At 34.2% G+C, this 144,179-nt stretch overlaps 12 protein-coding genes and 1 long non-coding RNA gene across 19 annotated transcripts in view; 6 read left to right on the top strand and 7 right to left on the bottom strand.

Moving 5' to 3' along the window:
* Window positions 1–426: 426 nt before the first annotated feature.
* LOC128173648 (transmembrane 7 superfamily member 3-like) lies at window positions 427–25,243 on the bottom strand. 2 transcript variants are annotated; one of them, XM_052839330.1, is made up of 10 exons: window positions 25,132–25,243; window positions 18,942–19,235; window positions 18,495–18,790; window positions 4,372–4,561; window positions 3,481–3,564; window positions 2,947–3,027; window positions 2,404–2,556; window positions 1,970–2,067; window positions 1,599–1,761; window positions 427–1,457 (listed from the first exon to the last, which is right to left on the bottom strand). In XM_052839330.1, exons 2-10 carry the CDS (start codon window positions 19,048–19,050, stop codon window positions 1,195–1,197), a joined length of 1,437 nt encoding a protein of 478 aa, XP_052695290.1. In that variant the 5' UTR covers window positions 19,051–19,235; window positions 25,132–25,243; the 3' UTR covers window positions 427–1,194. The 2 variants fall into 2 exon arrangements, with proteins under 2 accessions (XP_052695290.1, XP_052695282.1); XM_052839322.1 differs by lacking the exon at window positions 25,132–25,243 and adding an exon at window positions 20,293–20,497.
* LOC128173665 (uridine 5'-monophosphate synthase-like) lies at window positions 20,549–28,465 on the top strand. Its single transcript, XM_052839340.1, has 11 exons — window positions 20,549–20,805; window positions 21,872–21,970; window positions 22,516–22,677; window positions 23,484–23,587; window positions 24,007–24,166; window positions 25,180–25,311; window positions 25,641–25,774; window positions 25,955–26,084; window positions 26,622–26,706; window positions 26,795–26,893; window positions 28,128–28,465. Exons 1-11 carry the CDS (start codon window positions 20,635–20,637, stop codon window positions 28,310–28,312), a joined length of 1,461 nt encoding a protein of 486 aa, XP_052695300.1. The 5' UTR covers window positions 20,549–20,634; the 3' UTR covers window positions 28,313–28,465.
* A 516-nt stretch (window positions 28,466–28,981) lies between these two features.
* LOC128173675 (DNA-directed RNA polymerase II subunit RPB4-like) lies at window positions 28,982–45,050 on the bottom strand. Its single transcript, XM_052839351.1, has 5 exons — window positions 44,765–45,050; window positions 37,145–37,202; window positions 36,796–36,918; window positions 36,516–36,611; window positions 28,982–29,422 (listed from the first exon to the last, which is right to left on the bottom strand). Exons 1-5 carry the CDS (start codon window positions 44,847–44,849, stop codon window positions 29,344–29,346), a joined length of 441 nt encoding a protein of 146 aa, XP_052695311.1. The 5' UTR covers window positions 44,850–45,050; the 3' UTR covers window positions 28,982–29,343.
* Window positions 45,051–46,312: 1,262 nt separating this feature from the next.
* On the top strand, window positions 46,313–51,790 carry LOC128189965 (uncharacterized). Its single transcript, XR_008244307.1, has 2 exons — window positions 46,313–46,432; window positions 49,094–51,790. It is a non-coding gene; the product is annotated as an uncharacterized LOC128189965 (long non-coding RNA).
* Window positions 51,791–54,179: 2,389 nt separating this feature from the next.
* On the top strand, window positions 54,180–57,750 carry LOC128189254 (uncharacterized). The gene is made up of 2 exons (XM_052860793.1): window positions 54,180–54,331; window positions 57,309–57,750. The coding sequence occupies exons 1-2, from the start codon at window positions 54,310–54,312 to the stop codon at window positions 57,653–57,655; spliced, it is 369 nt and encodes a 122-aa protein (XP_052716753.1). The 5' UTR covers window positions 54,180–54,309; the 3' UTR covers window positions 57,656–57,750.
* On the bottom strand, window positions 57,741–62,605 carry LOC128189257 (uncharacterized). Its single transcript, XM_052860808.1, has 12 exons — window positions 62,313–62,605; window positions 61,915–62,059; window positions 61,753–61,794; window positions 61,506–61,660; window positions 61,117–61,234; window positions 60,661–60,759; window positions 60,350–60,443; window positions 60,048–60,128; window positions 59,841–59,926; window positions 59,494–59,713; window positions 58,278–58,417; window positions 57,741–58,187 (listed from the first exon to the last, which is right to left on the bottom strand). Exons 1-12 carry the CDS (start codon window positions 62,548–62,550, stop codon window positions 57,863–57,865), a joined length of 1,743 nt encoding a protein of 580 aa, XP_052716768.1. The 5' UTR covers window positions 62,551–62,605; the 3' UTR covers window positions 57,741–57,862.
* Window positions 62,606–76,425: 13,820 nt separating this feature from the next.
* On the bottom strand, window positions 76,426–80,447 carry LOC128157079 (uncharacterized). Its single transcript, XM_052819447.1, has 3 exons — window positions 80,305–80,447; window positions 77,942–78,073; window positions 76,426–77,711 (listed from the first exon to the last, which is right to left on the bottom strand). Exons 1-3 carry the CDS (start codon window positions 80,444–80,446, stop codon window positions 77,440–77,442), a joined length of 546 nt encoding a protein of 181 aa, XP_052675407.1. The 5' UTR covers window position 80,447; the 3' UTR covers window positions 76,426–77,439.
* A 2,341-nt stretch (window positions 80,448–82,788) lies between these two features.
* LOC128157088 (40S ribosomal protein S11-like) lies at window positions 82,789–86,189 on the top strand. Its single transcript, XM_052819458.1, has 4 exons — window positions 82,789–82,815; window positions 83,412–83,540; window positions 85,202–85,407; window positions 86,031–86,189. Exons 1-4 carry the CDS (start codon window positions 82,804–82,806, stop codon window positions 86,155–86,157), a joined length of 474 nt encoding a protein of 157 aa, XP_052675418.1. The 5' UTR covers window positions 82,789–82,803; the 3' UTR covers window positions 86,158–86,189.
* A 2,314-nt stretch (window positions 86,190–88,503) lies between these two features.
* LOC128161589 (uncharacterized) lies at window positions 88,504–92,842 on the bottom strand. 2 transcript variants are annotated; one of them, XM_052824903.1, is made up of 4 exons: window positions 92,412–92,842; window positions 91,875–92,187; window positions 89,831–89,980; window positions 88,504–89,715 (listed from the first exon to the last, which is right to left on the bottom strand). In XM_052824903.1, the coding sequence occupies exons 2-4, from the start codon at window positions 92,170–92,172 to the stop codon at window positions 89,348–89,350; spliced, it is 816 nt and encodes a 271-aa protein (XP_052680863.1). In that variant the 5' UTR covers window positions 92,173–92,187; window positions 92,412–92,842; the 3' UTR covers window positions 88,504–89,347. The 2 variants fall into 2 exon arrangements, with proteins under 2 accessions (XP_052680863.1, XP_052680872.1); XM_052824912.1 differs by lacking the exon at window positions 92,412–92,842 and adding an exon at window positions 92,329–92,346.
* A 2,052-nt stretch (window positions 92,843–94,894) lies between these two features.
* On the top strand, window positions 94,895–97,222 carry LOC128187112 (heme transporter hrg1-A-like). Of its 2 annotated transcripts, XM_052857330.1 has the most exons (4): window positions 94,895–95,081; window positions 95,954–96,121; window positions 96,477–96,578; window positions 96,792–97,222. In XM_052857330.1, the coding sequence occupies exons 1-4, from the start codon at window positions 94,934–94,936 to the stop codon at window positions 96,839–96,841; spliced, it is 468 nt and encodes a 155-aa protein (XP_052713290.1). In that variant the 5' UTR covers window positions 94,895–94,933; the 3' UTR covers window positions 96,842–97,222. The 2 variants fall into 2 exon arrangements, with proteins under 2 accessions (XP_052713290.1, XP_052713282.1); XM_052857322.1 differs by having other exon boundaries at window positions 96,477–97,222.
* A 1,371-nt stretch (window positions 97,223–98,593) lies between these two features.
* LOC128179343 (transmembrane protein 245-like) lies at window positions 98,594–113,886 on the bottom strand. 4 transcript variants are annotated; one of them, XM_052846756.1, is made up of 18 exons: window positions 113,350–113,886; window positions 113,025–113,253; window positions 112,238–112,387; window positions 111,850–112,110; window positions 111,534–111,682; window positions 111,310–111,414; window positions 111,135–111,205; window positions 110,908–110,998; window positions 109,893–109,994; window positions 109,424–109,456; window positions 102,789–102,947; window positions 102,485–102,607; window positions 101,977–102,110; window positions 100,998–101,098; window positions 100,239–100,413; window positions 99,956–100,104; window positions 99,690–99,758; window positions 98,594–99,336 (listed from the first exon to the last, which is right to left on the bottom strand). In XM_052846756.1, exons 1-18 carry the CDS (start codon window positions 113,851–113,853, stop codon window positions 99,329–99,331), a joined length of 2,613 nt encoding a protein of 870 aa, XP_052702716.1. In that variant the 5' UTR covers window positions 113,854–113,886; the 3' UTR covers window positions 98,594–99,328. The 4 variants fall into 4 exon arrangements, with proteins under 4 accessions (XP_052702716.1, XP_052702707.1, XP_052702723.1 ...); XM_052846747.1 differs by having other exon boundaries at window positions 99,710–99,758; window positions 113,350–113,885; XM_052846763.1 differs by lacking the exon at window positions 109,424–109,456 and having other exon boundaries at window positions 99,710–99,758; window positions 113,350–113,885.
* A 145-nt stretch (window positions 113,887–114,031) lies between these two features.
* LOC128179367 (phosphoacetylglucosamine mutase-like) lies at window positions 114,032–116,164 on the top strand. The gene has a single exon (XM_052846783.1). The coding sequence runs from the start codon at window positions 114,069–114,071 to the stop codon at window positions 115,719–115,721; it is 1,653 nt and encodes a 550-aa protein (XP_052702743.1). The 5' UTR covers window positions 114,032–114,068; the 3' UTR covers window positions 115,722–116,164.
* A 21,466-nt stretch (window positions 116,165–137,630) lies between these two features.
* Window positions 137,631–144,179, bottom strand: part of LOC128164579 (uncharacterized) — a 6,629-nt gene continuing 80 nt past the window's right edge. Inside the window, exons 1-4 of the mRNA XM_052828507.1 lie at window positions 143,942–144,179; window positions 141,081–141,173; window positions 139,757–140,578; window positions 137,631–139,526 (exon numbers count right to left, since the gene is read on the bottom strand). The exon at window positions 143,942–144,179 is cut by the window's right edge and continues 80 nt beyond it. Coding sequence (XP_052684467.1) covers window positions 139,417–139,526; window positions 139,757–140,513 — 867 coding nt within the window. The 5' untranslated portion in view covers window positions 140,514–140,578; window positions 141,081–141,173; window positions 143,942–144,179 and the 3' untranslated portion in view covers window positions 137,631–139,416. The remainder of the gene's footprint in view (window positions 139,527–139,756; window positions 140,579–141,080; window positions 141,174–143,941) is intronic.

The following is a 144,179-nucleotide window of genomic DNA, read 5'->3' on the forward strand; positions in this document are numbered from 1 at the left end:
TAATGTGAAAACTAAGACTATTTCATTTATCACAGCTGGAAGAACAGACAACAATGAACAAGACAGACCATACCCTTTGTATTCTACACAATTCAATTTGATTTAATTCACTCTCACCATCAATATAATGGTACATGAGGTACATATATTAGATTTACAATCCTTAATAAAATGTTTACAAAATATGACAAATACACTGCATATTTACAAACGTCAGTACCATAACAATCTAACAAAAATAGGTCTCTCTGAGAATTGTGTGGAATTAATGTTAACATTGTGTTGGTTTTAAAAATACTGTAAATATACTATATTTAACATGTCTGATATTTGGCAGAAATCAAATTTGAACAGAAAATGATTTTTTACTTTTAAACAAGTTTGCTTAGAATTGATTAAGTGCATTCTGGAAGCTATATATTCACACAAATACATGACTGACATATGGGGATGTACTGTAGATTCCTAATAAGTGTGAAGAATTAATATCCACGAAAAATTGTGAGAGGCATATCTCAAGAATTTTAAAATCTCGCTTTTATTTTTCGGGCATATGTTAACTACATGAAACTATGATAAAAATTTGGCATTCGCAATTTTATGTTCTCGCGATTTGATGGAAAACGACTGAATTAAGTACTCTCATAAAATAAAAATCAACAGTACTTGATTGATTGGGAGATGTGATGTGTTCTGCTAAAAATTGCTGCATAGAATACACAGCCAACTGTAGGACATTTATATTGCATGTTTTGGCATTTGATGCAAGATACATTTGTGTAGAGATGCATATACTCAAAGCCAATGGTTATGGATTTCATATCTAATGCATATAGTATGTCTTAAAGAGGATCAAGACTAAAAATCAAATCTCTTTATCAATGCATCATCCATGTATCAATTAAGTAGATTTGGTCCCACCGCTATGAGGTAAAGTAGGAGTAGAAAACAAGTAATTGGTCGCTTATCTAAGGCCATCCTGAGACACAGACCTGCAAATTCATCGATTGTATTCATTGATCATTGTATTTGTAACATGTAGATACCTGGAAGCATTTGTGAAAACTGGCATGACATTCCATTACAAATGTTAAGCAAGTTCCTATGTTAAGTGCCTGAGGTGACCTATAGAAAGAATACATGGCGATGCAGGAGAATGATGTCCCTTGATCACACTGACAGTCTGACACCGACTCATGATGGAGGAATCAGCGCTCTGTCTCTGTGATGGCCGTTCACTGTGTGTCTGAGGAGTGGAGACCGCTCATCTGGATCCTCCCCTGAGTCCTCTTCAGGATCCACACTGTACCGGGCTGGTACCCTGTCATTTTCTGGTTCTACCCTCCTCCCACATCTCCTTCTACTGCTAGGGAAATCTTGGCGACCCCAGTCCCGATAAAACTGGATAAAGGCTCCCAGAAGAAACAGCAGAAACCAGACACCTGTCAGAATGATCTCTGAAACAGAGAATACAACACTGATACTGACACAGCCATTCAACTCAGATAGAAGATAAAATCAAATGACTGAAGACTTTGTCACACAGTACCCTTAGAAGTTACCCGGTAGTTAACCATATTCAGTGTGTAGATGATTACCTTTAATGGTAAAAGGTGCTGTATTGAGGACGTTGACATAGCCAACGTCTGTGGAATGTCTGATGGAGGTCAATACAACATACTTCATCCCACTGCTTAGAAACATATCTGGGACTAGAACTATCAGGTACGTCCCAACGAAGGAACAGGACAGGATGTTGAGCTGAAATATTCAAGAGGCAGAAAATACTGACACTGGTAAATGCATTGTCTGTTGCAATTTAATTAATGCATATTTGAACTTAATGTTGAAGAAAGCTTACAAAAGAACGAAACAATTGAAAGAAAAATTGAATTTTTCAATCGTTATGGTACGTATGTGTGAGTGAAGAAAGAAAAAAAAAGAGAGAGAAAGTTTGTCTGTTAATTACCGTTTTGGTATAAGCAAGGATAAAAACAGGGATGGCTAAGACTCCACATGTGAAGGCCATGGCATAATTAAATGGTCTGTTCCAGTATGAAAGATTTCCTTTGACAAAAACAAGAGAAAAGCTATCAATGTGAAAGCAAACGTTTTTTTTTTTTTTTGTGAACAGTATCCATAATCCATTTGTCGCCCTTGAATTGATAACCACTACCTATCCAGAAAAATTGGGTACTCTATTTGCAATATTTCCCCCCCCCCCCCCCCAAAAAAATGATTAAATCTAGACAGTTTAAGAGCTGATATTTTGTGCACAAGTTCAAAAAATCAAAACCGAAGTGATATATACACATCAATAATATATGTAAAATTGATCAAACGAAGTAAAGAGAGTTTTTGTACTTTGTACATGTGCTTTGAAAATTGTACATTTTAACTTACCAAAGGGCGTATAGAAAACAATACTGGAGAAGAGGTAGCCTGCTAGGAGACCGCTGAGCAGTACTGAGATAGTGGCCACCCCAAGGAACTCGTACATCACCACCCACAGGGTGGCAGAAACCACACTCAGAATCACGGTCACTGACAGTAGTACTGGAAACAAAGACAACATCAACACTAAGATGAAAGATAACTCAACACATGTACAAGGCTCTTAGTTTGTTTAGGTAGACTGAGCTTGTTGCATTTTTTTAGAACCAGGCACAAATCTTTTTCTCTTGAATATTTTATTAATACAGATTGATGAATTAATAAATTAAGTAATAAATCTGGCTCTTTTGTACACTTTTATATAATTATATAACTCTTAGCAATCCTTATAGACATTTACAAAATTAGACTAGAATGCACATGCCTAGCTGGTATTGCCTGGTAAAGATGAATTTTGACCCTACCCTAGTTTCATAATGTTTGATTTATCATTTTACAAAATACATCACTTTAATAAAATTAATTTGATAGGTGTGAATGTCCATGTCATACCTATATAGTTTTGGGTTGAATATAGAGACAACACACTGTAGTAAATAATGCTGAATCCCAAAAAGGCACAAAGAAAGAGACCTGAAAGATAAACCATGAGTAAATTAGGGGACCATAATATGTACAGGTACATGCACCTGTTAAGGTGGCTTACTACACCGTAGAAATATTTTCTCAAATCAGCAGAAAATTACTTGATTTTGATAGATATCATAATGGTTAAGTAGTATTTAAGTATAATAGGCAAAATAATGTGCAATTTTGGATGAAAAATTACATTTTCAAAAAATTTAATTCAGTTAACATGAACAAAAGCTCCTGGTGAATTCAAACTCGTGATCTGCGTTCAGAAGCCCAATATTTTAACCACTCAGATACGACGACATACAACCCAATCGAACAATATAAACAGTTTAACAAAACATTTAAATCGCCATCTTGTGACGTACTGTCTTAAAAAATATAAGTGTAGGTGTAGTGAGGTACCTTAACACAGAGTTATATTCAAGTTTTTTCAAAAGTTTAAAAACTTACCTGTCTTAAAGAATCTGTGTCCCAAAATACTGAGGAAAACTCCAACAACGCCTAGTACACAACAAAGTCCTAGCCATGCTGCCCCTGTACAAAACATCAAAATGATCTCGACATGTCAATTCAATTTTACTACATGTAAATCTTGCCAAATGCTATTTAAAGGGACCTAGACATGATTCAAGATCAAAATCTTCAATTTTTTTTTCCAATTCATTATATCTAAAATGATCAATATGGGTATCTTTAATGCTTTGCCAAAATTTGAAAGTCATTATTGAGTTAAGAGCAAGATACAGAGTTTTAAATTCTTTATGTTGTAAACAAAGCTTGAGTCTTGTTATTGTTTGGATATGTATTGGATTTATAAACGAAAATAAGATTCGACCTTTGCTTACATAACAATGATTTCTTGCCTCTGAATCTCACTGTATCTTGACTTCTAACATTCAAATTTTGGTCAATCATTCAAAAAGCACAAGTTAAATATTTCAAACATAAAACATAACAAATAATAAAATTTTGAGCTCAAATCGTATCTCTGCTGTAAATCTCACTGCTGTAAATCACTCACCATACTTTGTACAGCCCTGCCTATGCTGTAAATCACTCACCATACATTGTACAGCCATCCCTCTGCTGTAAATCACTCACCATACATTGTACAGCCATGCCTATGCTGTAAATCACTCACCATACATTGTACAGCCATCCCTCTGCTGTAAATCACTCACCATACATTGTACAGCCATCCCTCTGCTGTAAATCACTCACCATACATTGTACAGCCATTCCTCTGCTGTAAATCACTCACCATACATTGTACAGCCATCCCTCTGCTGTAAATCACTCACCATACACTGTACAGCCATTCCTCTGCTGTAAATCACTTACCATACATTGTACAGCCATCCCTCTGCTGTAAATCACAGCTGTAAGTGACCTTGGGAAAGTAGGCTGCCGTGGTAACCCCTGTAGGGGTCTTTGCCGTAACAACCATCGTATAAACCACTCCTGTTCCTGGGTATGCTGCCATCAGGAATTCAGGTTTTTGAGAAATGTCTCTATTTGTCATTGATGAAACCTATTAACACCAATGTAAACATTGATTACTGTAACATTATACAGTTATGTACTGGTACTTTTTTTTAATAAAATTCATTTGTTTTTCTTTAATACATACTAATACTAAATTACATTAAAAAGTCAAGTAATTATAAATTTTATGCACATGTCTTTGTCAGACTTGTATCCAGGTTTAACAATGCAGTTTTCCACAAGATTTGTTAAAGCTGTCAGAAATGAAAAAATAATTGTGTCCAAACTGTTTTAGAAGACTTTTTTCTGCCATGTATAAGCTTTTTTCAGGATTTAGGACTCTATAATAATCAAGAGGCATAAGTCCTCCATTATTTCCAGTACTTTACTTTGCGCCTTTGATTTATTAACACCACAGTTATTATAGTATCCTGCAAGGGTTCAATGCAAGATTAAATTCTCCACATAATATAAAATATTCATTTTCAAATTGAAGGGAGATACTTCTTACAGTTTCATAAAATTATGTACTTGTACTTCTAAATTTTTGATCATGAAAGCCTACATTATATGCAAAAGAAATATCAATATTTCTTTTGTATATAATGAAGGCTTTCATGAATGGATACTCGTATATGTATGTTTAAGTATAAATTAAATGTGTTGCTTAAAACTTTGTCAACAAATCCATTTCATACCTAAAAGGCTTAACATGGGATATGACAATAAATAACAATTGTATCAAATACTAGCCATAATATTGCATTTTCTGTGTTTGATTAACCTTTCGAAAATTATAGTATTATAATAAAATAATAACAAGAACTAGAGCAGAGCTCGTGGCAAAGCCACGAGTAGGTCTTCCGTTGTTGCTGCGGGTTGAAAATATATGTGATATGGTGTCAAACGATTATAATGACTAAACTTTCAGTTCTGCTTTTGTTATAAAAACGTGTTGTGATTGAAAGCCTCTATATAAAACGTGTTTTGAAAAAGAAAGGAAGAAAATGTTTAAGAAAAACTATTTGTCGAACACAGTTTGTGTAATCGTTTCAAAAATTCTTCAAAAAATGAGATGTCTAATGGCGAGTTAAATTTTCAAAGGGTAGCAAGCATTGTTATAAACAGTATGTACTCATGATTCATGTCAGGAATTGTATTTTTTTTAAAAACTGAACCCGCCTACAAAACACGTAACCTTTTCTATGGGATAACTTCTTTATTTAAATCTTTCTAAATTTCTGAAGACTATGTGCAAGTTTAGAATTATTACGTGCCGACAAAATTTAGTATTAAGTCAAAATTGATGGCTTTTCTGAACTTTTCTACAGGGAAATGTGTGTCGTCTGATATTATTTAATGATACGAGTAGACTTGGACATTCAAAATAATATATAATCAGCTAAAAAAAAAAAGATAAGCGGGAGAATTTATGCAAAAGCGAGCATCTAAATTTTACACCAGATGGTGCTGTTTCATAGAGACACCGCTATGTAACGTGAATTAAATAACCTTATTTACAGAAATGAATATTACTTTTCTCGACAATGTAATCATATATATGAAAAATCCTTATTTTTATGTCAGTGGGTTGACTAATTAGATTGAAAAAAAACTTCAATTGCGCTTGCGTAAATTGGAATTCTGGGAAGGAATTAGACAGTCCGTGTTAGAGAAATTCGAAGAAGTTATGAAACTGGTTAGTTTTTAGATCAAACTGTGCATTGATGTATTAAAGGACTTTCATGGGTATCATCTGCCCACGGTCCGTAATCCGTATGTGCAGTCATACATTGTATGTACATCGGATATTCATTGTTCAGCTAAAATTAGTATTCCACTGGCTGTAGCTAACCTTGTAAGTAAATTAAGTTGCATAACAACCTCATGATACACAACCTCAATTTAAAGTTTTTTTTTATCAATTTTCATACAATTAGCAATAAATAAAATCCCCAATAACGCACATCTACCTTACTTAAGTGTAACTTTGAGAAGCGCATATATTTTTGGGAGGCAGATATGTCGCTATATTATAGTCTGCAAGTCAAGTGAATTATCATGGTCTTTCAAAGAAATAGGAAATCTGTCGACACTTGCAGTACTTTGATGAATTCTATGGCGATCGACTGCATTGCATAATGTAGTCGTATTTCCCAAGAACAAAATTTCCTTTGACTTCAAACTTTTAATTATAATACATTAAGAATTATTCTGTTCATAACTATAGAAGTTTAGCGTGTTTAACAGGTTAATTTATTAGCCACATTCTCAGGTTACGATTTCACATCTTCAATGTGAAGATGATTGACTTCGAATAATAGTCTTATTGTTTATAAAAGCACCCTTCCAACTGTTACTCAATTACATATGTTCTGAGAAGCGACACAAGATTTTCGGTCGCACGTGGCGATTGAATTAACACAGACTGACCGAATAAACACACGGGTGGGAAAATGAAACACGTTCACGGTTGAGGAGAAAATGTTACACATAAGGAGAAGTCACCAAAAATGATTTTCGACAGATCTGGATATCTTTTCGCCAACTTAAAAAAAATCCAGCGCGAGCACTTGTCAGCGGGGCGGGAGGAGGGGGGGGGGGGGGGGCGCAGCAAACGAACAACCATGTAGAAAAAACTACAGAGTGATTAATATGTAGCCGATAGAATCTAATCTTAATTTGTTTAAAACTCATGTGAATATTCTTTAAAATAATCATCAAATGCCTCAATTCAGGACAATTCAGGACATTCTTTTATCGTGCTAGCACCTACCGCAAACATGTAACATGGGACTTTGATTATAATTTGATTTGATTTGATTTTTAAACTACCTTGTACGCTATCGTATAATTAAATCAATGCTTAATCAACTGTACAAGTAAAATAAATTTATCTTTTCCCCTTAAACCTATAATAGTTGAAAACATAATAAAATATAGTTCTGTCCGTGCAAAATATGAAACATGAACGCGTGATAAGGTACATATAGAATAACACGAGCCGACCGCGGATCATTGTCCACTCGCTCTGGATCTCCTCGGCCAAGTGCGAGGGATGATCATCATTTAATATTTGTGTGTGGGGGGGGGGGGGGTGGGGGGTTAAATTTTTTTAGATATACAAACCAACGATTAATTTATGTCTGACGATGTTTCCGATTTGGAATAATATCGTTCATTGATATTCACTTACTCTCAAATTTTTAATAAAATGAATACAAGATGGACAAACTTTTATAACATAAATAAAACAGTTCTTGTATTTACGCTTATATAAACTCAAACACGTTCATATTCATCAAGTGTGCGTCGCGGTGTGCGAATCTTATGTATTAGATAACAGCTTATCGCTAGCTAGTGCAGCCGTGGCTGATTACCTCGGCCGTGGACGAAGGATAGATTACGTAAAGGTACAACGCACAGACACGCACAGCTCAGAACCCAGGAAGATTTGAGAAGTTTGCAGTATAATGACCATATTCTATCAAATAGAATTTCTTTATTTTAAACTTGAAACCCACAATTGATATATGTCACATATTGCTTTAGATTGAGAATGACATTGCTTTTATTAATTAACTGAACAATTTCTTAATTGACACCTAATCGTTTAGTCCATAAACTTTTATGTGTAATCAAAACTAAAACAATTCTTGAGTTTGCGGCTAAATAAACTCATATATGAGAGACAATAAGCGAGCGGATCAAACATCTAATTTTAATTAGATTGATATGAGAGACACACTCTCGTGTATTAGATAACCGCTGACCGCTAGGTAGCCCAGCCGCGACCATGGTGACCGATTTTCTCGGCCGCGGGCGAGGGAGAGTTAACACGTATTACTTTTTACCCTCATATTATGCAATACCCGAACACAAAAACAGTTTTATCAGATCAATTAAGTCACAAACAACATTTTTTGCAGCGACGCCGATATCGAAAAATTTACCGTTTTAGAGTTATGAAGCAAAGACTTTTAAGGAATCTAGACCCCTCATTTTAGGGGCTAGCCCCTTTTTTATGGTATCAAATGAAAGCTCTTAATATTCTGCACAACTTTTGTTCTTTATTTGTTTTGAAAAAAATTACAACTAAAAAGTTATTGAGCAAAGATATAAGCAAAATTTAACATTTTTTGAAACATAAATTTCGATGTAATTTTTTAAGAAGTAAACGTGGGTTAATCAAACATGAAGAACTAGGAGGACAACGTTCAAGATGTCTACTTTAAAGATTTGTAAATTAAAACTACTTGCTACGGATCAACTCGGAGCCTTTGCAGGTACACGAGACCCACTAAAAAAATATTCAAAGGGGAATAACTCAAAACCGGAAGTAGCGATTGCGAAATATTTTGTGATATAGTAAGCTATTGTCATTTCCAATAAACCCTGAAAATTTGAATAAAATCTAATGACAAACAAGCGAGATATTACAGTTTAAAGAAAAGTCTAGAAGAAAAAGAACTAGAGCAAAGCTCGTTGCAAAGCAACGAGTGGGTCTTCCATTAATGTCGAAAGAAAAGCTAGATGCAGAGCTCTAAAACCAATACTAGGAGTTTTAAAACAAAAAGATATAAAAAATCGAATAATTCTTGGAACGACTTAACAAAATCCGAATGACTTTAAGTACGAATTAACAAAATCCTTAACGATTTCAAGAACGACTTGACAAAAAAAATCCGAATATGTTTAAGAACGACTTAACAAATATCGAATCATTCTATGTACGAGTTAATTTAACTTTGAACATAATACTATTTTCTTAACCAAGAATGTGGAATCAAAATTTCCGGAAAAATCAATTTTTAAACCCCTATATCTTTGTAATGCATCGTCCAATTTTAAAACGGATTTCAGATTTAAATTAAGCTTAATAAGTTTAACATTTTTGCTTCAATAATATATAACAAATTATTTTTCAGTAAATAGTTATTTTTAAAAGACTTTGTAGCCCTTCTGGCCCCTTATTTGAGGGGCCAACCCCTTTTTCTTGATAACACATGAAAGGTCTTGCAAATATAAACATATTTTGTTCAACAACTGTTCACGAATTGTTAACCGTTCTAGAGATATCTGAACATTTGTGTTTTAGGGGCCGACCCTTAAACTCCTTAATGGGGCCACCAACAAAAAAGGTTTAGGTATTATATTATTAAAAACATTATTTTGAGCAACTTTTCTTCTACAATGCTTTTCAAAATATTTCTCCTTTTCTAGCTATTAGTGATCAGAGTTTTGGACTTCTGGTCCCTTGAAACCCCTAATTACGTAACATATGACTTAGGTATGGTACTGTATAGATAAATAGGTGTACAAAGAATATTTTTGCTTCTATAATATAAAACAAATTATTTTTCAGTAAAAAGTTATTATTGATAGACTTAAGAGCCCTCTTGGCCCCTAATTTAAGGGGCCAGCCCTTTTTTCATGATATCAAATGAAAGACCTCGCAAATATAAACATATTTTGTTGAACAAGTGTTCACGAATTGTTGACCGTTCTAGAGATATCTGAACTAATGTGTTTTAAGGGCCGACCCTTAAACTCCTTACTGGGGCCACCAACAAATTTTTTTAGGTAGCATATTGTTGAGAACATCATTTTGAGCATTTTTTGTTCTACAATGCTTTTCAAAATATTTCTCCTTTTCTAGATATGAATGATCAAAGTTTTGAACTTCTGGCCCCTTGAAACCCCTAATTGCGTAACATATGATTAAGGTGTGGTAATGTATAGATAAACAGCTGTACAATAAACATTTTTGCTTCTATAATTGATAACAAATTATTGTTCAGTATAGAGTAATTGCAAAAAGACTTTAGAGCCCCTTTGGCCCCTAATTTGAGGGGCCAGCCCTTTTTTCTTGATATCAATTGAAAGCCCGTGGAAATTAAAACAACTTTTGTATAACATGTTTTAACAAAATATTTATACATCAAAAGATATTAGAGAAAATGTTTGAAAATTTCGTGAAAAAATTTGGTCCTAATTTTCAGGTTCAGGCGAGCTTCGAGGCCTTGCGCAAATTTAATAATTGAAAGCAGGGAGGTACAACTTCAGACTTTAATCTACAATCCTGGAAAAATTTCAAGCTTCTATCTTGATTAGTTTCGGAGGAGATGCGTGGACAAAATGACCCTTAAAAATTTACAAGATCGTCAATATCTGAAACCGGAAGTGAGGTCATCATTTGAAAATTTAATAACATGTAGCGCCGATGATGCTTAATCAGTCCTGAAAATTTCGTGCAAATCGGTTGAATAGTTTTTGAGAAATAACGCTCCAAAAAAGTCAGAAAAAGAAAAAAAAGAATAACTAGACACGATCTCGTTGCGAGCAACGAGGAGGTCTTCCGTGCGATTTTTTGAAGGTAATATGACCTTGACTTTGATATTTGACCCTTTATCTCCTTATTGGGGCAACAAAAAAAAAATTGATGGTTGAATTTAATTAGGAACATCATTCTCAGCATTTTATTCTATATTGATTTTCCAAATAATGTTTTTTAAAATATTTGTTCTGTTTGAGGTATGTTATCAAAGTTTGGTACTTCTGGCCCCTTAAAACCCATTAAAACCCCTTAATACGGAACACATGATAAAATAATTATAATATGTTGTTAAATAAATGTGAGATGAACATTTTTGCTTCCTAAACATATGACAAAACATTTTTCAGTAAAGTGCTATGGAAGAAAGACTTTAGAGCCCTTTTGGTCCCTAAATTGAAGGGCACGCCCCTTTTCTTGGCATCATACGACAGTTCTTTTGATATTAAACATATTTTGTTCAACAAGTGTTTAGAAATTCTTTGCCGTTTTTGAGCTATCTGGGATATGACGTTCTAGGGGCCGACCCCTAATCTCCTTATTGGGGCCAGATAACGAAAATTTTATGATTGAATATTGTTTAAAACATCATTCTAAGCATCTTTTATTCTATATTGCTTTTCAAAATATTTGTCCTTTTTGAGATATATTCGATCGAAGTTTTGGATTTTTGGCCCCTAAAAACCCCTAATTACGTAACGCATAATAAAAAATTTATAATGTATAGTTTTATTAGTAAAAGATGAACATTTTTGCTTCTTAAACATATTACAAAATATTTCTCAGTAAAGTGCTATGAGAGAAAGACTTTAGAGCCCTTTTGGCCCCTTATTTAAGGGACCAGCCCCTTTTTCTTGGCATCATACGAAAGTTCTTTTGATATTAAACATATTTTGTTCAACAAGTGTTTAGAAATTCTTTGCCGTTTAAGAGCTATCTGGGAAAGGACATTTTAGGGGCCGACCCCTAATCTCCTTATTTGGGCCAAATAACGAAAATTTTATGATTGAATATTGTTTAAAACATCATTCTAAGCATCTTTTATTCTATATTGCTTTTCAAAATATTTGTCCTTTTTGAGATATATTCGATCGAAGTTTTGGATTTTTGGCCCCTAAAAACCCCTAATTACGTAACGCATAATAAAAAATTTATAATGTATAGTTTTATTAGTAAAAGATGAACATTTTTGCTTCTTAAACATATTACAAAATATTTCTCAGTAAAGTGCTATGGGAGAAAGACTTTAGAGCCCTTTTGGCCCCTTATTTAAGGGACCAGCCCCTTTTTCTTGTTATCAAACGGAAGATCCTGTAAATATAAATTTTATTTGCTCTATATGTTATTGTAAAATATTTTCAGGAAAGGAGATAAAGAACGAAAACCATTAAAAATTACGTCGTTTTTTTAAACTCGATTTTCAGGTCCAGGCGAGCTTCGACGCCTTTGAAGCCAGACAACCACAAATGCCTTTAAACACATCTACAATCTTTTGTCTACAATCCCTGAAAATTTAAATTCAATATCTTTTTTCGTTTAGGAGGAGAAAGCAGGACAAAATGACCCTCTAAAAATCACTAAAACGTCAATATCTCCCGAACGGAAATGACGTCATTAAAATAAAAAATTTTATATAAGGTTTTTATCAATATCTACAAGATCTGAAATTTTCACGAAAATCGGTCAAGTCGTTTTCAAAAAATCGCTTGTACAAAAAAGCGTAAGAAAAAAAAAAATAACTAGAGCAAAGCTCGTTGCAAAGCAACGAGTGGGTCTTCCGTTAATGTCGAGAGAAAAGCTTGAAGTACCTGTAAGAAGCAGAGTTCTTAAGCCAAGAACAAGAGTAACTAAAACAATAAGAAAAAAATCGAATAATTCTTGGTACGACTTAACAAAATCCGAATGATTTTTAGTACAACTTAGCAAAAACCTTTCCGATTTCAAGAATGTCTTAACAAAATAAACCCGAATGTGTTCATGTACGACTTGACACGATTATTTTTGGTACGAATTAATTTTACATTTAACTTCACGCTTTTTTAAAACCAAGAACGCGGAGTCAAAATTTCCGGAAAAATTAAATTTTAAACCCCAATTTCTCTGTAGTGCATGGTCCTATTTTAAAACGAATTTCAGCATTAGATTAAGATTTAAAGTTCTCTGATTTTGCTAAATAAAAAATATCAAATTATCGCTTAGAAAAAAAATATCATAAAAAGATTTACTAGCCCTTTTAGCCCCTATTTACTGGGTCCAGCCCTTTTTTCTTTATATCAAATAAAAGGTCTCGCAAATGTAAACATATTTTGTTCACATGTATTCATGAATTGTAAAACGTTTTCGAGATATCTGAACAGCTGTGTTTTAGGGGCCGACCCTTCAACTCCTTATCGGGGCCACCAACACCAACAAAAATTTTTAGTGGCCATATTTTTAAGAACATTATTCTTAACATTTTGTGTTCTACATTGCTTTTCAAAATATTTCTTCTTTTTCAGATATTAATGATGAAAGTTTTGAACTTCTCGGCCCTTGAAACCCCTAATTACGTAATTTATGACTTAGCTATGGCACTGTAAAGATAAACAGCTGTACAGTGAACATTTTTGCTTCTATAATTAATAACAAATTTTTGTTCATTAAAGAGTTATTGTAAGAAGATTTTAGAGCCCTCTTGGTCCCTAATTTGAGGGGCTAGCCCCGTTTTCTTGATATCAAATTAAAGGTCTTGCAAATATAAACATATTTTGTTCACCAAGTGTTCACAAAGTGTTAACAGTTCGCGAGATATCTGTACAAATGTGTTTTAGGGGCCGACCCTTAAACTCCTTTATGGGGCCATCAACAAATAAAATTAAGGTTGTATATTGTACAGAACATTATTTTAAGCAACTTTTGTTCTACATTGCTTTTCAAAATTGTTGTCCTTTTTCCGATATAAATGATCAAAGTTTTGAACTTCTGGCCCCCTGAAACCCCTAATTGCGTAATATATGACTTAGCTATGGTACTGTATAGATAAACAGTTGTACAATGAACATTTTTGCTTCTATGATTGATAACAAAATATTGTTCAGTAAAAGGTTATTGTAAGAAGACTATAGAGCCCTCTTGGACCCTAATTTGAGGGGCCAGCCCCTTTTTCTTGATATCAAATTAAAGGTCTTGCAAAAATAAACATCCTTTGCATTACATTATTTAACAAAATATGTATACATCAAAAGATATTTCAGAAAATGTTCAAAAATGTAGTAGAAAAATTTGGTGCTTATTTTCAGGTTCAGGCGAGCTTCACAGCATTGCACAATTTTCATAAGTGAAGGCAATGGGGTACATCTACATACATTTATCTACAATCCCTGAAAATTTCAAGCTTCTATCTTGATTAGTTTCGGAGGAGATGCAAGGACAAAATGACTCTGAAAAATTTACAAAATCGTCAGTTGCTGAAACCGGAAGTGACGTCATAAATTCAAATTTAAATAATCTCGAGTATTTACGATACCAAACAAATTCTGAAAATTTCGTGGAAATCGGTTGGATAGTTTTTGAGATATAAGCCACAAAAAAAGTCAGAGGAAGAATAATAATAATGAACTAGAGCAAAGCTCGTTGCAAAGCAACGAGTGGGTCTTCCGGTGGTGTCGAGAGTAAAGATAGAAGCTCCTGTAAGAAGCAGTGTTCTAAAACCAACTACAAAGAAAATAAAAATTTTTTTTTAAAAAAATCGAATAATTCTTAGTACGACTTAACAATGTCTGATTGATTTCAAGAACGAATTAACAAAAACCTTTACAATTTCTAGAACGACTTAATAAAAAAAGTCCCGAATGTCTTCAAGTACGAATTAACAATTTCCGAATTATTTTAGGTATGAGTTAATTTAACCTTTAAAAATAACACTATTTTCTTAACCAAGAACGTGGAAACAAAATTTCCGGAAAACTCAATTTTTAAAACCCAATAATTTTGTAATGCATCGTCCGATTTTAAAACGGATTTCAGTTTTAAATTAAGCTTAATAAAAGCTCCTTTGTTGCTTTATGACTTTTATCAAATTGTTGGTCAGAAAAGAGTTATTATAAAAAGACTTAATAGCCCTTCTGGTCCGTAATTTGAGGGGTCAGCCCTTTTTTTTTTATATCAAATAAAAGGTCTTGCTAATATAAACATATTTTGTTCTACAAATGTTAACGAATGGTTAACCGTTATCGAGATATCTAAACAACTGTATTTTAGGGGCCGACCCTTTAACTCTTTACTGGGGCCACTAATAACAACATTTATGGTATCATATTGTTCAGAACATTATTTTGTTCTACATTGCTTTTAAAAAATATTTCTGCTTTTTCAGATATTTTAAAATGATCAAAGTTTTGAACTTCTGGCCCCTTGAAACCCCTAATTACGTAATATATGACTAAGGTATGATACTGTATAGATAAACAATTGTACAATGAACATTTTTGCTTCTATAATTAATAACAAATTATTGTTCAGTAAACAGTTCTTGTAAGAAGATTTAAGACCCCTCTTGACCCCTAATTGGAGGGGCCAGCCCCTTTTTCTTGATATCAAATGAAAGGTCTTGCAAATATAAACATATTTTGTTCAACAAGTGTTCACGAAATGTTAACCCTTCTTAGGATATCTTTACAAATGTGTTTTAGGGGCCGGCCCTTTATCTCCTAAATGGGGTCATGAACAAAAAAATTTAAGGTAGCATATTGTACAGAACATTATTTTAAGCAACTTTTGTTCTACAATGCTTTTCAAAATATTTCTCCTTTTTCAGATATTAATGATCGAAATTTTGAAATTCTGGCCCCTTTAAACCCCTTATTACGTAACATATGACTTAGGTATGGTACTGTATAGATAAACAGCCGAACATTAAACATTTTTGCTTCTATAATAATAACAAATTATTATTCAGTAAAGAGTTATTGTAAGAAGACTTTACAGCCCTCTTGGCCCCTAATTTGAGGGGCCAGTCCCTATTTCTTGATATCAAACGAAAGCCCGTGTAATTTGAAACAACTTTTGCGTTACATCTTATAACAAAATATTTATACATCAAAAGATATCACAGAAAATGTGCAAAATTTTCGTGAGAAAATTTGATGCCAATTTTCAGGTTCAGGCGAGCTTGGAGGCCTTTAGCAATTTTCATCATTGGAAGCATGGGGGTACATCTACAGACATTCATCTACAATCCCTGAAAATTTCAAGCTTCTATCTTGATTAGTTTCGGAGGAGATGCGTGGACAAAATGACCCTAAAAAATTTACAAAATCGTCAATATCTGAAACCGGAAGTGACGTCATCATTTAAAAATTTTACTTAATGTAGCGCCGATCATGCTTTATTTTTCCTGAAAATTTTGTGCGAATCGGTTGGATAGTTTTTGAGAAATAGCGCTCCAAAAAAGTCAGAAAAAGAAAAAAAAGAATAATAAAGAAAAAGAAACCGTAGAATAACAAGAGGGTCTTCCGTTGGAAACGGAAGACCCTAACTAGAGCAAAGCTCGTTGCAAAGCAACGAGTGGGTCTTCCGTTAATGTCGAGAGAAAAGCTTGAAGTACCTGTAAGAAGCAGAGTTCTTAAGCCAAGAACAAGAGTAACTAAAACAATAAGAAAAAAATCGAATAATTCTTGGTACGACTTAACAAAATCCGAATGATTTTTAGTACAACTTAGCAAAAACCTTTCCGATTTCAAGAATGTCTTAACAAAATAAACCCGAATGTGTTCATGTACGACTTGACACGATTATTTTTGGTACGAATTAATTTTACATTTAACTTCACGCTTTTTTAAAACCAAGAACGCGGAGTCAAAATTTCCGGAAAAATTAAATTTTAAACCCCAATTTCTCTGTAGTGCATGGTCCTATTTTAAAACGAATTTCAGCATTAGATTAAGATTTAAAGTTCTCTGATTTTGCTAAATAAAAAATATCAAATTATCGCTTAGAAAAAAAATATCATAAAAAGATTTACTAGCCCTTTTAGCCCCTATTTACTGGGTCCAGCCCTTTTTTCTTTATATCAAATAAAAGGTCTCGCAAATGTAAACATATTTTGTTCACATGTATTCATGAATTGTAAAACGTTTTCGAGATATCTGAACAGCTGTGTTTTAGGGGCCGACCCTTCAACTCCTTATCGGGGCCACCAACACCAACAAAAATTTTTAGTGGCCATATTTTTAAGAACATTATTCTTAACATTTTGTGTTCTACATTGCTTTTCAAAATATTTCTTCTTTTTCAGATATTAATGATGAAAGTTTTGAACTTCTCGGCCCTTGAAACCCCTAATTACGTAATTTATGACTTAGCTATGGCACTGTAAAGATAAACAGCTGTACAGTGAACATTTTTGCTTCTATAATTAATAACAAATTTTTGTTCATTAAAGAGTTATTGTAAGAAGATTTTAGAGCCCTCTTGGTCCCTAATTTGAGGGGCTAGCCCCGTTTTCTTGATATCAAATTAAAGGTCTTGCAAATATAAACATATTTTGTTCACCAAGTGTTCACAAAGTGTTAACAGTTCGCGAGATATCTGTACAAATGTGTTTTAGGGGCCGACCCTTAAACTCCTTTATGGGGCCATCAACAAATAAAATTAAGGTTGTATATTGTACAGAACATTATTTTAAGCAACTTTTGTTCTACATTGCTTTTCAAAATTGTTGTCCTTTTTCCGATATAAATGATCAAAGTTTTGAACTTCTGGCCCCCTGAAACCCCTAATTGCGTAATATATGACTTAGCTATGGTACTGTATAGATAAACAGTTGTACAATGAACATTTTTGCTTCTATGATTGATAACAAAATATTGTTCAGTAAAAGGTTATTGTAAGAAGACTATAGAGCCCTCTTGGACCCTAATTTGAGGGGCCAGCCCCTTTTTCTTGATATCAAATTAAAGGTCTTGCAAAAATAAACATCCTTTGCATTACATTATTTAACAAAATATGTATACATCAAAAGATATTTCAGAAAATGTTCAAAAATGTAGTAGAAAAATTTGGTGCTTATTTTCAGGTTCAGGCGAGCTTCACAGCATTGCACAATTTTCATAAGTGAAGGCAATGGGGTACATCTACATACATTTATCTACAATCCCTGAAAATTTCAAGCTTCTATCTTGATTAGTTTCGGAGGAGATGCAAGGACAAAATGACTCTGAAAAATTTACAAAATCGTCAGTTGCTGAAACCGGAAGTGACGTCATAAATTCAAATTTAAATAATCTCGAGTATTTACGATACCAAACAAATTCTGAAAATTTCGTGGAAATCGGTTGGATAGTTTTTGAGATATAAGCCACAAAAAAAGTCAGAGGAAGAATAATAATAATGAAAAAGAATCCGAAGAAAAACAATAGGGTCTTCCGTTTGCAACGGAAGACCCTAAAAAGAATCCGAAGAAAAACAATAGGGTCTTCCGTTTGCAACGGAAGACCCTAATAAATGGGAAAAAGAAACAAAGCAATAACAATAAGGTCTTCCGTTGGAAACGGAAGACCCTAATAAAGAAAAAGAAACCGTAGAATAACAAGAGGGTCTTCCGTTGGAAACGGAAGACCCTAATAAATCTACGAAACCTTGTAATTGATTAAACAAATACTTTTACCTTCACACCATTCTGAATGATATCTTCAGGGGTCAACATCTTTTTCAGTGCTTCAAAGTACCTCTCTGGAGAAAGGTTATTTCCTGGAAGGTATCTAACGTGTATACTGTACTCCAACAAGTCCTGGTAAACTTGGTCCTCACACGTAGGAATGATCTGCCTGGGGGTGGATCTAGGACCAAGAGGGGTGTTAGCCCACTGGAATTCTACAACGTTCCTGGTGGTTGTATAAGAAACTAGAAGATTGGCATCATTCTCCAGAGGGAACTCCAGATTGCACCCACCAATCAAAGGGGCTAAGAGAAATAATAGTATGATTATTTGAAATTCTAAGCCTAAAAATGGTGATAATCTTAGTGATAGAGATACATGTACTTGTACATTGAATTTACTTTGCCCAATTCATTCATTCAAAATTATGTAATATACTAATACAAAATTAATTACCATTTCCTGATATTGGAAAAACTGCAACAAGAGCCTGAACGTCTTGACTTTGATTGGACATTATGTACCATGTGACTTCTGTTTGATTGGCTTCAAGGACTATGACCATTCCCAAATCTACCCCAGTTATAGATCTCCCAATGCCCGGAGTTGGAGAGGAAGAAAGTGTTAAGTCCTTTGTTTGGGAATGAACTTGACAAGTTACATAACTAATGTCGTCACTCAGATTCCTTACAATCACTGAAGTATTCAGCTGATTTATATTTACAAGAATAGGCTGGTTTGGCTCAATACCTATGGAAGAATCAGCAACAAAATATCAAAATTTATTCTTCTTATAATCATCCATCAAAATTGAACTCAGTTAAAGTAATAAAATTGGTGATTTAATAACATTTTCAGTAAAATTGGTGTTTAAAAAAATATCTTCCTCTTAGTGCATAAATTAAATTTAAAAAACAGAAAAGCATATCATATATATACATGCATTACATTTAGTACATACTAAGGGTACTTGCATACATTATGGTATGCTCTGAAATTGATGTTTGCTATGCAAAAACTGACATGTAAATCGTTGCAAAATATTTACGCTGTATGATTGATTTTGAATACCGACCATAACAGGCAGATAACTCTTTATACATGGATACACAGGCAAGAACAAATAAGCGGATCACAGGTCTACATGCACATATAATACTTCCTCACCCAAAATTTAAAAAAAAATTACATAATCTACCAGTTAAGAATTAGAAATCAACTAATTACCAAAATTGAAAAAGATCATGGTTTTTATATGATAGTAAAATATAATTTTGAAGTCAAAATCTACACTTAAACCAGAGTCTTCTGACATGCATTTCAATCATTTGTGGTCATGCAAGTGGTAGTGTTTATCAATTAATATGCTCTGCAGTACTGTCAAACTCCTATTTCCACTAGGTAATGGGTTTAACCTTAAGCTTATTCAGTAAAGCATTGGTTTTTTAAACAAAGGGTCTTGAGAGTTTAAAGCCTATAGTTGTGGCCATCCCTCTAATTTGCTATACATGTTGATATTTTTTTTTTGAGAGTAAGAATATTAATTGGGCGTATCAGGGCATTTTGCGAAGCCAATGAGAGACCATATGCTACTGCCATATGCCATCCAAATCTAAATCAAGTTAAAATAATTGTCTTCATTGGTTTAGGTCGGATGTTATCCTATCTTACATGTTTAGACCTCGGAGAACGCCTAATGACATTTTTTTTAATGCATGCAAGATAAAAAATACATTGATCTAAATGTTTCTGACTCTGTCTTGCCTGAAATACACATGACAATGTCTCAGTTAATAATCAAACATACCAATTACTGAACTGCAAACACCTGACAAAGAATATATAAAGAGCAGAATTATATTTAGGAACATTTTGGATATTACTGTCCTCGCATTGCTTAGCAAAATGAAAGTAGGGAGGAGTATTTTTAGACTCCGGGGTAGGAATCCTTCTTTAACAATGTTGACATGCGTCAAACTTTTTTTCAGTTGAATAATCTTTGTGTTCTTCATTTAATGAGAAGATTGTTTTATTTGACTTTAATTACTTTATTTATTTAGAATCTTAGGGCCAACTTCCCTGTTTACTGTTTTCTATTTTATAAGTTACATTTCATTTAAAAATAGAACCCCGAACCCGATCTTGTTTTATGAACGGCATGGCGGTAAACAAAAACTCGATAGAGAGCAGGAGAGAGTCGTTAATACTCGAACTATACAAAGTAGAGGCTGTTAAATTTGGGAATTTTAAGCTGAAAAGTGGCATTGACTCTCCAGTCTATTTTGATTTGCGTGTCATCGTATCATATCCAAACCTTTTAGTAAGTGAGATCGTCATGATCACACATAATATTAATCCGAGATTCCTCTGACTATAACCCCCGCTTTTATCAGGTCCAGTACAATCTCTTGATTTAGCTATATAGCTTGAAAAAGCTATATAGCTTTATAAAGTTATTCAAAATAGCTTGATAAAGCTATATATGTACAGTTTTTGAAGCAAATATTTATTGTAAGAAATGAACAGAAAATCGCAATTAACTTGCTACTCATATTTGCACAATTGACCATTATAAACTTGACCACAATTAAAGATAGTTTTAACACTGCAGCTTTTAAACACTTATAAGCAAAAAATATATTTCCATTGTTTGGGTAACTGTTTACCACTTTGTGTGCAATGAGGCGTGGATAAGTATGATTTCTTCTCATTGTGATAAATTATTACCAATCAATTATCTTGTTTACCCTAACTGACCTCCTTTATATTTCATTCAAGAAGTAACTGTGTGGTCATGAATCAGTTGCCCCAAAACTTTGAGTGCAAAGTCTCTTAAGGAGATGCAAATTGATGAGTATTCTTTACATGCATTGTTCACAGAACAGTTCAAAGTTGAAAACTATCACTGGACTAAAGTGCGATTTTTAATACATACTGATAAAATTACAAATTTAAGAAAAATGTATGACAAAATAGCTAAATGAAGCTACTCTGAATAGCTTAATAAAGCTATTTAGCTTATTCAAGCTATATAGCTAAATCTGGAGATTGTACTGGACCTGTTTATATTATGACATGTACAATTCTCCCGCATATGTGATAATCTAGAAGCGGGTTTATAGTCAAAGAAACCTCGGATTAACATAATATCTGCAAGCGAGATATAACATTGAGATATAACATAATTGAAAATAGCTGAAATATGATCTGATGTTAATATAAAATTATGAAAGAAAATTCATAGGTGTTCTAAGTTGAGCTAGGTATCGAATAACAAAAGCTTCAAAATTTTATGCATTGGTGTATTTACAAAGTTCATTTTCTAAAATCAAGCAAGATAATGATAATCTTTACTGAATTTAGTTGATTACATTCTTTGATCATAGAATGAAGTGGCAGAATTGACGTGGGAGGTAGCACAGTCTGCTGGTTGTCTGTATGATTCTGTATGTGGAGTCCCCTACACAGCACTGCCAATAGCCACAGTAAGTGCACCATCACAAATGCAAAGCTCAAATTTGATTTATGTGTTGTAACAGGGCAGGATGCCATGATGATTAGCCCAGAATTTAAACACAAGCCCCCTGAATCTCTGATCAGATGTCTACCAACTGAGCTATTTGGAACCCAAAGCGTACTGCTTCAACTGTCATAGTAATTCTAATCAGATGGAGAGCCCAAGGGCCCAGCTAATTTATAAGGTCTTAATTGTTTTAAAAGGAGAGGGCATTCTAAGTTTTTGAACTTGTGTCCAATTCCAATTTAATTTTGTACATTGAATTATGTTCAAATCAAATCAATTCAATTGTTTTAATCTAATATGCTTGTACAGCAGAACTTTTACTGTGGCTCAAATGGGTTCAATATTCCCCCCCCCCCTTTTCATATTAATGTACAGAGTAGTTCTATATAACTCTCGAATGAAATTATCAATAAGAATATTTAACAAGAATTCCCAATTTTAATGTTTTAAATGTTAATAGTAGAGGACAAAATATGACATAATCATTGGGCATGTTTTTGTTTTCAGTGTTTTTCAGTTCATCATAATGTACCAATGTTGATTCGTAGAAAAGAGGCAAAGGATTATGGGACAAAGAAAATGGTGGAAGGTCATTACAAGGAGGGAGAGAATTGTCTTATCATTGAAGATGTTGTCACCAGTGGAGGATCTGTAATGGAGACAGTGCAGGTAAGGAAATTGTCTTTCATGTCAAAACTGGCTTCCCTTAGCCAATTAAGGAACAACACAGTAAATTTAACAGATGCTGTTGTATTTCAGACACTGTAGTTTACATCAGTAAATGAAATGTAGTTGTCATATTGCAGACACTGCAATGTATGTCAGTAAATTGTAACATGCTGTTGTATTTCAGACACTACAGTCGATATCAGTAAATTGTAACATGCTGTTGTACTTAAGACATTGCAGCCTATATCAGTAAATGTAACAGATGCTGTTGTATTTCAGACATTGCAGTCTACATTAGTTAATGTAAAAGATGCTGTTGTATTTCAGACATTGCAGTCTATATCAGTAAATGTAACAGATGCTGTTGTATTTCAGACGTTGCAGTCTACATTAGTTAATGTAAAGATGCTGTTGTATTTCAGACATTGCAGTCTATATCAGTAAATGTAACAGATGCTGTTGTATTTCAGACATTGCAGTCTATATCAGTAAATGTAACAGATGCTGTTGTATTTCAGACGTTGCAGTCTACATTAGTTAATGTAAAAGATGCTGTTGTATTTCAGACATTGCAGTCTATATCAGTAAATGTAACAGATGCTGTTGTATTTCAGACATTGCAGTCTATATCAGTAAATGTAACAGAAGCTGTTGTATTTCAGACATTGCAGTCTATATCAGTAAATGTAAAAGATGCTGTTGTATTTCAGACATTGCAGTCTATATCAGTAAATGTAACAGATGCTGTTGTATTTCAGACATTGCAGTCTATATCAGTAAATGTAACAGAAGCTGTTGTATTTCAGACATTGCAGTCTATATCAGTAAATGTAACAGATGCTGTTGTATTGCTGGATCGAGAACAAGGTGGCAAGTCTGCTCTAGAGAACAAAGGAGTTAAACTTCACAGGTAGGTCACATGAAACAGAAGATGATAAACAAAGTTCAGTAATGGAATGATACTTAGTCTAGTACATGTACTTCACAACCTTATGAAAAGCAGACACAAAAAACTTTTCTGGGCAGAAAAGGAACAGTTATGTACACAGTTAACAGGCAGATCTTAAAAGCTACTTTCAACAGCATTCAGAGATAAGATAAAGGTTAAATTACCAAGTTATGTAGCTCAGAATATAGCCACAGAACAAAACACAAGACTTATTTTCTAAAGGGTACAAGTAACATGAAAAGTAGGCAAAATACTCTTGTATTCCAGTACATGTACTAGTATCAGATTAATATAACAACAACAAAAACCAGTTCAACAAAATGAAATAATTCTTAAAATGACTGATTGTAAATTATACTTGTAGTTTTTCCAATTTTCAGTGTTTGTTCACTTTCTATGGTGCTAGAGGTGTTGGAATCCAATGGAAAGTTGGATAAAAGCATTATTGAGAGGACGAAGAAATTCATTCAGGAAAACAGATTTGATGGGAAAGTTTCGGATCAAAATGTTGATGATTCTAAGAAGAAATCCAAATTAACAGTATGATACCTTTTTACAAGTATTTTTAATATTTTTTGTCTTTTGCTAGTAAATGTTATAACTTACTCATTGGACATATGTATACTGGTAGTAATAATATTATAACAGCTTTGGTAAACAAAAAAAATGAAAACAATTTTGATATTTGAATAGATTTTTCACCTAGCTCAAATATGGTAGGTTTTGAAATGCAAAAAGATTAACATAGATTTTAACATCTTCACTAGCCAGGGGATTTTGGTTTACTCCGCTCCCCAAAAACTCTTGGTAGATCTTATAACGAAAACCAGTTGAGAAGCTGTGTTTTATAATTTGCTTCAATTTCTTGTGTCCATGATGATACCTGGTTTTATGGCATGAAAACTTTCATATGTCAACTTTTCACTCCCTGTAGAGACAAACCTACACACACTATAAATAAAACATTCCTTGGTTTCTCTAGGTTATTTCTTGATTCCTATATAATACTGTAAATTCCTTATTTTTTGCCAGTAATTAATTCTGTGATTCAACTGTTTTGCATCAAATCACAAGTATATACATGTAATATCATGAATGCCAAATTTTTATCATAGATTCATTAAGTTTACATCAGTTCAAAAAATAATAGCGAAATCTTAAAAGCCACAAGATGTGCTTCCTGCGATTTTAAGTGGATATTAATTCGTTGTATTTAATTAGGAAACTACAGTAGCATTGTAAGTTCTATTCCAATATTATGTTGTAACATGAATATAAACTGTTGTTTCATTCAATTAAAATGTAAATTTGCAAGGAGCACAACTCAAGTTGTTTGCTAGATAGCGCCACTGCATCATTAAGTTTTTGTAATGAGATCTGCCAAGTGAAGTGGACAGAAAACCCTTGGCTATTGAAGATAAGATTTTAAATAGTAAATCAGATTTAATATACATCTGTGATCTTTCCCTTGTCTTTACACTGTATATATATATGTATATACTTACCATATAAACTGGGGTCACAGGAGTTGATTTCTGCCCTACTTCTGCCAGGTTTTCAGTCACACAGAGAAGATGAAGATGTGTAAGAATGCGGTACTTTCTTCTCTGTATGGAATCATGGACAAAAAGAAAACCAACTTAGCAATCTCTGTAGACCTCACTACTTCACAAGAAATACTCAAGGTAATAAACATTAACTTCTAAATTAATTTATAATCAGATTGATATATGCATGTATTGACAATGTTGACACTTTTTTCCTGGTATTACACGTACTACCGGTATTTTCCTGTTACTTCATGTACCATACTTCAGTTTTGAAACTTCCTATTGCAGAATGAAAACTGAAATTATACCAAAAAAAATTGAAACAAGATTTTATTATTTACCATGTGATAATATGATCTGACCTCAAGACACGTTCAACCAATATTAGAACATATTTAGAGATTTAAATTTAAGCTGTGATAATCTGATAGATAATAAGTACTGTAATTCTATTGTTCTTTCAGCTACTAGATGCAGTTGGGCCTTACATATGTATAGCCAAGACCCATGTTGACATCATCTCGGACTTCTCCCAGAGCTTCATCAAACAACTGACAGAACTAGCCAGAAAACACAGCTTCCTTTTGTTTGAAGACAGGTTGTTCTTTGTCTGTATAGTTAGAATAAACTAGGTGAAATTTATGCTTACTCGTTATTTATTTATGAGTAATTTTTGTATTGCTGAATGTTTGTAATACAGACACTGAAAGATATTTCTGCATTATAATAAAGATTCGCTTATACAATTGTATTTGAAATTGATTATGGTTTTTTATAGAAAATTTGGAGACATTGGGAACACAGTCAAACATCAGTATGAAGGAGGGCTGTATCAGATTTGTTCCTGGGCAGACATTGTCAACTGTCACCCTGTCCCTGGGGACGGTGTGATACAGGGTCTCAAGGGGGTAAGGAAGGGCCAATATTCATGTATTGTGTAAGGGTGTGCAGTGACATTGAATGATGTTTTGTAAAGTGTCAGGGCCATATCAAACCACGCAAAAAAAATTTTCAGAGCACTTACATGTATACTCTCAACTTAGCCCTATTTGGCTCATACTTCACATAAACAGAGATTTTGGGTTAATGATGTGCAGTGACCTTAAACCAAGTCAATGTGAAGGTCAAAGCAGATTTCTTTATGTTAAGTTTTACCCCATAGATTATTTCCAATTTGCTTATTCTTGCTCAGATTGAACAAAAATGCCTGCATGTAAGGGGTAATGAGATTGAATTAAAAGTTCTATGCCAGCTGGAAAATTTCTAAGTTATGAGTCAAGCTTAAGGTCAAAGCAAACAAAATTCACTGAATTGCTTTTCATCCTATTGTTCATTATTTAAGTGGGGCCTTTTCAGATGATCACCATCTGAATGATGTCTGGTTTGTTTAAATTTCATTACTGAATATTCCAAGACACAGTATGATTGTTTTCTCTGTCTTTCAGCCTGGCCTCATTTCCAACAGAGGGTGTTTAATTGTAGCAGAAATGAGCTCAAGTGGAAGTCTGGCTAAAGACGAGTACACAAAAGGTAAGCACAATGACAAGTTTTTTACGGAGTCCAAAGATATTAAAGAAAGAGTCATATAGTATTAGATTTTTAATTTCACTTGTTTTAGCTGCTGTCAGCATGGCAGAGAGAAACAAGGACTTTGTTATTGGATTCATCTGTCAGTCCAAGCTTACAAACGACCCTGATCTTATCCATATGATGCCAGGTTTGTACACAGCTAGGCCCTCGAGAGATGCAGTTAATGAGGTCGGATCTAATTTGTTCTGCCCTAGATTTTTGAATGTAATTTTTTACATGAATTCCTACTGATATAATTATCATTTTAAGATAGAAAAAATAAGACATTTACCGCACCGTTTGTTTAAGGGGTCATCTCAAAGTTTGTTAATTCTAACATAGGACCCTATGGGATTTTGCTTGAAATGTATCAATTTTGCACATTTTTCCCATTTTTTAAAAACTTCTGCCCTAGGGATTTCTTTTTCTGTTCTACATATTAAAGTTATTGCTAGAAGGCATCAAATGGTCAAATAAAAAAAACTTTTTACCTCCTGGATTGTTCCAGGGGTCTTATCAAACTTGTTTTTTGTATGCCCAATTTCCCAGATTTGTCAGATAATGGCTATTTTTTATTTGACAGAGGCGGAAATGGTGATCTTTATAGTGTTATTAAAACATTCAGACATATTTAAGTAATAAATAAATATATAACATCAAATATTTAGGGTCATTAATATAAAATACATGGTTACTGTGTTGAAATATATGAATTATAAGCTATATTTAGATAGGTTAAGAAAACATGACAGAGGGCTAGGCTTGCTGAACCCCCCTTCACATTTTTGACCCGAGCCCAAATATAGCTTATTTTTTGAGACATTTATGTTTATTCCACAATATAATATCAATTTAACGCATCAAACAAGCTATTTTCAACAAATTTCGCTGAATATCTGCAGTTGAAACTATAGCGTCAACCAAGCAAAAAGATGACGTCACAATACAAATGAAACGCTGCGCGGAAGCATGCATACTCGATCTGTACTCAGCCTCGTTAAAGTGTGCAGATTTCATGTAGTCAAAAGACAGTGTTATGATCGAGAATACAGATATATTATTTACATATACACTAAAACTTATTGAATCCAGATGCTGTGCATTCTGGCATGTTGTCTAATCTGGCTAAATGATTCAGACCCTTGACATTTTCTTATCATTTAACAAATGTTGTGAAATTTGGATCTTGCCTATTCTGTTAACTGATTGCGGCACATTAGAACAGACTTCTTATAATAAGAGAGAGCTATCTGCTGTAATCCAGCGAAGATTTAGAGGCTTTATGTGGGGTCATTTCTGCTCAATTGTCTGCGTTTTTTAAAATTTAAACAACGGATAACTGTAAAATGTATTTGAATATTTATGCAACACTTTCATTGAAGGTGTGCAGATGAATGCAGGAGGAGACAATCTGGGGCAACAATATACCTCTCCGGAAAAGGCTATCCAATCTCACGGTGCGGATATCATCATTGTAGGACGAGGCATCACCAAGGCTATGGATCCTGTCGCTACAGCTCAGCAATATCAGATAGCGGGATACAAGGCTTACCAAGAACTCTTATAGCTATTGCAGCAATATTTATCATCTGTTATCATTAATCAGACTTGAATTGATTATTTTGGTGCTTAGTGCTGTGTTCAAATGGTATTGTCTTGTTTATAGTTCATTTATTGACAAAACACCATTATACATTGGATAGATAATTCCATATACCGAGTTTGTGTTCCAAGGTTTTTTGTTATTATGTACAATAGTTAAGTATCATAAAATGAGCAGCTTTATCATTGCAGCCAATTCCATATGTACATGTATTAGCAAATGAAATTGGTCTTGATAGCAACATTTTCATGGTAATTGATTTTTTGTTCATTATTCAAGAAGCCTAAGAAGCTTGAAATAAATTGTGGATAAAAGATCCAAGCCAAAAGTAATATATTTTCCGATTGATCCCATTTGACCTTTAATGATACCTCAGAAACAATTGTCAATCTACTATGTATATTTGCATTATTCAGAGTCCAATAATTATAATATACGTCTAAACTAAACAGCATTTCAGTACAAATCATAATCTGTGTACTTGATCTTTGATCTTTTTCAATCAAATAATGATTTCATACCAACTGGAAAATGTTAGATTAACTTAACATGTACATGTATACACTTGGTATTATGAACACCAAAGTATATGTATTCAGAAATTCTGAGGTTTCTAAAAAGAAGCGACATAAATGTAAATTTACATATTTATTAAAGTACATGTTTAACAAAGTACGATCATCAGACCATTGCTCATGGTTGATTGAACAAATGAAAATAACATGTGTTCAAAAAGAACTGTTTCATATTCATGATTTATGCCCCCCAAAATTATAATTTCTTTACAATTGTACATGCCTCCCCTTTATATTTCCTGACAACCTGAGTGTCTGCAATGGAAGCTTACAGTGATCAGCATACCGGTGTGACATGAGGAATCCGAATAAGTTCAATGAGGCTTCTAAAGCAAGTCGGAATATCAATGTCACATGATCAGTGTCTATATCTGCTGCCTGTCGGAAATCATTCATAATCCAAATGAAAAGTAATCTTCCTCAATACTGGAAACTTCTCTTGGTCTTTATATCTTCCAGTAGTTGTTGTAATTCTTCATCTTCAAATCTTCCCTCTAGACTGTAAAATGTTAAAAAGTATAATGTATTCAATTTATTATTGACTCAGGGAAATTGTGAGTTATGATATACAGATATTGAGCCACTTGAACAAAACCATGGACTTTCAGTGTTAATCATCTATTCCATGTAGTCCTGTATGTTACACTGTTGACCATTCAGTCACGGCAGTAGTAGATAAAGCGAGAATTCAACAACATCTATTCAACTTTTATGAGTGAACTAATAGTTACATCAAGCCACTAAACATTGTACACTTTAAATTTAGACTATTAAAGTACAGGCCAATTACATGATACATTCTGAAACCATTTCATCTATATTTATTTATTTAATCTATTTCTATTAATACAATGTTTTGATAAATTATTAATGCAATCCTCTTACCGTAAGAATACACGAGGTATTGATATTATGTCGCCCCTAAATGTGAACATTTGAGTACTGGTGTAATATGTCATTCCTACATGTATATACGTTTATATCCAAGCATGACAATGTTTAAACACCATATGATACCGGCCTCTGAGACAAAATGATATTGTTACCCTTGGAACTATTTATTTCATTATACTGATTGTCCTAATTTTAAAGAAAACTTTAATGCTTTTCACATAAAAGTATAATAATATGTCAATAGTGCCTGTTTTGGAGGGCAACATTTGAAATTGACACCACGAGGAAACCATTGTCAGTCTACGCGAAGTGGAGGTTTACAATGGTTTTCTCGGGGTGTCAATTTCAATAGTTACCTTCCAAACAGGCACTATTTATTATACTGAAATCTGAATTTTAAAGAAAACTTTAAAGCTTTTATATAGAAATGACGTAAATTCAATGGCAAACTGTACGCACATAATTTAAGCACATGTAACAATTCATTTTATTATATGTCCATGTTAAATACTGAAATCTGATTGGTTTAGACGCAGTTGATAATCCGTTCTATTACCCTCAGCATTAGCAACACACTTGGCAACGGGTAACACAACGAATTGTTACATGCGCGTAAATTATGCGCGTACGGTTCGCCATAGAATTCACATCATTTCTATACAAAAGCAGTAAAAATTTCTCTAAAATTATGACATTCAGTATAATAATATAAATAGTGCCTGTTTGGGAGGATAACAGTTGAAATTATTATTCTTTCATGTTAAATACTGAAATCTGATTGGTTCGGACGCAGTTGGTAATCCGTTTTATTATACTTTCATGTTAAATACTGAAATCTGATTGGTTTAGCAGCAGTTGATAATTCGTTCTATTACCCTCAGCGTTAGCAACACACTCAGCAATGGGTAACACAACAAGAGGCCCATGGGCCACATAGCTCACCTGAGGAACAATAGGTATGATAAAATCAGCTCAATGGAGTCATAATACAAACTATCTGGACTATACCGGTATACAATAATTCATGTAAATCCTGTATAAATAAAATCCATTTTCCCCTGGATATTCTTATGTTTATAATCATTAGTCCCTTTTCTAACAGGATGATTTTATAGTCATATCATGTGTTGAGTATTGCAGTTCTCAAAAAAATCCCTAACAATAGTTTATATATGGGATATAAACGTACAGTAAACTCTCAACCTTCTCGTGAGGCCAAAGAATTGTCCTGGGGCCAAAGTCTTAACAATTATAAAGAATCATCTGGCTGATTAGTTTCTGAGAAGATTTTTAAAGATTTACCCTATAAATTCCTTTGTTAAACTTTGACCCCCCCCCCCATTGTGGCCCCAACCTACCCCTGCGGATCATTATTTTCACAACTTTGAATCTACACTACCTGAGGATGCTTTCACACAAGTTCCAGCTTTCCTGGCTGATTAGTTTCTGAGAAGAAGATTTTTAAAGGTGACTCTGTTTATTCCTATGTAAAACATCGACCTCCCATTGTGGCCCAAACCTACCCCCAGGGGTCATGCTTTTCACAAATTTGAATCTACACTAACTGAGGATGCTTCCACACAAGTTTTAGCTTTCCTGGCTAATTAGTTTCTGAGAAGAAGATTTTTAAAGATTTACTGTATATAATCATATGTTTAACTTCAATCCCCCATTGTGGCCCCAACCTACCCCCAGGGGTCATGATTTTCACAACTTTGAATCTTCACTACCTGAGGATGCTTCCACACAAGTTTCAGCTTTGCCTTCGAATTAGTTACTGAGAAGAAGATTTTTAAATATTAACTGTGTATATTCCTATGTTAAACTTCGATCCCCCATTGTGGCCCAACCCTATCCCCGGGGGTCATGATTTTTACAACTTTGAATTTACACTACCTGAGGATGCATCCACACAAGTGTCAGTTTTCCTGGCTGATTAGTTTCTGAGAAGAAGATTTTTAAAGATTAATTGTGTATATTCCTATGTAAAACGTTGATCTCCCATTGTGGCCCAAACCTACCCCCGGGGGTCATGATTTTCACAAATTTGAATTTTCACTACATAAGGATGCATCCACACAAGTGTCAGCTTTCCTGGCCGATTAGTTTCTGAGAAGAAGATTTTTAAAGATTTACTTTTTATATTCATATGTTAAACTTCGACCCTCCATTGTGGCCCCACCCTATCCCCAGGGGTCATGATTTTCACATCTTTGAATCTACACTACCTGAGGATGCTTCCACACAAGTTTCAGCTTTCCTGGCCGATTAGTTTCTGAGAAGAGGATTTCTAAAGATTTGCTCTATATATTCATTTGTTAAACTTCGACCCCCCATTGTGGCCCCATTCTCAGGTGAGCTAAAAAGGTTAAGTTTACAATTCAATAAGTTGGTTTCTGGAAGAACAGATTTTGAAAATTTTCGTAATAAATATTGACAATTTTTGTACTTTTTAAAGCGCTAAGCATAGCTCAGCCCTTTATTGTCGTTAGACTTCAACTTCCGGTGCATCCAATAACCGCCCCCTCTAAGCAAAAGTATACATCATTTAAACTGGTTAGGGAACCAGGTTCAGGGGTTTATGCACATAACTGCACGGGCTATTGTGAATCTAATTTACGGGTAATTGTGAAATTAATGTACGGGGCTTACATACATCATTGCAGGGACTGTCATGCAGTGATGAGGAAATATAGTGCGTATACAGAAGCTGAAATGCTATATACATATATCTGTTATATACATACAGAAGCTTGGTTAGCGCTTTTCAGTACTATCAGTACTTTGATTTAATCTTTAGCTTTTAAGATCTGTGTACAAACATAGAATTGTTAGCAAATCTCTGTATCTTGCTTATAATTCGAAGCAAACACTCAAAAATGGTTAGTAAATAGAAATTGTTAACAATTAAACACAAGAAACATGCACTACATGTATAACAAATAAAGAACACAATTTATTTTTTCGAAATGAATCATATATAAATATACATGTATATACCTACATATTTCCGTAAGCGATATCAAACTCTATTTAAACTGAATAAACTAGAGAAAATGCCGAGCATCTCAACAAAAACCTATTGCATTAATCTACCATTACCCAAAAAATAATGCCGAATTACCGATAGAATGAATTGTATTTTAGGCTCCGATTTCACAAAAAAAACTTAAGTCAAATCTCAGACTTAAGTCTGAGTTTTTTCTCAAATATTTGAGTTTTTTCTCAAATTTGAGAAATCTCAAATATCTGCGTTTCACAAAAAAATCTTAGTCGTGTTTTTTACTCAATTTGAGAAAAAACTTAAGTTACCTCCATAGCAGACTTAAGTCAAATCTCAAATATGAATACCCGGTATGTCATTAACATCATTAATTCAGTATTTTATTGTCTGTAATGTTCATTTCTTAGATCTATTCCACTCAATAATCAGCGAATATGCAATGTTTCATGCAGGTTTGATAAATATTTTTTTCATTAAAAAATTATAATTTTGGTGGAGTTATCTCCCTTGACAAAAATGTAAACAAAGGGAACTAATTCATTTGTTTGTGTTAAATGGAATAACTGTATAGTGATTCTACTTTTCTAATGATTTTAAGGTAACCATAATGTATTTTAATGTGGTCTTTTGTTTGTTATATAATATATAAGATCATGTAGATATGTCATCTATACTTAGCATAACAAAGTGTACATTTCATGACTTTTGAACATTTTATGACTCTTGTTAATTTAATCCGATTTTCCTCCGTTGAAAACATAAGCAGACGATTGTTTTTAATGAGAATAACTAAAAAAAACAAGAAAAGTTATAAGGGGCCACTTGTGACAATGACAATTCTTGACTCGGCTAAGTAAAAAATTTGACTCAGCTGAGAATTGACTAAGTTTGTTTTGTGAAACGCAATTTGAGAAAAATCTCAGCTGAGTAAATTCTCAGGATTTGAGATTAAACTTAGGTAAAAACTTAAATTTGTTTTGTGAAATCGGAGCCAGTACTCCTACATCAGATTTTGCGCAGGTAAACAGTTAACGTAACTGTTAGATTTACGGAAGTCTCTGTTTGATTTGATACGTAAAAATCACGAAATACAGACGACAGTTTCCAGGTTACAAAGCATAAATAATGAAAACGAAACGAAAATCAGAACAAGCTAACATCAACGTCATGCGTGAAAACTGTCAACGCATTGAAATATTTAGCCTCAATTTACTTCACAAAATCGGCACCAATATATTTTTCATGTTTCAAAAATTTCCCTTCATATGTGAACTGTTGCACAACAAGTAAATTCATCATAGTCAGATCGACCCTTTTTCGTATAATGTCATGGCTGCTTTAAGGATGACGTTTACTCAGAATGAAAAAAAAATCCACTGATGATAATGAAAAACCATCTATTGTGTGTTATAGACCTTTGCTTGTATTGTTATTTTTCACTTTCAGAAAAGTAGGTCAATGACCTACTTTATGAGTTAATGGCCATTGAATATTTATTGAAAAATCAAGAAAAATCCCATAAAATTTTACTCTACGATTGAGATTTTCTTAATTATAAAAATATTACAAATAATTAAAAACTTAAAAAAATAAGATGCAGTTTATGAATGGTAGTGGCACTTAATAAGTACACAGCATTAGGATTTCAGCAACAATTTAAAAAAATAATCCAGTCCGAGTTTCCTCTATCAGTTTTCAAATCCCTTCCCATTTTTGAATCAATTTTACAAAAAAATGAATGATGATTATACAAAAACATTTATGGTATTAAACTACTTATATTGACCTTATTCTGTTGTCATAAAATGTATATGAGGTCAATGATCAAAATTTTGAGATATGGGGTCTTTTATCATTTTTAAGCATTTTTCAATATTTTTATAACTCGTGCCATAAGATTATTTTAATGAATAAGTGAAGTAAAACCAACGGAAAATATGCAAAATTACATAGACTTAAATATAAAATCCTAACTTTTAATAATAGACTACTGCCAATAAACTTTCAGCAGAAAACAAAATCTGCAAAATTTAGTCCGAATTTCCTCTGTTTGGCTAAATGTCAATTTTTGTTTGAGCCTATTTCCATAAAAAAGTAAAAATATTGAATGTTTTGTCAATAATAATTCATTTCATAAATACTTTTTGTGTTTAGAACAAATTTTACACATTACATTAAACTTTATAACAATCGGAATTTGAGAACTCAAACCCTGAGTAAACAACACCCTGAAACAAAGAACCTCGTTTTAGAAGTATGGAATACGAGTCTTGGTAAAAGGGGTAAGCAAAACCAGGCCGTGGCAAAATAAAAGCCGGGGCAGATCGGCAATCGTCAATTCCAAATACGCATTATTTTGCAGCAATATTTACAGCAAATACAAATATACTGGTCCATCAAATATCCTGAAATTTTAATGAGATTGGCAGATTAATAACTGCTTATCTTTTGTTTTGCCCAGGCCAAGTCTTGTCTACCCATTTTACCGGATGCCGAATCCGAGGCTATTAAACTGATTGAAATACACCTTTCCTTTATTATTATTTTCGTAATAACTCAGATTTGAAACAGAATTAGACCTTAATTTTTGCAATTTATATTTTCCTTCCCATAAGGATAATTTATGCTAAACTACGTTGAATTGGAATCAGTAGTTCTTGAGAAGAAGATTTTTAAAAATGCACCCCCCTTTTTCTACAGTTTCAAGGTTTTCTCCGCTTTGAATACAGATCAGACTTTTATTTCTGCAATTTATATTCGCCCTCCCATAAGGATGCTTTGTGCCAAATTTGGTTGAAATTGGATAAGCGGTTTTAGAGAAGAAGTTCAAAATGTAAAAAGTTTACAGACGGACAGACAGACGGACGGACGGACGGACGGACGACGGACAAAAAGTGATCAGAATAGCTCACTTGAGCTTTCAGCTCAGGTCAGCTAACAAATTGTTATATGCGCGTACGGTTCGCCGTGGAATTCACGTCATTTCTATATAAAATCAGTAAAAAAAAATCTCTAAAATTAAGACATTCAGTATAATAAAATAAATAGTGCCTGTTTGGGAGGGTAACAGTTGAAATTGACACCCCTCGAAAACCATTGTCAACCTCCACTTCGCGTCGGTTGACAATGGTTTCCTCGGAGTGTCAATTTCAACTGTTACCCTCCCAAACAGGCACTATTTATATATACTTATACCCTCAGCATTAGCAACACACTTGGCAGTGGGCAACACAACCAATTGTTACATGCGCGTAAATTATGTGCGTATGGTTCGCTGTAGAATTCACTTCATTTCTATATAAAAGCAGTAAAATTTTCTTTTAAAAATAAGACATTCAGTATAATAAAATAAATAGTGCCTGTTTGGGAGGGTAACTGTTGAAATTGACACCCCTCGGAAACCATTGTCAACCTCCGCTTCACGTCGGTTGGCAATGGTTTTCTTGGGGTGTCAATTTCAACAGTTACCCTCCCAAACAGGCACTATTTATATAGTGTTACCCGTTGCCAAGTGTGTTGCTAATGCTGAGGGTAATAGAACAGAATATCAACTGTGTCTAAACTAATCAGATTTCAGTATTTAACATGAAAGTTTTATAATTTAATATATACTGTACAAACTTGCAGAAAGGCATCTTATAATGCTTTGCTGATGCATCATTGGTAATGTTTAACCACTGAATTTTTGTCATACCTTGGAATAAGTGACTTGGCCTCTTCTGCATTATCTGGACACAAATTAGCAAGTGCTGCTAACTCAAACTTGTGCAGCTTCTTCTGCATCAATACACTGCAAAGTACACACAATGTGATAGATAAACTAACCTTCATTTTAATGACTGAGTCAGATTTATTTTTAATTTCACATTTTGAATTTAAGAATTAGAATCTTAAGAGAATCCATCACAAGTCTAAGGTGAAGGATTGTCCTTAAAGGAATACAGTGGAAGAAGTCAAGTTTGTAGTGTTTGTACCTGCGTATGGCAGAAATGGTTTCCCTGTTCTTGAATTTGGAGAAACGACTGGTGTAGTTCAGAGTTTTCATGAATACTTCAGACAATTCCTGCTCTTCCTCAGCGCTCTCGTTCTGTGTTTTTCTAAAGTTACATTTGCAAAATTAACATTGCAAACTCTAAAATTGTTTTCATAACTATATAGATAAATGCTCAGAATTTTTAAACATTTCTTTTTTGCTATTGTCAATAGCAAAGTGATAAATAATAATAGAATGAATACGAGTTTAGCCTGTTTTAACATATATTCTGCTCATTGACACAATCCCTGGCATTTTTACATATCAGACTACATGTACTGGAAAATTACCTGTGTTCTAGTAGCATCTGAACTTCAGATATCAAAAGTGTCTCCGCATTTTCAAATTCTAGATTGGATTAAAATAAAATCAGATATTAAATACAGATCGATTGCTGAAGAATAACTTGTCCTCACATGCATATTTTTCTCTAAAAATATGTTTCTGTCTAGATTTAATACACTCATCTACACTACCGAAGGGTTTAAGATCGGCTCCTTCATAAACCCATCTAGCTAGATCTTGGGGTTTTTGAATATTATTGAATGAACATAGTTTGAACCCATGCAGAGGTAATATATAAATATAGAAAAATTTAAGAAAATGTGTGGAATAAATTATCTCACTTTCCCCACCCCCTCTCTCTCTCTCTCTCTCTCTCAAAAGTTCTGTTTATTCTATGATCTATTTGTAAGCATGTCATTTTTTATGATATATACCGGGTACAGCTGTGTTGGAAATTACAATAAAAATGTTTATTAATAAAAATAACATCTTTCGGAATAAGAATGATATTTTATCGAGTATGATCTATTTGTAAGCATGTCAATTTTTTTTATTATAAAGATGTGCTGAAAAGGTACAATAAAAATTTTTTTAAATCACATCTTTTTGAATTAGAATGATATTTTATCGAGTATGATCTTTCAGCAAAAAAACCCCAAAACTTCAACTTATCAAATACAAAAAATGTCTTAATGAATAAAAATTGTATGTTAAAGGCTATGAATATTTAGCAAAAATTTTGAATAGAAATATAAACAAGAGGCCCAATGGGCCACATCGCTCACCTGAGCAACACTGGCTTTATATGGGCGTTCAAAGGATATTGTGCCATGTGGCCCCTTGGTAAATTAACCAAAAATGAATATCCAAATTTTACACTTATTTTTGCATATACTTAATTTTTGACATATTTACCTTTATGGAATACCATTTTTACCGAAAATAAGATCATATGCAATATAAATAACTAAATTTTCAGTTGGTGTTCACGGTTAACTTCCAGTTCCCTTTATTTTAGCCCCCCCCCCCCCCCCCCCAATCACTTTATAAAACGATTAAAATACAAGAGAGCATAAAGGTACATTTTCTCCCTCCACTACTTCCTAGTTATTGTATTTCATTTTTAAAACATAGGTAATCACAGATTACAAAGCTCACCGAGACGAGGCATCAACTTTATGAGGCATCACCTTTAAAACCACCTTTATCATATGATATGAAAATCATAGTTAATGATCTTGGATATTCATGGATACTGTTTTGACACAATATCGTATATCATATGTAAAAAAATTGTATGATAATCCTATGTTCATTTCATACATTATTATAAGATACAATGTTTATCAATACAATAATATAAAATATGATATTGCATCCAATGATACTTACAATATATATCATTTAATACAATATAATACTGTAATAAATATTGATGCAATATGATTTTGTAACATATAATATGACATTGTATCGTGTTATACATTATTGTATTTAATCACATAATACAATATCATGATATCTAATATAAATACAATATAGCATTATTTGATACTATATCATATCACAGAATACATCACAATATTGTAACATATGATATTATATTGTATAATATAGTATAATTTTGTATTGTATGATATTGTATCATATTTGATACACAATATTGTATCATATGATACAATATAATTTGATAAAACATTGTTTCATATCATATGATACAATATCATCTGATACAGTACGATATTATATAATACAATATCATTTTATACAATATCATATCATATGATACAATATCATATTATACAATATCATATTATATGATATCTTATAATATCATATAATACAATTTCATGTATTATATAACAATATATTATTTAAACCAATATCATATTATACAATATTGTATCATACGATATGCTATAATTATAATATACAATATCGTATCATATGATACAATATCATATATTGCAATATAATATGAAACAATATCATTCGATAAAATAATATATTATACAATATCATATTCTACAATATTGTATAATAATATACAATACTATACATAACAATATCATAATACAATATCATATAATAATGTACAAAAAAATTGATACAATATCATATCATATCATATAACTTTTTACAATATAATGTATGATATTACATTGTATCATATAAAACAATAGTGTATCATATCATAGAATACTATATCATAGGAATCATGTTAAATCATTTAACAACAAACACATCTATCAAGCAGGTTTGAGTGAGGTAGGAGAATTTTTAGCATCCTTGATAATGGAGATCAGGCTCTGCATCTGAAGCTACCTCTGCAATTCATTTATATTATAGTTAAATCAATTATGCAAGCTATTATCTATAAAACATGTAACCTGTTCCAAAAAACTAAACCTCATCCAGCATCCGAAACCTATGGCTCAGATTCAGCATTCAAGCCTGTCAGATGCATCAGTATCATGAGATGCATCATCCCTGCAAGTTTGGTGATGTAAGGACCAGTAATAACTAAGATATAATCATCAGAGGGCACCTGCTCTAAAAACTTTAACCAGCTCTTAAAACCTTAACCTCATCCAGCATCCGAAACCTATGGCTCAGATTCAGCATTCATGCCTGTCAGGTGCATCAGTATCGTAAGACGCACCATCCTTGCAAGTTTGGTGAAGTTAGGACCAGAAATAACTAAGATATATTTTTTAGCATCCTTGATAATGGAGATCAGGCTCTGCATCTGAAGCTACCTCTGCCATTCATTTATATTATAGTTAGATCATATATGCAAGTTTGAAATAGTGCTATTACCTACATATATTAAACATGTGACCTGTTCCAAAAAAACTAAACCTCATCCAGCATCCGAAACCTATGGCTCAGATTCAGCATTCAAGCCTGCCAGGTGCATCAGTATCATAAGACACACCATCCATGTAAGTTTGGTAAAGTTAGGACCAGTAATAACTAAGATATGATCATCAGAGGGCACCTGCTCTAAAAACTTTAACCAGCTCTTAAAACCTTAACCTCATCCACCATCCGAAACCTATGGCTCAGATTCAGCATTCAAGCCTGTCAGGTGCATCAGTATCATAAGACGCACCATCTATGCAAGTTTGGTGAAGTTGGGACCAGTAGTAACTTAGAAATGGCTATCAAAGGGCACCTGCAACAAAAACTTTAACCTGCTCGAAAAACCTAACTTCATCTAGCATCCGAAACTTTCGGCTCAGATTCAGCATTCAAGCCTGTCAGGTGCAAAAGTATCATAAGACACACCATCCATGCAAGTTTGGTGAAGTAAGGACCAGTAGTAAGTAAGATATAATCATCAGAGGGCACCTGCTCCAAAAACTTTAACCAGCTCTAAAAACCTTAACCTCATCCAGCATCCGAAACCTATGGCTCAGATTCAGCATTCAAGCCTGTCAGGTGCATCAGTATCATAAGACACACCATCTATGCAAGTTTGGTGAAGTTTGGACCAGTAGTAACTTAGAAATGGCTATCAAAGGGCACCTGCAACAAAAACTTTAACCTGCTCCAAACACCTTAACCTCCTCCAGCATCTGAAATTCATGGCCCAGATTCAGCATCCAAGTCTCTCAAGTCCATTAGTAGGTCCAGATGCATCATTCATGCAAGTTTGGTGAAGATAGGACAAGTAATAAGTTAGATACAGGACTTGCAACAAAAACTTTAACCAGGTCCGGACGCCGACGCCGACGCCGAGGGTATAGCATAAGCTCCCCCCGACTTCGTCTCGGTGAGCTAAAAATCCTATATGCGAAAGAAGAAAAGTGTACCTCAATGTACCAGATTGAATGCGCTCAATTCCTCAAATTAAAAACATTGAAAAATTCAATTGGTCTTCTCCATTATAAACGATTGTCATTTACCAGGCATAAATTCATTTCGTATGATGTTTCATATCCTTACTCACTTGATTGAAGAATAAACTTAACTGAAAAATGTTGTCACATATGTTAAAGAGCTATTTTATAATAATTCAAATTAATGTATTGGCAGGCATGTCGTTATATTGTACCAAGACTCACCCATTATTTTCATCTTTATTAAAAAAACAACATATGTCTACAAACAAAGCTGATTTTCTGTTGCAATAATTTTTTAAGAACACCGATAATGCTTTACCCAAATAATAAAAATGTGTCAGGAGACTCAGGACTATGGAAACTGTTTAATAGGCGTCGTTTTCATTTACTTGTGTTCAAAAAATTATCAAAAATTTATGTGGATTTTATGCAATTTATTGTTGAAGAAGGAGCACCAGAAAGTAGTTACAGCATATCATCTTTCCTTTTAGATTGAAATTGCTGAGCATCTTAATAAAACATGTTGCATTAATCAACCATTACGTAGAGATCGTACCGAATTACATGCATTAACATAATGAAGTATTCTATAATATGTTGTTAGTGCATCAGATTTTGCGCAGGTACATGTAAACAATCAGCTGTCTGATTTACCAGTTTACATGTAAAATAAAGACGATGGTTCCTCTCAAGTTAAAAAAATGCTAAACGAAAATCAAAAGATGCTAAAACTACTGTCACAAATGAAAATGTCAACGCACTGAAATATTTAACCTCAATCTATTTCACATAAATGGCACAAATATATTTTGGATGTTTCAAATATTTTCTTCGCACATAAACTGTTGCACAACAACCAAATTAAATTCATCTCCTTTCAATTTCAAGATGGCTGCTTCTAACATAGACTGGTTCTCTAAACTGGTTTTCGATATATGAAATATCGAGCCCGAGGTTAAACTGATTGACCCCCATTCTCTCTGTCTTATAATTTTAATGTAGATTACTCAAATTTGAAACAGAGTTAGCCCTTAATTTTTGCAATTTATATTTTCCTTCCAATAAGGATGATTTATGCTAAATTACGTTGAAATTTGAATCAGTAGTTCTTGAGAAGAAGATTTTTTTAAAATGCATCCCCTTTTTCTACAGTTTCGATGTTTTCTCCGTTTTGAATAAAGATCGGTCTTTCAGTTTTGCAATTTATATTTACCTTCCAATAAGGATGCTTTGTGCCAAATTTGGTTGAAATTGGCCAAGTGCTTTTAGAGAAGAAGTTCAAAATGTGAAAAGTTTACAGACGGACGACGGACAAAATGTGATCAGAATAGCTCACTTGAGCTTTCAGCTCAGGTGAGCTAAAAAAAACTTCACTGATCAAAGTAATGGACGTTTTACATTCCATATTTAAAATACCTATTAAGTGCCAAATGAAATTATATTGAAACAAAACTAAATGGATTTATTCATGAGTTTGTGTTTCCCACTTGGTGTGAACGTTTATTTATCTTCCGCAAAAGAAGGGGTAGGGGGTTGTACTTTATTATTCTAGAACTAAAAATTAAGTAGTGATCTGAAAATTTTTATTTTAAAGTTTGCTGTAAAATTTATTATAACTGTAATAATAATTGTTTAATTTGCTTGTGACAAATTTTTACGTGAAAAACTGCTGCATAAAATTCTGAAAAGATTTCTCAGAATAATTACATGTGATGCATTAGAACTAATGAACCTTCAGACAGTGGGCCTTCGGACCTTTAAACCTTCGGAATAGAGGGCCTTTGGATTAATGGGCCTTTGGGCTAATGAACCTTTGGGCTAATGGGCCGCTAATGAACCTTTGGGCTAATGGGCCTTTGGACTAACAAACTTTTGGACTGATGAGCCTTCAGACCTTTGGGCTAATGGGCCTTTGGACTAACAAACTTTTGGACTGATGAACCTTTGGACTAATGGGCTTTCGAACTACTTTTTACTAGTGGACTGTGACCGTTCCCAGGACTGAGGTCGTCCATCAGAATTTTTTTAGACTGGGAACTACTGACCTGCAGCTAGGTTTTGCAAGATTTTTTTATAACAAACGTACAGTATGCAAGATTGATTCATAGGGTGTCTGCATGAATCTATTTCTTTTAACTATTAAGGAATCAATCTTGAACCAGTTTCTGACAATAAATGTTTCATAGGGTGTCTGCAGGGATCTATTTCTTTTAACTATTAAAGAATTAATCTCACACAGGTTTTTGACGATAAGCTGTTGCTGAAGTTTTGGAAAATGTGCTATAACGTGTTAACTGGTTAACATTTGGGTCCCACACCCCCAATTTGGCTGGTGTATATGAATCAATGGTTGATTTATCAGTAGAGACTTACACTGTTATAAATGTTATTACCGAGCGCAGCTAGAGGCGGGCAAAGCCCGCCTCGCGAAGCGAGGATTAATGGTAACACGTATATATAAGAAAATCAGTGAAAAATGAGAGTTGAATCAGGGGTACTAAGGCAAAAAAAATTTCTGTCAGCCCTGGGCGCCGCCATATAAGCAACCATTTTGTTTTTAAAAAGTTAGGTTGATCATTGATTGACTGGCACTTATCGATGTTTATTGCCCTTAAACTCAATTAAAATGTTCCAGTCCTATAAACAAAGGTAAGTTGAATTTAAAGAAATAAAAGAGGAAAACTAGATAAGTTTCAATAGTGCTTCAATCAAGAAACACGACTAGTTCTACATATGTCCAGAGACATAAATAACAGAGATTGGCAGCTGATCGAAATCTTGCGAAATCAAGCCGTCCCTATTGTAAAGTGTTCCTAGGTAAAATCAGTATACCTTTCTAATAAACAATTATATCATAAAGATATCATCAAAATATAAACAACTAAAACCTATTACCAAAACATTCAAAATATTATATCTTAATGATTTTTGTCATATATAAACAGTATTTAAAGAGGAGTTTAAGGAGGCAGTTGACTACCTGTCATCCGAGATTTTGCCGATGTTTTATAGCTGGCCAATATATTTTCCATATTTTAATCTAATTTTCAATTTTTTGTTTCAAAAATGTCTGAAATCTTTGCATACTTTTCATTAAAAGAATATACTTTTGGTTTAAGATCATTATCTAAGTTCACTAAAATGTAGTTCTCAAAGTAAGTTTGGTCCCGTACCATTTTTCAACAACAAAACACGCTAGTGGCGAAGTTGCCAATTTCTGTTTTTTATGTCTCTGGTATGTCTTATGAAATGGAAAATAAAAACATCAACATCAAGGAAATGATCTTTCAGATACTGAACAAAGTATTCAATTTTATTACCGCGGCTTTTATATGAATTAAATTGATAAACAATGAAAGAAGAAATTAAAAAACGTTTAGAGTAACGTAATCCGAGATTCCTCTGACTCTAACCCCCGCTTTTATATTGTGACTTGCGGGGGAGAGTCTCTCCCCCGCAAGTCACAATATAAAAGCGGGGGTTAGAGTCAGAGGAATCTCGGATTATTTATTTATTAATTTTTTTTATAGGAGTAACGTTACTCTCTTCGGCTATTTCCGACGACAAAATGTGTACGTTTTACGTCTGAAACATGACGTCATAATGTAGACTGGGCACCCGACGTTTAGTTAAACTTTGGCTAATGATTTGAGTAGACAACCAGGCAGATCAAACTGCACTGTGTTAAATCTGCGCTCGGTCCAACGGTCATACCGTTTACATATATAGTTATGTGTTAGATTATGATCCATCAAACGTCTAATAAAATGTTTTTACCCTTGGGAAACTGTAGTTCCGCCGCATCTTCTTCTGGTGCTTCACTAACGTTTTGTTGTTGTGCAGATGTTCCCGACGCCATCATTGCGGTATAAGGATAATTCGTATCACTGAGAGGTCGTATCCCGGATAAAGGGTTCTCTCTTGGAGAACGTATCGTATCTAGAGAATCCAAAAGTAAACCTACAGTGGTTTATCGATTGTCAAACTGTTATGCTCATTTTTGTGAATTTGGCATGCCATGTACAATAAAGTATGTACTGTGTCATTATATGCTTTTTAAGTCCTTTTGGGTAAATTGGCTAACCTGGTTTTTGAGGCCTTCCGAAAGGCAAGCTCGGGTGCGTCGATTTACCCAAATGGAACGTAAAATGACCCAAATGGACCCAAATGAATCCAAAGGGAAACCCAAATGGAAACAAATGGACCCAAATGGAAACTCAAATGGAAATTGAATGGTATAATTGAAGATATTGTTTAACGAAGAATCAAAATTTTTATATGAATTCTAAAACGACAATTTTCTTGTGTTGTTAATGATATTTTATTGATATATGAATTTATATATAACACTGTTAATATAAGTGTTGATATATAATGATTTTGAGATACCTTTTTAATTATAACAATATAATTCAAATATTTATTTTCGATATTGGAAGATAAAGTACCATAGTTGTCTTCTAAATATAGATGTATATAAGTTAGTCAGATGGCAAATTCTTGTTATGCATGTTAAATAATCTAAATGCTATAAATAAAGTGCTGTTCGGTTGTTTCTTCTAATAGGGCATTTAATAAAATAGTGGCTCAAACCAATCATGTAGTGCATGTTTTGATATGATGTTTATTGTTCGCTTATACATGTACAGTAGGTGGTTCATTTTCCATGCATCAAATTTTGAATTACTTTTTTGATTTTTGATCGGTGTTTGGGCTGAAATTTTTTTTAAGGTCATATGAAATTCTAAGTTACTATTAATTATTTGAAAAAACATATTTTTTTTTAACAAAAAAATCTTTTTTTGCTCGGAAAATATCATTTTTATGTTTAATTTTTCAATTTATTCTTTTGGCTTTAAACATTTTTATTTCAAAATAATGGCTCTTATTGGGATGGCCTCAACGTGGCAAGAGCTGGGCAACGTTATACTACTTAGAACGTCGAACAATCCAATAAATAGATTCGAAAAAAATATTTAAATCATAAAACTAATTGATAAGGATACATTATCAAATTCTTTTTCCATTTGGTCATAAATTGTTGTTTTATTTGAAATTTTTCAATTATAAAAACCCATTATATTTAAAATAATGATTGGAATTATTAAATAAAATCTTCAATTATGCCATTTAATTTCCATTTGAGTTTCCATTTGTTTCCATTTGGGCTCCATTTGGGTTCATTTTGGTCCATCTGGGTCATTTTACGTTCCATTTGGGTCCATTTGGGTAAATCGACGCATCGGGCAAGCTCTTCGGAAGGCTTCTGATACCAGACTATCCATAGCATTCGCAACTTCTCGGATTCTTACCAGTTACAGTTAACTAGGCGAACCAGTCAAAACGTAACAAAGAGCAGACCACAAGTTTAATGTATATACACATGAACATAGCCAGTTCAAACTAGATTTGTTCAGTTACATTTTTCACTGGAATTTTCGGAAGGTGGGTAAGGACTTAGGACATAGTTTCATTAAAGCACAAGTTGTGGAGTGTGTAACAGTTACGTTAATGATAACACAGTCGTTTGAACGTATATTTGTTGATAAAATTAAATTAATTTAAGGTTTTTTTTTCAGTTTTTATCTCTTTGTAATTTATCATATGTTTACCATGAAGTTTATGTTATATTTGTGAAATGTTGATTGTAGTGGTTGAATACTGCTGATTTTATTCCTTACAATATGTTCATAATTATAGCACTCCTTTTATGATTTTAGAATCTCCTAATTAAGATATGATTATTATGATTTTATGTCTTTTTTAGTGTATTTTTTTGGTTCAGGCATATATGTACATTTTATTTGTATTTCATAATTAATTTAACACGATAAAAATATATGATGTTCACAAGAATTTAAAAAAATCTATAGATTGGCTAGATGGATACTAAAATTCAGAATTTACAAGAAATAAATGAATTGGTCCAGAGATATGTCTCTGATTGGTCCTATTTTACGTTTTTTTTAAACATGGTAAATGATATGTACTTTTCTGTAGCACAAGTTTGTTTAATTGACTGAAGTAGGCCTATATTGTTAATATATTTCAGTTACATTTTATTTTACAAATATAGACTCATTTATCTTATAAAATTATAAAATGTTAAGTTGAATTTATTTGGCAGCAGTTGAGGGGGTAAATTTCATGAATAAATAACTAACAGTAACTTTGATAAGCTTATGATTAAAAAAGAATTTGAAGGACTTTTTTTCAAAACTTGCTTTTTCCTATATTTTATCAGATTATTCACAGTCAAATTTCTCAACAAGGTCTGCTATGTAATATGTGGGTTATCCTTTTGTGATTACGGCTCCGTGCACTTTGGGGCATCGAGGGGATATACAACATTTTTCATAAAATAAATTTTAAATGCTATTTTTCACAAATTTATATGGGTATCTCTTTATGATTCAATCGTATATAAGGTTTTCCTTTAAAACTATATAGACTGTATTTAGAGAAATATCTAATAAAATTACCAGATGCCTCTTTTGTACCCTCTACCTCTGTGATTTTGATGGCTCAGCATTTTGCAAACAAGTCATTTAAACCAGTGTATAACCAATCATTAATGTACACACTTCCCTATGTTATAGTCATATGTGTTCAAATTAGTCCCTTCAGAACGTATATTTGTCATATACTAATCATATTTGGTAATATAAAGTTACAATATGGACACTCCTTTTTGGAAATGTGCTCTCTTTCTTCGTTTTTTATCCAATCAGATTGCTTTTTCACAAGACGCAAGTCTCGCTCATACTCTCATTCTTTAGGTAACTGTGCAGTGTAATTTGTAGGCTTTGCTTTTTTTAACTACTGTGTAGGCGTTTGAAATGGTTCAAACACATGTTATATACTTGAATCACAAAAATTATTTTGTTGGTTTAAAAAGATATTGTTCCAAAAAAAATTATTACATTTCTCACTGTTTTGTATTAAAATTCTAATTAAATGTACCTTATCTTTCTATGATTTTGATGGCTTAACATTTCATTTTGATAACAATATTGATAAATCCCAACCAAGCTTTATTTTATAAATTTGAATAATATACCCACAGTCCGGCATTATTATTCAAATAAGCTGCCTCTTGTGTTATTAATCCTGTGTTTCTTGACCCAGGAAATTGAATTGCATTAAGGTCAAATACAGATAGAAGTCCTTTAAACCATTGTAAGAAGTTCTCAGTTCAACAGTAAGAAGTTCTCAGTTCAACAGTTCAGGGAACTGTATAGTAAATGTGAAAGGTATTCTTAGTGTTGTGAGGTGGTCTTGTTTCTGTTTGAATAAACACAGAGGTGAGTGAACTAATGGAGTGTTTGGCAACTCTATTTTGTCTCTGCCTTGACTGAGGTTTGTCCTCGGAGCTACCCAACAGTTGAAGGAAGGCCATGTCCTGTAGGATGTAACAATCTTGGTAAAAACAAACCACAGGTACTAGCCAGAAAATTCCAGTTTGCTATTTTGTGTATTGGCCTTTATAAAGGTTTATATGTGTGGGTCCAGAAATGAGTTCATTAAACACCTAACTTACTTCCTTTGCCAGGGAATGGTTGTATTCCTGAAAATCAATGCTCTTAAGGCTTTGTGTCTGCAGTGTTTTTCATTTGCACAGAGAGCAATAGCAAGTGCAAAAATAAAATTCTGATCATTCTTCATATTGTCTCAGCTGTGTGTGTGTGCATTTGATGCTTGACTAGGAGTTACTGGATAATTGTCATTCCCAAATAGAAAATATTATTGATTAGCTGGACATAACTAGGATAAAGGTATTGTAAATAATTTAGATAATCGGTCACTTGATGGTGTTGTTTAAAATTTGTTGATGTATGCACTAACTCTCACAAAGTTGAATATTCAACTTCAACGGGGAATTAATTTTGACAGTATCATGTGTAGAGTAGTATATATGAATAGATTGTTATATGGTACTCTGCTAGTGAATTTATATGATGCAGGAAGATGTAAGTTTGTCTGACTTTGTTATTAAATGTGTACTTTCATATGACTCATCCAAATACACATTGTTACTTAAGTTATGTAAGTTGTACTTTGTAAAATGTTTTAAGAGGGGTTATAAAACGGATATTTTTTTTTCAGAATATTATAGAGATGACAGAACAGATGTCATGATGAAAGTTCAGTGGAGAAAAATGCCAACGTAAAGGTGGAGAACTTTGATAACCAGAAGTATTTGGTGTTGTGTAAACAGATAGTAAGTTCCAATACTTGTACCGGTAATACAAATTCAGACATTTTCGACATAAGTGCCAAGATGTCACCTTACTCAGGTGGCATGAACTCTTACAAAGAAGAGGATGCAAAATTGATTTCAGGGGACTCCTCCAGCAATAAATCTGACAACTCTCTCACAAGAAATGTCTCCTTCAACAAGTTCAAGCCAACGGACGTCACCATCTTCATTGATAAAGAGAACGAAGTTCTTCCTACTCTACACAGCAATGTTACTCTCGTATCAGAGGAACCAAACAAGAGGGCACGGCTTCTGTTTATTTTAACCCTCCTGTTTATTATACTGTTGGTATGTATCGTAATAATATCCGCCATCAGACAGTTCTCCTCAAAAGAGGACGAACACATTGACCATGAGCGAGTAGAAGACGTGTTAAGCATCTCTTCGAAAAACCTGACTGTGTTCATTTCTTCGACCACTGAGGTTATACCGATTACGCAGGGCAGTACTATGAATGTAAGGTAGAATGACCAGCTGTAGGAAAATCATGTAGGCCATAAGAACATGTGTCAGGACATAATATATAAAATGTGATACTTCACTTAATCACTCTAAGGGTACCAAATATTTCAACTCAAATTCTTTTTCTCATGTGTATATTTATAGTTCGGTATTTAGTTTTCCGTGAAGAAAACCCATGCTTGCCAGTTTCAAAGCACAAAGTTGTGTATTTGAATTTTCTGTACAGCTATAACTTATATATTTTGATTCTGTATATAAAACACACCATTGTCAATATTGATAATGAAGTTGCTTTTCATCTTGTGTTGATGGAGATATTTTCATACAATCATTCATTGCCATGCGATAACAAGTGTACTGTATGATACAGAGACCGTGTATTGAATGTATTGGGTACATGGATACATGATGTGTTACTACAGGGTAGTTTCAATCTGCTTCTTTGAACACCCAGTAGGATGCATCCTGAACTCTGGCCCCAAAACCATAAACTTAGATTTGGACATACTCATTAAATTGAAATAAATATTAAAATTTGATTTAGGACTTTCATGAGTCATAGATTTTATTCTATTTAGAGAAAAAAGCAAACAATCATGCAGAATTTTCATTTATTTGATTCTTTTAACATTGCGGTATATGTATTTCAAAAGTTATATCAATTTAAGATTCTGAGGCAAGTCATTTCTGTGATTAAGGTTTTGGTGCCTGGTGTTAACTTATGAATGTGTACTGAAAGGTCAACAAAGTTTCCCTTCTATGTGAAGGCATACATAACAAATGCATATTGCAAGATATATATTATTTTTCTGTTGTAACAGAGTGATAAGATATGGGATTATATGCTAATCCTCTTTTTCAATCAAAACTGTGATTGACTCAATACTGCAATTGATTATACTTGTTGCCATGTATGAAAAAGCATAATATACATTGTGTATACTGTAAACACAAATATTTTTGGGTTTCACCCCCAGCATAGAGTGCTTAAAAGCTTTTAAGTATTTTTTTTTTTGTTGCATATGAATTTCTAAAGTATTTTTATTTTACTTTTGAAAATCCATAAAGATCTGAATGAGAAGTTTTGTTGACGAATGTCACCTGATAGTGCTATTTTATATATACTATATCTCATGTTGTTTTTTCTGTTGTTCGTTTTGTTTTTGCTTACTTCTGGTTTTATGGGATTTTTGTGTTGTTGCGTTAGCTTTTAGTCACTTTATTATCCAGCTTTTAAAAGATATACAACAATCAGGGCACAGTGTGTCCATGTTCTGTCAATGAAAATAAAACGGACTTTAACAGGGTTAATTTTAATGTAATAGATCTTAACCAAAAACAAGTTTTGAAGCACACATTGTTAAGAATTATGTTAAAGATATATTTCTTGTTTAAGATTTTCAGGTTTTCAGGTTTTACTCCTACTAGAAATCTGATTGCTCATTCACAGAAAAATATAAAATTGCAATGCAGAACGAGAACATTGTCACTTTGAGTAAAGTGCTTTTGATTTAGTGGTAGGGTATATGCTGGGGTATTTCTGGTCCCAATATTTACTTAAGGATAAGTATAGAGTCCTTTAATCATGCATGCATTGAATTCCTTCTTGTATAGTTTAGAACATTTATTTAATTATTGATTTTTCCAGTACCAAAATCCAATGTGATCTTTTTTTGAATGGAGCTATTTATTTATTACAAAATTACTCTTTTTATGCAATATATAAAACTTTACATATTCATGTTATACAGTATATTATGTGTTATTGAACAAAGATTCAGGGGTGCATTTTAAAAGACTCGATACAATTAAAATAATTTATAGCCTGAGAAAGGACTCTGTATGTTGATTTTATTGGTACATGTATTGAATTGAAATAAGTGATGGGTACTGTAGTATTTTATTTAAATGAACACAAGTTCTTTATTTGAAATGATGTCCAGTTAATGATCAATAATTTGTTAGATCTTGTCATACACACAGTACTGTCTCTGTCTACACACATTTCTTTGGTCTGGTGGTTTTCAGAACATATGCCACTCATGATTTTGTTGAAATAAATTACTGCCTTGAAGCCAAAACGATTTATGTAGTTTTTTAACATAAAGATGATTTGAGGAACAGAATCGAAAAATTGTTGCTGAGTGAACAGATTGCTTTTATATTGTTATAATTCCCATGTGAATCAAAACAGGAAATGACAGTTGAAATTGATATGTCTTTAACCACTGCCTTTTAGCATATTAAAGAGGAATAAGAAGGATTTTTAATTGGATCAAAAGTATTTCTTATTTATTGTGTACTTCCTATTCATAGAATAACATTAATGTTTGGATGAAATGACAGGTTGTAAATTTTGAATTTAACGGGTGGTAGTAAATTTGAAAAACAAATGGCACGACAGTAACATGTATGCCTATCTATATATTGGACATTTATAAATGGATGCACTGGCGTCGGAAGCAAATTATAAGTGGGGGACCAGACTGATCCTCAGAAATATTGAGAGAAAAATCCTGCGAAAAAAAGGGGGGCTGAACCCTCTATTCTGCTATGTGCCTAATGGTTAAGTCTAACTTTGCAAAAAAAAGCCCCCCCCCCCCCGGTTCTGACGCCTATGGGATGTGACTTTCACGACGCAAGTTCGTACATTTTTAGAGAAATAGATGTGTGCTAAATAAATAAACATTTCCTTACCTTGAACTTGAATGGCCTTGAACCCTGTAACGGTCATTTACCTCCGACGTACCGTGAATGTCAACAATGAGGATAAATAGACATGTATATATTTATATATATTGCACAATTACATTATTTACCTAGTAGTTCAAAAGTTCATTGACGGACCAAAATATTACAATTATTTTTTTGTTGTGGGGGGGGGGTTTAATGTACGACTAGAGCTTTATGATATAAAAATATTTTGAAACTGCACATGCAGGGGAACATGAAAGGTACACATTTTTCATGGGTTCGTTGTATCTTGTTGTTGGGAAATCCAAAGCTTCTTGGTAACAAAAGCCAATGTATCTAGGCAACTGTAGACGGATTTCGAGTGAATTACATAAGAGGTGTAATCCATTAAGCAAGGTCGTTTGTTTTTTACTTGTCCGGGGTCAAAGACCGCGCAGAGCATTGACCTGTTCAGGGAAAGACACCAGCTCCGTGTATGCATTACTACAGCATATCTTTACAAGTTATTTATCCCAGATCTAAATATATTTTAACTTTGGTTGCTTTTTTTTTAAACCCTGTGTTATACCATGCTTAAAATGCACATTGGTCATTATGTAATACAAACCCGTCAAAACAATGAAGAAAACACGAGAACGGGACAAATTTAATTCTCAAAAACTTTGTAATTATTTGAAACCAAATTTACATGCACCTAGCATTCGAAAGGGGGGGGGGGGGGCATTTTTCTTAAATTTTGAAAAAACTGTCCTCCCTTCTCCCCACACACAATTCTGAGGCATGTTTGCACTACTATCCCCCAACATTAATTCGCCAGCACCTAGGAATATCCTTTTTGCGAATATTATGGTTATTTTTATATTTTTACGATTGTCGAGATTTCGGTTACACATACCCCCCCCCCCCCCCCCTCCTTTCAAAAACCACGCAACGTTCCTGACTTGTACAAATCTTTTTTTTTTTCGCCGTTCTACTGAGTTCACGTGTTATGCCTTGCCGTTTTAATCCCAATCAATATATCGACCCTGGATTGTCGGAATGTCGTTTGCTGTGGTATCGTTCCCTGCGATATCTGCATAAAACGGAAGCGAAGGGCGGTTTGTAACCTGGTTTATGGACACGATCAAACCATTGCAGAGTGCACAAAAAATAATTGTAACACATTATAAAGAAACATTGAATTTTTTTTTATTATTATCATTTCGTTGATGAATATGATATTCTAATTAAAAACAAATTAAGCCTAAAAAGGCTTTGTTATTTTAGTGGAAAGATAGCATTTGTTCTTTAAAATTGAACAAAAATCTTTAAAATAAAAATTTATATAAAGTTAACTTCAGGGGATTTTTTTGATGCAAACAAGGCATTTGGGTTTTTTTTTAATTGAGGAAAGAATATCATAAATATTTTTAAAAAGTAATTAAACTATATTAAATAGAGTTCATCGGATTAATTTAATGCAAACAAGGCATTTGTTTTTTTTAATTGATGAAAATATATCGTGAAAATAATTTTAAAAGAGTAATAAGTTATAAAATAGATAACATTTTCTATTGAAATAGAGTTCAGGGGATTATTTTAGTACAAACTAGGCATCTGATCTTTAAAATTTAAAGAAAAATACAGGTTTAAAATATTTTTTCTGCATTTTTTCTTTAGTTTTTATATGTTTTTCATTATTGGAATAAGGACACATCCTAAACACATGGAAACTGCCCCACATCGAGCGAAATTCGATCGGAATCGGTCAGTGTTTGTTATGAATTCCCTCTTTGCAAATTTATAATGATCTGATTTTATGAAATGTAAACGAAATTGCAAAGAATGAAAACAATATCAAATTCACGAAGGGCTTCACATTACAATCAGGGATAGGGTATTAGATCGGCTAACCTAGCGCGAGAGAATGGCTCACAGTAAGGAAGGCAGTAAGTAATTAATTTTGTTTGTTAGTTATTGTTAATGATGCTATTGTTCTCAATCCCTCAACAGTACAATAATTTATATTTTATTGACGTTTTATTGTTACTCCATCCAATCCTCAATTATTTTGTGTTTTTAATTTACATTCGATTAAAAAATATCGGGGAAAGAATATTATAACGAAAAATATCCCATGGAATATATTAATCACGATTCTAGGTACAAATAAAACAATTAAGATTTAATTACTTTGAAAACAGTCTTATTCTGACAGTGCATTTCAGACCGTGACATGAAGTATATGCACTGTAAGTGTTAAAGCTGTTTTTTAGCGTAAGGGCGTATAAATGTGAACATGGTCTGAGTCATGCATCCAGAAATAATAAATTACATCAGGATAAAAGGCTCCTCACAATTCATTGTACTTAATAACCGCGTGTTTATCTAGCTGCTTGGCGCACTTCCGGAAATCCTTGAACCCTAACACCTCTTAGATCAGCTTTTTAAAATATTGTTACAATTTGATCACACTATGAAGCCTATTTTACTTTAAGGCTATGAAATATGGGGAATTTTTAATGTCAACAACATAAAAATAAAACAGTCTAATGATATATATTGATACAATAGTGCTATATATAAGAACTTACTAGCTGAAACTTTACATCTCAAATTAAAACCATATTGGGTTTGAATAAAAGTATGGACCATTCTTCACTTTCTGATCTAGGAAGTTATCCGCTACATCATGATATACAGATTACAAAAATATTGCAACATATTAGAAAATTTAACAACAGATTTTCCTTCATTAAAAGATGCATTTTTATGTAGTAAAGAACTTCATCTCGCCCAAAATACAACTTGGTATTAGATAAGTTGCTAAAAAGCCTTAATATTCAAAATATTATGACACATTCTAAAAAGAACTTAGAACTTTGTTACTTCTTTAAAACAATCTCAGACTAAAAAATATCCGACGGATTGGCAGTACACAAAACACTAAAAGATGGCAAACTTGTTATTTAATTTTGAAAACCAACTTCAGAATGGAAAAGTGTTTAACTTTATTAAGACCTGAATACAGAAAGCCAATCTGTAGACTGCGTACATATGTATCAGCGCATAGACTATAGAATTGGGCAGATATAATGACATATCATGCGCGGATCCAGAAACTTTTTCGGGGGGGGGGGGGGGGTCCGAAGGATAATTGTGTTTGCCCAGGTTGGGGGGGGGGGGGGGGTCCGAGGCATATTTGCGATAATTTTACTATGTAAATTTAATAAATTTTCATTTTCCTGGGGGGGGGGGGGGTCTGGATTCCCCGACCACCCCCCTTAAGATCCGCGCATGCACACCAGAACAGAAAGAATATGTGAGAATTGTACATAGAATAGAATTGAAGAGGAAGAGCATTTTCTTATCCAATGTAGGAAATTCACAAAAAAAGGAGAGGAACTATTTGATTTAATTTCATCTAAAGTAAAACATTTTACTAGTTTGCAAGATAAACAAAAAAAATTGGATTTTAAACTTTGAAGTATAAGGTATATTACACTCTTTTAGTAAATTTTTACAAAAGACATTGCCTTAATTTGTTTTTCTGAGTCAAATATTGGTTTTCAATGATATGATAAACTATTTCAGATTTGTATGTATTTTGACATATATATGTAGGGGTGTTTAAATATAAATATGTATTGAGTATAGAACACATATGTATACTAATTAAATGGTCAGGTTTGTCCTACCTCTGTCAATCGTCCAACTCTTTCCTTCTTGTTGAAATTGAAATTGTATTACAAAAACAATATCTATTCCAGAAGCAGAATGATAATTGTTAATAATTCGTCATGGATCGATCATTAATATTTACTAATGCATGATTTGTTGAATATTTCATCTTACATAAAATGTAAACACGCAATGGTGTGAGCATTGCACTTTATTGCAGTCTTCTAACACATTTGTATAAAGATAATTGTAAAGGAAAACAAAACTTCTTGGGTTTTTTTTAAATTCATTTATGGGTGTATTTGTTAAATATGATCAAATGGTAATTGAAATCCTCTCCCTACCACTAACGATTAAGGAGGCTTTATGGTCATCAAATTAACCATCAGATCTTCCTTATTTATTTTTTTTTAACATAAGACGTTTTACCTATCATGTAGCAAAAGTGCAAGGCGAAGAACAATTTTACTATCGCTCCTTCGCATCTTCGCACTCTCGCCTTCACCTTTTTATAATTGTGGAGCTTTCTATCGTTTAAAGACAATTTTAAATGTATAAAATGACATCTGAGGCAGATTTTGTTTTCAAAAACATGCGCAGAACAACCTGGGCAGATCCATAACTTTTTCGGGGGGGGGGGGGTCGAGAAATAATTGTATTTTTCGGGAATAATTTTATAATATAAAATTACATTTTCCGGGGGGGGGGGGGGGGATTGGGTCAGGGGGGGTCAAACTACACCAAAAAGAATCAATGCTTTATCACGCCAAATATATTAATGTAAGTCTTGTACACTGCCCGCCTGTGCAACGACTTTAATAATTATCCAAGTGTCTTATATATCTGCTAAATGTTATCAAAAATACAAAAATAACATAAAAGACGTCTAAATGCACTATCCTGCTTTCATATTATTGCTGTCACTTTATACCACATACGATCATTTTTAAATTGAGTATTATCAATTTCTATGCTGTTAATGTTTTTGTTGATTCGGAGCCCTGTCTTGATGCATTTATAGCTAGGATTGGTGGCTTTTTTACGCGTTTGCTCGCAAGTATGGGATAAAAGAGCCAAGTAGTAAAGATATATTTTCAATCAGATAGAAAATGCTAAATATGCACAATAAATTAAAAAGTACTGTCGAGATACTTGTTCAATGTAACAATTGTTAGATGGTTGGCATTTTTAAAAAGGGTTCAGATTTATCGTACTTGACATTTTATAAATTTTTAATTCTTTTAGGAGAGTTTTCTGCGGGCCGAAAATGCCATGCAATTGTTTTTGAAGAAAAGCCTTCAGAGGCACCTGAACGAGGCCCTTTCACCTCCATTATCTCCAAATCTCGTCTGCTCTCTAAGGGACCATCCGAGAAGTCACGTGCCCTCGTTTTCGCTTTGACCATTTTGGTTGTCACCATCACGTGCCTGGTCTTCCTACTGGGGGTCAGGGTCATTCGTGGAGAGAATCACATTACGCAAGACGAAGACATTGAGAGAATTCTGGAACAGATTCTTGGCCCCAATTTTGGACACTTGAACATATCCGACTCGGATGTTCAGAATTTCACATTTACCCATGGGCATATTTAAATACAATCACATTATATTTTTATTGAATGTACACTAGTCTGTATATGTCTCACGCAAAGGTAAAGGAAAATAAAGATATTAAAAATGAAAAAACTAAATTATTTATTTTATAACTAATGTGTTAACATAAAGATAACAATGCCTTCATATAATCGTCACATATGATTCGTTATACAACGTTATATGGGAAACAAAAATGAAACTGTTTTAAACGTGCCCTTCGGCCATTTTAGGCTTGTAATTATGAATAGTATTTTCTGAGCCGGGAACGAGTTCAAGAAAATCTTTGGGTCTCTTTCTAAATTTTAGGCAGTCCTGGAGAAGTTGAGAAATGACAAGAACTATGACGACGATACCAAGGTAGACAAACCAAACAGTCCATGCAACGGGGCGAGAGTTCGCCACGAACACGCCCAATGAAATGTTTGCTAGAGCCAGCAAAATGGCCGACTTCCCGCCAATATAGTGAATCGATTCCCAGATTACTCGATGAAGTGATTTTTTAGATTCCTCATTCGGGTGTTTTGGTCGACTGGAAGTAATGAAAATAAAGCTATAATGATAAAAATAAAATCTTTATCGTTTTAAATGTGTACGACTGTATTTGTATTTCATTACTTACAACACTGCATTGATCGGCTGTAAAAGTCCTAGTATTACCACCACCAGTCCGATAATTCCATGAGCAAAGCCAAAATGTCTGGACTGGACGGAAAGGACTGCCATGATAAACCCTGCTAAACTGCAAATCTGCCCAATGATCTGTAGGGCAATAAAAGCATGGTATGTATTTTATCATGCTTCTAACCTGAGCAATACCTTACACCTATACATGTAGGAAAAATGTTATAATTTAAAAAAAAAAGTTCTTGGTAAGACAATTCAGAAAAATAATAGTTAACATGAATTTAATGAAGTGCCATTGTTTAATTTTGCTTGTGGTAAATATGTAACTCATTATAAATAATAGTGCTTAATCCATTCTTTCTCTACTGGTACTGTACCAGCTATCGGCTAAACTGAGAGTTCGGGTTTATAGCACGCGACTATCCGAGATTTTTCAATTCAGTCGTCTGTTTCGAATAAAGAAAAGTAAGTTTGCTTGAAAACTTTCTTAAATATGAACCATGAGCTTGAACGATCATTGTTTACCGCTGATTTACATCAGTGGGGGAAGTGGCGTAATAAGTTAAAACTAGATTATGGCATCTTTGTGATACGTTAATACCACATACCTTCTTTGATTTGACATAATATCAATACATAGTACATGTACAAACAAAAGGAATTTATTAAACTCTAAGAGATTCATAGCGCAGTTGAACGCCTGATTGCACAATATTGTGTGTATTGAAAAGTCAGCGATTTTGTATATTACCGTATAATAACAAACGAACAATTTTATAAGTTTTGTTAATGTATTAATTATAATCCTTACTACCTTCAGTCTGACCCAAAAAGGGCCATAATTCAAAGTACATTATGCAGAGTATCAAATCAACATGTACGGGGATTTTACTATGTTATTACCGCAAAGCCGATAACTGATACAGTAAATTGTAAAACATGGCAAATTCGGGGCGTGCTAAAAAGCACAAAAACAATATGTTTTGAGTTCTTAACAATGATATAATCTTACAGATGGATAAACAAGGAAATCACCATTTAACGTATGTCAAGTTTTATCCAAAAATATCAAGAAACAAAGAAATACGGAAAGAAAACGTTAAATTTAGCCGATAACTGGTACAGTGCCAGTTTGGTACTAAAGTTATGCACGTGTTGCGATGAATACGCAGAATACACTACTATAATTATAATCTGTTCCTAGCTCATACTTGTAAAATCAGATGGAGGTAAAACCATGTGTCCCCCGATGATTTGAAATATCTAGCAATATAGGCTCCCCATACGACGAATATCCCCCAACCTATCACCATTAGACAGCCATGCGCCAGTATAAAGTTGGTAAAAGATCGCGGGCACTCAACCGTGACGCCTTTTTCAGCTGTCCACGAATCACCTCGAAGCAGCCATAGGTCGCCTAGCAACGATCCACTGAGAAATAAAACTAATCTTTTATCAACAGCTGAATACACATTGACGGCATTAATGAAGAAATCTCAAGATAAAAAAGAATTAAAGAAACACATTTATTGCCGTATTTAAGCTTTACTCCTATAACCTGTTGATATCGTATCCTCCAAACATAAAGATTCCATCTGGACCTGTTACCATGGCAACTGATGCCCTTAGTGAAGGAAAGGATTGCTGTGAATAAATGCAAAATCAAAACACTGTCAACTATGTTGACATTGTTATTTTGTTACAAGTATTTGTATCGAGATGCACTGAAGTTACATGTATACTATGGTTGTCTATGAAGTCTTACTTTGGCCGTTGTCATATGCAGCGACCAAACCTTGTTGTCCGGGTCAAACAGTCCCACCATGTCCGCTGGTGACCTTGTCGTCTTCAAAATGTTAAACTTGTTCATTAGGAATACAGGATTCTTTAAGAAACTTTTAAACAATTATGAATATCGAGTTAAAAAAATAATCATTTTCCTTGAAGCATTACTTTTAAGAATGGTTGTTAGTTATCGTTTTTATTCCTAAATGTATTCTAAAAGCCCATGCATCTGATGGCCTTAAAGCAACCCTGGGTCGATACTATATGTGGCATACTAAGTACCTGAATGACCTGTGGCGTGTCTTCTATTCCTCCATACAACACCACTCGTCTCAGACCGTTCCCTGGAGGCAACAGGGCCATACCGCCATAAATCCTACATATTAAACCAATCATTTCAGTCTAATGTTTTCCTACAGAACGTTGCTGGTATTCATTTTTACTATGTACATGTAAATATACTGTTGTATTGACCTTAAATCAAGCTTGAATTTGCCAATTGTTGCTGACCTAAAGTATTCTGAGAATGATATAGCGATATACAGAAGATGTACGCCATTATAGAACCACACGATGTGCAGCTAGTTTGTTACCTGGGAACGGGACAGGTGTTCACTTCCGCCCAAATTAGACTCTGAGCATCAAATACCCACGTGTCCCCGGACGGACACTCTCCGCCTGTATCCACGTACCTGAAACCAAAACCCGTGGTATAACACAAACAAAGAGGTATTTTACTATGGACATTATTGACATGTATTACAATGTGGGACAACACAAAACAAAGGTACTAAGGACATCAAACACTGTAAACCAACTTTTATTCGCTTGCGAGAATTTTTCGCGAAACCCTCGTCGTCGCGAATATTTATCGCCGCAAACCAGTCCTCAGATATCTTTGGTATTATACTTGTCAGATTATTTACATCTGACTCGCAAAAATTAATCGCCAAAAACCGGTTTTTCTTCGGTAAATCGCGAAATAGAGTCATTGCGATTAAAAGTTGGTTCACAGTATTACAATATGTACATGCACACGGTAGTCTTACGAGAGACATCCACCAAAGATGAGCAGACTGTTGGGGCTCGTCAAGGTCCCTGCATGGTGACATCGGGCGTGGGGGTAGTACGGAGTGTAGGCGTTACACTGGTCATCTTTACAGTCAACTATAAACAGTATATATACACGTAAACGCTTTGATCATACTGTAGTCAACATGTTTAAATATGGTAAGAGGTACCTAAATCTTCAACAAATATGAACATCCAGGATTCTAAATCATGCACGTCATTTTATTTTTCCAGTCTTTACAATGTCAAAACTGTATATTTAAGAGGCGTATTCAACGTAGCGAGCGCTCGCAATAAATTCCCTACACCTGCAACACAAATTTTGACGTGCGCTCGCTCTGCTAGACACGCCTCGGGTTAACCTTACCAACACTCCACTCTTCTGTGTCAATGTCAAATATGACCGTGTCAAAGTGACTCGTATCCGAAATTCCCTGATGGACAAAGAACTTTGAACTCCCGGGGTATACCCCTCCTGATGCCCCAGATCGAGGCTTGGGATAATATGAGTCTTTCAGTTGTCTGCAGTTAGAAACATGATTCTAATTTTGTAAATGAAAAAAAAATCAACATTTTTTTCAAATGAATACCAATGCGTATTTATTGATAAAAACTGTAACCTATTGGTCTTGCCCAACTCCTTCCATTCTTCAGTTCTAAATAAAGAGAACAAACATATCAAAGCATAGTAGTTAAAAAGGACTAGTTAAAAACCCGGTAAAGATTGATAAAAGATTTGTGCATAATGTATCAAACAGAACAATTGGAAAGCAAACCTAATATCAAATTTCCAGATGTCATTGTAATAATCCCTGTTTCCACCTTCTCCAGTGGCAATATAAAAGAAGTCATTGCTTGATCCATAAACCATAGCAAACCTAGCGGTGGGGTGTATGCTCTTTGTGACGTTACGCCACGACCCTGTGAACAAACAGAACTACATGTATCCATCACATGTACAGTCCGTTAATCATGATTCACATGCAAAGCTATGATATTAACATACTTGGTGTTATTTTTTCGCGAGTAATGAAGCAATTCAGCATTTTGAAATTACGATAGCCCTACATTTGACAGTTGTTTGAAATTACCGATCGAGTTTTGCAACTGGCTTAAATATTTCTCTAGTATGGAAAAACAGTGTAATACAAAGAAAATAAACCAGATCCCTTACCATTAAAACTTCCTAGGCTCTCAAACACCCAAGTATCATGCAGGGGTTCATTCGAGTATGACCGTCCCCCAAACAAGATCAGATAACTCGTGTTGCCCGACATAACCAACCCAAGGGCGTGGTCCCGTCTGCTGGGTGGGGACACGGAAGCATTGTTTGCCAATGACTCCCACTGCAGTCCTCTAATCACTGGAGAAAAAAACAAAATCAATGAAAGTGACCACAGGGACAGCGCCATTTTAACTGCCGGCTGGCACCTTTTGCACGCGTCAAGTGCTCCGTGTTTCCGTGAGTTCTATAAATAGCGCTCTACGTCATAAGGTGTTCGAATGGATTTACCGAACGTTGTCTTTCAATGGATTTGTACATGCATTACTAGTGTTTTTAAGAGCCTGTTTTTTGTTGTTACTAATTAAATGAACTGTTAATAAATAAATCTCATGATGCAATATATTACCATATGATAAACACAAGGTAGGTTTTTAACTGAAGCTTTTTGTACATTGTATTTTTAATTTTGACAATAGCAATCTTAATGTGCATGCCAAAAGTACTACGATGAAAATGCAGACGATATTTGCGGAGTCAAAACACACATACTAGTTTTAAACCATAACCTTTTTTTAATGTGACTTCATGTATATATTAAATCGGGAACTATATGCATTTCCTGAACTACAGGAAATTCGTGAAATCCCTCATGATATATGCGTGTGTTTACAGATATCAATTAGGAAATACATGTGTTTACTTGATATTAATTTTCAATACATTTTTCTCCATTTATTTACTGATGGTGGTTTATGATGATGTACAGTGTATTTTCTATGGCAAAAATAGATAACTACTGTAAATTCCTTATTAAGCGCGAGGAATTAAAATCTTCATAAAATCACGAGAATCAGATCAGCCCTCGCGAATTTTAAATTTGAGCTACATGAAATTATAACAAACATACGTGAATCAAGCAAGAGACTATTTATTATAGATTGCCAGAATAAAAGACCCTAACTCTGTGACGTGACTGACTCTCTCTCTCTCTCTCTCTCTCTCTCTCTCTCTCTCATATAGGATTATTTTTTTTTATTGGCAACGGAAACTTAAAAACTAGCATTTTTTTAATTTCAAATTTTAAATGTGGAATGAATCTTCTACACGTGAATCTTCGAAAATTTACTTTTGGACCTTGCATACAACTTAATCACTAATTGTAATTATATATTGAAAAGATAAAATTACAACATGTACGCAGATTTTCACTCTTTAATGATTGCAATGATCAAACGTATGCCCATTCGTAAGACATAAAGAATCGGTGTAAGGTGCGATTTATCAAACAATCTTGAGCTTTTGGCTGTAGAGGTATCATTAAAAGGACCGCCGGGTCTATCCTTACCTCCCACGTCAACTCAAAGTTCTTGGATATATATAGTGTCTAGAGTGCACATGGCCACACCTGGCTTCCGTTATTCAAGAGCGAACCTCCTCACACTTAAAATTCTCATATTCTTAATACGTCTCAAAGACTCAAACTTAGGGCATATTTACCTATTTTTAACAATTCGTTGGAAAGTTTTAACGTATACACAAAATACGAATTAGAAGAATACATATTTTACATCAATTTATTCTTAGTAACCAAAAGGAAAAATGTGTTTATTTGTTTAAAGATGAAAGTTATTTAAACTCATCACTTTGTTAAAGGAATAAGCTGTCATGTCTCTTATCGTCAAAGCAATGAAGCTGATAAATAGAGAAATATACTCATATCAGAAGAACTGAACTGAATGAATTATATCACAATGTTAAACATATGATTATAACAAACGAAATATATTATCGCTTATTTCTTTGAGTAATATATTTACGATGTTTTATTGCTGCAGAACTGTAGCTCTATGGGAGATTTAGGTTGATGTGCGTAGAACCAAATTTCCTGTAGAGCTACAGTTCTGCTGCTAGATGATTTACAAAATATGGTAAATGCATATATACATGTACATATACAGTAAAAGGTCTTCAGAAACAGGAGTAACAAACAACGTATAACAATCATAATCTCAGAAAAAAAGAAGGAAGTTTTTTCCCCATAATGTGATGCATCTTGCATAATAATTATTTTTGAAAGTTCTGAACACTTAACAATTGAATAATTATGTAAACATTTGGTTTCCGCCAATGTTATATGTACAGTGCAATATGTACAATCGAATTTCTTTACACTGACGACACTTCAAGACAAATTGAAACTCATAATCAATATCTGAGCCACAAAATTTACACAAACGATTTTCTTTTGTTACACCCCTGTGTCGACCACCTCTAGTTGCAAGTCCTGAAGATGACCATTTTTCATTATCAATATCAGGGATTGTTTTTGTTGCCAACATTAAACAAAGTACTGAAGAACTGACAGGAGTTGATTTAATCGATTATCATTTATTTTAGAATCAACTTATTTTGCTTGGCAATTAGTTTCTGGTCTGTATTTGAACTACGCACATTTTTATTATATGAATTTTTAGACTTTTCTGACAAGAATTTCGAGAAACCCCATATGAATCATGTTGTTTAATATTTAAAGATAGATTTCAAACTATGTATTAGTAATCGAAACAATTCTAAAAATCGAATGGATCCAAGCACTATTGATATCGAACTCCAGTCTCGTTCAACCAGACGCTCGACTGTTGCCGTTAATCTCCGACAAGCAAGAGAGCCTCTCTGCTTGTCGGAGATTTACGGAGACAGCCGAGCGCCTGGTTGAACGAGACTTTATTAAACTCTGGCGTAGGAACACATGAGACTACAATAATATCTAAATTGTTCGTATTATATAAATCTGACTATTTTAAAAGTGTTTATACATAAGTTTCCTTGAAAAACAATGCTTCAGCATACATAACATCGAATTTTTCTATTATTTTCAAGAACTAAGTCTTGTCAGCGGTGACGATTTGTGCTTGGGTCCAAACACCGTTTCACTTTCGGTTTGCCAGAGTTACTGCATAGGAGAGTTGATTAAAATCAACTCCCAAAAAATGGTCAATTATATTACACGTAATTGCATCTAAAAATCATACATGAAGGTGATAGTTGATTCGTTATAACGAGATTTTGGATAATCTTTACATACTAAGTAAGTGAAAAATGAGTTACACAATGAGCAAATTCCTGATCATACCAAATTTGAATCAGGACAATTTTAAATAATTTGTTCTTGAAAGTACACGTGATAACCCAGTTTTCTAACAAGTGATAAATAGTTCATTCACATTCAACGCACCATTTTGTAACAAGATTTCTAGATATAGTTTTGGCTATATAACACTTTATAATAAAATAACTAAAGCTATCGTAAATGTTTTCTCCCATTTCAAAAAAAATAAACCATTGCAGTATTTGATTTTTTCCTTTTACTTAACTTAATAAATTTTAAATGTGCCTTGTCAAGATAATATTTCACACCCATATAAAGTTAGAATGCTAGCAATACTATCAAATATTCCCAACAATATTTCTGTAAACGGGCGTACACAATTAAATTGTTTTCGATTTTAGCTTTTGGCTTTTCTCAGTATAACTTGACTTGCTTACTGTTTTAATGTTTTGTTCAACTTTTTACTGTATTTGTAATAAAAGACCAGAAATATGTCGAGAAATATAAACTCGTCATTTAAATGACATCACTCATTATTACAAATCTGACCCCTATTTCTAAATATATGCTGTTTTTTGTACTATACCAGTGTAGAACTTTTATCTGCTGGTTTGTGCCGGGATGTCTACACTTGCTAGCTACAATAGTACTTAACATGTACGTCTGATCCTATCCACTGCAGTACAATCGATCGAACAAGATTATCACTCACTCAGTCATTCTTAGGCTAAATCATTACTTATATATAGCGCCTGGTATCCAGGTTAGACTTATAATCTGACCTTCCTTCAGGATTAACACTGGGCGGAATGACATGTAAAACTGCTTTGATGCGTAGTATGGGTTCCACCTGATGTAATGCACTACAAGTTGTGTAGTGTTTCAATATAAATAGAACAAAACAAGACAGATATACACAGTATATGTTTTGCTATACAGTAAACAGATTTTATAGCTCTGTTTATTGTGTATAGTTAGATCAAAATGGGTTTCAAATACAAAAACATGACCGATTTTGTAGCGACCTTGTAACGAATTTAATAGTCAAAACGGAATTGCTGATGGGCAACTTTTGAAGAAAAAAAAATGAATTTTTTTTTAGTGGAAAGAATATTTTAGTAGCACATCCCCGACGGTAGCTTTAGAACTGTCGTTCACTCGTCTGAAACCAGTGTCAGAAAAAATCCATATAAGTTACAAATCTGCAGCTAATCCAAAATTAAAGTACTGAAAAAACACACGCATTTTTCAAGGAACAGGTTTTGTGTGAAAGGGAACACCCAACCTTGAAAAGCAAGTTCATATGTAATTTGGATTTTTGTGTACAAATAAACAATGTTCATTCATCAATGAAGGGTCCTCGGGGGAAATATACATTACAGTGAATAATTTTATTGCGATAAATAGTGTTGCGTTTAAAACTGGAATTAATTGTCCAGATCTACACGTTTGAAAATTTTCATTAAGATTTATATGTAAAATGATTCATACAAAGCAATGTGTATTGAATATTCTGTTTTTATCACAAAACTGGTTTACACCAATAGCAGGTTTAAGGAGCACTTTATGTATTTATAAATAGATATCGTTGTACTGTATCATATACATGTATATGTATATGAAATCCATGTACATCCAGTGCGTTAAAATACCATGCATTATTTGTTGGATATTTTCCAATTAATGCAAAATATGGTTTTACATGTGTACTTGTACACATACACAGATCTCTCTGCATTGTGACGTCACAAGGGGGGGGGGGCAACACATTAACCTTCAGATCTTTGCAATAAACTATTATTTATAGTAAAGTAAGAATCCATATATTTGGACATTATATAGAGCTCTCCTTTTAAAGGAGGTCAATAGAATCTAAAGAATAATATAAATGGCCCCGACTATCGAGCATTCTTAATTAAACAATAAAGTGCTTTCTTTCGTGATTCATGGAGCAGACACATAAATAACAGAGAGAGCCAACTCCTACATTAAGGTGTTTTGCCAGAGTCGTTGAAAAATGTTACGGGACCAACCTACACATTAATAAATTAATATATTGATCTTGAAAAATGTGCATAGGATTTAGAAGTTTTTGAACATGTAGAAAATATATGGGCCAGCTGTAAATCGTTGGCGACGACGGGTCACCACCTGAAACTCCTCTTAATATTGTTTATAAGACACAAACTCATGAAAATATAATATTTTGAATGTTTTGGTAATAGAATTTAGTTGTTTTTATATCGAAATATTTATTTATTAGAGAGATATACTGATTTAAACTGGGAATACTTTACAATAGGGACAGCGGGATTTGGCGAAATTTCGATGAGTTATCAATCTCTGCATGTTATTTATGTCTCTGTAGCGCGATATGAAAAATGCGACATTGCAAAAAAAAAAAAAAAAAAACAAAAAAAAAAACAAAAAAAACAAAAAAAAAAACATGCATAGTGGTCATGGTTATGTTTTATTTTTTTTTTGTCATGATCACTACCTTTATTATAACCCTTTATAATCGTCAACGAATTTTATTGTTTCTATTTACATCTTTTCATTGACATTTCACTGTCAATTCATTGAGTTAAAAGTCCTTAAATTACATGTATATTATAGAGAAGGAAACAAGAACCTGTCGTTAATATGGACCAAGCCCGTTTTGACATTTAGCTGTGAATTACAATCAATTTCCGTGAGAAAGAGAGATCTTACTTGGTGGATGTAAATATATATACAAAGTTTGTCTTATCTTCTAGTACCAGTGGTAACAATATTTTTTTTAAACATTCGTGTTAACTGTGGTTTTTTCGTGTACCTCATTTACAAATCAACATATGCTTCAAATTATAAATCAGGAAAAAATCACTCGGGAACACTGTCGTGTATCCGCGTCGGTAGTGACATCTTTGGATAAAGTGAAAATGGAGGCTCCATTTGCTTCTTGATAAGTTTTCGTGTTATTTAAGGCTTACATTGTCTATTTTTACATTAAAAAGATCGTCAGATCTATTTAAAAGCATATAAAATCTTTAAAGTTCTATGAAGTTTGTGTTAAAATTATGTAAACAAGCAGTTTATGTCGATTAATTGTGAACAACGGAACAGGTTTGGATGACCTTGTTTTTCAAAATAGGAACGGTTTGGATACGCATCTGATACGGTTTGGATGTGGTTAATATAAGAGTGTAAACAGTTCTTTGAATTATCCCCTCACGAAGAGAATATAGCATCGCTACTGTGCGATATACAAGCCCTCACTGCAAATCATGCTTTCAATAAAGTTAACATGGATATCGTCATGTGATAGACATACGAAGTCACATTGTTTAAAAACATAAAGATACACGTCGAAAACATGCATTTAAGTCAACAAAACTTAATATACCGTAATTTGAATTTCAATTTCAATTTTAAACAAGCTCCAAATAACTTGCAATTGGCTTATAAAAATTGCATACAGAGTGCTTTACAGATATGTTAATTCTGTTGTATAATCATTCTATCGATATCAATTTCGAAAGATTCAGCCTTACAAAAATCTTTACTGACACAAAAAAACAAGTGTTTACGACAGTTTCAATTAAGTTATGATTCTATAATGTTATCGGCTTTAAACGTGAAAAAATAAAAGAGATCAGTCAAATACAGAATTATACCAACTTTAAAAAGTTTAAAGTCTGTAAAATTGTCTAATGATACAAATGTGTTTTTTTCTCTTTTAAAATTGAAACGATATCACATATAGGTACACTACACAGAACAAACCGTGATAACGTGGATATTCTTAATTATTGGTCTCCCGTTATGGGTTTCATGAAAATGAAAAAAAAAAATCACTTTTGATACAGAGTATTTAACTTATCAAACATCATACTTGTCTATTTTTTTTAAATTAAAAATTGAAACGTTCCCAAACAACTTTTTAGTTTTACAACAGCCTAACAACTGCGCTTTGGCAAATTTTTAACTGTGAAATTTTTATTATTATATACTAACGCGGGTTTTGTACTTTTTCTGCAGTAACGCCACCTTCATTTCCCGCATGAGTCACCAAAACTTCTTGATATACATAGATACATATTTATCGTTTTGATTGTCTGGTGAGAATTATGATTGAATAAATGTACATATAAAATGGCGATGTTTATTTAGGTCTCGTCATCACTTGAATTTTCTGGACTAACTATTTCTAACAACAGAGAAAATATATGACTTGGCAAACAACTATGGTTTTTTGTATCATATCACTGGGAGTGAAATAATCGTATAATTTTCTTCGTTTAGCGATGTACTGGCTTTGTATTGAATATATACGAGGCTCATGTTAATAGTATTATTATCAAGCACTTTCTCAGTTCAACTTACTTCACGATATCGTGAAGTAACTAAAAAAAAAAAACCCACATCATATTGTCGATTGCCATAAAAGTAGTAGATAGTTGTCTGTTAAGGTGTTAATATGATGTATTGCTTTTCAGGTTAAAGGTGAAAAACGTTTTCTTAAAACATTTCATTGTGCTCCTCGAGCTTTAACTCATTTTTTTTTTTTTATAAAAGTACTCTTTTGAGATGTTAGTAAAAAAAAAAAAACTTGATATAACTATATTTACATTGTTCAGTGTTTTTTCATGTGATAACACTACGTATCAATTTTTTCATATTCAGTCCAATTAGGCATAACTCAAGGGGCGCAACTCAAGTTGCTCGCTCGATAGCACCACCACATCACCGAGTTTTCGTAATGAAATCCGCCAAGGGTTTATGGGGAGCAAAGTGGACCAAAAACCCTTGGCTAGCGAAGATGGTTTTAGTCCCCCTTCGTTTGGTTTCATCGCGTTAATAAAAATGTCGGACAGGAAAGAAAAATTCACCGTCTGTATGTTAAGTTCTTTTTACCTGGCTTTAAATACATCTGTGTAATTGAATGATCCACTATTTTTTAAAAAGATGTATCTTCGGTTGCACACCGATGAAAAGCAAACTGCTCTATGTCTAAAATATAAAAAAAATGCTATAAATTTAAATTATTCAAACCGTACCATTTGCACAATTTATATTTTAGCATCCAAACCGGAATAATTTATTTATCCAAACCGTACTACTTCTTTAGCAGATGCATGAAGTTATTGCTATTTTTATACATAATAATGTATTAAAAAGACATTGGTTTGATTTTATTTGGTTAATGTAATGTTTAAAATCAATTTTGGCTGCTTCAGATTTTTAGTATGTGTTATATTATCTACGTAATCTAGAAATAGTTCTTAGCTTTAGCGTTTAAATGACACGTTAACGATTGATTTTCCTATAAATAAGTCGTTTTTATTAACGATGAACAAAAATCAGGCACACTTTTTTCAACTGCAAAACCTTCAGAAAAATATGAATGATTATTACGATATTTTAATTAATATTTAACCCGTTGTCGATAGAAAAAAGGACACACCACTCATTGATTTTGCAATGGATAAGCCATTTTCACGTTATCCAAACATGTCACTACCGGCGCGGATACACGACAGTGGGGAAGCTCTAAATTAATAGAAAGTGGGAGAGGAGTCCCGTTTGTGGTGTCGACATGTCTGTTACATGCTATTGCGTCAGACAAAGGGTGATAATTTCTACATACAGCAGCCCTACAAGAGTTATCCCTCTTTTTGCCATTATCCAACAATGACATAATTTTAATAGCTGAACATCTCGTCTGTCAATAAACACATTGTACATACATCTAAAGATTTACACAACATAGAAAATATATTCGTTATTTTTTTAACCATGTCCGCGACCGATACGTACATGTAACACAGTTGTACAAAATCTTTTTTGTTTTTTTCTTCTCAATACATTAGTAAATGATTACTACCATCTGGGTAATGATTGATCTACACATCTAACTTGGAAGTTTGAACGGATTCAAATATATATATATATATATATATATATATATATATATATATATATATATATATATATATATATATATATATATAGTAGTTTAATGAAAATATGTGCATAAATGTAATTTAATTCAAGTCCTCGGGTCATAGACAGTATCTGTAATGATTTTTAAACTATTTTTATTTTAAAATACACAGGTATGTAGATTATCATTTTAAAAAAATCAGAAAAGATGCTTTTCTGAATTCAGTCCATCCATATTCGCCTTTTGAGGTAATTACTTATGTACCTTAATCAATGAGGTCAGCAGTTCTGTAGCTTTACAGGCGGGTTGTTTAACCTAAAATCGAACCAGTATAGTTTGTTTATAAACAGATTGTTTGGTTTTTTTTAAGCATCCATAGTCTAGTTCAAGCCGTACGTTGTTTCAATGTCTTCGTGTATTTAGTGTTGGCAAATAGCTTGTCTGTGACGTCACAGCGCTTGATACATTGTGACGTAACAATTATAATTCACATGTACATTATAAACGTTACCATGAACGTCATAATGAAATGTTGAATGTGCAACAATGTTGATACATGAAAGAAAAATTGGTCTTGTACTTGTAGTATAAAAAAAAAAATAGCGCTCAAGTTTGGATGATACAGTTTTAGCTATGTACAATGGACCGGAATTCTAAAGAGAAATTCAACGAAGCACAGAAACTGGTACAGAGGTTGGCAGAAACTGCATCCGTTGTTAGAGGGATTGACCAAGCGCTGGACGAAATCTCAAACCAATTACCAAAGAATTTTGAAAAGCCTCAGTCAATGTGCCCAGTTAACAACGCAGATACTCAATGGTTCAACGAACAGGATAATGCAATGATGGTTTGCTCTGATGACCTGTTTAACAGTTCTTCGATTCTAAACCGTTACAGCGATGGAGTGAAACATAGATCTCAAATCTCCTCGCAAGAGTACCATTCTCAAAAATCCGAAGCAAACCCAATGTCTTCTTCAAATAGAGCAACGGGGAAAATCGAGGATATCGTGGATCTTTTACGGGCCCTTGATGCAACATTCCTTGCCAGTGAGCTGGAAAGTGCGGATCTTTCCGATGATGTATGCGAACTCTTGCCTTCCCAAATACTTCCAGCAAAACCTGTGTGTCGACAGCCCGTGGTGTGCAATCATTGCAAAGAAAACGGCTGCTGTGTCACTCCTCGGCCAGAGAGTAGAGTCAGCATTCCCATACCCAACAGTCCTGTCACTGCCAGGGTCAACGAAACGCCCGTCCCACGCACAGTCGCGTGCTCCTCCTACCGGACAAACTTTACCAAGCACCGGGACGACAGATCAAGGTGTCAATCAATTTGTGTCAAAATGAACCTAATGCCAAGGAACCAGTCAAAACCGAAAGGTTCGAAAGATCAAAGCAATAAGTCGACAAACGCCAAGCAGATGCGCTGGGGAGAGAACACGGTCATCCGAGAGGATGGCCCAACGTACCATTCCATATTCAACCAGACGGAGTCGTTGCCGAGTCTTAAATATCTGAAACAAAAGTTGAAAGAGGAGAGAGACAAATCTTGCAGACTGGAAAACAACCGAACACCCATGTCTACAAATAGAAACAAAACACCTCAACATATCAAAGACATTCTTGTCGAGCTACCCCCTATTCCGAACGATTTGTTAGAGCGAGATGCTCTCGGAAATAATGATTTGTGCGGCTGGTTTCAAGGGCAACATCCGCTGTTACGTCAAGATGTGAAATCCCCTGGAAACCACCAAATTGTGCGTAAAACCAACAGAAAAGTCTGGTACAATCCCCAGGGTGTCGACAGTACCAGGGAATGTTATTACGGGGTCCAAGGAAATTATAAATTACCGTTTCTCTATGAGTCGGCTCATTCCAACTTGAAAAAGTTACCGAGAGCAGAAGTGAGCAATTTGGAACAAAATGTCGTCCAAAACGCTTATGTTGAGGAAACATCGTCCCTTGATCTTGGGGAAGATCTATATGGACAGAAGCTTCACTCGCGTTTGATAACTTTGCCCATTGATCAGTCTGTTGTCATTCAAAAGAAGAGACCAAAGGCACCAAAGCTGCCACCCCTCAAATGCACCGCAGTCATTAAAGCATCAACTGGAGGCCCGAGGACGCAATGGGGTAGTAGACGTTCAAACGGCATTCTGGATGAGATCTCGATTGATAGTGGAAGCGATAGAGAAAAAAGAAGGCCGAATTCTCCTGTTGTTTCCATAATGAAACCATTGCCAGTGAAAGAAACAAAACAAACAAAGCAGCTGATGAACTGGAGTCACAGAAATGTAGGACCTATCAAGATCCCGCCACTTGATCTGAATGCACTCGATGCTGGTTCGAATTCGGAAGCCAACACGGTTAGGAGGGAATTTTTACCAAACGTTCTCCAGAAGACTCCACGTGAAAAGAACGAGATCGACCAAGAGGTCAAAGAGAATAAAGATTCATCGGAAATTAACGAATCTGTTCCGATCCCAAACGTCCGTCATCTCCTGAATATCTTTGATAAAACTGCTCAACAGAAGATGACCCTGCCGGTGTGTTTGCTTGGCGATAAAATCGAAACCACGCCTTTACACCACCCTCATGTGCGCATGGAGGCCCCCATAAAGGAATACAGATACCGTAGATCAGATGTCCCGATTGATCTTGTTCGTCTCGCTCTGAGGTCCAACACTGCAAACAAGGGTATCTATAACGTCAACTCTCTTCTCCAAAACATCCCACAAAACACGTGTAAACGAAGCTCGAAGAAAACCACAAGAAAATCCCTCAGGCATCAGGAAAAGGTCAAAGTGTGTTTACAAAAGGACAACCAAATTGAACAAGAGTTGAAAAAGCTTAGAAACCAATTAAAAGAAAACAAGAAAGCCTCACGAATGCTGAATGGCAATATCTGTGGGATAGATACTGAGCGATCAGGCGTAGCACGCCCCAGTACCCCAGTAACGATGTAACATCAGTTAGGATAGTCGCAGTAACTAAATGTCAAATGATTAATTAACAATAAAGGTCGATTCACTTTATGAATTGTTGCTTTAAGTTGTTGATTCTTTAGTCTAGTTATCTAGTACCTACATGCTGAATGTGCAACGTGGGGCTCTATATATATGGCAGCATAAAGCTTAAAAATGTACATCTTCAATTCTTCAATTGAAGATTTAAATTGTTTAAGATAGCTATAAGAACACTGCATTTTTCGGGCGCCTGTAAAGTGCGAAACGAAATCGAAACGAAAAGAAACGAAACCAATCGAAACGAAACGAAACCAATCGAAACGAAACCAAACGAAACGAAACCAAAAATCGAAACGAAACGAAACGGAATTTAAACAAAACTAATATAAATTTTGACTTCATAAAAGCGAAAATAAATTCAATGAAATAAATTTTTGAACCATAGAATATAACTACGTGTATGTATGTTTTAGATTGCCGCTGTAAATTTTTAAGTCGATTATCCGAAATTTGCAAAAATTATATAATTATGTAAATAAGTGATGTACATTCCTATATCTTTTTTAATGTTTCAAATTTGTTTCATTAAATGATATTCAGACGTTTAGAGAGAGAGAGAGAGAGAGAGAGAGAGAGAGAGATGCCTTAAAACTTATCAGTGACAACACATAACAAAGTATATACATGTACGCAAGTTTTGGAGAGAGAGAAAGAAAGAAAGAGATAGAGATATGATGATGATGATATATTGAAGGGGACATTCTAACAACAATTTTCTTTCTATCGATTTGAAATATTGTAAAAATGAAACGATCGAATACAATGTGATTTAGAGCATGCTGGTTGGTTACCAGTTTCTAACATATAATAAGAATTGCTTTAATACCGTGGTATGTATAGCATGAATTTGGATGTCGTAATTGGACAAAATTAACGTGCAATATAAAGAGGTTTTTTACCTGTGTATTACCTTAAATCAAACACAATCCCCTCTTTCTCCCCTTTCACACGCACGCACATTGTATTTGATTCATTTTTACAATATTTCATATCAATATAAAAAAAAACGTGTAGTTGGAATGTCTCCGTAAATACTATAAACGCACTATATTTAGGGTGTACAGTATTTGGCGGAATATAATTTTTCAACAAGTTAGCATGGATTTGATTTACTGCATTTCTGAATTTACTTTTTTATCGACTTATATATATTTTACACTTGGCAATGTACTTGATTTTGCGGACGCCGTTTTCCGCCAAAAACGCAAAATAGAATACACAGCCAAAGGACTAAAGACAGTTTTTTTTAAAAATATACTTTTACAGTATAATCATCTTTATATTGCAAATTAATTTTGTCAAATTACGTAACGACGTCCAAATTCATGCTATACATATTAAAACAATTATTATTATAAGTTAGAAACTGGTAACCAACCAGTGTGCTCTAAATCACATTGTATTCGATCGTTACATTTTTACAATAATTCAAATCGATAGAAAGAAAATTGTTGTTAGAATGTCCCCTTAAGTATCACCATCATCATCATATCTCTATCTCTCTTTCTTTCTCTCTCTCCCAAACTTGCGTATATACTTTGCTATGTGATGTCGCTGATAAGTTTTTAGGCATATCTCTCCCTCTCTCTCTCTCTTTAAACGTCTGAATATCATTTAATGAAACACATTAGAAATATTAAAAGGTATTAGGAATGTACATCACTTACTTACATTATTATATAATTTTTGCAAATTTCGAATAATCGGCTTTAAAATTTACAGCGGCAATCTGAAACATACAGGTAGTTATATTTTATGGTTCAAAAATTTATTTCAATGAACTTATTTTCATTTTTATGTAGTCAAAACTGATATTAGTTTTGTTTATACATTGTATTCCGTTTCGTTTCGTTTCGATTTTTGGTTTCGTTTCGTTTTGTTTCATTTCGTTTCGTTTCGATTTCGTTTCGCACTTTACAGGCGCCCGCATTTTTCAAGTGATGCTGGTGTTTTCTTCCAGTATGGCAAAGTAATCTTTTGTTTTAACAAAATATAACAATAGTTATAGTTTTCTATCTTTATTTCCTGAATAAAGATTTTTGTATAATAGATCAGTCATACAAGTACACATCATTATAAAAATTGTAGAAATAAAGCAAAAAATACAACTTCCTGATATGAATCCTTTTTTCTTCAAGTTCATATACAATTTTTTCTTCATAAAATGAACCGTGGAATGTACTTGTTTTGGATAAAATTAAAACCTCACAACCTGGTCGATCACTAAGCATAAATACAAAAACTACTTCAATGTCCGGAATACAACCTGAATCAACATTCACTCAATCTTTCCATTCTAAAAGCTGATTCTCTTCAAAGATGCCAAATTAGGAAAAACTTATAATTTAGAAGCATGGGGTATCAAAAAACTATAAATACACCACAAGGTGCACCTTTGATATGTTAATTTAGTCTAAATCCAGTCAAGGGAAGAGTTATCTACACATAATATCTTATCTGATATGTATTAGTGGAGAAAAAAGAATTTTACAAAATTGATAAAAGTTAAAAGAAAATTGAACATATCACATTCAGGTACATAATGTTTAGTATATGTATATTTTACAATGGAATGTTATTCACATGATGAGATGAAGAGTACATGTTTATAAAAAATCACAAAGATACAAGTCAATGCTAATTATGATGCATACAAAATGATATATATACATGTGCAGAATGTATTAAAACCAGATATATACAAAATTTATCTATAAAATATTCTTGAGTCATACAAATGTGAATACTCACAATATTAAAAATTAATAGATATTAACAACAGGAGAATGTAAAGTCATATTTTGTACCACACTCGGACAAAAGTCAATTTCTAACAACAAATTCAAGTGTGATATGGCACTTATCAAATCTGATATGTATTTCTTGCAGCTTTTTAAAAAATATTATACAGGGTTTTTCACTTTGCTGCATTATTCTTGGAAGGAAATTAAATCTTATTTAGGTTCCAAATACATATAATGGTTTTATTGACTCTTTACACATCACAAATTAAAATTTAAATAAATCTCAGTACAGAATATGAGATGATGGCCGATACTATTGAAATGATGGTGACTTTGGAGGAAATCTTGGAGGCAGAATTACAACCATTCCAGTCGTTGCAGAAGCAGTACATGACCTTCTCGTCTTCTGTGTCCATGGGTTTGTAGGCATCGTTCTTTCTGGCTGGTAAGCAGTAGCCATGGCGACGTAAGTTTGGCATCAGGAGTCGATGACGCGTGGACCTCATGAGACTACTCTCACAGTCCCGGACTATGTTGTGCTCGCCTGTAAAATATACAATTCTATATTTCACCGAGTGTCTCATGTCTTTATCATGATAAATTATGTCTATTTACAAGAAAAAAAAATCAATGTACAAAACTACATCACAATAACATAACAATCTAATTAAAGATTGGACTGAACATAAACGAAGGATTATAGATATTGATCTTTATCAGAGATACATACATGTGCAACCTGTTTCTATATTACATACAGACTTCAACACTTACTTCCAACTTTTTTGATGATTTTGACACAGAACTCTGAATCTCCACAATCTCTCCATGGAAACATTCTCCAATCAAGATCATCTCCACAGCCCCCCATAGCACTCACACATCTGTGACACATGATGGCAGAGCCTGAAAGTACAGAGATTTTAACAATACCGTTTAATTTAAATCAATCTGTTAAACAAAATTCTATAAAATAACCAATTTCCACGGTCAATTTATTTGACCATAAAAATATTTTTTATCGAACTTGATGCTATGAACTTTACGTATTTAATAATGCATATAGGAGTATCATGGCAAACACATGTACTGTTTACCAACATATCAATGCAGATTATAATACTGTGATCTCTGGAAATTATTTTCTGATACATTGTGTAAGATAACTTTTCTAGCAATCAAACAATGTTTTGAAACTGTTTAATATACTGGTACTGAGTGGTACTGTACCAGTTGTTGGCTAAACTGAGGGTTCAGGCTTATAACTTGTGACTATTCGACATATTTTAAATTTGGTTGTCAGCTTCGAATAAAGAAAAGTAAGTTTGCTTTAAAACTTTCTTGAATAAGTCTTAAACATGAGCTTAAGCGATCATTGTTTACACGTTGAATTACATTTTAGCGCTTTCATCATAGGGGAAAGTGATGTAATATGTTCAAAATAGAATTTGACCTCTGTGGTGCGTTTTTATATCTCTTCTTTGATTTATCAAATATTATCAATGCATGTAAACAATACAATTCACTAAATTCTGAAAGAATCACAGTGCAGCTGATACTTAACTACACAATTATGTATGTAACGTTACAAGTGATTTTGTATTTATTACCATATAATAACAAAGGAATGATTTTATGAGATAAAATTGAGATTTGTTTATGTATCTTAATCCGTAAGATGTTAAGTCTGACCCCACAAGGGAAGATAATTCAAATTACAATTTGCAGAGTATCAAATCAAGATATTCAGGGATTTTAGTATGATATGATTACGAAGCCAATAAATGGTACAGTGAATCATAAAAGCTCAGCAAATTCAGGCGTGCTAAAACAGAAAAACAAGATGTTTTGGATTCTAATTAATGATATAACCTAACAGATGGATAAAAAAGGAGTTCACAATTTAAAGTATGTCAACTTTTATCCAAAAATATTAAAAAATAAAGAAAAACAAAAAGAAATCATTGAGTTTTAGTCAATAACTGGTACAATACCGGTACCGTACAGATAAGATATGGAAAATAGGCAAACAGGCGGTACATAGAATTACCGAAATACCCGCGATTTACCGAAATACCCGGTGAAAACACTGAAATACCCTTCAAAAACACCAAAATGCCCATTATTACGCCATAAAGAGTGTATGTCTAGTATTTTCATATATAGATAGTTATTGTATTTAAAGTTAATTTTTTGAATAAATGTATATTTATTATAATACTAGAACTTGTGTTATATACGTGTGCAAGAGAAAGGAGCAATTCTGATAGGAATTACGCCTTTGAAATAGTTGCTATTTTTATAGTTGCTTCCACTCTATATGGATTTTTGATGATTATTATATGATATCAAAAAATAAAAGCTGATAAACTGTTATTTTTAATTCTTGGTTATTTTATTCTGGGAATAAAATTTCACACCTCTATACGAGTGAAAAGCAATTCATGCAAGAGTTATCGTTCTTAACCCAATGTCTACACATGTTAAAAATAGCTATTAATGTCAAAATAATTACATTATCAAACTGAAAATTGGGGAAATACATTTAAACACTTAGATTTAAACAATGATGCTAAATATTTGTGCTCAAATGAGGCATTTCGGTGTTTTTGAAGGGCATTTAGGTATATCACGGGTATTTCGGTAATTCTAGTTACCCGCAAACAGGCTATATGACATTGTATAGATGTGTAGAAAACAGATGCCCACTGCTTTAACTTTAACAGCAAATAGTTCTAAATAACTTTCAATCATGGTAATGATGATTAAGGACTGTACTCCATGCAAATCTTAGTTTGATACTTTATATTAATATTATTCTACTGGGTTAACCTCACCAAAGAAACAAATGTGGTAATTGGGGTTATGTGTAGGAAACAAAAAAAGATACAAAGAAAAGTTGCCAAACAGTAAAAACGAAGATCAAAGAAAATATTAAGCATTTAAACCAATAATCCACAATTATAAATAAATATTATATTAGGTATTTAGTATATCGTAAATACAAACATAAATTACAACTCAAGTCTTTGATTTATGAGCATCGTCAGGCATCACTTCAACATATTTCATTACATTGCAATCTTCACTTTACTCGTTTTATCAAACATAACATTGATCCATAAAGTATAACTTACATGACTGGTATAATGAGATGAAAACAAAAAGACACACAAGTGTTGTTTTTGCCATTTTAAAGTTGCTTCCTACTTTCTCACATAGTTCAAATAACACCGGAAGTATACCTTTGACAAAGTGATATGCGCAGGTGTGACTCATTCTTAAATTAGATAACTCGTACAGGAGAGAGGCTTTGGAATAGGGGCCTATTTGTTAATTAAAAAAATTATATAAGGATGTAATCAGATATAATTTCTTTTAAATTATAAAATTTTGTAAAATTCATAAGTATAAAAATGAATAAAAATTCACTGAAACCAGATTTACCGTGTACTTCAGTTCAGTGACACAAATTACAATGTAGAAATAGAGGCAAATAGTTCAGTTTTACACATTTTAACTATTTTTATAAAATTAAAGACTTTCATGTAAATTCAAAAATGTATAACATACGCGCAGATCTGGATGGGGAAGGTGTGATCGAGAAGGTCCGGACTCCCCCCAAAAATCTAGACATTTTTTTAAAGTTTTAAACATCCTCCTCTGAACTGAAACATTTTTTTTCGGATCCAATTTTTAACCTTCTCTGGATCGAATAAAATCTGGATTCACACATATACCTAGTATTACATTCTTATTTCTACAAAAATAAATAATTTAAACACTCAAAACAAACAAATAAAAAATATTTCAAAAATCGTCACAGCTATAGTGCAGAATATAAAACCAAGACTTGAAATTCTTTCCTATAAACGATACGTTATACTTGTAAAGCGTAATGGACCGAATTTCACCTATTTAAATTGAAATTATAATCGAAACATTGATACGCTAGACAAGAATTCATAATTTTATTATTTATAAGTATCACCACTTTAAAACAACCCTTAGAATTGAAAGGGGTAAATATGTTTCTTAAGTGTATACATGTGCCGGATAACTATACATTCTGAAAACCCGGCGTGAATGACCTATAAATGAATATAAATACTATTTTTTATTAGAAATAAAAACAAGAATCAGCCACAAAACACCTGGCAGAGACAGGGAGGGGACCTAGCTCTCCATTATATCTGTACAGGACCATTTTACTTATATTACACAGGCCAATAGCTGGCAGGTGAAAGAGATATTTTATCAATAGCGATCATTTAATAAAAGTTTAAAACAAGTTTTACGCAGCCTCCACTTTGTCTAATGTATTATGAGCGCACTAAATAAAATACCTGGTATTTGGCAGTTTTTTAATCTTATATTGATGATTGAAGAGAAATGTATGGTTAATTGGATAAATTGAAACTTAATATAAAACCAGACATTCAACAACGCCGGGTTGTTAAGGAAATCTGAGATTCAGCAAAATAAGCAATTCTCTTTTTCATTGCATGAGAACATGAGTGGGGATAGGGACGGCCAAGTACAGTTTGATGACCCCCCCCCCCCCCTTCATCCTTACACACGTCAGGATCCCTGACAATTTTAAGATAGGAGAAGGGGGTGGTTTTAATCAGACTACTGGGGCAAGTGCCAACTGAAGAATAATGATCAAACCTAACCCTCTTTCCGGCTTTGAAAAAGACAGTACGTGCTTCGAATCATCGTAATTGTTTAAATATGACTTATATGTATAATACATTGGCGTCGAAACTGGGGGTTTATTGGGCTACTTTTTTTTGCAAAATTAGACATGACCATACCCATAATCCTTTATTTTGCTTGTTAAGATTTCTGATAATTAAGGTCTACCACACCCCAACCCCGCACCTCAACTTTCAATTTGCTTCCGACACCACTAGCCACTAGCTGTAATATAACAAGATGATTAAATATGACTTACATGTATAATACATAGGCGTCGAAACTGGGGGTGTATGGGGCTACTTTTTTTGCAAAATTAGACATGACCATACTCATAATCCTTTATTTTGCTTGTTAAGATTTCTGATAATTAAGGTCTACCACACCCCCACCCCGCACCTCAACTTTCAATTTGCTTCCGACGCCACTAGCCACTAGCTGTAATATAACAAGATAAAAGGTCTCTTTCTAAAATCCGGTAGGCCTAAATCGCATGGAAATATACATTCAACTCGTAAAAATCCACATTTAACGTTCACTTGCACATGTAGTCTCATTATTTAGAAACTATACAGTATATCCATTGTGAAAATATGTATATTTTTATGATAGATTTCACGCAGTAAAAAATGTTCGCGATCATGAAATGTTATGAATAAGGCAGCTATAAATTATCAGATTATTGAATAACAAGATAACATTAATTAAGTGACGATATCCTCTTTTTAGCATTCTTTTAATCTGTAAATATAGGACTACCCGTTGTGCTTGCATCCCTTTTAAAACATAGTGCGACGATGCCCACGCTGGGCTTTGCGCTTTATTCATGTTATCTCAGAATGAACTGAACGACAATTCTAGGTACAACTATCTCTTTTCTCCCAGAATGCAACATTTGATGACGTAGAACGTATTCCGGCCTTTTCTCACGTCCAATCATGGCGGAACAGGTACTACCGCACGTGTTGAGACAATTTTTACCACAGCACGCATTCAATAAATAAAAATGGATTTTGAAAAACGACAAATGAATAAACAAATGATACATTTAACGTTTAGTGGGTTAGAATAGCATGTAAAAGCATATGTAAATGGTCATGAAGATATTTTTGTTCTTGGAACACAGGCGCCTGTGTCTGTAATAGTTCACCATAGTATAATAATACACAAAATATCTAACTACAAATTTTGTGGAGTGCCCCCCTCTGTGAATTGCAATCCTTTTCACTGTCAGACGAACACCAATCATGCTCATTGACAAAGTGCTTAATATCATTCTCTCCTGCAATGATTTGCTTTCTAAATCATTTATATATGGATGCTTTTACATTTATGTTACCAATGGTCATTTGTCCACATGGTTTCTGTTGAAATTGAAAATCATTGCAATTCACAGAAGGGGGTTTTCCACAGAATTTGAAGTTTGAAATGTTGGATGAATAAATGCGGTGAATCTTGAATTAACGAATATAATGGTTATTGTAAAGTAGATTACATTAAATCATGATTTTTTTGTAAGTTATATCTGATGAATTTTATCTTGCAGACTGAGAGGTCGTTTCAGAAACAGCCAACTGTTTTTCTGAACAACAAGAAAAATTTGATGTCCGTTAAAGGGCAGAAAAACACACGCCATTTCAAGAGTGTTGGTCTAGGATTTAAGACACCAAGAGAGGTATAAACTATCTAAGATGTATCTTAATATGCTGGTAAAATTATTAACAAAATTTTCAAGTTTTAGATCTGAATATTTACCAGTACATTTTCCAATGTCTTTGTCTGCGATAAAAAATCAAGTGTGTAACACATAGTCCAAAACATTTCATCGATGACATGTATTATGTGCATTTGGGGTGTAAGCAGGGTTTTGCATGGTTATTTAAAATGGATATAATGTTAAAATCTCAGTAAATATGTAATCATACAATTGCTAATATTATATAAGTAAAGGTAAAAAGGAAATGTTAGGCGTCATTTCAGTTGTGGATGTGGCGTGATACGATCTATCATGAAGCCCTTCAACCTTAATTCAATTTGATCATGCCCTGACCATTAGATGTTCATCCTTAATCAATGATGGAGACTCTTGATGCTTGCACTAGTTGTTTTATGTATGTCTAATGGAGTAGGAGAAATAATAAAGGATCAAACTGGGATTTGAACCTTGGTTTCCTGAATCTCTAGTTGGTTACCTAACCAACTGACATATAGATGAACTTCAGTATCTTGAATGCAACAGTCCTTAAAGTAGACTTTTGGGCAATGTCGCCAAATGGCAACCTACTGGTACTTTGAATTTAACTCGCCATTTTCAAATTCAGGCCACCAGTAGTAAAACTTTACATAGCCTTAATATATTTGCATATTTTCTCTCATTAAATATACTGTAGAAAAAAATGTATTGTTGAAAAGGTTTTTATTTACTGTTTCATGTCTGGCAAAAAAAAAAAAAAAAAAAAAAAATTCCCATCCATCCCATGAAAAATGACACATCATACTCATTATTATAATATTTTCCAGCACTAGAAGTTTTCTTGGATTCTTGGAAGACAAGTCTACTAAATCTCCAAAATTGTACATTGATTTGAGTAATGAATAACTTGTACGAAGTTCTTTCACATTGACTTAACAAAATAAGTTTACGTTCTTATTATGTTAGAGTCTCGTAAACATTACTAAACACATTTGTCTCATGCAGGTTTGCGTATAAAACTTTCATTGGACGAAGTTTCTTCTTTGTATATATTAATATAAGACTGAAACATGCCGTCTTGTTTAAAAAGTTCACCATTTTGTTCATTTTGAAAGACTTTGAACCCGGTGTAACATTTTTAAAAATTAACAGGGTGGATATTTTTGGTTGCCAAATGGCGACTGGCTTTTAATTTAAGTTGCAAAACCTGAATTTAAGTCGCATATACGACCTATTTAGTCACAACTTCGAGCCCTGATGCAATAATTATGTCAAAGTGATTTGTAAGTCCCAACCATATAATTTTTAAGTATTTAACCCTCAATATCTTGAATACGCAGATATCTCAAAGTTTTTAAACGGTCTTTTTAGTTCGAGATAACGAAGTTTTACTGTATCTGGTTATGACCATCGCATTTCTCCCCCTTGAATGACCTTTGCGATTAAAGATACATCCTTAGGTTCTTTCTTTCCCCTGGATGGGAAAAATGTGAGACTGAGGTGTAATATTGTGGTATTTAACATGACCTCTTTTACTAAGTAAAAATTACTTTATAAAATTTGCCATTAAAGTCTGGCTTTAAACCTTAAAAATGTTTTTTTAATAACACTGTACTAATTCATTTGCTTTCTCATTATTTCAGGCAATTCTTGGAACCTACATTGACAAGAAATGTCCCTTCACAGGAAACGTGTCCATCCGTGGACGCATTCTGACAGGCGTTGTCCAGAAAATGAAAATGCAGAGAACAATTGTGATCCGACGCGACTACCTGCACTACGTTAAAAAGTACAAGAGATTCGAGAAGAGGCATAGAAACATGTCTGTGCACCTTAGTCCATGCTTCAGGTAATCAAAGGATAACCAATGTACTAGGTTGTATTATGCAGTGAGCAAAAGTTTCAATTAACTCCGTTAAAAAAAAGGCATATTGGTATAAACTGTTTGGTGACCAAGTGTAGTCGGCGCAGTATTTGGTGAACTCTTTGCTTAAAGTACAGTGGTACCCATAAAAACTTTTAAAGTAGATGAATTTTGTCTGGACAATAGAAAAGATTGAATGCACAGTATATCTACATTGTACTACTTAAATTGTAAACTGTAGTTATGTTTGTTGAATTTATCATTGGGATTAAATGGGATACCATAGATACCAATAGAGAATAAAATTGATTTACTGCACAAGTGTCAAATCTAACTTTCCAAAAAAGTTTAAAGATTTTTTTCTGGAATTTTTCATCTGTCTATAAGCAGCCTTGTTTATCTTTTGATTTTGCGTCTCCAAACTATGAATGTCTAAAAATGATAATATTGAAAATGGTTGCTGTAACCCACTACTATAGATGTCCTTCTTCGTATATGTATTGTCACTATTGTGTTTATACTTGTCCTCCATTGCATGATGTTTCTGCATGTACGGTACCTGTTAGTTGTTATGTTAGCTACATATGTACTTGATTGGATATTTACAGGGACGTGGAGATGGGAGACATTGTGACTGTCGGTGAATGTAGACCACTCAGCAAAACTGTACGCTTCAACGTCCTGAAGGTCTCCAAGGGAGGTGCCAATTCCAAGAAGGGATTCAAAAAATACTAATGTACTATAAATAAAAAAAAGTCTGTCAAAAATTGTCTTGTTTTTTTTGCATGTGTTCAGTTGTTGACATTTATAACTTTTGAAGGCAGAAAATCTACCTATTTTATTATTTTTTCAACTGATATAAAACATTGAGCAAAATATAGAAAGGAAGATCGGATTTGGATAAATGTCACTGAACTCCGTTGGATAATAAAATAAAAGACTAGCTCAGTTTAAATTACTAGTAAATAAAATTGTGTTCACTGTACTTAGTTAAGAATATGAGACAAATTGCACCTTGAGATATCAATGTGGATGAAAGTAAGTCATATTGAAAACGTTATCAATGTTTTGAATTTTGAAACTACAGTTTTTATCCAGACATGCATTTCACATGCTTTTATAAACTTTTGAGGTACAAATGGGAAAAAAAGAGCTTTGGACTTGCGACTTGCAGACCAGTACAGCTGACGTTCAACCCTATTGCGCTAAGCTGTAAGACATCTATTTTGAAATAAAGAACGTCACAACATGGAAGTGGATCTTGCCTCTTTAAAAGTATCGTGCGAGGCAGTTTTGAAGGTTCAAAGACTAAATCAATGCATTTGGATTTGAATACAGAGATGCATATATTAAACAGCGACCGTTTTAAGACATAACTGATGTGCCAATCTGATGAGTAGGATTACCCCTTAGATAACATTGTTGCATGTTTAATAAATACAAAATCCACTTTGTTATTCTGGTAGACATTAGCAATATTAAAAAGTTTATAATCAAAACCTATGACCCATGATTCCTTACAGTTTAGGAATTTGATTTTCATTTCTTTTTGTGTATAGTAGTGTAAATTAGATATATGTGGATATACATGATTGTAATAGAAAAGACACTAATTGAAATATTTGTCTAATTTTTAGTACGAAGACCACGTTAAACCAAAACTAATTCTATGTAAACGTGTACTACAGTACCTGTAGAGCATAATTTTAATCGGATGTCTTTGGTTTAGAGTGGTTCAAATAGTCAAATATCCAATTTTTTATCGTATACTAACTACTTTCCTAAATATCGCTAACAAAACCTGAATATTTTAATGATGTCGTGTAACATAATTAAGACTCTTAGAGCATGGTGATTGTGTAATTTGCGTTTCTTTTGTTTTATTTAAACTAAATATTGTATAATATTGAAAATGTTCGATGTTTGCAAAACGCTATATTTGAGGCCAAATCGTATATTAAGTGCGCTATACCTCTTTAAATGTAAACAACACACGGTCAGGCGCGCTAACACAACTTTACAGAACACGCATTCGTGCTAGCACAACTTTACACAGCACCTAAGGTAACTTTACAGAACACGCGGTCGCGCTACCACAACTTTACACAACACATGGTCGCGCTAACGCAGCTTTACACAAGTTCATCGTCGCGCTGTAACAATATTACAAAAACGCGTTGACCCGCTTTCTTCCTACGGCTACTAGATTCGAACCTGCAAAGCAAACTTATAATCACCGTGTACGTAGGCGTCGGAACCGGGGGGGGGGGGGGGATTATACAATACAAATGGAAAATTATAGAATATTAATGGAAAATGGAGAACTTCCGTGCGGTATATATTTTTTGGAAATACTTGTTATGAATACCTACAAAAGGCGTGATCTAAATTCCCCTCGTCTCAGAAGCGAAGAAAATCGACTCCCCCATGCGTTGGAATCGACTCCCCCATACTTTTTGTTGACTTCCCCGCATTTAGGGGTTGTATACGATGAGAGTCCTCCGCGTTCGGAAGAACCTTATGATAGGGGTGATACTTAATGGATGTAAATTTATATATTGTACGTAGTGAAGTGCGGGTCTTTGTAGTTACAAGTACGTGTACTATTTTGAATAACCGATATTCATTATGCCCATAATTAAAACCAAGGATCACGCACGCACGCACGCACGCACGCACGCACGCACGCACGCACGCACGCACACACGCACACACACACACACACACACACACACAGATATATATCGGCTGACATTGCTGACAGGCACCTTGTCTGCAGTATCCAATTACTAATGATATTAGATGATGCATGTATACATTGTCATGCGCGGATCCAGAAAATTTTTCCAGGGGGGGTCCAAAGGATAATTGTGTTTGCCAGGGGGGGTCCGAGGCATATTTTCGCGATAATTTTACTATGTAAATTTAATAAATTTTCATTTTCCAGGGGGGGGGGGGGGGGGTCGGGACCCCCCCGACCCCCCCCCCCCCCCCCCTCTAGATCCGCGCATGATTGTACAGTGTATACATGTTGATACAGAACGTATATTTAATCATTATCAAGGAGCATAAATTCATATGAAGGGATTTGCTTGTTTTTATTATTTCTCATCAATAAAACAAATACTGAAGTATATAATGTTAATATAATATTTTAAAGTGAAGTTATACTCTCCTTAGATCGTGTACAATTCTACAAGTGCAACGCATTTCTAAAAATAACAATAAAACATTAAAAGAAGGCAATATCAAGTTTCTTGTCACTAGGAAAATACATGTACATGTGAAACTAATCATAATGCATTTACATGTATATAATTGAAAAATTACACATTCAGAGCTATATTTACAGATAATTAGACATTCATGTTCAGCACACATAGCTTAGAAACATTGAATTCTGCACAAGATGTAGCAATTTGATTGACGAAATACCTTACTTTTTAACACACACTGTACAATAGATCCTTTAGGTCTGCCATTTCAAAAAGCCAATTAAGGGGTGACAAAATTTCCCCTTGTATTGAATATGAGCACTATACAAGAATACACTGCATGGAAAAAATGGGTAATGGATCCCTAGCAATGATTATATATACATGTCTTAAATATTAAACACGTGCAATAAATGAGAGACATTGTTTGAATACACGGAGAGTGATGAATGGACAAACTTGTGTCCACGATATGCCGATGATACAGTGTAACCAGATTGATACAATACACAAGAACCGGTGTCCTTTATTACACAGATATACAGATTCTCTTTCCAATACTTCCCGTGTAATACTGAGGTATTTTTGGTCCAGATATATACCATATAACCGTGATACTGGTCAATATCGAGACGACATATTCTCTCACAGCATGGAGACCCCTGCAATGACGCAATGCAGCGCCTTCGATGTCACACTGTAGGTCTCGCTCAGATCTCGCTCTGCTTCGTGGAGAAGTCTTCGCTGTGTTTGGACATGTCTTCGCTGTATCTGGAGCGGTCGTCGTCGCTGTACTGCCTCTTCTCGCTGGGTACATCATCCTGGTCATCATCACCGTAATCACTGGTACGTCCGCGGTGAACCGGCTGTGCCACTCTTAAATCTCGCCGGGAAATTTTCATCATGCGATGTTCATTTTTCCATTTTCTGTACACATATACGTTAATCAAAACAGCAGACAACAGAATGCAGAAAAACGCTCCGAACAGAATAAGGTAGAACGAATATGACAGCGTGTACGCCCTCGTTATTTTGTTCTCATTGGCGAAAATGGTGATGCTGGCAAGGGACAGGGTGGCTGGAATAAAGGAACATTTGAAATTAATGGTGAAAATGGCATTAATTGCTATGAGTATACAAGTTTTTCACATATAGGAGGTCTTTTACTTTAGCATATTACTAAGTACACTTACCTGCCAGGTAACAGGTACCTGAGGTCAACACGTGGAACAAGGTGCGCTCTGAGAACCTGGGTACAAACACACAGAGGACGATCAGGACGGAAGCTATGACGGACACTATCAGTCCCGACACAGCAAAGGCCCGCACCGTGAACTCAAAGTCTGCAGGAACAGAAAAAGTTAGGTTAGTGGTCTGAAACAATAAAATCAGCTCATTGGGTTAAAAAATTAAACTTTATAGAAAAACTTTCAATCGGATTCAAAAGTAGCTGTAAAACTGTACACAGTTGTAAAAAAAAAAATTCGTTTCTCAGCTTCAAGTATCTTTTTAGTGCTCTTATCTCCATATTTCACAGCTTATACCTCTCGACCCTAATTAATTTTTTTTATGGACCACTAGTAATTAAAACTTTCATCTCGTCAAAAAAAGTAACCCAAAATGCCACCAAAAACTCAACTATTTTGGTGAAGAAAATTAAGATGAATTCATTTTGGATTACAATAAATGCAGTACTACATGAAGTTGCTGAACTATTTTCTTATGTTGTATTTCAAATTTGAGACTTTAAATATGTTCTAAAGTCTGTACTTTTGCGTGAATAATTCAATTACAGAGTTAACGATGGTGATTACTGTAGGTGGAATTAATTTCTCCGTGCCCCTAATACTTCGATCCCTAGCTAAGCACCATCTGGCCATCCCTAATGAATAACCATAACAGGCAACACCTGAGAGATCAATCATTAAACTCGGTCACTGGGTCCAGGTATCACGCCTACAAACGCATACCTTGACGCTGACCATCAGGAAATACCCAATCATTGATTCACGGACCACTTTAAACGACCGTAAACACATTCGTAAGCCGAATAGGACGGTCTTCAAAGTTACTATATGCCAAGCCTTAAACTTATCTATGCGAAAAATGCTCAGCTCATGGCCAGATCCATGCACATGTAAACATTCTCGATGTGATAATATTAATTGTCTAAATTTTTATTAAATTTGTTTGTTTACATCAATCATATTTAAAAAAGATTTCGATCCTTTTGCGACTACTTTAAACAGTCGTGGTTGACGGGAGGACTATATAGCTAGGTCGGTGCTATATGATATTAAAACTGTGATGAAAGGCTATAGTTGTAGCGAACGGGGCCATGTTTGACAGATTATCGATATGATGGACATAATCTAATATGGCTACAGGACACCGATGGAGAATATTAACATTCCAGGCGAACATTTAAACACGAGAATAGAGAGCTTAAATGACAGAGATGTGAATTATAAATGATATACGACCTTCGATTATAAGTTTCGATCGGGGAAACACGTTTGGGATACTGTTTATCCAAAAACAGAGAATCGAAGTTACATTGTAGATTGAAGTTAGGTTGAATTGATTGGACGTTTAGCATGGTACATGTATGTGCACATATGTAATCTAGTTTCCATCCTATTTCTAAAAAAAAAATAATGTTTTGAAAAGTTTCTTTTTTTCGTTCCTCTTTGAAGAAAAAGCCTTTTCAGTGGAAATCCTCTAAAGGGTATTTAGCACGCATAAACAGAACAAAGCCCCGGGGGTAAAGGGTCCCTCGACCCCTGATTAATCCCCTTTATGGTAATAGTTTAAATACCCGTATCATGATCATCTTTATCTGTCAACACCTCGGTGGCCATTGAACATATTCGTGATACGTTAGTTTCGGGTCATTTGATTCCAACACCATACAATGGCGGTGCATTCCTTACTATTAATATTATGCATTCTTCCTTAAAAATAAACACTCTATGGCCAGAGGGGGAGTGTGGGACTAGATAAGCCTGTTGTGGCCTGCAATTCTATGTACAGCCAACCTGTCAAACCTAGTACGGCCTCTGTATGTAGTAAGTAAGTGACAGCAGCGAAACAGTCGTGCAATGCGCAGTCATGATTTAGTGATACTATCTTTTAAAAAAAAAATGGGGGAATACACAAAACGCCATCGGGGGTTTAAAAGAAATGAACAATTCAAACAAACACAATCAGGGACAAAAGAGCCACGGACGCACGCACCTTTTAGCGATGAATCTAGGCGCACGGAGCATTTTTCCTTAAGGGTGTCACATTTCTCCCATAGTCCGATGCTATAATCCTTTGAAAGGGTAACAAATTTAAAAATTTGGACATCCATCCAACGCGGAATGAAAACTCCAATAGCGATAAAAAGCGTCCCCAGTGGAATCATGAACAGGGCCAGCTGGTAGAATCGGGTGGTTTCGCGGAACTTGGTCTTGAAGAACCTGGGGTGGTGGGATACTGGAGCTGGGAGGGGGATTTTATCGTCCACCCGCTTCGCAACGTATCCTTCCATAGCTTATCTGAATTTCTAAAGAGAACGCATTCATAAAAATCAAACTGTGAAACTCAATCCAGTGTTACGAAATAATTAAATCAGTAAAATATCCGAACACTATTTCACTAAATAATAGTCCATCGAGCAAACTCTCTATACTTTCTTCCGGTGTACCAGTTTCACATGGAAAGTCAGTCTTTGATTGATAAGTATCAGTCAGGAATAAACCATGTCACATGGAAATAGCAATAGCTTACCTCTGGGGCTCCCAAGGGGGTTCTAGGTCCAGAACGTCACTCCACCCGTCGGCAAAATCTGTGTCATAATACCGCCAATTCTCACTTTCCGCAATCTGTCGCTCGACCGTACAGGTTGGTTGTAATTAGAGACCCGAGAAAAAATAATGATACAAGTAAAGCAGGCAGCTATTTTCAAGGATAAAAGGACAGATGCCCCTGTACCCACAAAGTCACTTCAAGGTCCTCTTCCTTAATTCCTCAATGTATCACTTGGTATTTACCTATATTCATTTGCATACGGACGCTACATTACGCGAGCGTGCATTTATCTAAATTTATATAATTTTAATTAAACTCCCAACTGCACTTAATTTAGATCTAAAAGCCAGAGGAAGCGCCAGTACTATGAACAAAGCTACTTCTATTTTAGTTGCCTATTTTACATTGTTCATGGTCTGTTGGGTTTACATATATAGTATTTCAGAAATTCCTTTCGTATTCGCCATTCGGGTCACTGTAGTATATTCCGTACCGTGTTTATTTGGTTTAAATATTATCTTTCTTCGTTTGGGGTGTGTTTGTGCGTTTAAAGGTTTTCTCAATACAAACATAACCATTCACAAAAGAAGTTTTATGGCGTTCAATCAAATCTATTTAGTATGTAGATAAAAAGACTGCTTGACACAGGTATAAACTACAAGCTGCACGCTGGGATTTTCACCTCTGGCCACATTCTGACCAATATGTCGCCGTGGTCGTAAACTTGACGCGTGGATCATGTTTTACGGCGATTTCCTTCGATCCGCGCCCACCTGTCAAGACGATATAATCAAGTCAACATAAAACTAACAGACAGGTGAAATGGAATGTGATATAATAAGTGTCCTCGGAGTCCGTAAAAGTGTCGTTATTTGTGCAAGATTGACTCGGAGGTGTGGAACTGGAAGATAATTAAGTTCGGGAAAACTATTCAAATTACCAAAATGACAAAATTTATTGCGGAAAATAAAATCATTGAAAATGTCTTCTTAAAATTGATTATTAATTATACGCATACATTCTGCACAATTTTTTGGCAGACGACGGAGCATCTTTGCTAGCCAAAGGTTTACGATCCACTCTCTTGTTGTAGAGGAGCAAAGTGGACCATAAACCCTTGGCTAGCGAAGATGACGACGGGGATTTTTTTTTTTTTGGGGGGGGGGGGGGGTGTTTAAGTTTATTTTATATATAAGACCGTTGAATACCGTTGAAGGTATACTTCATACCATAGGCAATATACATGACTGTCTAGCCTTCTATACATGTATATGCACCATTTTAATCTTTAATAAATAATATTAACTTTAATTAACCACAACAAAAGGACAAAACTTTTAATTATTTATATAAATCCGAAAATATGCATAATTTGTGAATAAAATAGAAACTTTAACATTTTATAAGAAAAATTGCTTTAATATTTTTCACGATCAAACTGATGAAAATACTTTACTTCATTACTGTATACATGTATAACCTGCAAATTACACGTCAGGCACCTACACTGCATTATCATGGGGGGGGGGGCTGCATAGTACAAAATATTTGTACAAACATAAAAAAAAAATAGAGGGAAACGCGTATAGATCAAAATGTAAAGTTACGCCCCCCCTCCCCTCCAACGGATTAGGATTTTGAAGATTGGAGAAGTTTTCATTTGCTTGGCAGTGTTTGGGGTAGGTGTCTCTCCATCCTCCTTTTAAAAAAACTTGACATATTCGATTAAACAATGGTTTTAAGTTCATATATGGCCAGAAATTAGTCCTGATTTCACCCCTTTCTATTTGTAACCAGTAACATTGTTTGATTATGAATGATTGTCAAACTTTGATGTACTTGTGACAGGTTACAGTGGTTACTGGTAACACTGGTTACAAAACAGAGTTAGGGTTAGGGGTTAGGGTTAGGTTAGGATTAGGGTTAGGGTTAATTTGGGGTTAGGGTAACCATTAAAAAAGACCCCCTGTAAATCATGAAAATGACTGTCACCACTGTTACCCTGTGTCACCAAGAAAATATAGCTGTAATCATTGTAACCAAATAAAATAAGACCCTCTGTTAAACAGAAAAAGGCTCGTCACCTCTGTTACCTTTTGTCACCGATAGAATATAGCTGTAACCATATGCATTGTTACTGGATGAAATTGAACCATCCAGCGGAAAGGAAATAATAAGTTTTGTCATATATGTTACTTTTGTCACCAGAAAACAGTCCCTTGTTACTGGTTACAAATGAAATGGGGTAAAAGTCAGGACTAACTGGCCATATCTATTCAAATACTAAAAAAAGTCAAACATGACAAGTTCACAGGATATATACAGGGACGTATATACGTATATATTATTCCACTTTATTATAAGGCCTCACTAAAAATCTGTTACTCTGCGGAAAGTTTTCATTTCTATACAAAGAAATACTACTCTGTTAAGGACTTTTTAATTGATCGGGATCGGGCTTTAAATAATTTTGTCACTTGTTGCGAAACTCAGGCACGAATATGAGTCCGCCGATTCCTCCCTCGTCTTGTTTGATGAAAGTGAGAATAACTTTTGCTGTCATCGGGATCTTAGTTGGCGTGTCAGTTCTAGCTGTATTTGGAGCCAAGTACCACAATTGGAATGTGGCGATATGGGGACTAATGTCAGGTAAATCATCACCATATGTGCCTCACATGTATCAGTGTATGTAGTAATGTACACTCGTTCTACATGTTCTAGATTCTCACCTATCTGTAATCAGCTGTCACCTATCAAACACGTTGTATATGTTTACACGTTGTATTTATAGTCTTCTTCCTTACTTTTATAATAAGGATTTTACGTACGTAGAGATACCAATTCCAAAGGTTAAACAGGTTGGGACCAATCTCCCAAATGGGACATAATAGCCCGTTTGGGATATAAATTTAAAGTGCAAAAAATAAAAATTTTTGATTTAAAATTTTTTGATATAAATCCGCATTAGAATAGATGAAACAACTTTTTCTGTAGTTGTACTATATGGAGATTGATCCCTCAGTATATCCAAAACTTTTTAATTTTTTTGCACTTTAAATTTATATCCCATTTGGGCTATTATATCCCAAACGGGCTATTATATCCCATTTGAGAGATTGGTCCCAACCTGTTAAAACCTCACCAAAAGTAACCAGATGGGAGTTCAACTGATGGATAACATGACTATAGACCAGGATTCGAACCTGGGCCCCTGAATCTCCATTCTCTAGTCAGGTGTTTTACCAAATCAGTTATCTGGTATTGGTAACTGATTAGAGACTTAGAAGGCCCTAGTTAAAACCGCAGTCTTGTCTGTCATTATTTCACCCAAAATGTTACAGAGATATTAACTGTAAATAAGGAGAAATATATCACAGACTTATTTTGTTATGTCTTTCAATGTTATGTATACACACATATATTACAGTTAGATAAATTGAATGTTTCTCGGGAGAGAATGATCCAGTGATTATTTATTTCTTGGTAAGTTATAGTGTATATATAACTTTGTTAAATTGTAGGACTAGTTGCCTCTGTGGTGCTATTTATACACATTGCCTACACAAAGAACTACTGGGAAGTCAATCCGTATCCACTGAAGCAATTAATGCTGGCGGGCTGCTTTGTTCAGCTGGCTGGAGTATGTGGATTTGTCACATATCTCACTTTAGCCATTCTCAATGAACAAGGTGAGTAAAAATTTCAAATTGAAATTCCAAGATTAAAGTCGAAAATATCAAATTTACAGTTGAAAATTTCCTGAATAAAGTAGGAAATTCCAACATTAAGTTTCAAAATTAGAATTAGAAATTCCAATTTAAAAGTTGGAAATTCCAACTTCAGGGTTGAAAAAATCAGTTTTATAGTTGATAATCCAACTTTAAATTCGAAGATTCAAGTCGGTAGTTAGAATTCAAAGAAAAACAAATTCAACATGGCACTACCGGTAATTATGTTTCCATAAATAAGACATGTACATCTATTTTGCTTATTTCAAATACTTAATGTTTGGCATGAATTCAATCTTTTTTTCTCATTTTACAGGACTGATTATAGAAGGTCCAGGATTTTACTTGACTTGTGTCTGGTGTTTCATGACCTGGAAATGGGGATTCCTCATGCTTTATTTCTCTCGGTCCTACAAACGTTTGTACCAACAAACTTATTCCCTACTTCATAAAACTGATGACAGTGTAAACAGTCGCCATAATTATTCCTAGCATAGCTAATTGACCTTTATCCAACATTTTGTGAGACTGTTGTTCTGTATTTGTAATATCACATGTTCTGTATATATAATGTCACTCGCTCTGTCTGTGTGTCACATGTTCTGTACTTTGCATTACTCTCTGCTTTCAGGCCTGTACTTGAGTGAAGGCCGATATAGTACCCAGATAGATGACAAGTAGAAAGGACAGTGAAATTTATATTGATTTGTTACTGATGTCCTACTGTTGATTCATTCTTGAAAATTTATATTGTTGTTACCAATTGAAAAAATGGTCATTACCTAACATTGTGTCCACGTGTTTTAATATTCACAGTACTATTCAAGTACGCTGTACATGTATATTGTTATTAACATATCAAATCATGGGCATTTTTCAAATTGCATTTTTCAATGAATGTACTGTTACAAAACCTATGAACAAACCATACATGATTTACATGTATATTGATGCCAGTGAACTGTGATATTTTTTATTGTACTTAGCTGGTATAAATTGTTTAATTCTTGGCATTAATTATTGTTGTGGAATTTTTAAATAAAATTTTAGTACAAAAATGTTTCTAACTTTTTGAGAAATATTGCATATACGTATCGCTGGAATGGAGAAATTACTAACCCATATTACTAATAAAATGCAAAATTAATTCCATTTCTTGAAACAATGAAATATATGTCAGTTAATTTAAACCAAATTTCATTTACGACAACATTATTTTGTGATTTACTTCCAATAAATTGATTGTGATGATTAATGTTCACAACCAAGCCTTATCCAGACCAAGGTTGTTATAATAACCATACGAGAAGGATCGCTTCGCAGTGAAAAATATTCGCGATGACGAGGCTTTTGCAAACCTCAAGTTGACTTACAGTTTCAGATACCGTAATAGTTGCTTCATGTAGTATCTTTTATTAAAGGCACTTTATACTGATCCGAGTCTGAATTAAACTCTGAAAATTAAAATTGAAACCTACGGCTCAGATTCAGCATCCAAGCCTCTCAAATGCATCATCCAACCATGTTCAGTCAAGATAGAACCAATAATAACTGAAATATAGTCATCCCAGGGCATCTGCTCCAAAAACTTTAACCTGCACAAAAACTTTATTTTCCTCTAGCATCCAAAACCTATAACACAGATTTAGCTATCAAGCCTGTGAGGTGTATATGTATCATAAGATGCATAATTCATGAAAGAGATAGGATCAATAATAACTAAGATATGGCCATCAAAGGGCACCTTCTCCAAAACTTTAATCTTCTCTAAAAGCATTTATCTCCCCCAGCATCTGAAATTAAGGGCTCAGATTCACCATCCAAGTCTTTAAAGTCTATAAGTATGCCCAGATGCATCATCTATGCAAGGTGAAGACCAGTGATAACATAGTTACAGGACCTGCTCAGATCTAGAAAACTTTTATTAAAGCTGAACACCGCTCGTAAATAGGCACTGTCCGCCATATTTCTCTTTATTAATGCTGTCCCTACAACCCTTATATAAGGGACAGACCTCTAAACAGTTCAAAGTACTTCGCTTGAGAGGTCTCACCTGTGTGGACGTATATTTTGCCTCGCCGTGTTACCCGGTCGCGATGAAATTATCAAATTTTACGCACTTTTTAAAGCCAGGAGAATACTAACATCAAATAAATTGTTAATGCATTATTTACGAACAGAAAATGAACATAAGATAAGAAAAAAATGCATAAAATCTAAAGACCACGAAAGGAATACTACATGTCTGCCACGAGGTTCAGGTGTGCAATCGGGTGTAACGAAATCGAAGGGTTTATATACCAGGTATCTGTGTGACGGTGCCTATTTACGAGCGGTGTTCAGCTTTAAGTCTGGATGCCAACACCGAGGCCAGGGTATAGCATAAGCTCCCCCCAACTTCATCTCACTGAGTTAAATTAAACAGGCCAAAAATATTTTTAACTGAATTTTTTAATAGCATAAACATCTTTAAAATAAAATAAAAGTAAAATAGCATATATAAACTTTAACAAAAATAAATAAAGATATACAAATAATTTAAAAAAAAAGAAATAACATTGCAAGCATCAATTTCTTTAGCTAAAACATTCTGAACTGGATCATGAAATCTTATGCCTATACTACTGAGTATATCATTCGAGACGTCAATAATTCGCCATAAGGTGACTAGTTAATAAGTTGTGACATCCACTGTTCTGAGGTTGTCAAATAATACAGAAAATTCAGGAATATGTTCATACATGTGTATGTTGGTTTATCACAGTTCTGTACATTAAAAATGTAGAGGGTATCAGTCTTTTGCACAGATTTTTGGTGTTTTTAACAATAAGATCTAATAATTTAGATAATAAATTCTTTGTGTATCAAATACAAATCCATTGCACAATGAGTAACTTGATAAAAATGTCAGATGTTGATGAGGCCTGGGTCCGACTTTTTCTATGAAAATGATCTGAACGTACTACAAACACAATATGGCAAGAACTGAGGACTCGGGTCCACTTCATCCAAAGCCAAACACAAGCCAGGAACCACACAAGCCAGGAGCCGTATAAAAATCCATCGCTGCTGTGTCAAACACAATCTGAAACAATATGGCACCAATGACCGATTCCCCCATTTTTGGAGGAGCGTTCTCTCTTCATACTTGTTGTTGAGTGATGTCACTCACAGATCTGTAATAGGCAGAAAAGTACCATGTTACATCTCTAATGGATGACAATTTAAAGCCTGCATGTTGTATTTGAAATGCAAAGTTTGCTGATTGCTTTACAGTATACTAAAAGTCTACAGCCATACATGTATTTACATCACAAGGTAAAAGAACTCACAACAACTGCATCATTATTGTCATATAGAAAAGACATAAAGGGTTAAGCAGGAAAACTACTATATAATAAAACAAATGTATGCATTATGAAAGGCATAGAAGGAAGCAGCACTGGGTTATAAATCAAACTGGAGAAGTAGGACAGATGTGCACCAGATAGAAGAGTGCGCCAGCAGTGTATATAATATAAGCCTGTACTGGAGAATTTGAAGTGGTACCGATTGAGGTTCCCTATGGTTCTGGACCTGCTAACTGTCACTTCATCACCTAATGACAACATACAACCCACAAAATACACCACTGATCATCTTCACCAACAAAAAAAAGCTCACAAGAAAACAAAAAGAAAATTTTTCAACAACTAGGCAATGTCTGCAATTCATGCAAATTAACAGTAAAAATCAATAAAAAATAATAAGCATCAAGTTCTTATAGTAGAACAAGTAGGGAGTTGTTTCCCTTACCTGGAATTCCATCTGTTGTCAACATGGAGCCATATACATTGTAGACCACAATGAAGCAACACAGGAGGATGGGGCCTATGATTGCCCCCTCCAGTCCTAGCCAATAGATACCTCCAGCAATGGCAAGACCAGTTAAATAGGGATGGCCACTGAAAACAAAAATCCCCTTTGTCATGTACAATATAGCTACATCTTTATCTATTGATGACTGGTAATGGCAATTACAGGATTACATATACAATAAAGTTTCAATATTTCAAGGTATGGTCGATGATTACAGTACCCTTTGATTTCTCCTAGAATGGCGGTGTCCACAAAGTAGGTGGGCAGGATGTGACAGATGAAGAGACTGAGGCCCTTTAACCCTTGACCTTGGATCAGCCAGAGTTCCAGCACCGCAGGCAGGGTGGCCCAGTAGGGACCCAGGAAAGGCACGGCCGCTAAAACGGCTGCCAGGGCTGTGGAAGATAAAACTTTAGGTCAAAATTGTTAACAGACATTTCCCTTCACATAGTTATCAAACTGATTTTACTGATTATATACAGGTATACAAACAGCACTTATGAATGAAATCATTTCATTGCATAAGAGCAAAGTTTATGGTTATTCCAAAAATAATTGGTTGGTGGCTATGTACTTTTGCGGATAATTTTCTCAGCTTGATAAATTACTCATGTGTATCAATGGTTATGTGATTTACATAGAAGTACTTGATGTGTAAATTTGCAAACTAGTACCAGTAATCTATTAGTAAACTAAATTAATCCACCAACACTGCACCATGTAATAATGCATCTTAAGTGCACACATTATTTCAACTACAGCTGTAAGGAACAATATTGATAAGTGTTTAGGGAAAGTCTATTCAAAAGGGAAAACTCACTACTGAGTTCTACTTTTGTCAGCTTCCTTTTCTTTAGATTTTCCAACAATTATATATACAGACTTACCAATTGTTTAGACTATCTCATACATGTACAATGTATACCTTTATATGATGTACTAATAGCATCACAAAAGCAAGAGATCCAATAATATTTACCTGATGGGATGAACACCATGTTGATTCCAAAGAGAGTGTGTGTTAACCACGTGTACAATCCATAGAACGCAGCCATCTTCAGGGACGCCATGAATACCCCACTAATAATAGAGCACAGGTTTATGAAAGATAACATAATGCGAGTATGATTAAAATACTTTAGTAATTGTGATTTATTAACTTCTGTTAGGTAAAGAAAAATATTGGGTGCGTTCATATTTTTACCAGTGGTACCAACTTTCATTCTATCACTGGTGCAATTGGATGACAATGGTACCAATTGTACCTGAACAGTTTTCACATACAAATGCTATTGATTTTACCAATTTTACCAATAGGAGTCCAATGGTAATGTTGGTTATATTGGTTACAGTTTTGTGAACATGTCGAACAACAAACATCTTTGTACTGACCTAACTATACAACAGTAACATTTTCATTACGGTATATATTGCACCTCTATCGTCATAATAAGAGGGAAAATTGCTTTCCCAAAACTGGGATCTAATATCTTGATTTTTGCCACCATGTCTATAATGAGTTGTGACATCATTAACCAATACTTCCCACACTCTAGATCGTCTGCAGAAAAATATACTATTGGCAAAAAACATTAGTACCATTGACATGCCAATGGTAGTTAATTTTACCAACAGCAACTTTTATCTACTAAAGGCAGAACTATGAATGCACCCAATGTTCAGTTTCCAACGCATTTCTGCATCCGGCCAATAATCAAGATGGAAAAACGAAGTTGTACCCCTTTATCAAATTTTGAAATAAAAATATTTGCCTGCCACCGTATATTTCGAGATTTTTCTGAGCCATGCCATCATATATTTCGAGATTTTTCTGAGATGGCTCAGAACTAATGATTATTTTTTTTTCACTTTTGTTTTGTTTCTCTGGAGAGAGAGAGAGAGAGAGAGAGAGAGAGAGAGAGAGAGAGAGAGAGAGAGAGAGAGAGAGAGATTTGTACCCTATGGCTTCCTCTACAGCTAGGCTAAAGGTACTGCCCGAGGGGTGAGGATTGAGGCCAGAGATCCACTCTAGAGGTTTAAACTGCTTCCCACTGGATGCCAGCAGGTAGAAAAGAGTGGTCAGGAATATAGCCTGTAATGTAAAAGAAGAAAAAATATGAGAAATCTTCCAAAAGCAACCATCCTAGAATAAAGGCAATGCAAGTTCCAAAATATATGCTTTTACAAAGTAATTCGACAAACTCTCCATTTTGACAAAATGGTCCCTTTCCTAAGCATGTCAGTTTATACAGGTTTTTACATTACATTACATTATATCAATCTTCATTAATATTGACCTATTCACTTATTTCTAAGACTTTCAAGACAATTATTTGCTTAGGGTAAATCAACATAACTTATTAAAAGAATATTTTGTTAAAACAAATTCTTCAAACAACACTACTGTAATAAGATATGCCTCATTCATGAAAGGAATTGAATTAAACATAAGGTGTGTATACTTACAGCTGAAATGAACAGGTTGAGTATTGCTGTTCCTCCCCCCAGGACAATAGAGAGGGCTGCTGTCGCTATACTCAGCATCAGACTCATGTTTCCCTTCAGAACCATCCACACGTTTTCAAGAACCTGAAAATTCAGATTTACATTTACATAAATAGTTCTATCATATAATATCCATTCATATATTATTTTTATTGATATAAATATTTAATTTCATTTTGATTTCCAAATTAAGACTCTCTAAGTCTTCAAATAAGTTTTCATACATACTGCTATGCTTTCTTAAATCTTTTTCCCTCACACTTACAGACACAAATGTTCCAATGTTATCCTTGACAAACTCCATCACTTGTGAGTAGTTGAAGCTCTTTCCCTGCATGCCAAACTCATAGATGGACTTCCAGTCCAGCATTTCGCTGGGCATGATCTGAAACCCCGGCTTAGCCTCGCTGTAGTTAGAGGCACCCTGCAGGATGTTAGAAACAACTTATTAATGATATATTTACCATCTTTTTTTCCATGTTGCATGAGTCAAAGAAATGAAGATTTAGATTTCTGTGCCAGCAAACAAAACAAATTATGGTACATAGTTTCACCAATAACACCCAAATTGAATACTTCATTCACAACAGATTTCACATCACTTACGTCAAACAATTGTGAGTTCAAACATTACAATACACCAAAATTACTTTAATCTCCCAATTTTCATGGCTTCAAACAGTGACTGTTTTAAAACATTATTAATTAGTTTTACAAAAATTATTTAAGTGAAGTTAGAAAGTGATGAAAAAAAAGTTATTCAGTTGTGAAAAATGTACATGTATAAAAGTAAAAAAAACCAAGAGGCCAAAGAGCCTTATTAACAGGCACCTGAGTACTGGTATGATTCACCCTGTAAAAGCAATGGGCAAGATAATTTAAAATTATTATGTATTAATTAAGAAATGAACCGATGAATTTGCAATTCTGCATAGATAATCTTATCTTTGAAGGAATCGTCGAAACGCAAGAGGAAAACACAGAGGAGGTCTTAAGAGAATTCTTAAAATCAGAAATGGACATAACGGAAGAGCCACAATTCCAACGAGTGCATAGACTGGGGAAAAGAGTGCAGGGACGTCACCGGCCAATTATAGCGAAATTCGTCCTATTCAAAGAGAGAGAAAAGGTCAGAAAAGCTGCTCCATCCAAACTTGTTGGAAAACCATTTGGAATTAATGAACAGTTCCCAAAGGAAATCAACGATCGCAGAAAACTGTTATACCCTCATTATAAACAAGCAAAACGTCTCGGAAAAAAGGCTGTGCTGATTGCAGATAAACTTTTCGTGAATGGGACAGAAATCCCCCTTTCCTCGATCCACAACCCAGCGTCAACACAGCGCACTGATTCGGATACCGCATACGGACCACGCCAATCCGCAACGCGCAGCGCAAATCGACATGAAACCCGTTTTGCGACCACGCGCCGTTAGGGATACCAAAGAGAGCAACCGAGCGGGAATGTAAACAACGAAAACGAAACCACCGAATGTAACTCTCTCACATCTTCAGACACTTCCTATGCGAGGATTGTTTCTATCAATGTTTGCGGTCTAGCTTCTAAGCTCCGAAATCCTGAGTTTGTTGATGTTATTAGCAAATATGATATAATCTGCCTCACAGAGACAAAAACAGATAAAGCTGACAATATTGATATCCCAAATTTCAGTGTATTCATCAAACATAGATCAAATCTGTCATTTCGAAAGTCTGGTGGTATTGTAGTCTATATTAGAGATTCTTTATCCAAATGCTGTAGCATAATTAATAACGCAAGTGACAATATATTATGGATTAGAATAGAAGGTAAAACATTTAGTATTAAGAAACATATTTTGATGGGAACTGTTTATATACCGCCATCAAACTCCAGATTTTCATCAGTTGAAATTTTTGACGATATTGAGAATGATATTTTTAACTTGTCCAAAGAAAATGATTGTATATGTTTATTAGGTGACTTTAATAGTAGAGTATCCACATTGAGAGATTTTATTGATGTTGATGATTCTCTATCACATTTTTGTAACAGTGCTGACAATAACAGTAATTTTGATTGGGCTGTTGATCAAATAGACCTAGAAGCAATTGAAAAATATGGTTTTTCCATAGAAAGGAAATCTAAAGATAACACTGTTAACTGCTATGGAAAAAAACTTATTGATATTTGTAAACATTGTAACATTATAATACTTAATGGTAGATCCATGGGTGACCAAAATGGTGAGTTTACATGTAAACAATCAAGTGTCGTAGATTATTGTATTTCAAACACTGAGTTTTTAAGATATGTACACAATTTGAGAATATTACCTTTTTCCTCATTTTTATCTGATGTTCATAACCCTATAGAGATAGTATTGGCACTTGAAAGACAGCACAGCACTGAATCCATATATCAACAAAAGCCAACACAAGAAATTGCTAAACAATGGAATCCCGAAAAAGTTGAAGTATATCATAACTATATAGAAGATAAAGTAGATATTGTAAAATCATTAGAAAATGAACTAAGTAACACTATGCTTGAAAACATATCACTAGAATTTATTGATAATATTGTTGAAAAGATTAGTGATGTACTGGTCGAAAGTGCCAAAAATGTATTCGGTAGAAAGCCAGTTCTTACAAATACAAGTGAAACATTCAATGTCAAATATAAGAAACCATGGTTTACACGGGACTGTAAGAATGCTCGACAGAATTATAGAAAAGCGAAAAGGTTGTACAAAAAATTTGGTGGAGATATTTTTAAAAGTGACTTGTATGAAAAAGAAAAATTGTATAAAAAAAGGTTGAAAAATGCAAATGTAACGCATAGAGTAGAAATGAAAAAAAAACTTTTTAGTTTAAGAACAAATAATCCTAGAGAATATTGGAAAATTTTGAATACAAACACAGATAAGAAAAGATGTAATGCAAATTTATATGATCTTTTTACTTTTTATCAGGATTGTTGTAATAAGAACTATAATGAACAAGAAGAGTCAAATAACAATGTATTTTCTCTTGATGAACTTAATATGTTATCTGATATTAATCTTAATAATGACATTAACCAACCAATAACTTGTGAAGAAATATTTAAGGGTATCAATATGTTGAAAAATAACAAAGCTTGTGGTGATGATAGAATTTTTAATGAATATATCAAAAGTACCCAAGATTGTATGTTGAATTTATATACTGTATTGTTTAACAAAATATTTGATTCTGGTGTTATACCCACACAGTGGGTTAGTGGTAACATTATACCTGTTTATAAGAATAAAGGGGATAGTACAGAACCCCAAAATTATAGACCAATTACACTCTTGAGCTGTCTTGGAAAATTATTCACTGCTATCATTAATGAAAGGTTAAACAAATATGCTGACAATGTTCAACTCATTTTAGGGAACCAAGCAGGTTTTCGTAGAGGTCAAAGTATAATAGATCATATTTTTTCATTGTATTCTCTTATCGAACTCTTCAAATTGCATAAGATGAAATTATATTGTGCGTTTATAGATTTTGAGAAAGCATTTGACTCTGTTTGGCACATTGGTTTATGGAACAAGGTATTATCAAACAATATTGATGGAAAATGTTTTAAAATTATTACTAATATGTACAAAGGTATTAAGTCAAAAGTTCTGGTTAATGGATTAAGTTCGGAATTTTTTGAATGTACAGTTGGAGTACGACAAGGGGAAAATTTATCGCCTTTTTTATTTTCACTATATTTAAATGATCTTGAGGAGTATCTTTATACAAACAATGTCAGAGGTTTGTCACGCTTGTCTGATAACATTAAGAAAGATCTTAATATTTATTTAAACCTTTTTGTCTTATTGTATGCAGATGATACCATCTTACTGTCAGAAAATCCAGAAGATTTTCAATACTTACTTAATGTTTTTTCTAGATATTGTAAAGAATGGCGTCTTAAGGTTAACAGTAAAAAAACTAAAGTTGTAATGTTTGGTAGAGGTAAACAAACCAACTGTTTTACTTTTGAAGGTTCCCAATTAGAAATTGTTAACAACTTTAAATATCTGGGTGTTACTTTTTGTAAAAGCAACTCTTTTAATCTTAATGTTAAAGAACTGTTTGATAAAGCTACTAAAGCAATGTATGGTGTTATTGGGAAGTGCAGAACCCATAATCTAACAATTGATTGTAAAGTAGACATGTTCGATAAAATTATCAAACCAATATTATTATATGGATGCGAAGTTTGGGGTTTTCATAACACTAATCTCCTTGAAAAATTACATTTAAAATTTTGTAAACATATATTGAACTTGAGAACCTCAACTCCAAACTTTATGGTATATGGGGAACTTGGAAGATACCCCTTAACAATTAATGTTAAAGTTAGAATGATTTCCTTCTGGGGTAAATTAGTCAATTTCCAACACTCAAAATTGTCAGCAAAACTTTTTAATGTATTGAAGAATTTTAATAACCCATGGTGCGAAGCCATTAAGAAAACTTTAAATCAATGTGGATTGACATATATATGGTATCAAAACACAATAAACATACCCTGGTTAAAATCTAAAGTATACAATATTTTATTAGACCAATTTAAGCAATCATGGTATAGTGAGGTACATAGTTCTCCAAAAGGTTTAAATTATAGGATTTTTAAAAACTCACTGGATTTTAAAAAGTATTTATTGATTTTGCCAACACAATTATGTAAGAAATATTGTAACTTTAGAACTGGTAATGCTAAATTACCTATTGAGATAGGTAGATGGTTTAACATTCCTAGAGAAAACAGAATTTGTAAACTATGTACCTGCAATGAAATTGGGGATGAATTTCACTACCTTTTCAAATGTACTGATGTATATATATCCAATTCAAGGGTTAGATGTTTACCAAAATATTTCATAACAAATCCAAATGTTGTAAAATTTGAAAAACTGTTTAATGTCACAAACATAAACCAACTTACCAATATTTGTAAACTATTAGATACTATATTTGAGAGAGTTAGCTCTCTTGGTTAAATTATATCTGTTATCCCTTCATCATGCATGTACCATTGATTTTCATTTATTATATATATTGTAGTTTGTACATACTGTACATATGTTTTTTCTCTACACTGTAAATTCAGTTATGAGAATAAAGTTCATTGTCATTGTCATTGTCATTGCATGAGAACAGATACATAACTGTCATTCAAAATTCAATAATTCTTGTGTAAGCTTATTGTATATTGTGACAGTCAAGGTATGTGTCCATAATCTCACATGAACCCCCCCCCCCCCCCCATTTGTTCATCTATCTCGTATAAACCTTATCATTGTCTACAGTATTTTATCCTGAATAGCATATTTACTTGTTATTAATTTCCCCATTCATTGTAGTATCTATATGTCTCATGGACATCCATCAAACCAAGCCAATATTTGCCCCCCAATCTAATTAAAATTAGACTCAGAATGTCTAATTTTAATTAGATTCCCCCCTCCCCCCCCCCCCCCCCCCAATTTTAACTAATTTTTTAAACAGTGTTGTATTAAAATCAAATATTCATAAACATTGTACTGAGGATGTTTGTCACATTAATCTTATTATTGGTCATCATTGTCCAATAGCTATTCATCTATGATATAACCAAATTGGGCAAATTCCCGCAATTTTTCAAACTAATTAAATTGTCATCTTTTCTTCATATTTTGCCTTTGGAAGTACAGAGCACAGGTCTGCTCAAGTACGATTTTAACACATGTTTTTGTTTATATACTTATACACATCATAGATAAACAAAATGGTACTTGAACAAGCATTTCCCAGTCGAAAACCCATTGGAAAGCACTTATTTTTAAAGCTCTCTATATTACTTTAATTTCGGGGGCGAAAATTGCATAATACTGCATACAGTCCTTTTCATTTTCTATGGACCCTGTCCCTATCCTAAGACCCAAAAGGAAGGAAAACTTAAGTTATATTAGTAGTAACCTGGATGATGTATTTTTTGTTTTTAGTACGGGTAGTTTCTGAAAAGTTCCACACTAAACACATTTCAACGACAACCAACGAAAAGCGATAGTAATAGGTCACCTACATGAGTGACTCATGTTTCTTCATTAGTATCTACATCACTGTGATAAGTACCATAATATCTGATAATGACTAATGGCTGAGACACAATATTGTTAGAGATTGCACTAGATACATGATAGAGATATTATGATTATGAATTTATCATACAAAAATAATTAAATACAAGTACAGAGTATATATATTTTATGATTTTGCTTCATTATCAAGTGATGGATTTATCATTATTCAGTACAGTAATTTCAACATCTTGCTTCTAGCACATTAATGTATGGCCCACCACTATACTAGCTGATTTTTACCACACAGCTTTTCCATGTAAAGGCTAACAACAAACATGCAGGTGGCATGACAGTTCACCTACCCAAACTCTTTCCTATAGAGACAGTTTCTGCTCTCTTTAATTCTAAATTACTATTCAGCATGCAATTATTCCCTAAACCAGGACCTTCATCTCTTTCATAGCAGACATGCACGGCATTGATTTCTTCTATGAGAGAGAGAGAGAGAAAGAGAGAGAGACAGAAAGAGACCTAGCAACTATTTAACTTAAATATTTAGAGAGAGAGAGACCTAGCAACTGTTTAAATGGTTCCTTAAGATCTAGGTAACAATATACATGTACATGTGTATATTAAAGCAGAAGTTAACAACTGTCTATTAAATATACTCTATACTAAAAGCTAAAACCAGTGGGACTTGCAAAATTAAGAAATTAAAATAACTTGACATTATAAAAAAAAGAAAAGAAAAGCTATTGTTGACAAGTAATGGACACAGTTATCCAGGCAATACGAGAGCACCACAACGTGACCAGTGAGAAGTTAGACCTTACCGCTCGATTGAGCCACAGGCTCGTGTCAGAGATCTGCATAACATCAAAGAAAACAATCAGAACATGGCTAGATATTGGATTAAACATGCTTGCTTACCTTTAATTCTCAACAATTTCAACTTTCTTACTGCATGATACCATGATACCATGCAAAATTCACATTACAAATCCAAATTACACCTGACTCTTAATGTTAGCTATACTGTGGAATCATTAAATTTTGTGGTGGCTCAATTTTCGTGGAATTCGTGGGTACCTCTCATCAACGAATTAACATTCTCCACGAATTAATAAATTTGGGTAATAAAGTCATATTTTCTCTGTAGGTTTGAGAGAATACACGAAATTATGTCCCCACGAAGCTGTAAAATTTAAGCAATCCACGAAAATTGGCCCCCACGAAAATTAATGATTCCACAGTATTCATTTGATAGATGAATGGTAAGCTTTCACTAAATGTTAGGCCTACCCGAGCCAGCCAGCTGTGATACAGGTTGTCCCACACTTCTAGAACCTTGCCTTCTATCTTTGTGTTGTTGACCTCTTTATCTCTCCCAACCAGGTCATGAACCTTGCAACATTTATAGAGGACTCGAAGTAAACAAACAATGTAACATTTATAGAGGACTCGTAGAATTAAACATAAATTGTAAGTTTGTAACATTACTTTGTCATGAAGAAAGACAAAATAAATAACCCTATACAATTTTTTTTTCTCAAAGGACTATATATGGTATGGGCCTAAAATGGCCCCCTAAAAGGAATATCATTATTTTACTGTAATTCTTTGTTTTCTTTGTACAGATATATATGCGATGTTTAAACTTAATGTTCATTTTGATTCAAGTGCCCACAATTTAGAAATACGGCATTGTAAAGACAGCCTTTTCCCGCCATTTTTGCATTTTAGCATAAAAAAGCTTGTTTTCAAGAAGTTTTCCTTTCAGGAAACATAGAGCGCATGCTTGAACCAACAAAATATTTTAATCAGAGATGTATCTAGCCAAGACTAATAAGTGACAAAAAATTTGTCCTGGTTCAAGCATGCGCTCTATATTTCCCGTTCGTAAAAAGATGAGAAAAATGTCAATTTCGACTGATTTTGATTGGATTTTTGAAATAGCGTCACTTCTGACATCATATACTGCAAGCGAGTGCAAATAAATCAAACAAATATGTGAAAAATATATTTTATATGAACTCTTCTAAATTATAGCATAACATTTTATTGTAACCGAAACACTTTAAAAATGGTGAATTATGGGGGCCAAATTTAACTCTTATCATATATAGTTCTTTATCTTTCAACACTACATCATACATGTATGTTGGAAAATAAACACATTAACTACATTTACTATTGAAATATCATGACATTTTATTGTCCTTATCAATCAAATTTTTCTTCCTGTATTTTTTTTTATATTTATTGTAACAAAAATACTCTACAGTCTACCCTTAGTACAACAACTGACTCACAGTACCTTTGAAGCAAGCCATTTTCTGCCATACAAATAAGCATTTCCAACCATGGAGTCCATAGCTATTTGCATGTCTTCTCCCTTTGGTAACCAGCTGTAAAACAATAGTTATAATCTAGATTCACATGTAATTACATCTTAAATAGCTTAGAATTTGCAAAATATATGTATTTTGTTTCATCGTGTCAAACCTTCTAAACGCTTGCACACTATTGCTATCAAAAACTTACTCTGCATACTCTCTCGTATTGTTCAACACATTGCTGGAAATGCGGAAGAGATGCATACTTTCTTGGTGAACCTTCAAATAATCATCACTTGTTTTATATCACATGAAACATTTAGGGCAATATCAAAATAATCATTAATAAAGGAGGCATACTTTATAATACATGTTTTTCAAACCTGAACAGCAAAGAAAATAGTAAACAAGGTGGAACCAATCAGGAGGATGAAAATAAACAGGACACTGGTGAACTTGTCCAGGGACCCCTCTAAGATTGACATCATCTACAACATGCAAGGAAAGCATCTACACATCAAGGACAGAAATTAGATTTAGCGTTCAAAGATAACAAGCTAAGTATTACATGAAATCGTAAAACTCAGTATAAAGAATGCTGGTCCACCTTTGCATCTCCACGACTGAACAGTTTCAACAGACCAATCACCCATCTAGGAGCCAGCACTTCACTTCTGGCTGTGTACCACTTCATGAATGATGATTTACAATATTCCACTTTCTCTCCGAAAAATCCCCCTGGCTTCAGTTGATGCACTACACAATAAAATGTACAGAAATTATCAAACACACACAGCGTTTCAAAATATTGCTTATAGCTTTCATAAAAAATAAAATTTATTGCATAAAATTTCAGTGCAGAGATATCCAAAAATACTTGTTGTTGAGAAACAAAAGTAAAAGGAAGGTAAACTTATACATACCAAATGCTTTAAAAATCCACATAAGACCTAATAAAGGAACTAGAAGTTGCAACAACCAAATATTCATCCAAACTCGAGTCAGAACTAAGGCCCAGAATAAGTACACAAAGTACTTAGTGCTTACTGGTCCCTTCTCTTCCGATGTTTTCACTCTTTTCTGTCGAACGGAGCCGACTTTAGGGGTGGCAGTCCCCGGAGTATTCAAGTTGATAGGAAGATCTGTTGGCTTTTTAATCTCTGTTGATTTCTGACTTTGATATACTACACAATGAAAAAAATAAAAGTTACTTTTTCTCAGGCATATTGATTTTTTTGTGAATGCAAATAAAACAAAATTATGAGACATGTGAGAAAGTTTTACTGGTATGTGTAACCCTGATCATTTTACCTGTATACTCGCTACTAAAACTTTCAGTTGTGGATATTTCAGTAGAGGAGTCCAAAATTGATGAGTCTGATTGTTGAACCTCACTGAGAGATCGCTCCAAGTCCCCACTAAATACTATCCATATTGCTTTCAGATCAGATATACTCTGGCCTGATATGAAAAAAATATTTTTTTTATAATCATTTGATTGCATCACAATTAAATATAAATTTTTAAAAATTAACTACACAGGTGATAATCACTGCATTTCGATGATATTAAACTTGACTCAAATTGAATTGATATTTATAGTACCGATCAGACCCAAACTAACAGAAGGTACACCCCTACTAAACCCATTGGTTAACTTTTGGGGTTTACTCCTGGTTTTTTAGAGTGGACCCAGAGTAAACCCAAAGTAAACCCAGAGTGGACACAGAGAGTAAACCCCTATCAGAAGTATACCCCTGAAAGCAGACTCTACATGTGTATTTGGAATATACATGAGACAGGAATTACACACAGTAAGATGGTAGGATAAAAGACTGGTCTGCTTCACATTTCAGTGCATTAGCAAACCGTAAAAGCAAATCCCTAGTAAACCCTAAGTAAACCCAAATTACATGTACACCCCAAGTGGACGTAAATTTTCAAAAAAGCAGACCCAGAGTACATCCCAAGTAAATCCCAAGACCAACCCAACTTGTGACAAGGGTTTAGTTCAGGTTTACTCAGGTGTTAGGTTGGGTCTGATCGGTATTTTATCTTCATAAAAACAATAGATAGTAATCATGGTCAAAGAGGGCACCTTTCTCTTCAACTTTTCTTTTGGTTTCTTTTACTTCTGTGGCAAATCCAGTGGCAATCAATCCAATGATCAGCATAAACAGTGGCACTCTTAGAGCACCTGCCACTGACGCAATGTGTAGAATCAACACCCCCCAGATAGGTACCGATAGAAGTTGAAGGCATCTTTTGGAGTCATCGTTCCACAAAAAGATAACCACTACAAGGTATGCTACAACGAGTGTCCACACCTACAGGTGTAAGAAAGCAAAATATTACATCAGCTACATTATATAACGTGAAATCGGTGAACCATATGGTTAAATAGTTTAAACCATTTGACATACCCAAAATGAAGTAAAATAATCCAATACTTCATACACGAAAATGAAAACTGCACAACAAACATCTAAAATACTTCTCACTGGGCCAAAATACCATAGTAAATAAATCAAAAACAAACTTGTAACAGCGCCACATAGAAGTTTCCAATGCCTTACAATGGTTCTATCAAATGTCATAACATATGTATAATCAAGTGCTTGTATTGGTATATAGGCAATCCCGATAGCAAATGGAGTTCCTGAGTCTTGTAAACCACGTAGCCATCGTCTTAATATTTCTGTTATTTCCCGTTTGAAGGGGTACAGAAATGTTCCACATAACACTGCCCACAATAAAGGTCGAAGAAAGGCCTCCAGAATAAAATACACAGCAATTGCCGAAGCTCCAGCTAATAAAAGAAAAACGTTAGCCGCTGTTGTGTATAGTGCCTGTTTAAATGCTTTTTCGTGGCCTTGCGAAAAAGTTTGCAACATTGAATTTACGAACGGTGACTTGAAGTCAGCCATCTTGGCTGTTTTACCTCGTTCGTTTTCTTATTCGTAATTCTTCATCAAACCGAAATATTAATATTATCCTTAGCAAAAGTCAACTTTTAAACTGTAATAATTAAAAATTCTTTTTAGTCTGGAGAATTTGAAAATATCATCCATTTTTCACACCATTCCAATAATCCCAATAAGTGTACGACCTGTCATTATTCTTCTACTTTCATTTTGGAAAAATGGAGTTTGGTGACGTGCAAGAAACCGGCGAAAAGAACTTTCCGAAGCAAGATGAAACACCTATTCAGTATGGTACAGCAGGTTTTAGAACTAAGGGAAGCCGCTTGAATCATGTCATCTATAGAATGGGCGTTTTAGCAGCGATTAGGTCTGCTACTAAAAGTGGTGCCACCATAGGCGTCATGATAACAGCCTCTCACAACCCGGAAGAAGATAATGGTGTCAAGTTGGTGGATCCAATGGGGGAGATGTTGGGTCCAGAATGGGAGAAGTATGCTACAGAAGTTGCAAATGTTCCTGGTAGTAAATTGGATGTAACTCTCCAGGAATTGACTAAGAACCTAGGTGTTACAAGTCTACAGAGTAGCCGAGTTGTGTTTGCACGTGACACCAGGCCCAGCAGTCCCGTCCTGGCGGCAGCCCTAGAGGCAGGGATTAAAGCAGCAGGAGCTCAGTGCCAAAACTTTGGATTACTAACTACGCCTCAGTTGCATTACATAGTTCGGTGTATCAATACCAACGGACAATATGGAAAGCCAACTGAAGAGGGTTATTTTGAAAAACTTAGTGAAGCATTTATAAAACTCAGGAATATCAGAAAAGTAAAAAAGATGAAGACTTTAGAAGTATACAATACATGTCTGTACCTTGATGCCGCTAATGGGGTCGGAGCTGGAAAGATCCCAATTCTTCAGTCCAAGTTAGGAGACCTGTTAAAGATCAGTCTGGTGAATGATGGGAGTGGAAAGCTAAATCATGAATGTGGAGCAGACTTTGTGAAAGTCCAACAGAAACCCCCCACAGGAGTAAACATGGCCCCTGGCCAGAGATGGGCTTCATTTGATGGTGATGCTGACAGAATAGTTTATTACTTTATGGGTGTGACAGATAAACAATTTTTTCTGTTAGATGGAGACAAGATAGCAACATTAGTTGCTGGATACCTTAAAGATCTGGTACAGGAAACTGGGCTCTCACTTAATCTAGGCCTTGTCCAAACTGCCTATGCAAATGGGAGTTCAACAAGGTACATCACCGATCAGCTGAAAGTCCCAGTGGCTTGTGTACCAACAGGAGTGAAACATTTGCACCACAAAGCACAAGAATTTGACATTGGGGTGTACTTTGAGGCCAATGGCCATGGAACTGCTATAGTTAGTGATTCTTCTTACAATCTGCTGCAGAAAACTTCACAAAATACATCCATATCAGATCCCCAAAGAGAGGCCTGTGATTTGTTACTGAGTGTGATTGACCTGATTAACCAGACGGTTGGTGACGCCATCTCTGACATGCTGCTGGTGGAGATGATTCTGGCTGCCCAGGACTGGGACGTGGAGCAGTGGAACAAAGCATACACCGACCTTCCAAACCGACAACTGAAGGTCAAAGTCAAAGATCGCTCCGTGATCCAGACAACAGATGCCGAGAGGAAAGCATCTTCACCTGTGGGTCTCCAAAGTGCCATTGATGAAAAGGTTGCTAAGTACACGCATGGTCGTTCTTTTGTGCGGCCGTCTGGGACAGAGGACATTGTTCGTGTGTATGCAGAGGCAGATACGCAGAGTGCTGCTGATAAATTGGCCAATGAAGTGGCCGTCTTAGTGTACAAGATGGCTGGGGGTATAGGGGAAGAACCAAAACTTCATTAGTTATCATGGTTATACATGCTTAAATGAAATCCTTGATCATGTATTTTTGGCTTTTAGTAGATAATATAGAGCAATATGGATCAACACATTGCAATTTGGAATCATTTTCATTGAGGAATTTTAAGACATGGTATATTACATATCAACTGAGGGGTTGTTTTTGGTCAATGTCTTTGCTAGTTTGTGATAATCATAGAAAGTGCTTACATTTTACAAATGTATTTTTATTAATCAGAAAAGAATGTAATTTTGCTTTAACAAATAAGTTAATAAGATGAAAGATAAATGAATGTTGTATTGGAATATTTGATGTACCATGTATTGATCAAAGTATTTATTCTTAGCATTGATAGTCACATGATTGTTCGAAGACATTCACATTATGATTACTTTTGAATTAATAAATGAATATACCTATAAATCTAAAAGGTGTATTATTGTTTATTGCTGTTTATGCTTCTTTTTTAATAGATGCAATTTTTGAAAATGTTATTGCATATTTATGTGCATATACTGATTAATTTGAATGTCAACTGCATTGAGTAAACAAAATCTAAGATTGCTGAAGCAGTTCAGAATGGAGATTTGCAGTGGTTAAGGGTTGCAAATAGCATTCTATTAAAAATTGCTTCCAACAATTTTTTTCTGGCCAACAATAGATTTGGGGCCCGTACTTGCTAGCAATGAAAGTTGAAAACTAAACAATTAATATTACCGTAATTTTTCATCAAGTTCAAGGTGATCATCATGCCCAATCAAGTAATTTACCAATTTTTGTGGCTGATGTTCATGACTTTTAAATTGTTAACGTTACCCACCTGATCACGTGAAAGCTTTATTACTGAATGCAATGTGAAATAATAAATTTGAAATTTACAGGGTGAGGAGTCGTCCGGATCCACTCCACCACTCTAGATCCGCCCATGAGCTTTGCTCCATCAAACATGGTCTGTTGGTGGTGGATTTAGGGTAGAAGGTGTGTCACGTGCAAAAGTAGGTCACGATAAGCTACTTTTGGAACTTTATGGTCACCTTTGATAAAATTGTTTTTCCGGCAAATCTTACAACAAGCTTGTTACTGAGTATGCAAAGTTTACCTTGCTTCTTGTACATTTATAGTGTCAAAAGAACTTTTTACTTTAATGCATGCGCGAATACAGGGGGAGGGCCGCTTCCTCCCTTTGAGTTTTAGAACTTCCTGAATTTCATAGTCAAGTTACCGAATTAGGGATCTGACCCCCTCCCCGGGCAAGCAAAATCATTTATCGGACCCCACCTCCTCCATCCCGAAGAAAAATCTGGATACGCGTATATGCCTAACGCCTATCTTTTTAACCACATGATACAAGCACGTAGCATTACGGGGGGGGGGGGGGGAGGGAGACCTGCCCCGCCCAACAATTTTTTAAAAAATTTACATACAAAAAATTGAATTATCATTTAGTCCCCCCCCCCACTTTATTGGGAGTATGTAAAAAATTGACATGATGAGTCTGGCCCCCTTTCAAAAACGATGCTACGTGCCTGAGGTAATCCTTTAAGTTTACCAGATGGACACTAGAGATTCTATATGATTTGTAAATGTCAAAACAAAAACTAGATTGATTGCTTTTTAAGATGGCCTTTCCAGAACGTACTAAGTGCTCAATTTTAACACTACAAGCTCCGTTTTTATTCTGATAGAGGACTAAAAGTTTTGTGGGTCTTTTATATCGATATAATAGAAAGCAGGATATTATTTCTAATTGTTATACTTTCATGTTAAATACTGAAATCTGATTGGTTAAGACGCAGTTAATAATATTTGCTATTACCCTCAGCGTTAGCAACGCACTTAGCAACGGGTATCATTAAAAAATGTTACATGCGCCAAAAATTATGCGCGTACGGTTCGCTGTAGAATTCACGTTATTCCTATATAAAAGCAGTAAAATTTTCTTAAAAATTAAGACATTCAGTATAACAAAATAAATAGTGCCTGTTTGGGAGGATAACAGTTGAAATTGACACCCCTCGAAAACCATTGTCAACCTCCGCTTCGCGTCGGTTGACAATGGTTTTCTCGGGGTGTCAATTTCAACTGTTACCCTCCCAAACAGGTACTATTTATATAATACGATTCTCGGTTTATAAGGTTTAAGCCCAAAAAAGTAGGGCGCCTGTAAAGTTCGAAACGAAATCGAACAAAACGAAACGAAACCAATCGAAACGAAACGAAACCAATCGAAACGAAACGAAATCAAACGAAACGAAAACAAAAATCGAAACGAAACGAAATGGAATTTAAACAAAACTAATATCAATTTTGACTTCATAAAAGTGAAAATAAATTCATTGAAATAAATTTTTGAACCATAGAATATAACTACCTGTATGTTTCAGATTGCAGCTGTAAATTTTTAAGCCGATTATCCGAAATTTGCAAAAATTATATAATTATGTAAATAAGTGATGCACATTCCTATACCTTTTAATGTTTCTAATTTGTTTCATTTAATGATATTCAGACGTTTAGAGAGAGAGAGAGAGAGAGAGAGAGAGAGAGAGAGAGAGAGAGAGAGAGAGAGAGAGATGCCTTAAAACTTATCAGCAACATCACATAGCAAAGTATATACGCAAGTTTTGGCGGAGAGAGAGATAGAGATATGATGATGATACTGAAGGGGACATTCTAACAACAATTTTCTTTCTATCGATTTAAAATATTGTAAAAATGAAACGATCGAATACAATGTGATTTATAGCATACTGGTTGGTTACCCGTTTCTAACATATAATAAGAAAGTATAGCATGCATTTGGACGTCGTAATTTAACAAAATTAAAGTGCAATATAAAGAGGTTTTTTACCTGTTTTTTTTTTTACCTTAAATCAAACATGATCTCCTCTTTCTCTCCCTTTCACACGCACGCACAATGTATTTGAATCATTTTTACAATATTTCATATCGATATAAAAAAAATCGTGTAGTTGGAATGTCTCCTTAAATACTGTAAATGCACTATATTTAGGGTGTACAATATTTGGCGGAATATAATTATTCAACAAGTTAGCATGGATTTGATTTAGCGCATTTTTGAATTTACCTTTTTTCTACTTATATATTTTACATTTGGCAATGTACTTGATTTTGCGGACGCCGTTTTCCGCCAAAAACGCAAAATAGAATACATAGCCAAAGGGGTAAAGACAGTTTTATAATACGTTTACAGTATAATCATCTTTATATTGCAAGTTAATTTTGCCAAATTCATGCTATACATATTACAACAATTCTTATTATATGTTAGAAACTGGTAACCAACCAGTATGCTCTAAATCACATTGTATTCGATCGTTTCGTTTTTACAATATTTCAAATCGACAGAAAGAAAATTGTTGTTAGAATGTCCCCTTTAGTATCATCCTCACATCTCTATCTCTCTCTTTCTTTCTTTCTCTCTCTCCCAAACTTGCGTATATACTTTGCTACATTTGTATATGATGTCGCTGATAAGTTTTAAGGCATCTCTCTCTCTCTCTCTCTCTCTCTCTCTCTCTCTCAAAACGTCTGAATATCATTTTTATCATTTAATGAAACAAATTAGAAACATTAAAAGGTATAGGAATGTGCATCACTTATTTACATAATTATATAATTTTTGCAAATTTCGGATAATCGGCTTAAAAATTTACAGCTGCAATCTGAAACATACAGGTAGTTATATCTTATGGTTCAAAAATTTATTTCAATGAATTTATTTTCACTTTTATGTAGTCAAAATTGATATTAGTTTTGTTTAAATTCCGTTTCGTTTCGTTTCGATTTTTGTTTTCGTTTCGTTTGATTTCGTTTCGTTTCGATTGCTTTCGTTTCGATTGTTTTCGTTTCGTTTCGTTTGATTTCGTTTCGTTTCGTTTCGATTTCGTTTCGCACTTTACAGGCGCCCAAAAAAGTATTGAATCCTGAATTTAGTACAAACTTTATGGCTATGATATCCTAGTTAGCTTTTCAATTTCTGTGGTGGGTGGTAGATTTTGTAATGAAATTCCATGTTGGCCATGGATTTTAATGTTTATAATAAAGCTTTTATAATCCTCTGATTTCCAGGGGCCTAACAAAATGAACTTCCAATGATCTCAATTTGCAAATTGATATTCAAAGTTGCCTTTATTGGAAACGAGAAGAGCATTTCAATTTATTTTAATTGGGGAAAAATATATTTCCGGATTGCCATCAGGCGCCCTCCGGCTCTGGGGTCAATGGCTCCTCAGTGCCGTGATAAGTGAATGATGTCTGGTCAACGCACGGTAAAACAACCGTCTCTGGGAAGCTCAAGCTTTCATCTAGCTATATAGAAACAATACTCAGTACACATCGTCGTATGGATTGGTGTCTTTGATCTGTGGTATCATCTCAGTCACGCAAAACTACGAAAGATGAATAGGGCCACATACAAAATTATTTTTATCTCGTAATTACGAGAAAAAGTCACGTTATTACGAGATAATTATCTCGTTATTACGAGTTAATTATCTCGTTATTACGAGTTAAATATCTCGTAATTACGAGAAAAGATCTCGTAATAACGACTTAATTATCTCGTTATTACGAGTTAAATATCTCGTAATTACGAGAAAAGATCTCGTAATAACGACTTAATTATCTCGTTATTACGAGTTAATTATCTCGTTATTACGAGTTAAGATCTCGTAATTACGAGTAAATTATCTCGTTATTACTAGTGAATTATCTCGTTATTACAAGAAAAGATCTTTTTTAAAATGGCGCGTTTCATTGTTCTTCTTTCTTTATGTAAATGTATGAACGACTGCAATGTCCATAATTATAAACATACTTACCATAATCATCGATTATCATTAAAAGCATACACAAAGTTTGATATAAAATCGGACCAAGCAGTTTTAAAAAAAATTTTTAGAAGAAGGAGCAAAGCAGATTGATTTATACAATTGAACAATTTATTATTAAGAAGGATGCATGTAATTTGTTTTCAGACTCCAAAATGTTAATATACAAAATCAGTTATTTTCAATATACATATAGTTTGTGTATGAACATATAAAACACAATTCGGGTAAATCCTGTGTATATCAATGACTGAAACTATATAGTATTAAAGTCATCTGTACCAAATAGAATTGTTTTTACGACTAGGACTACCTAGTATTTACTTCGGAGTGGGATTAGATGTGTAAGATGAAAAGTAGAATGACATGAAGTTATTTCCACTTATTCCTATATGATTAAAATTAATGAATAATGGCCGATGTTATCTAAAAATTAATCAACATCGAATCAACGTTACTGGAAAGAAAAGGGTAAACTGAAAGGTGAACCAGTCGACTTGGAGGTCTTTTCAGAAACGCACCACTTTATATAAATCTTTTCTCGTAATAACGAGATAATTAACTCGTTAATACGAGATCTTTTCTCGTATTAATAACAAGATAATTAACTCTGAATAATTAGATCTTTTCTCGTTATTACGAGATCTTTTCTCGTAATTACAAGATAAAAATATTTTTGTATGTGGCCCTATTCGTCTTTCGTACAAAATCTATTCTGTAGATTGGGATTTTGTTTTAGAACTTTTGATTGATGCGCTTCTTTTATTGAAAATCCTTGAAATCATCGATTCAGATGAAGCTGTTCTGAAATGGCACGCGATGAAATAATCTATTGAAAAAGTTAATTGTATCTCGATGAAAGGAATTTCCATTTCATTGTCTATAAGATAGAAAGGGAACATGATCTGATGTTTTTAAACAACAAAAGATAACTGTAGACTACCAGAATGTATCAAAAGTTTCCCCGACAGGTGTGGGGTCTGTTCTTTCAGCGAGTCCCCCATTATTTTGATGGCTCCATGCTGTAATGGGTTGATCTATCGCCGGCGTGGAGGCGGTTACATGGTTGTTCTAACATTCCAAGACAAAGGCGCGCGCTCTATAGGATGCACTCTTACGTCCTTGACAATCAAACGTTATGGAATCAGTTACCGATAATTGTCAGACTTGAATCTCTACAGAAACAAATGTTACGTTTTCCGAATTCCAAAGATTTCATCAACATGCACATACTTTACTCAATGATCGACTATTTTAGACAAATAAATACACCGATATCTGCAAGGATTCAGATGGGAATTGTTTTCACAACATTCGTAGCTCGATCCTCCCCGACTTGGAATGTGAAGTTTTCAAAGAATTAAATCTGATGACTATCAATTTATTGAATTATATGAGGGATATGTTAATGATCCTAGATATCTAGTTATCTGACGTATATTGAATTCAGAATTGATCTATATGGTGTTCCGAGCTCATCAGCCCCAATCTACTTACGTCATATTCTAAGTAACTTTCTGATTAATTTTTTTTTCTCACTATTGTTCATCCTGTGAATGTGTTGTTTTTTTTAATGATTTATATTCTTTATGGTTTCTGATGTCAGATAAGGGGACAATTTTAATCTTTAGTTTTTGAATGCAGAATATGAAAAAAATTGTACAACAAGTACATGTAGGTAATAACCAAACTTATTGTCTGAGGCCGTGTTATATCTTGATTGTATTCTATTTTTAACGATTGATGTAGTTATTGAGTTTGATTTCCAAAATTCGAAAGATGAAACTTTTTTCAGTGACTTTTGAAATGAAATTGAAATCTGTCAATTGAACATCTTTTGTCCGGAGAGTAGAGTTCTGACATTGAATTCATAAAGTATCTTAAATTACTCACTTTATTTCCATGCATGCTTTTGTAGATGTTTAATTTAATCTATATTTAATCTACATATTAAGAGTTTCACAGTTTGGGAAACTGTTAATATAGTGGTTCGATCGTGAAATATATAAATGTCTTTCATATGAAGTGTTTTCTTCTTTGTATAAGCGGCCATTGTGACCTTCAGACTTCTTTGATAGTCTAATATATCAATTTATGTAAAACTGATGGATGTGCATAAGAATGCACTCGAAACACAGGTATTCTCATGTTCCTATATGTGTCTGATTGGGACAGAACAGCCGCTATAAGCCCTGCACTGCACGCTTCCATTATAAATGGTGCCAAAGGTTAAACCTAGAGGATGCAGGAAGTCAAGGACATGGCACATATTTAGATTACAGAAGAAAATATTTCTAAGGAATGTACGGGCACTTGCTTTCTGCAAATACTAAATTTAATGTACGTAAAACAGAAACATAAATTATTCTTTATTTATGTCGAAATTTATATAGCTCTTATGTGCAAAACAATTAAGGTTGTTCTATATACATAGAAGTGTAAATTAAGACACGAAAACGAACAAACGCCGCTCAAGAACAAATTCTCTTTTTAAGTGTTAATATCATTTGTTGCAAGAAAAAATATTCCATCTGCCTGTATTATCACTAAAACTCGATTCTAGAAATCTTTGACAGTAAGAACGGCGCAAGGGCATTTCATGTCTACATTCGTTTACTGTTCGCCTGTCAATTGTATGATAAAAAGCCCTAAACAACATCATCAGTCGTCCGCATTCTGCGGCACGGCGGAATGTGCTCCAGCAAACATCGCCAGAGTGACTGACAACCGACGAAATAAGACGATTACGGCATTGCTCGTGCTCTGTCGCGCCGTCAACAGTCCTATCGGATTAAGGGGGTTTATCGTCGATAGGCTGATGCCTGAGCCCCGCGCCGAACACTAATGAAGTGAACAAATTGACGGTCGAGATCCCCTTAAATCAGAATTAATGTCACTCCGTATACAAATATCGGAAGGAATATTGTCAGCATTTGGCTTGAAAGGATATTATTGTCAAAATATATTACAGATTCATAACTCTGAAATTAATCGTAAATCAAATACTTTTTACAACAATCTAATGCGGTTAAGGTACCTCGATCACTTCACCAAGACTTACTAGTATACTTTTTAGACACAACGTGAAAAGATGGCGATGTAAATAATTTGTATATGTAATTGTTTGTAAATGTTTGTATGAATTGATTCGGTTGAATATCATCATAAAGCTCAGTGGTTTCTCAGACCTCGAGTTTGAATCTGCATGGATCTTATGTTTATATTTACTGAATTAAATTTTTGAAAATCATAATTTTAAATCCAAAATTGCATATTTCTCGCCTCTTTGGCTTATATACTTCTCATGCAATCTTTCATAATCAAATAATTTTCTACTGGTTTGAAACTATTTTAACTATTTTGTGGCGTAGTGAGCCACCTGATTTTTACTTATGCAAATTGTCAAAAAGTTTCAAACATTGCGAAATTCAGTATATATCCTTTAGATTGCAGTTAACGTAAGTTTCAAAAACAATTGATGAATAGATGCACATTTCATCTTAACAATAGCGTATTTTTGTAAAAAAAAAAAAATAAATTATTTAAATACAGTCACAGTAGATCGTTTAGGATCAGAATTCCATCATCGAATGATGTCTAACGTAGATATTCCATCTTTTGGGCATCAAGAGTAACTACCAATCTTACATCAGTTGCGGTTATCATGTGAGGTTCTACATTAATAAATTAAATTATAATGTCAGGTTCTCCAGAGATGGCATTATAAAGCCAGGTTCTACAGAAATTTAATTATAATGTCATAATGTCAGGTTCTCCAGAGATGGCATTACATCGCAGATTTATCAAAAAACACCGGGAAATCCATCAATGCTGAAATGATTAATATTCTATCACAAATTACATTTGTACATACATGTCTATGTAAGTTTACACAGATCCGTTGGGCTTGTCAAGTTGATATAATCTAGTTTTACAATGCACAAGAAAATTACGTAACAATCAATTCGGTTTCAGACTCCCTGGGATTTTGCTCTTCCTGCTCTTATTGACAGAAAGCATTTGAAATGCAATGTTTCTCTCACACTGGAAGACCCTCTCCGTGTCACCGACTTCTCGGTTTGGGTTTATGAACCCATTTTGAGCTGGTATATTTTTTGTAGTTTTTACAAAAGGATGCCAAAATTGGAACTTATAAACCATACAAAATAAAGATTTGGCTAAAATTACCATTTTCCTTAATTTTCATGCAAATAGATTGATTTTTAGCTCACCTGAACCGAAGGTTAAAGTGAGCTTTTCTGATCACCTGTTGTCCGGCGTCCTTCCGTCCGTCCGTCCGTCCGTCCGTCTGTAAACTTTTCACATTTTTGACTTCTTCTCTAAAACAACTTGGCCAAATTTAACCAAACTTGGTACAAAGCATCCTTAAGGAACGGAAATTCTGAATTGTTACAATAAAGGGCGTCACCCTTTTTTGTGAAACAGTGAGTATGGGGTGTGTGTCTTTAGAAATAATCTTCTCAAGAACCACAGCACCAGTAATGCCAATAATTACACAAAAGCTTGATTATACAGAGGAGATTCTAAACTGTAAAAATTGTGACCCTCGGTCCAAAACCAGGCGGGGTTCAAAGTTTAACATAGAAATACGTAGGAAAAATGTTTAAAAATCGATCTTCTTCTCGAGAACCTCTGCACCAGAAATGCCTATATCTACATCAAAGCTTGTTTCTATACTGGAGATCTAAATTGTAAAAATAGGGACATTCGAACCAAAACTGTGGCCCTAGGCGGGGCTCAAATTTTAATATAGAGATACATAATAAAAATGTTTAAGAAATTTCTTCTTCAGAGCCATTGCACCAGAAATGCCAATATTTACACAAAGCTTGTTTATATAGTAAAAAAAAATTCGGGCCTTAGGTGGGGTTCACAAAAAATGTTTAAAAATCTTCTTCTCAAGAACTACAATGCTTCAATTTGTGAGATTACTATTCAAGCACCCTTAAATAATGTAATCAATATAGGCCTGACCACCGGCCTAATACTGGGGCCCCAAGAGGGGTTCAAAGTTTAACATAGAATTACTTTAATATATATTATTAAAAATGTTTAAAAATTTTCTTTTCAAGAACTACCAAGCTATAGTTTGTAAGATTACTAAGCAAGCATCCTAAGTGGCAACGGGATGAACTCTGGGAATCAGTGCTCAAAATCAGTTCTCACAATACGTTGAATTCTGACCCAAAATACCACGTGTTAAAGTATATTCATAAAAGTACATGCATGAACATGTATACTAATTATTTTACAAAAAAATACTCCCTGCAAAGAACATTTGTAATTTCATTGTGATGACTACACCCCCCCTCCCACCCTAGCCTCAAATGACCCAAATTAATAGCTACTTCTAACATTTAAAAATCCCAAAATAAATGCTTATAGATGTATGTAAAATCCATGGCGGTGTATGACCAAAACGACTGTCTGAGCAAAGCGTATTTCTGTAAATCTTGTCGAGACTGTAATGTTAATAAATCAAAAACCATTTCTTTCTATATTTTATAAAGAGTGATTCAAAAGATGTAATTCAGGAGCAAAACTATGAATAAATGATTATTTGATATTATCTACAGAACTATGAATCAGTGAGTTGACATAGAGCCATAGCCTCTAGACGCCTAAAGGCAGTTGTGTAATCTATGGTCTTTGCATTTGAGTTTAAGGTTTCAAAACAGCGACATCCGAAAACACTGCTTTGGTCTGGCTCGATATCGCATTTTATGGAACACATTTAATTCACCTGCTGATATTGCAATAATTAAAGTGCAATAGTATTTAACGGCCAAGTCATACAATACCTTCCAGCGAGAGAAAATGCATTTCAAGAGATATAATTTGGTAATTATTTCTTCAGAATGAATCGGCGCAGTATCACATTACACACAGTTAAAATCTGAAATAACACGGCGCATTTTAACCACTTCAACGGAGCAATCAGTTCTCACTTTTTTCTCGACTAGTAACAGTATTTTTATAGTTTCTTTATTACAAAACGGACTATTATCTTTACTGTCATTTTTCTCCGAGGACCTGACTCTCCCCTTGCATTTGATACGTATCCGCTCAGTTTGGTACTGCGGCGTGGCAAAACATTGGTAGTGAGGTGTCGCAGCGCTGCCGGCTATCCATATACTATTCCAGGAAGAATCATTACATCGCTTTTCCATTACTTGTCAAATACGGCATTCTATTTCAGTCTTTATTGCTATTTTTGAACTGCACTGATTTGTTTAATGTGTATATTATTTAACAGAATCATTCAAATAAAAACAGTACTTCGTTCAAATTTAAGTATAGAACTTATTGTGTGTCAGTACAGGACTGATGCTGTTAGAGTAGCAGATATAGTCTTAATTAAAATGAAAATCATCTTACTAGATCTCCTTTTTAATTAAAATGATAATTTAGATTTAGAACTAAAATTCTGAATTACCTCTTATCTGAGAATCAAATAGAACAGTAATGAATAAAATCACAAAGCGTCCGTATATGATGTGATTGCAGGATCGAAAGATCAGTCAAACCTGTAACCTTTTAGATGTTGGTCTTACGTACAGGATATGTGGGTTGATACTGAGATTTGTTTTCTCTAACAAGTCGTTGAGAAGATAACACATAAACTAACCATGAAATCTACCTTAATGTCTACTCCCTCAGTACCGTATACCGTTGAGAACTGTTAAATCAACCCCTTGTCTCTACTTACCCACCACCCTTAATTAAAAATTGGTTGTTATAATTTGAATTTTATTCAATTGATTAAAAATACATTAAGCCCACCAGTTTATCTTTGACACAGCTGATACGAAGAGGATTCTAGCCAATTTTCCCTTGATTGTATACTAGTGTTCTGCGTGAACAGTATGCAAGTGGGTGTTAAGAATGCTCTGTTTTCCTTTTTGCAACCTCTGAAAGCCATCGTATAGTTACATGTAATTACCATCACCACCAGCAGCAGCAACAAGAGGTCCATGGGCCAAATCGCTCACCTGATTAACGTTTTTTAACCTACATTGTAGGTAATTGTTGTCTGTCATGAGAGCTTTTCTATATTAAATACAATAAAATGACATGACATGTATCTATGGTATGAAATTCTACTACATTTCAACGTTAGCTAAAAAATTGCTTTAAATTAAAAAGAGTATTTCCGTTTTCTTAGCTTCAGCATTTGTTTAATTGTTTATACTTTATTTAAACATTCTTTTTTCTTTATTGAATTCCCTTTCTTACATCCAGGAATTATGGCATGAATAAATATGAAGTTTCTACATTATAGTTTGCTTTAATATTGATTTCATAACCCATAGCCTCCATCTTGACTATATTCTTTTCTATATCTGTAAACAATTTTAGCAAACGGTTAATAGTATGACTTACTTGAGAATTTTATAAACCAACATCAGTACACATAGATTATTCTATATGTTTATACCACATAGTATAAGCTGAAGTTTTTTCAGAATTCTTTTATATTACATATTAATTCAAAAGGGGACTCCCCCAATACCTGACCATCTGTGACCTATAGTAAACACGAGTTATGCATGTATTTTTTTTTTTTTTGCAATAATATTGCTACATGTACTTCATAGCACATATCAAGCACCACAGAATTAAAAGCAGTTTACTTTTAATGTGAACACTCATCTCCCTTTGAATCCATATAATTTTATTTCTACAATGTAGCAGCTCCTCACTCTCATACCAGCATAAACCACCAAAGGAAACATGTTTTTCTCATATAAGCAACAGCTTCCAACAAACCATTTAATTCACTTGCTGATGCAACGAAAAAGAGTCCAGGATTACCAATGTCTGTTGTATGGGCGTATTTTCAGCCAGTAAAGGTATTTACTAAAGGTGTTGTTTGGGTTACTTCCTATGTAGTGTAAGCAATCGAAGATTAGCGAGAGAGTTCAGTCTGTAAACGTGAAAGTTTATACGTCATCCCGCTTACCTAACACCTTTTGTTATTAGTTGTATAATTGAAGCAGTAACTAGGTTAACAGATGCTACACTAAACATATTGTGTACGATTGTCAGAAATTGTGTATGTATCTTGGAAACAAACAAACGATTCCTAATCACAAACATCCAAACAAAACTCTTAAATTCAAAGAATTGAAATACATTATCGTAAACAATTCCAAAATACATATTCGTAAACAATACAACTTTAAAAAAAAAAATATTGACGGTATGTTGGTTTTTGCGGTTTTAAAAGATGCTTTTATTTCTAGAGAGTGAAAATCTTGTAATGCATTTTTGGAGAAAGTATTTCCGTACGTTTGTTGTTTTGTTAACTGTTTACGATCTTTTGGCTTCAATGTGGAAAATTAAAGTGTCAGATGTTGGATATCCAAAATACAGAGTCTGAGAATATTCCAAGATTTATTTACTTCGATGTCAGACATCAGTTTCTGGAAAGATCAAAATATCCAGAATTACACGTGGATCAAATATATAAACAGTGAATAATTGAGGAATATATCGTATTATAGTGTCTGAAATAAAAGTACGCTAATGGAAACCCGTTTCCAATTGTTGTTTTATTTCATCACAAATATACATGTAAATACCTGTGCATGATATATGTGTATCACTAACTTCAGACTACATATCGATACCAGACCCCGGGATATGGAAAATCACGACATCGGTGTTCTGATGAGTCCAAAATGAAATTATATACATGATAAACACGTATATATAGTCCTTGTCATCGTGTCTAGTTAGTACGTATACTAGATACACAATATTGAAAACATTATTATTTGTTTTATTATAAGAACCATTGATTGATACTTGATTTGAATTATGCATGTATTATGCATAATAAGATAGGACATTAGCAAGGAAAAGAATGGTCTAGTCGCTCCAATTTCCCCACACAAAACTTAGCTTACTATTTCGTTTCAGATGATTTACCTATTCAGTAAAGACGAAATTCTGAATAAAAATTATCTTTTCACACAAATAAGTACTGTTACTAACAACATTTTCTAGTAATATAAGAAATCATACTAATCTTGACTCGACAGGTACATAAGTGATAACACCTTTGAATGTTTTTTTTTTTTTTTGTAATGCAAGACCCTTTGTCGCGTAAGTTGGTAGCACAATACGAACTCGTATAGTTTAGGGGTGTTGAACGTCGAACAAACGATTCTCGGTGGAATGTAAAACAGCAAATATCAGTCAAACGATCGACGCATCAGTGATTGGTATATTTGATGATCCCCTAGTCTAGGAATAGAAATAAGGAAATTAATGTTCTACGCTATAATTACGGAAGTTATTAAACTTATAATTAAAAAAAACAACAACAACAAACATTAAAACTGATAGTATAAACATCAAAATTAAATTTTTTTTCTTAGGTTTTATTTGTTAAACGTAGCCAAAGAAAAATGGCATTGCAATTACAGTTTTTGGTCCCCTTTTCAGTTTTTCCTAAACAAGACGATTTCCGTGCAAACTGCCATGCTGTCTTCCTGATAACCGGCAGTTGATTGTCCCCAACCAATCAGCGACCGTAATTTACGGCCTAGCTGTCCCGATTATTTCTCAGACCTTTCCCTTTATGAAATCAATAAACAGCAGTTTGATTCTCTTTTGATGTGGCGACATTTTTGTAACCTTCTCGGTTAATTATGTCCTGGTTATTACGTTTTCGGTGCAATGTCCGACTTTACTTATATAGAAGGCTTTCCATCATTAGAATAGATTTTTATCAAAAAGATTATTTTATTAAAGTCAGTTCATTGGTATTCATCAGTTACCAATTCTGCAGAAAAAACGTTTCAATTCAAAACTAATATGCCAACAGCTTTTCTTAATTAAAGTTGATATTGCCAACTCCAATTCAGTGCATATAGATTTACACAAATTCCCTTGTCATAGTTTCAACCCCCGAGTAATCGTCACATGATTTCCCTCTAGATCTCACATTCAACAAGGAAAATAGATAACCTGGCTCGGGGGGGAAGCATGTAAGCTCTTTTGGCTTTGTTGTGCCATATTTTCATCACTCAGCGAGATTTGGTGTTTGGCCTATGTCAGTAAAACCGACATATCTCTTGCGTTTGAATACAGTGCATACAACCTGGTTGTTTTCGTAAACCAGGCAATTTGTTTGGTCTAGGAAGATTTCTACATTCCAGAAATCCGTCTATCGTAAGCATCTGACGATGATTTAATACCTATATAATATATTTGAAGTAGACCTGCTTTCCGTATGCTGTCAGATAATGGTTTGATTTTCCACTGCGTGTTTGATTATAGGCCATCTTCGTCTACTGTACGTCTAATTAAGTTATTTCAGCTTATTCTATCCCATGCAATATTAAATTTAATTTGTCGCTAAAAACGCAAAACAAGCCGATGGATCAGACGGGAGGGTTTCAAAATGTGTTAAACATGCCTCACTCCATTCCTATAATTTTAAAAGACTCGAACTGATATTTGTGCACAGAAAGCACTCCAAATAATTTCGCAAATGTGTACATGTATAGAGACAAACTTGAGCAATTTGGATGTAAATACTTCTATAAAAAGTTTGCTGAATATGCCCTCCCCCCCCCCCCTTAGAAAATAAAAATGAAATACCCCCCCCCCCCCAACAAAAAAAGCCAAAAAAAAAACCAACAACAAAAAAACCAAACAATCAAACAAACAAAGCGAAAACAAATCCCCCCCCCCCCCCCCAAAAAAAAAACCCCACCACCCAAATCGGTCTTTTAAAAAGAAGGAGATTGAACTTTGAATGGAAAAATTAATTCAAAGTCTTGTTATCGACGATGGAAATGAATTCTGTTCTAAATTTTTTTCTTATGCATAAAAATTATAGCCTTTCTGAGATGAGATGCATATAATGTTAAGGCTCAGTCGACGCTACGGAGACTGGCTGCTATTATTTAATACACCGGTACACGCTTTGTTTTTATCTCTTATGCAAAATTCTAATCAATCAAAGTTTTTAGAGCACCTAGGTTTTTGTGGCTGAACTCCGTTGGAAGCCCTTATTGTGAGGGGTTTTTACAGAGATCATCTTGCACGCCAAAGGAGACCGATCACAAATCACCTTAAGTCGAACATATTAATGTAACGTTGTTTTGTCTTTCTTACGATGCTCTTCAATAAGTGCGCAGTAGAATTTGCTAAGCTTTTATATAGTTTTTTCTTGTTTCAGATTAAACTTACGTGCTTTTACAAATCAGGTACATTAAGATCTTAATGGCAATTTGATGATCGATGATCCATAATGATGATGAAGGTGATGGTGATGAACTCTTGGCTACGGACAAATGGTGGTCTAGATTTTGCGACAAACAATTGCTATGAGAAGCCGGAATGTACTCATTGTCTGGAGAAATTGTGGCAAGGGTTTGCAGCTTTGTCACTCACTCTTCTTTAAAGTACATAGCAAGTAAACAAAGCAAGAACATCGTCATCCATCTCTTTCCCTAGCTTGTGTCCTTGTTCAACTTCTGATGAGAGGTTTGATGTCGTGCAATTTGCTACAAATCGTCCCCTTGCCAAGTGCTCGACATCAGAATAAAAGGACTCCAAACCCTAACCTCGTGCTACGATTATTCCTACTTAAGTTCAACTCCAAAACATCTAATATGTCAGAATTAAATCAACATTTTATTATTTTTGTTTTCGACTGCTTCCTCTCGCTACCAGATTAATTAATCCTACTCTGATCAGGTGATTACAGTCTACAAGGTTAATCACGTGACTCTGATTACTTCTTCCGGGTACTGAGTTTAATTAATACCGTACTATTTTTATATATCTTCTGATTAAATTAAGGGGGCTTATCAAAGATTATCTTTTGGTCAACATTAGATAAGTAAACAAACTGTCGGCGCCCCCTTTTAATGCACGGGGAATGCAAATGATTCATCCGAGGTATATGGAGATAGTTGTTAAGCCCATGACGTCAGACCTTTCGGTCTTCTTGGGCGTTATCAACTTTGATGTTCAATTCACGGCGAGTACAATTATTTGATGAAATGGTAAACATGCATTGTCAGTGAGCTATTGTATCATCCGATTACAGACATCTAATGAATAGGAGATCAGCAATCTGGTGCATTGTATTAGAGGCTGCTTACTAAGTTTCTCTGTTTCTATCAAACACAGTGGTGGGCTTCTTGATAAAATACTGCATCAATTCTGATGTAGTCGTGTTTTATTGAGGGGAAATATAAGCCACGATGTTGATTAAGGCATACGTGTCGTCGTCAATATAATGTTATCTATAAATTCCAAGATTTGATGAAGTTTACTGAAGAATAGAGCAAAGAGGCAGCAGTAGTAGATTGATTTGTCATATGTTATCGATAGCTGTATAGGTCTGATGTCAGCACCCGATATCAGACATCAAGACGAGGCGTAAAATTAGTGAGAATGGCATTTTGATACTTGTCTTTGATATCAAATATATGCTGAAAACAATGCACAGAAATATTATTTTTACAATTTAGCTAGTGAGTTTCCTCAAACTAGTAGGGTCTCACGTACGTAAGGAATAGAGACATATCTGAAGTGGTGTTTGAAATTTTTAAAGGTTTTCAACTCAATTACACTCATACAATTGTACAATTGTTTCTTTTCAAAAACAATATACAATTTTTTTTAAGAATGAAGACGAAGTCGAGAATCATTTACAAGTTCATGCACCAAAATGAGAAGTTAACAAGTAAAACTTGAAGAATAAGAGGGTTTTATATTTTAGTAAAAGACGTCGAAGATGTTTGCACTGCATGACGAGTCTCCTATTGTCTTGTATTCGATGTCCCTGAATGGGGGCTCGAAACTATCTGTTTTACACGTACTCATAACACAATACATAACTTCTAAATGCAAAAATATAATTGACGTAATTGCAATTTTTTAAAATTTTAATATTTGTATGGTGACTTTGTTTTTTCGAAAATAATCTGCAAAATCCTACGCAGACACCGAGGCGGAATATTGCTCCATAGAGAATTAAAAATCGTCTATCCGTGCCATTTTCTATTTTGGGTTCTTAATGAAATAGGTTTATTAATATCATTTCTAAGACAACTGACGGATGCAGATGCTGTGTTTTTCTCCACTTTTGGCAATACGCGATGATTGTCGTCAACAGAAGATTGCAAGTTAACACGTGTTAACATCAAACGTGCACTCTGAGATTTGATTAGAAAAAGTGTACGAACATTAAACGTAATTGAGACATTTGTACTGTCATTTATATTTTTGGATTAATTTAATCATTTTGCTGCATTGCGTCATTTAGTTTGATATTGCGATTGTAAAACAGTTAAGAAGTTTCATATTTTATGGTGCCACTGAACAACCTTTAATGTTTTATTTGTAATTATCGAGTATTCAAACGATCAAGTTTCGAAAACTTTAACTCATCTTAATCCAAAAAAAAACCCATAAAACTTCTGTAATGAAATATAATATAGATATTAATCATCAATAACTAGATTTAGATAAACCACAAATGTTAGGTGCCTTTTTACGATCAATGTTATCTTTACCCTTTTTTTCACTGCTCGCTCCTATGGACGTATTTATATAATTGCCCCATTTGTAAGTGAACTCGACGTATTGTATTTTGATATATTACACAAATATAAACGTCAGATCCAATATTCTTAAATCACTCTTCGATAAAATTTCTACCCTAATACAGTCTTACAAAAAACCATCAAATGATGGCCTCTAAGCATCTGATGGGAAATCTAGGCCCGCTTTCTGTGGTACGTCGGCTGCTTCTTTCAATCACGTACCACGCATTCAATATTCTGTCACAAAGAATCACGCTGTTTGACATCAAAACTTGATCGACGGCAGAAAATGTCACAGTGCTACGTCACAGTAAGACGGCGGACATCAAAGGGCGCCATGAACACAACGATTACTTGATGTCCCTCAACATTGGGGATTACTATACTCTTAGATGAGTTCACCACGATATAACTATCCATTAGAGGACTAACGGTACAGGATTACTCCGGCGAAAATAGCATCGTTAGATATTTGTGTTCAGATTATAACCAGAGTACTCAGTACTAAGAGACGAAGCCAATGTTCATGAGGAAATACTGTATTCATTTTGGCAGTCCGTTGTACTTTTCTTTAGTTGATGCAAGCAACTGCAAAAGTTGTCCTCGTGGAAGAGCTGTTTTTCATAACGTGTTTCATTGTCAAAGCAGTCACTTTCATAACGTCCCATGTAAGGGTTTAATCTTGTTATCAATATAGCAAAATTAGCTATTGTACTAAAGAATGATTGTGTAGTAAATACTTGTACATGTATATTGTTTGATTCTCATTTCTGGCATAACATTGTAATGATATCTTAAGAGTTTGTTTGGTGCATCTAGGTAGAGAGAAAAAGGTAAAACGATAGGAAGAAGCCAACGCGTCATTCACCCAGGAGAGATCAAGTAGTTAACAACGACGTACAGCATCCTTGTCACTATTTATAGAACAGCAAAAGAACTCACCTTAATCCCCCCAGACAAAACAGGTCACCCTCAGTAGAACCTCTTCACTTTTATCGCCCTTTCTTCTTTTATTTTAAACGAGATGATGGAGGCACAACGGCAGTCATAAATGTCTACTTAACTCAGGGTCTTAGCTCCCATAAACCCAGAAACAGAAAGAGGATAAAATCACTTTTATTTGTTCATTATGTCTACCTAGTTCAAACACAGCGTAATAGGGTTTATTATGTTTTGTTTCATTTCATATTTATGTTGTTTGTTTAAAATGCCATAATGTGTTTTGACTGATCCAATATTATGACAAAGGAAGCAATATGTTTCTAGAAATCTTTACTACGACTTCGTTGTTCAAAGTGATTCAATTGTCCTACATTTAGATCTTTGTCAAGTTCGAATTTTTCTTGCATGTTTTTGCTTGTCGCCTACACGAGGCGATCAATTTCATGATATAGACGTGATATGCAAGTATTTTTGAAGTAGTTGTGTGCATTTTTGCGGAGACGAAGTTTTTATGCAGTACGTCCCAATGCAACCCAGTTGGTAGGGACAGATGGACTAGATATAGAAGGTCCAAATCTCTGCCTCAGCGCCGCCTGGAGACATTGACACAGAAAGCTAAAAGACGCCTTGCGTTCAGTAATTATGTTACAACAAACGGAGGCATTGCGAACAAGGAAGACTTAGGAAACATGTAATTATTTTGACTAGAAATGATAGAAGGTTTATTATCTTTTTGAAGAAAACTCTCTTCTATCACGATAAGGAATTTATTTCTGAAATTATAGTCCAAGGTTGGCTATAATCGAAAGGCATCAGTCTTTGAATTGAGAGAGTGGGAATTAAGTTATTGTAACTTAACCAGCAACGGAGACGACGCTTTACTAATTCTGTTCATTATGGAGAAAAAGGGGAATCTTCTATACACTAAAGTTAATTCTTCTCGTTGTCGAGAGATACAAAGAACTTCGATCAATTTTTCAATTACTTTACGGGAATTTTTTTCTCTCCAAAGAAATTGATTGCATAATAATCATTAGACAAAAACACAATCTTTCCAATTTAGTAATTGCAGAGAAGTGCGAATTAGATATGCTCTTTGAAGAGTAAATGGATGCCATTTATCAAGCAGTGAATATTTTGTAGCAGTTGATAACACAAAGGTGTAATCAATGTCAAACAAAAGCTTTTTTGTTACATTTTTGTAAACTTTAATTCATTTAAATGCGAAATGTAATTATCTGCGTTTCTTCGATTTCACAACTGAAAGCGTTTCTTTTTATCCTGCAATTCAAATCAATGAGTGTACGGCTTTTTTACCGTAAATTAAAAATAAAGTCTTTCGTGTCTATGTTTTTTCTTTCATTACACAATGCGTAGACTATAGAGTCAGTCATCTGTTGATGTCATATACAGAGAGAGAGAGAGAGAGAGAGAGAGAGAGAGAGAGAGAGAGAGAGAGAGAGAGAGAGAGAGATGGATGTAGGTTTGATCCATGTTTGTTGTACATTACTAGTACAATGTAACCAACCTCGATGAAACCACAAGAGTTGTAAAAGAAATCCACCTTTCATTTTTAATTCGAGACCGTCGCTTACCTTTTCCTATAAAGATACTAGTACTTACAAGGCATCGTAATTTTTTGACTCAGCTGTGTTTTTTTAAAATCGCATTTTTCGACTAAAATGCAAACAATTTTTTAAAATAACAAATAAATGCAAGTTGCGCATTTAAAAATATTATGCATATTTAAACAAAATTTTTATATTATCAATCAAAGTTTTGACCTCATATTTATTAATTATCAGTATAAAAGTTAAAAGGGGGACCCATGCCCCTGTGGATAATATATGCTCGCATGTCTTTACACCTAAAATTAGTAAAATATCATGATAAAACTATGCATTAATAATTCTTATCTGTTGCAAAATAGAGCTGCAGTTTTGATTCTTAGCAGAATTAGGTAGTAATATCTTTGCAGACAGCACATGGTTATATTTTTTTTTAGATTTATTTCCTATGAGAGAACTAGAAATAGAAACCGGACGTTTTATCCCACTCCCGCCATGTTTTTCACATTCTAAAGTACACAATTAAATGATGTATTTATCCAGAGAAAAGAGCTAAAAAATCGCAGAAGCATAAAAAAAATCTTACGGGAACAAAATCGGAGATGTATTTGAAAACATACAATGTAGGTAACACAGCTGCAATAATATGTTTCCTCAATTAAAAGATAGAATACCGATGTCGCAAAGATTAGGACTTAGAAATTAGAATCTTATTTTATGCATTCAAACGTTAAGTGTTTATTGTATACACAGTGCTTGTTATACGACTCACAATGACCCCAGGATTAAATGTATTCTTGTAGATCAATTATACGTCATGTCACTCCATGAGGCGTTTGTGGTCCATCCTCATCTGCAATTTTCAGTTGAAATCTTATATGGCAAGATTAATTCCAATCCTGATATTTCTTAGCCGATAAAGGCCAGAAATAACAATACATAAAACATGATAAAAATATATAACGTTTTTATTACACGTTGTCATATAACGAACGCATATTTATATAAATATCTGAATTGAGAAAAAAGGTTACCATAACAACAATCACAAATCTCTTGGATTAAAACTTTTTTGTGAATGAAATATTTTCAGAGGCTTCACTTTCATTTTCATGTAATTCAATAAAATGGTTAATAAAATGTATAACACGGAGAGAACGGATATTCATGAAACACGATCACTTTATCACGTCGGTCTGCATCAGGTTAATCAACTGCTTCAAAGAAAGCGACGCCCAAGAGGAAACCAATCAAATGGCATGGCGTTTGTTTATTCTTTGACGTTGTAACAAACTTCAGGGGAAAACAACTTGATATTTGGACAGAATATTAGTATTTGAATGGGTAAAAAGCATCAAGGACGACCATAAGGTTTCCCCACCAGCCCCCATTAAATCCCCGCTCTCTTCTTCAGCACAACAAATAGCTGGAATCCCTGATCAAGCGTTACCAATTATATACGCATATAATCAATGGTAAAATATGATTGGAACAAAAAAAAAATAAAACATTATCAAACCACAATGTCAATCTTGTTTACTCTTTTAAAACCGTATGTACTATTTAAATAGATGTCAACAAAAACTCTCAGTTTACTGAATAAATTTCGTACGAAGTTCAATAATTAAGGCGCCACACAAAGCGTGGAAGGTAAAAGGATGGGGCATATTTACAATCTCAAATGTTATTGAATGACTTTTGTAGATCACCCGAATGAACACCCATAACAAAACAAAGTTATCCAAATGGTTCTCATTAAGGTGACACCTTTATATCGTCTATCTAGCTGCATCAAGCGTAATATTATCGATTAAAATCCGTTAAAATTTTTATCCCTATATCTAATGTTTCACGGTCACTAGAACCCGCTACAAACAACCGTCATGCTGATGAATTAATAATTTCGTTGCAATGTACACTAAGTGTTATGTGTACCATAAGAGTATCTGGTTGATGTATAGTATAACGATCAAGAGTAAAGTAAGTTTCCAGCTTCGTTGTTCTCTTAGAGTGCTTCCTAATCACAATTCGTTTAGAGAACCGAGTTCTTTGTTTGTCCTCAAACAAATCTAAAGACTTGGACAAACACGAACCTTGCTCTAATGATGCATCAATGGTACAGCCAGGTGAGTGATTTCCTATCAACTAAATGATACGCCACAATTCAATAACAATATCATAGTTAACTAACGACAACAACAGGTAAACTGTCATCAAATCGCTATGATTATTGTTCTGCATAAAAAAATGTCCATAGCGTTGGCCATATCATTTACAAAAAATGGAAACCTATAGATTTCTTGTGACTAAAATAGTCTATTATAAACCCACTTCGTGGTATATTTATATTCATTGTAACCAAGCAGAAACAAGTTGTTTTTTTTCTGCAATACAGCAATAAGTCATTATCGGTCGTCACTTTGGTGTGTCTTTCAATAGCACATTCACGGAAATCTGCCTTCCGATGATTTGGTTCCTGTGAATAAAAACATGGGTGGGAGGAAGGAAACGGTTTCTATGCTATTTCACCATAGAGCCAATGAACTCTTACGGCTGCGTAGAAATAAACCATCAACACGTCAAAATTCACAAGTATCTCTAAGATAGCAAATCTATGGCACTAGAAAACCCCTAAGACCGGCAGTCAGACTACTGGACTTCAAAGGATGGGAATGCATTGCAATGTGCTGGAATGCAGACATCTGGTTATCTCGGTCTTTTGTCGACACTTGATTGTCAACCCTGTCCTCTGGTGACGTTCGTGATGACGTCAGTAAGGTTTGTTACTATGGATATGGGCGTGCTGGAAAGCATTGGCTTGTGGAGAAGATTGTTATTTCCTCTTACTGCAAATTGAATTTAAAAAAATTCGTTAGCACTTTTGTATCTAGAAATATGATTGTTAAAAAATCTTGACATCATTGAGGATATTCATTTTAAAGCAAATTTTGTCTAAAAAGGACGAAACATTCAATTTTAACACTTTATACAGGATCATGTTGTCTACCAGTAGATTTTGGCATTTATTTGTCAAAATATATACAACCTTAGAAATTATTCACTGCAAATCACTCACCTAGATCATCTATCTTGTCGGACATGATCAGGGAAACCATTACCAAGAGGGCGCTGACCGTGAACATTGTCATGGAAACTATCATCACGGCGCGTGCTACGAATTTCTGTCGCTTGGTCCGAGTGTCCATATGAATATGTAGATCAGACCTCCTCGGGGTGTCTCTCACTAAAAACTCACTCAGTAAACTTCTGGCCACTGATGGGTCAATATAAAACACATTTTTATCGTGGTAGTAGTCGGTGTCGGCCATGATTTCGATGTCATCATCAGAGAAGCTGATCCCGGTCCAGTGGGCCTGTCCCGCTCGCCACTGAGCTGTCCGAGCACTGCTCACGTTCTCTGGATGACTGTGGTCCAAAGCTTTGTTCGTTCTCTCATACTGAATGTATTGTCGAGATTTGACACAGTTTTCACACAAGCACTCACCCTCCTCCACGATAACGTCTTGGTTTCCGTACGTTGCTCGCATAGCTTCTTCGCGGCAACTATCACAACTGCACTGTATTTCTTCATTATCAGCCGCTGGGTTTTCACCACCGAGTGCGCCTCCCCCCTCGGTGTCGTTTGGTAGAAGAGGTTGATACGTTAAATAACTGTCGTCTGATAATTCCGAGATTTCCGTGTGTTGTCTCTCCAGTTTCCCGCGCTCCTCCCGATCGGAGCCTCCTGATGACGCTGTATACGGGTACTTGTCGGAGTACGTCACACCGCTGGCGGTATCGTCGTCAGACAGTAACTCGCTGGTTTGACTCATTTTTACACCTTGCAGTCCCTAGAACTTGTAGCGACTTCAAAACACCCGCAGCTCTCAAGCAATAACTGTAACGAAAATCAATTTGAAGCTGTTAATCTACCAGTGCCTGCGTCTGTAACGAATTTTTGATTTTTTAAAAGTGAAGTGCCGAGAGGAAAACACAATTATATAGCAGTGCACTTATTGAGCGTGTGTTGCTAAAACATGCCATTTCTTCAATTAGTTGTAAATATGTAATTATGGAAGATTGCCCATTCGCTAATCTTCAATCGGCTGATATTGCAAAGATCCTTGCACAACAAATGAAGATGTCCTTTAAGCTCTTAGGCTCGTTATATTTAACCATGAATGATTTCTCTAAATAGACATAACACCGTTCCACCTGCGAGGCGATGCCTGTTTTTAACATATAAACTCTTGGATATAACATTAGATTCGATCTGTTGAGCTCTGTGCTAACTCGCCGTAAGCCTCTGAAAAATTCATTAGCTTCTTTTTGAAATATCTCGAGCAAAGAAGTTACAACGCTAAAATTAATCTCGAGAAAAGTATAACATCAAGGGATACCTTTTGTGGGCTCCGTTGCATGCAGAATCGAGGAGATCGATTTCATTTCATTCCCTTGGGATTGTCTGCTGACTGATACAAGGGGAAGATCCTCTAAAAAGATAAAAGTAATAATTAAAGCCATTAATTACTTTGGATTATAATTATAGAAAAATCTGTAATACGGAAGAATAAGGCAACAAGGATAAATATCTGAAACGTAAATGTAAAACAAAAGTCTAAATTCATTTTTAATTAGAGTTTGATATTCAGCCGTGCCTTTATTTTATCAGATTATGTTAGAATTATTTGTTAGATTTTGTTATAAAAAAAAAACTTCGAGGATTTCCAGATACCTCATAGCGTTAACACTGCCAAAACGCCTTGATTTCACGGTCAGTGATTGTAGGACCGCGAGCGGAAACACGCTAAAATGTGGGTTTTTGTGTAGGGTTTTTTTTTTGGTACTCTCCTTCTCTCACTCGTAACCCGTATCCGTCTGATATCGTATTAATAGCATAAGTATCGTTAAAAAAAGTGTGGTCTTTTAATGCTTCATGTTATTTGAAATACTCGTGTACATGTACGTAGTAATTTATATTCGCATATTAAAAATCATAAGAATATAAAACCCGACTTTCATAGCGAGAAAATAAGCCCAGCAGTGCCGCATTCTCATTACGGTTTGTATCCATTGTTCTGTGCTGTTTTATTTCAGATACGACCGATTTTTTTTTTCTCCACGAGAATAAAACAAGTTATATCTCTCAATCGTAGACGGGTTTGAAGAGAGTTTCTCACGAAACTCATCAACTTAATATAAAACAAGTTGAGGCCTTGAACCTTTCCTTACTATATCGCCTGAAATAAAAAGATTAGCTTCCACACCGTGATTAATCATTGATGCTTACTGGAGGATTTCCTTCGGAAAGTAATGAATAGCAAAATTCTCATGTCCAAGAAAACAAACCCGTCTGTCCATATATAGTATCTTTGGAAGACAATGTCAAATTGCAATACTGGTATAAATATAGAATGTAAAGAATATAAAGGACACTAAGGTTTTAATATATATATATATATATATATATATATATATATATATATATATATATATATATATATATATATATATATATATATATATATATATATATATATATATAAGAGCGTTCTTTAAGGAGGTTGTGTGGTCAATAAACAGACCTTTATTTTATTGATATGACAATTTATGCTATTTGGTAATGACAAAATCAATAATATATTCTAGCTTTAAAATTTGAAAATTTTCCTTTTACAATGTTTGATGATGCCACATGAAGTACGGACTACTTGTGACAGAACACAAGAACATAGATATAAAAACCCACTTTTAAAAAAAATGTCAACGCATGCAAGAACAATGAGAAATCGTTGCTAGGAAAAACCGCACCCGTCATGCAACCTTCTGTTACAGTAGGTTTTGAGCAATCATTTGTATTGTATCATCAAGGAAAGAAGAGAAATAAAAAAAAAGCCGCGTTTAAGACATTAAGTATGGAGCTGTCAGAAATCCACTAGTTTTGACAACCGTGCGTATAACTGCTAATCTAGATAAGCCAGAAAAGATAATTCATTTAAGTGAGTACGAACAAGCTTGGGACATATCCTTGGGCGAGAACTGAGTACTATAATTATTGTAATGCTTCAATACTCGGTGAATCTTAACGAAGCTTGACAGAAACTGCATGCGTATGGGTGGGGAATTATGTCAGAATCTGTCAAGGTCTATAATACAGAAACTTGCAACGCCGGATTCTTGGAAATCAAATTTTTTTTATATCTCATGAACTTTATGTGCTTGTTACGAAAAATTTATTTTTGTTTTAATTTTGATTTGTAAAAATCGATCGAGTTTGTAAATTTTTTAATGAAATCAAAGTAGCCGCTAGCAAGGCATATTCAATCAATTTTGCTTGCAAGTTGATTGGGTGTATTATATTTCTACGCAATCGTCTTTTGAGAATTTTTTTTTAAAATGATAAATAAATAATTCTTGGTTTCTTTGCAAATCTTCAGGGTATCCATTTTTTTCTGTACAAAATCAAAGGACGGTTTGAATTTTTCATATTTTCTCGGCATTTTTACGCCATTTCCATTCCATTCCGTGGCATCTGTTACTCTTATCAACATGATGGTATCATTTTATATCAATACAATCTCATATGCATTATTATGGCGTCTAGATATTCAAGGAGGTTTATATACGCAGGTTCGAGGGTGTTTCAGCATCTTTTTATATAATCCGATTTCATTTAACATTGATGATATCCTAAGTGTTTGGGCACCTCTCACACATGTATATATTTACACATCGGTTATTCCATGGGCTAATCATTAGACTTAAATTCATAAAAGTATAAAATATTGACGAGAATGATATGATTCCAAGTAAATGAAAATGAAAATTATTGATTCCTCGCAAGCCGCGGCTTTATTGGTCATTTTAACGACTCGGGGGAGCTCGTGACATCAAGATGAGGACACACAAGAAAGCAATTAACAATAAAAGAAAACCATACAGACCGATCCCTGAGTGTATTTTCTGCTTCATGAATTGTTTCATTTGACTTTTAATAAAACTGAAATTTGGCAAATGCAGCTACCGACCCGCTGTATTTATAAATTCTATCCGCAGATTTAATTCATAGTCACAATTACATGCTAACGAAACAAACACTCTTCAAACGCAAATCGTCAAAACAGTATTTCAAAAGAAAATACATTGCTAGTATAGTTAAAACAAAATGTAGTTTAATTGAAGAAATAAGTTAAAATACGAACATAAAAAGGGTTTTATTGCATTTTAAGGAATTAAGGGTTACACTAAATAGAGACCATACCTTAACAAGAATTGCCACTGATAGAATTTGAAAAAGTTCCGGTAAATCATAGTCAACCAATCTCTGTGCTCACAGTGATATACTACCGACACAGTCAAGATATGTTTAGAACATTTCACCGTATTGATTGGAGTCGGCAACAAACAGCGTATTGTTACAAGTAATCACGTGACGTTTCCCGGCATTCCACCGCCATTCTACGAGCTCCGTATCTTTTCCACCCCTTGTTTTTGTATAT

Source organism: Crassostrea angulata, chromosome 1, assembly GCF_025612915.1.
Source record: "Crassostrea angulata isolate pt1a10 chromosome 1, ASM2561291v2, whole genome shotgun sequence".
NCBI lineage: Eukaryota > Metazoa > Mollusca > Bivalvia > Ostreida > Ostreidae > Magallana > Magallana angulata.

Coding starts and splice junctions, on each gene's coding strand:
- LOC128173648 (XM_052839322.1), bottom strand. CDS start 20,497: ATGAAGAACACAAAGATTATTCAACTGAAAAAAAGTTTGACGCATGTC. Junction 4,562..18,494: donor TCATTCAGAATGGTGTGAAG/GTAAAAGTATTT, acceptor TGGTGTTAATAG/GTTTCATCAATGACAAATAG. Junction 1,762..1,969: donor TCCTTGCTTATACCAAAACG/GTAATTAACAGA, acceptor TGAATATTTCAG/CTCAACATCCTGTCCTGTTC.
- LOC128173665 (XM_052839340.1), top strand. CDS start 20,635: ATGAACGGCATGGCGGTAAACAAAAACTCGATAGAGAGCAGGAGAGAG. Junction 21,971..22,515: donor CAGCACTGCCAATAGCCACA/GTAAGTGCACCA, acceptor TTTTGTTTTCAG/TGTTTTTCAGTTCATCATAA. Junction 25,312..25,640: donor CTTCACAAGAAATACTCAAG/GTAATAAACATT, acceptor TTGTTCTTTCAG/CTACTAGATGCAGTTGGGCC.
- LOC128173675 (XM_052839351.1), bottom strand. CDS start 44,849: ATGATGGCGTCGGGAACATCTGCACAACAACAAAACGTTAGTGAAGCA. Junction 37,203..44,764: donor GGAACTACAGTTTCCCAAGG/GTAAAAACATTT, acceptor AATCCAATCTAG/AATTTGAAAATGCGGAGACA. Junction 36,919..37,144: donor CAGATGCTACTAGAACACAG/GTAATTTTCCAG, acceptor ATGTAACTTTAG/AAAAACACAGAACGAGAGCG.
- LOC128189254 (XM_052860793.1), top strand. CDS start 54,310: ATGGCTCACAGTAAGGAAGGCA. Junction 54,332..57,308: donor GGCTCACAGTAAGGAAGGCA/GTAAGTAATTAA, acceptor TAATTCTTTTAG/GAGAGTTTTCTGCGGGCCGA.
- LOC128189257 (XM_052860808.1), bottom strand. CDS start 62,550: ATGGCGCTGTCCCTGTGGTCACTTTCATTGATTTTGTTTTTTTCTCCA. Junction 61,795..61,914: donor ATCTGGAAATTTGATATTAG/GTTTGCTTTCCA, acceptor CTCTTTATTTAG/AACTGAAGAATGGAAGGAGT. Junction 58,188..58,277: donor CAGCCGATCAATGCAGTGTT/GTAAGTAATGAA, acceptor CATTACTTCCAG/TCGACCAAAACACCCGAATG.
- LOC128157079 (XM_052819447.1), bottom strand. CDS start 80,446: ATGAGTCACACCTGCGCATATCACTTTGTCAAAGGTATACTTCCGGTG. Junction 78,074..80,304: donor CATCTCATTATACCAGTCAT/GTAAGTTATACT, acceptor CTGTACTTTCAG/GCTCTGCCATCATGTGTCAC. Junction 77,712..77,941: donor AATCATCAAAAAAGTTGGAA/GTAAGTGTTGAA, acceptor TATATTTTACAG/GCGAGCACAACATAGTCCGG.
- LOC128157088 (XM_052819458.1), top strand. Junction 83,541..85,201: donor GATTTAAGACACCAAGAGAG/GTATAAACTATC, acceptor TCATTATTTCAG/GCAATTCTTGGAACCTACAT. Junction 85,408..86,030: donor CACCTTAGTCCATGCTTCAG/GTAATCAAAGGA, acceptor GGATATTTACAG/GGACGTGGAGATGGGAGACA.
- LOC128161589 (XM_052824903.1), bottom strand. CDS start 92,172: ATGGAAGGATACGTTGCGAAGCGGGTGGACGATAAAATCCCCCTCCCA. Junction 89,981..91,874: donor CCTAGATTCATCGCTAAAAG/GTGCGTGCGTCC, acceptor CTGTTCCTGCAG/ACTTTGAGTTCACGGTGCGG. Junction 89,716..89,830: donor AGGTACCTGTTACCTGGCAG/GTAAGTGTACTT, acceptor CCTTTATTCCAG/CCACCCTGTCCCTTGCCAGC.
- LOC128187112 (XM_052857322.1), top strand. CDS start 94,934: ATGAGTCCGCCGATTCCTCCCTCGTCTTGTTTGATGAAAGTGAGAATA. Junction 95,082..95,953: donor GATATGGGGACTAATGTCAG/GTAAATCATCAC, acceptor GTTAAATTGTAG/GACTAGTTGCCTCTGTGGTG. Junction 96,122..96,476: donor AGCCATTCTCAATGAACAAG/GTGAGTAAAAAT, acceptor CTCATTTTACAG/GACTGATTATAGAAGGTCCA.
- LOC128179343 (XM_052846747.1), bottom strand. CDS start 113,853: ATGGCTGACTTCAAGTCACCGTTCGTAAATTCAATGTTGCAAACTTTT. Junction 100,414..100,997: donor CATGGTGTTCATCCCATCAG/GTAAATATTATT, acceptor TATCTTCCACAG/CCCTGGCAGCCGTTTTAGCG. Junction 99,759..99,955: donor GACAACAGATGGAATTCCAG/GTAAGGGAAACA, acceptor TGTTGTCATTAG/GTGATGAAGTGACAGTTAGC.
- LOC128179367 (XM_052846783.1), top strand. CDS start 114,069: ATGGAGTTTGGTGACGTGCAAGAAACCGGCGAAAAGAACTTTCCGAAG.